This window comes from Ceratotherium simum, chromosome 18 (assembly GCF_057802395.1).
Source record: "Ceratotherium simum simum isolate JZ-2026a chromosome 18, ASM5780239v1, whole genome shotgun sequence".
Taxonomy (NCBI): Eukaryota; Metazoa; Chordata; class Mammalia; order Perissodactyla; family Rhinocerotidae; genus Ceratotherium; species Ceratotherium simum.
The window spans coordinates 58,095,385-58,238,526 of record NC_141917.1 but is presented as its reverse complement, the minus strand read 5'-3'; the positions used below and the strand labels follow the sequence as shown (position 1 = coordinate 58,238,526).

The following is a 143,142-nucleotide window of genomic DNA, read 5'->3' as shown; positions in this document are numbered from 1 at the left end:
GAAGGCAACTGCCGGCACTTTGGGCCCAGGGCATCTGCTCCCCCTGGCTCACTTCAGCGGCTCCCCCACTGGGGCCTGAACTGCTGAGAAGATGTCTCTGCTGCACCACAGGGTCCTCGAGACAGGTCCGGTGACAAAGAATTTGTTAAGACACTGGGAAATCTTTGAAGGTCCATTTTGGTCAGATGACAAATGCTCTAAATTTGTCCCCAACCCCAGGCCACAGGAAGGCCAGTGAGTACAGGGTAGCCCCATGAAAAGACACCTCACCAGGGCCAGCCCCCCGGGGCACCAAGTCTGATTCACGCTTCCTCGTATTCAAACGCAGCCCGACAGGGCCGGAAGCATCTCTGCGAGGGGCAGCGGGTCCAACAGGGGACACTTCTGCCCCTTGATTTTTCCCAGAACCTGGCTCCAGGCCCAGCACACATGGGGGCCTAGGGACATGGGACAGAGCTACACACGGAAACACTGCCATCGCCATCCACCCCTGGACACGGCCTTCTCCAGGGCCGGCTGAGGCATCAGGGACAGGAGGCCCAGGACCCCAGGACTATGCAGAGCCCACAGCAATTTCTTAATTTCTTTTAAAATCAGAAGAAAAAATACTTTCTAGGGCAGAAAAATATACTTTAAATTTTTTCTCTCTTTGGGGAAAAAAGTGAAATTTTTAGGGCTTCTTAAAATCTATTAAATTATTTTAACTTTTTTTTGACAGAGGAAGTGTGCAATATTTGGCAAATATTTATGCTAAAAAAACGTGTTGTTTATCTGAAATTCAAATTTAACTGGGCACTCCGTGTTTTACTTGCTAAATCTGTCAACCTGGTCTTTGTCCGCCAGTTGGTCCTGACGGCCAGGCAGAGACCTACAGCCAAAACAATGAGCCTCAGGCCCCTGGAATTCACACTGCAGCCCTGAGCTCCTCCCACAAAGATCGAGGTGGTCTTGTTCTGCGTTTGCATGACGAAGGTGGGAGAAAACCTCGTCTTCGGACATGTTACCATCTGGTGGAACGTTGAGAGGGACATAAGATCACATATCAGGCATGTACCAAGACATACAACCCATTTCTCAGATGATAAAACTGAGGCTCAGAAACGAGAAGTAACTTAACCAAGTTCCAGGCCGTGGTTCTCTAAAAAAACCTTTTTTGGTGAGGGATGGTTTTATATCTTTTTGCTGTCCTGGGCCCCCGTGTGATGAAAGTCGTAGACACTTCGTTGTAGATAAGTGTGCCAGCAACTTGGCTTCAGTTTCAGAGGGTCTGTGGACCCTCCGAGGCTTATACGGAGGAACAAGACTAGGTCAGGATCAGAGGCTTCAAAATCAGTCGAACTCCTGGCTCAGCTGAGATCCGTTGTGCCTCAGTTTCCCCTCTCACTATGAAGTGGTGGAAATACCACTGGTTCTCTGAGTCCCGAAGACTAAGGGGGCTCCACACAGGGCCTGGCACATAGTAGGTCTTCATGTTAGTTTTCTTCTCCTCTCCCTCAGCCCTAAGCCCCTGAAAACACACACACACACACATACAGACACAATACTGGCTAGCTATTTTAAACTCGAGACCTTCACATCTACTCCTGGAAAAAAAAAGGAAAACTCCCTCTTACTACACATATTTTCAAAAACTGCCCTTTCAGTGGAAAAGTTTTTACATCTTAAGAAAAACCTGATTGTTAGACTCAGGCCTGCAATAAACCTGTGGCTATTTTTAAGTGCTGGGGAACACAGGCCTGCAACCCTGGGAAAAGAAGAAGCCGTTTGTCCTCTGCGGCCCTAGTGATGTGGTGTGGAGGGTGAGGGGCACGAGCTGTCAGCCTGCCAAGAGCACAAGAAGCCTCCTAAAATATTCCGGAACAGTCTTCCCTGGGTTCTCAGAAATCACACAGTTGCGGCTGTGCCTCAAAGTTCCAACTCTGCGAGCTGTTGTTTTCCGTTTCATTTTTCCTCTCCTCCTTTTTTTCCCCTCTCAAATCACATGTGTTTTTCCACAGTCGAGAGCACTGACACAAACCTTGCCCCAGCCTTGCAGCATGCTGTTCTGACCGAGCCATGTAAACAGCCGCTCTCCCCACAGCAGGGTGTTTGGGTGACACTGGAAAATCTTCTGGAGGGAAAAAAGAGAGAGAGAGAGTTTTCCAGAGACGGCCTCAGGATTTACGTAGCAGAGTTTACGCCCCGGCCCCGACAGCCCCGGCGCCTGCTCGGAGCCCGGCCGCAGGGGCACCAGCGGGAAGGGGGCCCTGGGGAGCCCGGCCTCTGCAGGCGGCACGAGGGGCGTGTGCGCTGGCGCCGAGGCCAAGTGCACTTGCGGCCTGAGTTGACGAGGCCGAGCTCCTGAAAACTGCCCCAGACCTTCCGTGGGGACGACTCCTGCCACAGCCACGAGCCGCACACGCAGGCACAGGGAGCCCGGCGCCTGCTCTCGCTGTGTGTCGGCGTCAGCTTGTCCCCCCTAGCGCCTTTGGGGGCTCCGCCATGCCCCCAAACACTTTTCCCATTTTACAGAAAACAAAACCCAGGGTGCAGAGAGGGGAGTGACCTGCCCCAGGAAAGTCACACGCAGGCAAAGCAGGATCTGTCTGAGGCCATGTTCAATATTTTCAATATTTTCCTTAACGACTACCCGCCCCCACCCCCGGGGCGGGGGTGATTGTTGGAATCAGGATCTGAGAAATTTGTAAAGTGGGGGTGACAACTGTTCTCCAGCCCAGAAGTGGTGGGTCCATCTCGTGTCACGACATGCAACCTAAACATTATTCTTCGCCTGCTGCCCCTACTCTGGTCGCCAAAGGTGGCCGGGACATGCTCTCTAACACAGCTCAGGCTGCATATTCAGGGTTTGGGGATGTTTGCAGACCCTGTGGCCGTGCTCTGTGCTCTGTCCTCAGGGGTTATTCTGCTTGTGAGAGCAATAAGTTGGTACAACCACTTTGGAAAACCACTTGTCAGTATCTACTACAGCTACAACCCAGCAATCCCACCCCTAGAGAAATACATCTATATGCCAGCACAAAAGAAATGTAGCCACGTTATTCATAATGGCCACACAAAGGGAAACAACCCAAACGTCTTCAGTGAATGAACTGTAGCAGACGGATTTATTTAATGGAATACTACACATTGGTGAAAAGGGATGCACATCTGCTCCATACAAAACTTGGGAGGACCCAGTGGGCACAACACTGAGCAAAGAAGCCAGACATCAAAGAGGGCATGGCTGTGACTCCACATCAGCGACATCAACAGCAGGCCAAACTCACCTCTGGTGACAGAGGTGTGAGGCGCATTCCCCCCCCCCCCATCGGAGGGAGCCTTCCGCGGTTCCCACGTCTTAATCTAGGTGATGGTCACGTCAGCAAAATCCAGAGCGTACACTTCAGATGAGCTCACTCAGCTGCATGCCAGTTTTATCTTCATTTGAAAAGATGGAACAGGCATTTATTGAGCGCCTAGTGCATGCATGAAAGGGCAGCGGTGTATGCAGACCCCGCCCCTCCCACCAGCTCAGGGGCCAGGCAGCCCTTGGGAGGGGGCGCCAGGTGGAGGGTTGAGCAGGAGGCTTCGGCACAACCTTCCGCCCACTGTCAGCGCAGGTGCTCGGAGCCCCGCCAGCCCTGCTCTGTCTGGGAGAGAAAGCGATTGGTTCTGACTCTAGGTGGGAAGAGGGATCCCGAGGAGGACGGACGAGTCTCTGTCCCGGTCCTGCAGGCCGCGGAGGGCTGCACGGTGGCAGGAAGAGAAGGTCTGTGCGCCTGGGGCCGCCCCCTGGCCAGGACGCGCTGTCTTGGAGGCGGCGGCTCCGGGGAGGGCGCTCCCGGGCGCAGGCGCTCTGCAGCCCTACCCTTGAGACCCTCCCCGGCGGCCTGCCAAGCCCCACTTGGCGTGTGTGGAAACGGAGGCTCAGTAGCTTGCCCACGGTCCCCAAACTGGACCCAAACATGGCACGGGTGTCCCTGAAGGAGCTAACAAGCCGCGTGAGAGCCCCCGGGCCGGCCCCTAGCTGGTGGCAGTGTCCCCACTGCCTCTGGCTTCTCTCGTGACTCAGCACCCACCAGGACGAGGTGTGTCTGGGAGCTGTCCCAGCGCACGCAGCCTCCCCCAATGGCCACCACCCTCAGTACACAGTTTCTGGGTGCCCAGGACACGTGAGTCATGGGGACAGGGCCCTTGGATTGCCTATGACGAGGCCATTTGTGGCCGCAAATCCATCAGTTTGGTAAAAGGCTCTGGTAGTCAGCTGACCAGCCCCTGAGAAAACCTTCCCAAGTGGCCCCCTTTGGACCCAATGAGGACAAAAGTCTATGGCCAGTTCCCTCCAAAGTGAACAGATGCCTCCTGCGTGCATGGGGACAGAAGACTCTCAACGTGAATGTGGGCCCTCCATCACTTTATGGGGAGCCTCCGCCATCCAGGGCGTTGAGGCCCACAGCCCAGAGGACAAAAGACTTTCACCTTCTCAGTGCACGGTGTCTTTATTTGGAAGGACAGTCATTGGCACTTTCTGATGGGGGACAAGGGACTCCCCACCCCAACGCCACACATATGCCACCCCAGTGATCCTGTCATAACTTCCCAGGGGCAACGGCAGGGGACGAGGTGTGGGCTCGTGGTAGGCAAGACTCTAGAAGACTCCCAAGTTTCCTGTCTGTTGATGACCATGTCTGGTATAATCCCTTAAGTCTGAGTGGAACCAGTGAACATGTTGGGATAACACTCCCTTGATTAGGTTACATTATGCAGCAAAGGTGAAGGGATTTTTTCAGATGTAAAGTCCCAAATCATTTGATTTTGAGTTCATCAAAAGGGAGGTTATCCTGGGTGGGCCTGACCTAATCAGGTGGGGATCTAAGTAAATTTTATGTTATATGTTTAACACAATTTTTTTTAATTTAAAAAAATTTTTTTAAACTATGTTGGATAGTGCAAACACCCCAAGTGTCCATCAACAGATGAGTGCATTTAAAAATGTGGTATATCCATACAATGGAATTTTTTTTTATAATTTTATTTATTTATTTATTTTTCCCCGCAAGGCCCCAGTAGATGGTTGTACGTCATAGCTGCACATCCTTCTAGTTGCTGTATGTGGGACGCGGCCTCAGCATGGCCAGAGAAGCGGTGCATCGGTGTGCGCCCGGGATCCGAGCCCGGGCCGCCAGCAGCGGAGCGCGTGCACTTAACTGCTAAGCCACGGGGCGGGCCCCATACAATGGAATATTATTCAGCCATGAAAAGGAGAGAAGTTCTGACACCTGCTACAACGTGGATGAACACTGAAGACATTATGCTTAGTGAAATAGTCCAGACACAAAAGGACAAATAGTGTGTGATTTCACTTATATGAGGTCCCTAGAGGAGTCAGACTCACAGAGACAGAAAGCAGGATGGAGGGTGCCAGGGGCTGGGGGAGGGGAAGGGGGAGTGAGTGTTTAATGGGACAGAGTTTCAGTTTGGGACGATGAACCAGATCTGGAGATGGTGGTGGGGATGGCTGCACAACCATGTGAATGTATCTAATGCCACTGAACTATACATTCAAAAAGGGTTAAAATGGTAAATTTTATGTTATATGTCTTTTACCACAATTAAAAACATTATGTTGGATAACACAAATTAAAGTAGTTAGAGTTGATTAAAAATGTTTTTAAAAAAGAGGGTCTTGGAGTCAGAGGCCAGAAGCAGCAGAAACCACGGTCCCGTGGCCTCAGGGAAGCTCGCTGCTGGGTTGTGCAGAGGGTGCGGCAGATGCCCCCAGGAGCCGAGGGCCTCCGCCCTGCAACCCAAGGAGCTGGGTTCTGCCGACACCCCGAGAGCTTGGAGGAGGACCCGAGCCTCAGACAAGACCCCGGCACCGGCCGGCACTGGGACTGCAGCTTTGCGGGACTCAGAGCAGAGGGGCAGCCGCGCCACACTGGGCTCCTGGCCCAGGAAATCGACAGACGGCACAGGCTGTCCCAGCACGGGCCACTGTAACAGAACACCACGGGCTGGGGGCTTGTGAAAGCAGACATTTCTCTCTCACAGTTCTGAAGGCTGGAAGGCTGAGATGCAGATGTCAGCGTGGTCGGGTTCTGGTGGTGCCTTCCCAGCTGCAGACGGCTCTGATATCAATAGATGGCTGTGTCCTCACGAGGCAGAAGGGGCCCAGGAGCTCTCTGGGGTCAGTTTCATAACGGCACTAATCCCATCATGGGGCCTCCACTCTCGTGACCTAATCACCTCCCCAAGGCCCCACCTCCTAATACCATCACACTAGGGGTTAGGTTTCAACATATGAATTTGGGGGGACACAGACATTCAGTTCATAAAAAATATATTTGTTGTTTTTATCCACTACAAAAGAAAGGAGAAACCCTCCCAGGAGGGTGCCTGCGCCCTCCAGGACACAGCTCTGCCAGACAAGCCCAGCTGGTGACTGGAGAACTGGCAAAGGGCCGGGTTGGGAGGCCAGCAGGGCTGGTGCAGGGCTGGCGATGAGCACTGTCCCCCCATCCATGAGCTGTTACCCCCCCCCCGAGGCAGCGGGGGTGAGGGGAGGGGTGGGTACCACATGCTGGGGCAGAGAGTGTGGCCACTCACAGCCACCCGGCAGGAGGGACCCCAGAGGACCAATTCCCCAAGTCTCCCCTGCCCTTGGCCCTCACTCCCGGGTCTCCCACTGGCCAAAACCAATGGGAAGTCATCGGTGCCCTAGGGGCCAGCCTCTCGGCTCTTCTATAAAGAGCCTGATACTAAATATTTTCACCTTTTGGGGCCATACAGTCTCTCAAAATGAGTCAATTCTGCTGTTGTAGTGCAACATGTAATGAATGAGCGTGGATGTGTTCCAATAAAACTTTATTTATAAAAACAGGCAAGGCTGGTCCAGTGGTATAGTGGTTAAGTGCACACACTCCACTTCAGCTGCCCGGGGCTCACAGGTTCGGGTCCCAGGTGTGGATCGATGCACCGCTTATCAAGCCATGCTGTGGTGGCGTCCCACATAAAGTAGAGGAAGAGGGGCACAGATGTTAGCCCAGGGCTAATCTTCCTCAGCAAAGGAAAAAAAAAAAAGGCAGCTGGCCTATGGGTGGTAGTTTAAGACCCTTGGCCTAACCAATTCCTACCCATCACCCCTCCAGGAAGTCCTCCTGGAGGTCCCCCTCTGGCTTTGTGAAGCTACATACACTCCCATTGTCCCAAGAACTGTCACCCTAGGCTGCAAATTCTTCCAGACCAGAGGAACCCCATGCTTGGGACAGAGCCTGCACACAGCAGATGTAAAAAGGGACACAAATCAAACCCACTAGGTTGGCCCCAAAACAGGGAAAATAACAGTTGGTGGTATGGAGAAAGCAGGATCCTTGTGCATTTCTGGTGGGAATGTAAAGTGATACAGACACCGTGGACACCACTTCGGTGGTTCCTCAAAAGTTTAAACATAGAATGACCACATGACCCAGTAATTCCACTCCTAAGTATATACCCAAAATAACTGAAAACAGGTGTGCAAGCATAGTTGTACACGCCTGTTCATAGAAGAACTATTCACAATAGCCAAAAAAACAATGTCCATCAATAGATGAAGGGATAAACAAAATGCAGTCCATCCATACAAGGGAATCCATACAAGGGAATATTACTCAGCCTTAAAAAGGAATGAAGCTCAGGGGCTGGCCGGGTGGCGTAGTAGTTAAGTTCTCGCACTCTACTTGGGCGGCCTGGATTCATGGGTTCGGATCCCAGGGGCAGACCTACGCACTGCTCATCAAGCCATGCTGAGGCTACATCCCACATACAAAATAGAGGCAGATGGGCACAGACGTTAGCTCAAGGACAATCTTCCTCAGCAAAAAAAAAGAGAAAGGAACGAAGCTCTGACACACTACAATGTGGATGAACCTTGAAAACATCATGCTGAGTGAAAGAAGCCAGACACAAAAGACCACACAGTGTATGATTCCATTTATATGAAATGTCTGGAACAGGCAAATGACAGAGACAGAAAGTAGATCAGTGGGCGCCAAGGGCTGGGGGAGGGGAGACGGGGAGTGACTATTCACAGGGATGGTGTTTCCCTTTGGAGTGATGGAATGTTCTGGAACTAGACAGGTGAAGTTGCACAACACTGTGAATGTACTAAGTGCCACTGAATTGTGCACTTTAAAATGGGTTAGTGGTTATATTGTAGACTGAACGTTTGTGTCCCCCTCAAATTCATGTGTTGAAACCTATCCCCCAAAGTGATGGTGTTAGGAGCTGAGGCCTTTGGGAGGGGATGAGGTCATGAGGGTGGAGCCCCCATTTGTGGGATCAGTGTCCTCATAAAGGGACCGCAGAGAGCTCCCGGGCGCCTTCCAACCTGTGAGGACACAGCACGCGGACGCCGTCTGTGGCAGGAAGTGCCCACCAGGAACTGAACCCCCAGCACCTGACCTTGGGCCTGCAGCCCCAGAACTTCTGCTTAAGCCCCGGTCTGTGAGGTCGCCACAGCGCCCGAGCGCATTACGACAGGTTAACTTTACGTTATGTGAATGTCAATTCAATTCAAACAAAACGTTAAAAACAAAAATGAATGCACAGAACCCGAAGGTGCATATCTGAAATTCCCCTCCCCTCCCGCTTTCTCCAGGGGCCTCTGCCCGGGGCCGCCCTCCACGGCTGACTCAGCCTCCCTCCTACGAACTGCCCACGGCTCCCGAGTGTGCGAGGCCATCGTGGGTTCCACACCCCTTCCCACCTGGGTGTGCCAGCAAGCGCACAGCCGAGCCTGACTGCTGGGGTGTCGCCAATATTTTCTCAGAGGGGCGCCGTCCCCGGCCTCGGGCACAGGTGTGACACAAGGGCGTGAGTCGGGCCTCGGCCACACTCCTGGCACAGTGCACATGAGTCAGGCCAGAGAGCTGGCTGCCCCTCCAGTTCTTCCCTCCCTGCACGGCCCAGCGTGTGAGAACCTCCTGCCCGTCGTAGGTCACTGTTGGGGTCTACAGCATGGGTCACTGAGCACAAGGCTCCCGGGGCCAGGGAGCGCAGACTTTTTTTTATTAAATTGCAAATGTCCAATGTCTCCCATGCTGGCTAGATATGGCAATGGTGATGGTGGAGGGAGGGCTCCTTCCCAGAGCTGGGGAGGGCGCTGATTGCCCAGCAGGGCCCCGGAGTTTGCTGGAAATGCAAATCATAGCTCTGAGAAGCAGCCTTGTCTCCTAGGGTGAGGCAGGGTCACCCCTGTCCCCCGGGGAAAACTCGGAGACATTTTTGGTTGTCATGACTGGGGTGCTCCTGGCATCTGGTGGGTGGAGGCCAGGGATGCTGCTCAGTCCCCCACAGTGCACAGGACAGCCCCCACAGAGAGTGATCGGTGCCAAACGTCAGCAGCGCCGTGGTCAGAAAGTCCTGCGTAGGGGCCCCTATAACCCAGTTTTCACCCTGGCCTGCACCCCATCTCTTGAGAACATATTCTGGGGGGAAACAACTTAACCATAGAGCCTTCTTGCAACAGGCAGCAGAGTTGGTGAGTGTCAGCAGACCTGAGTTGCTGTGTGACCTTTGGTGGGTACCTCAGCCTCTCTGAGACTCTGTTCTCCTCGGGATGATTCTGGTGACCTTATGGAGTTGCTGTGCAGATCAAATCCACTACCATCATTAGAGTGGCTCAGTGGATGTTCTTTAGGCAGCAAGCTACTGAAGCAAGCTTCAGGCACAGCTCTCACAAGCGTCTGCCTCTCTTATCGCTTGTCGAGGCTATAAAGTATCCACATCGGGAAGCCGTTTGGGGAAAAGATAAGAGGACCATTTGGGGGTTCTAGGCTCTGCAGTTGGCGAAGTTCTTCTACACCCATTTTCTCCCGTTAAAATCCGACTTCTGGCTGAGCGCTTCCGTGCTGGCCCAGCGCCCGGCGCGGGCTGTCATCCCGTTCTAGTTTCAGGGAACAGAGACTCCCTCTGGTTCCTGAAGATAGATGCCCGAGGCACATCCATTTGGTGCCCCCAACCATGAAGCACAGGGTCAACATCACGGCGAAAAGCCACGTGGACGGCAGCCACCCCGGGAATGATGTCACGCAGAGGACACCCCACCTCTGTGGTCCTCTCCCCAAAACCCCGTAACCCCTGTCTAAGCACAAGAAACCAGCAGACAAACCCAGACTGGGGGACATTCGGATGCCCTGGAGGATCCTGGCCAGCACTCTGCAATTCTGCCAAGGTCATGAGGAAAAGAAGTCTGAGAAACTGTCCCAGACCAGAGGAGGCGGGGGACTTGAGGACGGAATACTGCGTGGGACCCCAGAACCACAGAGGACAATGGTGGAAGATCCGGGGGCCATGGGATGAAATCTGGAGATGAGTCAATCCTGTCGCCCCCGACACTGATTTCTCAGGTTTGACAAATGCACCGTGGTCCTGCAGGACCGCCACGGTCGGAGGTGCCGGGTGAGGGACACAGGAAATCTGCACATTATCTCTGCAGCTCTTTGGCAATTAGATTCCTCATTCCAATATAAAAAGATTGGTTGTAAAAATAACAACTACCCCAAGCTAAGAAGGGGAGGGGAGGCAGTCCCATGGGGACAGCTTTATGAAAACGTCACTCCTTGTCTATCTGAAATTCAGATTGCACTGGGCCTCCTGTGTTTGATCTGGCAACTGCAGGCAAGAAAAGAGGCTTCCAGTAGCGGGACTGGAGTGGGAGGGATAACCAGCCCCATTTCATGCAGGCCAGTAATGACTCAATAATTACAGCAGTGTTGGTACAGTAATAATTGCACCTCTCTCCCAGCATTTATCCTGCTCCACCCTGGCTGTCTGTGGGTGCACCTCACTCTCTGCCAGGCCCAGCGAACCTGCGGCCGGGGCTCCCTGCCACGTCCAGCCCCAGGCCCCGTGGGCAGAGGCCCCCAGCTCTCCTCTCCAGCAGGCTCCTGCCCGTGTGTTCGAGTGTCCTGGGGCTGCTGTAACAAATGACCACAAGCTGGGGGGCTTTTACACAACTGGAGTTTCTTCCCCCGGAGTTCTGGAACCGGGAGTCTGAGATCAAGGCGGGCGGGGCTGGCTCCCCTGGAGGCTCTGAGGGAGAATCCATCCCTGGCCTCTCCCAGCTTCTGCAGGACGCCAGCACCCCTCGGCTTTCCTTGGCTTGTGGCCGCATCACTCCATCTCTGCCTCCATCTTCACACAGCCTGTCTTTATCTTCTTCCCCTTCTTTTTTCTTATAAGGACACCTGTCACTAGACTTAGGGGCCATCCAAATCCAGGAGGATCTCATCTCGAAATCTCTCAATTACATCTGCAAAGACTCTATTTCCAAGAAAGTCGCATTCACCGATATGGGGGTTTAGGATGTGGACATATCTTTTTTGGGGGGACGCCACGCACCATACTATACCACAAATATTTTTCCATCAGAGCCTGTCATTAAGATGTTTTTTTCTATCCCTTCCCTCAAATTCAACCACAAAAGCGTTCATAGTGCAGGGACCACGTGCCAGCCATTTGCCCTGGGTTGACGTGCAAAGCTGCTGAAGATATTGAAGAACTGAGGATGAGAGGGAGCTGGTGTGGTGGGATAGGGACCCCAACCCCGAGCCTCAGTTTTCTCATCTATAGAGCAGGCTGATCCCCATCCAGGTGAGATTCATCCTGTCAGAGCTTCGAGGACAAGGGCACGTGCCTGGCTCCCCAAGGGAGTGGGGAGAAGCCCAGTGTCCCCGGAGCAGGGGGAGAGAGACTGTGTGCGGGAGAGAGAGCCATCATGGGAGCTGGAGGGAGGAATCGAGATTGTGCAGAGGCTCAAAATAAACGTCATAAGAAGAATAAATGGCCCTGAGTGGGAGGTGAGAGCATAATTAGAAGACCCAGCACTCCATCCAGGAGAGCCTTTTAAAAATGGAGCTGATGAGGTGGTTCCCCAAAGTTAAATATAGTTACCACGTGACCACACAATTTCACAATTTCACTGCTAGCTATGTACCCCAAAGAATTGAAAAGAGGGACTCAAATACTTGTACACCTATATTCATAGCAACACTGTTCACAATCACCAAAAGCGGAAACAACCCAAATGTCCATCAACTGGTAATGGATGAACAAAATGCGGTCCATCCATACAGTGGAATATTATTCAGCCATAAAAAGAGATGAAGCTCTGATTCACGCTACAACATGCACGAATCTTGAAAACATCATGCTGAGTGAAGGAAGCCAGACCCAAAAGGCCACATAGTATATGTTCTCATTTATATGAAACGTCCAGAACAGACAAATCCATAGAGACAGAAGGCAGATTAGTGGTGGCCAGAGGCCGGGGGTGGGGGGATGGGGAGTGACTACTCACAGGGATGGGGTCTCCTTTTGGGGTGATGGGAATGTTCTGGAACTAGATAGAGGTGATGGTTGTACAAGGTTGTGAATGTACTCAATGACACTGAACTGTACACTTAAAATTTTTTTTTTAATTTTATTTATTTATTTTTCCCCAAAGCCCCAGTAGATAGTTGTACGTCATAGCTGCACATCCTTCTAGTTGCTGTATGTGGGATGCGGCCTCAGCATGGCTGGAGAAGCGGTGCGTCAGTGCACGCCCGGACCCGAACCCGGGCCGCCAGCAGCGGAGCGCGCGCACTTAACCGCTAAGCCACGGGGCCGGCCCTGAACTGTACACTGTAAAATGGTTAATTTTATGTTATGGGAATTTAATCTCAATTAAAAAAAAACTGAAAGTGAAAAAAATGGACCTGAAAGATATTTACACTCTTTCATCTTCCAAAGAAAACAGGTTCTAGGCACCTAAAAATACCCAATCACCTGTCCCAAAAGATGTAGAATTTCACAAATAAATGTTAGTGATGTTAAACGGGGTCCTTACGCGTTCACCCTCACAGGGTGCTGGCCAGTCTGTTGAGGCCGAGAATGACACAATGACATAACTACATCATCACTATGCTCCACCCTGAGTCCGGCACTGTGGGTCAGCAGGGTGGGGCGCATGCTCGGGGCCGTTCACCGTGGACAGGTCAGAGCCAAATTCAAAGCCAGTGCCTCTGGCTCAGGACAGGGGACCAGGGCACCTGGACGAGCGCAGGCACTGCTCCCCGGGCAGGGCAGGGCGGTACTTCGCAGGCTTGTTGTCCGTAGGAGCGACAAGCACACTTTCCTTGAAGTCAGAGGCAGGTCAGGGAACTGTGCCAGGCTCCCAGGAAGGGGGGCCCCCAGATGCCAAGAATGTGGGGCTCAAACTTGGCCGCCATCGTGCTAGCTCCCAGGCTCCCCCTGCTCTCACCACCAGGTTGGACACATGGCTGTGAGCACAGAACACACAGGTGTCCAGGAGGGCAGGGGCCAGCCTCCTCCGCCTGGCAGAATGAGCCAGTGAGCCCAAGAGGTCTGACCAGCTGCCCAAAGGGGTGACCTCACAGGCAACAGCACTGGAGCTCCAGGCCAACAAGTGAGGGGAGGCCAGGACCCTCGAGGTGGCAATGTCCCTGCCTTTTCTAAGCTATGGGTGTGGGTTTGTCCGTGAGCTCCAAGAGGTGACATGGACAACACAGAATTATTGCGCCCTTAGAGGCAACCTGCATCAGTCAGCAGGTGCAGGGGTGACCACCGTGGTCAGCACACATGATGGAATACTATTCGGCAACGGAAAGGCACCAGCAACTGCTACATGTAGCAACATACTCGAACCTCAAATTACACTGAGTGAGAGAAGCCAGAAACAAAGGACCACACCATCCGATCGCATCTATGTGAAACGCCCAGCACAGGCAAATCCATAGCCTCAGGAAGCACATCCGTGGTTGCCTGGGGCTGGGGACAGGAGAGGAGATGGGCCGCAAAGGCGCAAGGGGATCTCCTTCAGGTGACGGAAAAATCTTAAAGCTGGATCGTGGTGATGGTCGTGCCACTTGGTAAATTTTATGGTATCTAGATGATCCTGCAGGAAATCTAAATAAAACAGAAAATTTTAAATAAAATAAAAATAAGTCTAAATAAAATTTTAAAAATTTTAATCTAAATAAAAATTTTTAAATTTCAAATAAAATAAATCTAAATAAAATAAAAAATTTTAAGTCTAAATAAAATTTTAAATAAAATGAAAATAAATCTCAATAACATAAAAACATGTTTAAATCTCAACAAAATTTTTAAAATTTTAAATAAAATAAAATAAATCTAAATAAAATTTTTTAAATTTTAAATAAAAATCTAAATAAAGTGAAAACTTTTAATCCAAATAAAATTAAAAATTTTTTAATCTAAATGAAATTAAAAATTTTAAAATATAGTGAAAAGAAAATGAAACAAAAACAGCAGCCCCTAGCCCAGATGTTATGGCCAAAAAGTAAAAAAAAAAAAAGGAAAGAAAAAGAAGAATCGCTCTCCCCTGGTGACCACCAATCAACTGGACCTTCACGACCAAGTGCTTGAGGCGGCCCTGATGCTGAACAGCCAAACCGCCGACCCCACGGCTGTGTTCAGATTCACACCTGTGTTTCTCTGACCGGTTATCGATGGAACACCTGGGAGCCAAGCCAGGGCCGGGCCTGCTCACGTGGCCGACGGCTCCCTCCCCGGCGTGCAGGCAATAAGAGGTATCCCATCAAGGTCTATTAAAGGCACACTGAGAGGCAGGCACGGTCTGGAGTCCAAAGGCAGCTGTGCTGGCTTCTCCCCGAGGAACCAGCTCCTCTAACCTCAGGCCAGGGAGTCAGTACATGCACTTGTGGACCACACAGTCTTTCCGTACACACAGTCTCAACACATCTGACTGGGTGTGGCTGTGTGCCAATAAAACATATTTATGGACACTGAAATTTGCTTTTTATGAAGTGTTCACATATCATGAAATATTATTCCTCTTTTCATTTTTTTCCCGACCATTCATAAATGTAAAATCCATGCTTAGCTATTGGCTGAACAAAAGCTGCTGTAGTCACACAGTGTATGCCTCCACGTACATGAAACGCCCAGAACAGGCAAATCCAGGGACAGACAGCAGATTCGTGGTGGCCAGGGGCTGGGGGAGGGGTTTGGGGAGTGATTGCACAGGGGAACAGGGTTTACTTTTGGGGTGATGGAATGTTCTAGAATTAGACGTGGCGGTTGCACAACACTGTGAATGTGCTAAATGCCACTGAATTCGTCACTTTAAAATGGTGAATTTTATATTATGTGAATTTCAACTCAATAAAAAATTACATACACATATGTATGTGCATATAATTAACAGTGGAATATACATGAGATACAAAGAACACTATTGATGTTTTGATATATTCCCAAAAAAGCTGCAAGCCTTGATTCAGGCAAATAAAAACGGCTACTAGGATCAGAGGGCCTTCTAGGAAAAGCCCGCTACGTGTGGTGTCTCCCATCTGCATCTACGTGAGATGGGGCAGGTGCCCTCATGCTCCTTTGCTGGATGAGGGACTAAGGTTCACAAAGAGAAGGCCATTCATTCAAGGTTGCTGAGCTGCAGGTGCCAGGCCAGGAGCAGAGCAGGATGGACCTGGGGTTCATCTGAGCACCCTGTTCTGCCCTCTCTCACCATGCTGGACACACCTGCCATGAAGATTCAATGAGAAGACACGCGCAGCTCTTCAGTGCAGGGCTTGACATACAGCAGGTGCTTAATCAATGCTGCTCCCTCGCCCTCACCCTCTCCCGTCCTCCGCACCAACAAGACTAAGACAGTCGGGGCCTGGCTGCTGAGGAGACAACGAGAGGTTCTCACAGGCATCATCAGTCATCAGCCAAACTTCCCCACATGCTCGCCACTCAGTCGTTCATAAGCACCCCAGAGGCCCCTGGTGAGGCGTACGGGAAGGCGCCCTTTCTCATTAGGCCTCGGCTCTGAGCGCGGCAGCAGCAAGGTGGTGACTGCATTAAGAAGCTTGCTCGGAGGGGTGTCCCTGCCCACAGCACTTCCAATCCTCAAGAAAGGCCGAGCTACCAAACATCTTTGCAACACGGGGAGCTGAGTCTGGCAAGCTGCTGCAAGTTGCGCAAACCTAAGCAGAAACACTCCCACGGCCCCGGCTAGGAGTCATTGTCCAGTTGCTGCTGTCATGCGACTGTAATTCCTCTGGAGCACTCATAACTCCTCCTGGAAGCTCAGCTGTATTTTAGGTGACGTGATTTCTGTAGAATTCCTGAGTGCTTGCTCTTGGGAGTTGGGCCAAGTCCACACAATAGCTATTTGGGGTGGAACAGCTGGTAGAGGCAGAGGCAGTCTAGATTCCAGAAGAAAAGCAGAAGGAAGCAAACGATACTAGAAATGGCCAGGACCCAGTTAAAGGAGTCTGTAAGCTCTCTGTGGGCAGAAACGGACCATGTACTTCTTTAGCCTCCTCTCTATGTCCCGCAGAGCATGGAGAGGGAGCTCAACATTTATTTGTTGCTCAGACTAAAAACTTCTGATTTGCAAGTTTCCTGAGCCCTTAAAGACAGCCTGGCAGGAGATGATAAATGTGCAGCTGCGTGTGCACCACTAACCAAGCCTCTGCCATTGACAGACATCACTAATCAATGACAGACAGACATCACTAATCAATGCCAGCACTATTTCCCAGCACTGAGCCTGGATGCACCCTCAGAATCTGTGCCAGGACAGTGCTCAAAACATTATCAATGGATGAGAGGGAAACAGTTTGCTTCCTGGGCTTCAATTGTTAACACTGGGTTCTTAGGAGAGGATGGGAGGCCTTGGGAAAGAGATGAGAACAAGGACATCACCGTGAGAGGCATAAAGTTCCCGACTGTGAGAGGGACAGCAGGGCACAGACACAGGGCCAGCCCCTGCCTTTTCGGAACTCAGCAGTGACACAGGGAGAAGGATGCTCCCTGACTTAGCACCCACCTTGTGCCGCAGCATCCTCGTTCATTCACTGACCACGCGGCCCTGGAGACGCGCCTGTTCCCTCCCACCTGGCAGCTGATGGGACCAGCCACTCAAGGGCTGCAAAGCTTTGCCAAGGCTGAGTCCCCAGTTAGTGAGAGGCGGCACCAGGAACACGAGGTCAAGTCCAGAGCTCTTTCTCCAGCAGCACCGTCCCCTGAGACGTCACTGGGACATACACCCTGGTCGGCACGGCTTGGATAGCAGGGTAAGAGGACAGCACAATGAGGGGGAACATGCTCCAAGCCTCTCCCTCTGCCTGCTCATCCTCCACCCCAACCTGGCTCCTTCGCTCAAGCACTGAATGAGGCAGCCAGTGCTCCTGAATACACGCCGTCTCCTACCTCACAATGAAACAGAGGCTCAGAGAGGTTAAGTGACATGCCCAAGGTCACACAGCGAAAGTGGCAACTAAAGTCCACATTCTTTCCATTCATCGGTAGCTCTGTATGTTGGTTCCATTCACTGGGTGTTCTGCTGAAGTGTCACACGCTGCCCTGGCAGGTCCTCGGTGGGTGGCCAGCATCCTCGTGTCGTATTTGTTTCAACACCAGGTCCACAGCTGGGCCTGGGGAACACAGAGATGAATCAAGGGAGGCCCCTGCCTGCGAGGGGCTCCCTGTCTGGAGAGGAAGCCAAGAGGGAGAAGAGCCGGTCACCAAGAAGGAGGAGTGTCCTGGGGCTGCCGCAACAATTGACACAAACCGGGGGGCTTAAAACAACAGAAATGCACCCTCTTACAGTTCTGGGGGCCAGAAGTCTGAAGTCAAGGTGTCAACAGGGTTGGTTTCTTCCGAGGAGGCTCTGAGGGACACTCTGTCCCAGACCTCTCTCCTGGTTGCGGGCCTCCGGGCAATCTTTGCTGCTCCTTAGCTTGTAGCCCTATCGCTCCAATCTCTGACCCCGTCTTCAAACAGCCTTCTTCCCTGTGTCTGTCTCTGTGTCCTTTCTCTTATAAGGACACTTGTCATTGGATTTAGGGCCCATCCTAATCCAGGATGATCTCTTCTCAAAACCTTTAATTACATCTGGAAAGTAAGGTCTTTCCAAATAAGATCATATTCACAAGTACCAGGGGTGAGGTCTTGGATATATCTTCTGGGGACACATTCAACCTACTACCCATGGTGATAAGGCAGGGCCGCAGGAAGCTGGGCTGAGGAGGAGAAAGTGAACCATCCCACAGGAGCACAGAGCCACCTGGAAAACTTCCTCTGAGGGGCTGCAAGAGATATAGCCATTCACTGGCTCATTCATCCGTCCAGTGAATGTTTATTGAGCACCTACTGTGTGCTGGGCTGGGCTTGAAGAACAGGATGGATCTGATATAGACCCGGGTCCCACCATCCCTGTGCTTCACACACTACTTATGGGGGAGACAGAAAAAAAAGCAAACAAGTAGATAAAAATAATAACTAATGGTGGAAAAGTGCTATAGAACAAATAACAAAGGGGTGGAGAAAGGAACTCTACAGCCCAGGGAGGGGCTGGTGGGAGTGGGGTGGGGCCAGGGGAGCCTGGAAAGCCCACTTACGCAGAAATGCATAGAAGATGAGCTGAGGACAGCCTTTTTGACAAATGGTCCTAGAACCACTGGGTATCCACGTGCAAAAAAAAAAAAAAATTAAGTCAAAATGGAGCATTCACTTAAATGTAAAATGCAAAACTATAAACCTTCTAAACAACATAGGGGAAAATCAAGATCACCTTGGGTTTGGCAATGACTTTTTAGATACAACACCAAAAGCACAATCGATGAAAGGAAAAATTGATAAGTTGGACTTCATTAAAACGAAAAACGTCTGCTGTGCAAAAGGCACTATTAAGAGAATCAAAAGACAAGCCACAGACTGGGAGGAAATCTCTGCAAAACACCTTTCTGATAAAGGACTGGTGTCCAAAACATACAAAGAACTCTGAAAACTCAATAAGAAGGTAAACAACTCAGTTACAAACTTCGCTGAAGATCTGAACAGACCCCACACCAAAAAAGACATTCAGACCGCAAAGAAGCACATGCAAAGATGCTCCACATCACACGTCATCAGAGAACTGCAAATTAAAACAACGCAATACCACCACACACCTATTAAATACAAAAAACTTGTCTATCCGACGTTGGCGAGGGTGTGGAGCAACAGGAACTCTCGCTCATTCACTGCTGGCAGGATGCACATGGCACAGCTACTCACAGTTCTATCCTGAAAGCCACCAACTGCATTCCTAGGTGTTTATCGAGTTAATTAAGCCTGCACTTGGATGTTTACAACAGCCCTATTCAACCTATACTCACGACAGCAGCTGTCCAGTCAGACGCTGCTCAGCGACGGGGACACGTTCTGAGAATGCGGCGTCAGGCGAGTCCCTCACTGTGTGAACATCATGGCGTGCACTTACACAACCTACATGGTCTAGCCTGCGACACCTACGCTATACTGGACTAATCTTACAGGACTACTGCCGTCTATGTGGTCCATCATTGACCAAGACGTCTTTATTTGGCACATGACTTGATTGCCAAAAACTGGAAGCAACCAAGATGTCCTCCAATAGGTGAATGGATAAATGTGGTCCATCCAGACAATGGAATATTATTCAGCACTAAAAAGAAATGAGCTATCAAGCCATGGAGGAATCTTAAATACATATCGCTAAGTGAAAGAAGCCAGTCTGAAAAAGCTACATACTGTGTGATTCCAACTATATGACATTCTGGAAAAGGCAACACTATGGAACCTAACAAGGGGTTAGAGGGGAGGGAGGATAGGGGGTGGAACACGGGATTTTTAGGGCAGTGAAACTATTCTGTATGATAACATACCCACAGATACAGGTCATCATGCGTTTGTTGAAACCCACAGAATGTACACCACCAAGAGTGAACCCTAAAGGAGACTGCGGGCTTGAGTTAATCATAATGTATCCACATCGGCTCATCAATTGTAACAAATGCAGCACACTGATGCAAGATGTTAATAAGAGGGGAAAGAGTGTATGCATGTTTGTGTGTGTGGGGTGGTGTATGGAAACTCTTTGTGCTTTCTGCTCATTTCTTCTGTAAACCTAACACTGCTCTAAAAAGAAAGTCAAGTTCATTAGTTAAAGGGGAAAAAGGATGAGCTGAAGCCAAGCAAGTGGAAAGTGAGAGGAAGGGACCCTTGGTGGAGTGCACAGCAAGTTCAAAGGCCTGGAGTGGGGAACGTGCTTGGGGTGTCCAGGACCTGCAGGAAAACGGCGAGAGCAGGGAGGGAGAGGGGCGGTCTGGAGGGCGTTGCAGGAGAGGGGGACCCAGGTGCTGTGTGAGCAGAGGCCTGCAATTGCCTGAGAATCATACATCTTGGGGAACAAATTCAATTCCCTTAATCTTTCCCTCCTTATCTATCATACAGGGAAATGGAGGCCCAGAGAAAGGCAATGAGATCCAAAGGCACACAGGTGGCTGTCTAACCCACACTTGCAGGTTGCCCACAGGATGTCATTAGCGCTACCAGAAAAGAACCCACGGGACTTCACACTATCCCTTTGGGGTAAGGAACTACTTTATCCGCATTTCACAGATGAAGAAGGGAGCCCAGAGAGGCAAAGCCGCTTGCTCAAGGTAACACGGCAAATGGCCAGTGGCTGAGGCTGACTCTCACCCATCACACTGGCAGCTGCAGGAAGCATGTGTGAGCTCACCTTGAAGTCTCCAGCAGCCCGGGGAAGCTGCTGAGGGGAGCCCTACCGCCTCCCGCCACTGTGCCTGGCACTGCAGCACCTCTGGGCCCCATCACCTGGCAAACGGGGCTTATCAGCAAGGGGTTGCCGAATCCACAGCCGGATGAATCAGGGTGAGGGGCGCACTTCTGAGGCTTCTTCCAGCTGGGAGGGTCCAGGACTGTGGACCCCAAAGGAGTCCCTTGGTGCCAGTGTGGTGCCTGCAGCAGACCTGGGCTGTGAGGGTCCAGCTGCTGTCAGTGGCAGAGCCCTCCTGGCCCCAGGCAAGGCGTCCAGGTCAGGAGCTGCCTGCACCCTCACCCCTGGCCACGGCTCTGCAGCTGACCAGGGACGCCTCCAGGCCCAGAACGTGGGTTCTGGAGTCAAGAGACCAAAGCTGGATGCTGGCTCCAGGTTACACCACGAGATGCACTCCCTCCGATACCCACTTGGCTCTCCCTTTCTCCAGGTCTTGACTTACACAGCATCTGCCGGTCGAGGTTCAAAATTTCACGGTCCTCACTCCCCCCTCACACACTCACTTTCTATTCCCTTGCTCTGCTTTATTTTTCCAAAAGGCCCCTGTCCCCAATATACTCGTTTATTTTACACACACACTCCCCACTAGAGTAGAAGCCCCCAAGGGCAGGGGGACTTGTCTGCCTGTTGGCTGCTGTGTTCCCAGTGTCCAGTCAGGGCCAGCACACAGCCACAACGCGAGTGACAGTCCCTTGCTGGCGGGGCTGTGGCGTGTAGCCCCAAGTGGTGTGTTCGAGATGCCCCTGGGGCGGGCTGGCTGCCGGTGGCCCCCGGGGCGGGTGTGCGTGGGAGGAGAGATGTCATTCTCCAGTCTTCTCCCTGACGAACGCCAGTAACGGCACAGGCCTGCCGGCAGCTGCAGCAGCTCGAGCCTCTCCCAGCGCCTCCTGAGCCTCAGTTTCCCTCCCTGAAGGGCTTCCTTGAGGACAATGTCTCGGACAACATTTCTTGATGCCATCATGCAAGGTTCTTTACAGGGTGATGGGCATAGCAGTAGGTCAGGCTAGGTGGGACCCTGGAAAGTGAGGGGCCAATTCTCTCCGTCCATCATAAGTCCTGCGGACCCCAATCTCCCCACCCTGAGGTGGCGCGGGACCTAGTCTCCCCATCTATCTAGGATTCTGGGGATCCCTCTGAGGCTGCGGGGCCAATCTCGCCATCCATCAGGGGTTCCAGGGACCCTTCCGAGGTACTGGGGTCCCCTCTCTCCATCCACCAGGGACCTCGGGAGGCCGCGGGCTCCAGCGTTCAGCTCAGAGGCCCGGGTCCCGGATGCCGCCCCCGCTCCAGGTCCTCCCCGCCGCGCGCAAGCCGGAGCCCGCGGGTGCCCCGGGGATCCCTGGGGCGTCACGCCGTGTTGTGGAGCGCGTGTTGACGCCGTCGCCGGGGAGACGGGCGGGGGCGGGCCCGAGCGGGGGGCGCGGCCTGGACGCGCGCGAGGGGCCGGAACGCGGCGCAGAGCCCTGGCGGCCGCAGTGGCCACGGCCGCCGCCGCCCGCCGGCTTATATACCGCGGCTAAATTTAGGCTGCGCCCGGAGCTCGTCCCCATCCGGGACGCGTTTCCGCCGCTGCCGCCTTGGCCCGGCCCCCGCGCGCGCCGCGCCTATAAGGCTTGGGCGGGCCCAGCCGCTGCCCGCAGTGCCGTCCCCGCCCGCCCGCGCCCAGACCAGCCCAGCTCCGGGCAGCCGCTCACCGGTGTCCCGAATCCGCGTCGGTCCCGGGTCCCGGACATGGCGCTGAGCGAGCCCATCCTGCCGTCCTTCTCCACTTTCGCCAGCCCGTGCCGTGAGCGCGGCCTGCAGGAGGTGAGGGCGGCAGGGACCACGGGGGCGACCGGGACCGCGGGCGGCGGGGGCGCTGACTCAGGGTAGCAGAACTTGGGCTGCGGGGTAGTAGAACCCAGGCGGCGGGCGGCGATCCCCGGACCCCGCCGCGCGCTCACGCCCGCGCCCTACCGCCTTGTCACCCGCAGCGCTGGCCGCGCGCAGAGCCCGAGGCAGGCGGCACCGACGACGACCTCAACAGCGTGCTGGACTTCATCCTGTCCATGGGGCTGGACGGCCTGGGCGCTGAGACCGCCCCGGAGCCGCCGCCGCCGCCGCCGCCGCCCCCGCCGCCTGCGTTCTACTACCCCGAGCCCGGCGCGCCGCCGCCCTACGGCGCCCCCGCGGGTGGCCTAGTGTCCGAGCTGCTGCGGCCCGAGCTGGACATGCCGCCGGGGCCTGCGCTGCACGGCCGCTTCCTGCTGGCGCCGCCAGGCCGCCTGGTGAAGGCCGAGCCCCCCGAGGCGGACGGCGGCGGCGGCGGCGGCGGCTACGGCTGCGCTCCCGGCCTGGCCCGCGGGCCGCGAGGCCTCAAGCGCGAGGGCGCCCCGGTGCCGGCAGCCGCGTGCATGCGAGGCCCCGGGGCCGCCCCCGCCGCCGCCGGACACGCCGCCGCTCAGCCCCGACGGCCCCGCGCGCCTGCCCGCGCCCGGCCCGCGCGCCCCCTTCCCGCCGCCCTTCGGCGGCCCCGGCTTTGGCGCGCCCGGGCCCGGCCTGCACTACGCGCCGCCCGCGCCCGCCGCCTTCGGTCTCTTCGACGACGCGGCGGCCGCCGCAGCAGCAGCAGCGCTGGGCTTGGCGCCGCCCGCCGCCCGAGGTCTCCTCACACCGCCCGCGTCCCCGCTGGAGCTGCTGGACACCAAGCCCAAGCGGGGCCGCCGCTCCTGGCCGCGCAAGCGCACCGCCACGCACACCTGCAGCTACGCCGGCTGCGGCAAGACCTACACCAAGAGCTCGCACCTCAAGGCGCACCTGCGCACGCACACAGGTGGGAGGGGGGCGGGAGGAGGCGCTCGCTTAGGAACCCCCAGGGGGCGTGGCCCGGGCGGTTGGGGAGGGGGCGCGCGCTCAGGACTCGCCGGGGGCGTGGCTCCGTAGTCTGGGAGTGGGCGCGCGCTGAGAAGCCTGCTGGGGGCTCGGTCTCGGAACGCAGGAAGGAGGCGCTCGCTTAGGACTCTCCTGGGAGTGTAGCTCAGGACTTTGGAGAGGGGGTGTGCGCTGAGGAAACCTAGGGGGACGCCGTGTGTGAGGACGTTGGGAAGAGAATGCAAGCTTAGGACCCCCCCTGGGGGCGTGGCTCAAAACACTGGGGAGTTGACAGGGAGAGTTTCGGACCCCTGGTGGCGAGAATCAGGAGGTCCGCGAGTGGGAGGACACGTGCCTAGGATCCCTAGAGATTCAAAACGCAGTGGGGAGCGCTTCAGGGAACTGGTTAGGGGGAGATTGCGCGCGCCGGAGTAGCCACTATCCCCGTGAGTGTCAGTGCTTACTCGGGCCACAGGCGGGCTGCCGAGTCCCTGGGAGGGACACTGAGGTCCGCTCTCGCCCCCTCCCTGCAGGCGAGAAGCCCTACCACTGCAACTGGGACGGCTGCGGCTGGAAGTTCGCGCGCTCCGACGAACTCACGCGCCACTACCGCAAGCACACGGGCCACCGGCCGTTCCAGTGCCACCTGTGCGACCGTGCCTTCTCGCGCTCCGACCACCTGGCGCTGCACATGAAGCGGCACATGTAGCCTGGACGCCCCCCGCCCACCCGCGCGCGGCCGTGGCGGGTCCCACGCGCCGGGCGCGGCCCCTCCCAAACTGTGACTGGTATTTATTGGGCCCAGAGGACCGGGCCGGGCACAGCGTGGCCACTGAGGGGGCTCCCCGATGACGCCACCACCCCGGCCCCCATTAGAGACTGAAGGCCCGGCGGGAGAAGACCACGATCCTCCTTGACAAGTTTTGTTTTCAAAATGGTGCAATAATTAAGCGTCGTCTTCCCCCCCACCGGGTCTACACTAGAGGATCGAGGCTTGATGCCTTGTGAGAAATACAGCCTTAATTTGTACTGTCTGCGACATTTTTTATAATATTGTACATAGTGACTGTGACAGATATTGTATTACTGTAAATAGGGAGACAGGTGGGCGTTTTTGCTGCCTGGTTCATTTTTATAAGACTTTTGCTGTTTTTTAATTAAAAAAAAAAGGTTTGCATCTTTTGAAAAATCACAGGGCTGGTCTGGCTGCTTGCAAGGGGACAGTTTGGGGCACTTGGGAGGGGCGGGGGGACAGCAGCCTTGATGGAGGGCAGCTTGGCAGAGGTGGGAGGAAGCGGGTCCTGCCCCCGTGGCAGCAGGGTTCCAGCTGCAGCGCCCAGCTGCCAGGAACCTGTGGGTTTTTCTATAAATTTAAACACTGCACTTTAGGACTGAGGGAGAGTTATTTTAAGGTGTTCCGCGAGCAGTAAATTGCCTCCTTTTCCCCAGAACTGGGGAAAGTGCTGATCCCACTGGCATGGCCTCCTCTGAGCTGAGAAAAGCCTCACCTCCTGGAAGCTTCTGAGGTTTCAGCCAAACTGGAGTGTGCAGGCATTTATGTTTTTATTATTTGGAAATGGCAGAATGCTGAGTTTCCAACCTGCCTTGCCTGTTACTAGTCTTGCCTTAAAGCAGGATCTTTTTAAGGAGTCAGTTCCCCATCTTGTTAGAGAAGTGAAATGAAATCCACATTTGAGGGCCATGCATGATGGGTGCTCTTTTCCAGATGAAGAAACTGAGGCCCAGAGAGGTGGCTACAGAGTGATGGAGTGAGGGTGCTAGCCTGCTCTGCCTCCTGGGGTCCCCAAACCCCACTAGTGGGGCTGAGGGGCTGTCTGCAGCACCTCACCTGTTGCTGGCATTGGAGGGCTCTGAGACCCTCCCTGCAGGTACCCTGTGTGGAGGAAGCACATCAGAGCCCCTGCCTTGGTGGTTGGAGGGTCCGCCCCAGAAACCCACCTCGTGAGCAAGGGGAGACCCTGCACTGCACCCCGAATGTCTCGGTCAGGGAGGAGGTGCCTCTCCCTGGCAGGCTCCCCCTCACCTTCCCCCTCTCAGGGCCCTGGGTGGGTAACCATGGCCACCAACAATTGCACAAGGTGTTTCCAGAAAGTGAAAACAGCTTGTGAGCAGCGCCTGTTTTCAAACTCTCTCGCCCCGTTGCGACAGAGGCTGGGATGCCCTCCCTCCTGCCCTTCATCCTTCCTCCCCGGACGCCAGCAGCCCTGGAAACAGCTGAGAGCATTTGGTAATCCACAAAAAGCAGAAATGGGAGATGACAATCTGATTCATCTTTCTCGAGTAAATAGCCTGGGTCCGCTTCCGCTGGTGATGAAGGGCGAGTGAGTGTGCGTGTGCGTGTGTGTGCGTGTGCGTGTGTGTGCGTGTGTGTGTGTGTGAGAACCTCCTGTACCATCTCGCTCTGCAGCTTTTGCAAAAACTGTCCCACAGCGGAGCAGTGGCCCCCTCGACCTGTGGAAACACCCCTCTTTGGTCAGAGCTGGTTTCAGAGGCACTGGGGGCGGAAGAAAGACTCACAAGAGATTTTAAATAATTTTTTGTCGGGTCTCCAGTGTTTCCCGTTGAGTTTAAACTAATGGGTAAAGCCATTTTTCTTGCTTACTCAAAAATACCTCCCAGGTTTCCCCCAACAGTCTCTCAGTCCAGTGAGAGGCCAGTTGTAAGGAGACTGAAGCTGTTGAGTTTCTGTTTCCTGGAAGCCTCTGCTGACAGCACAGCAAGTGTCCTGCTCCGAACCAGCTGTGTGTTTCAGCGTGAGACCCGGGACAGGGAGCTGGCACGCACTGATTAACGCAGAAATACCTCATCATTTGTCTGCCCCTTTCTGAGACCCAGATGTCAGCGTGCATCGAATATCTTCTAGATGAGTGGTCCTCAACCAGGGGACACCCGGTCTGGAAAGATTTTTGGTTTCACAACTGGGGGGTGCTGCTGGCATCCGGTGGGTTGGGGCCGGGGATACCCACCACAGAGAATGATCTGGCCCCAGATGTCAACTGTGCTGAGGTTGAGAAACCTGCTCTGGTCCTAAAAGATCATCATCACTTTTATTAGCAAAGAGGTCTGTCCCAGGACGTGAGCTTCTGTGGCAGGAGCCACCCAGAGAAAGGATGTATCAGTCCCTGTGCTGGCCCTGGCCCCATTCCTGTGAGCAGACACAGACCCTGAACACTGCCTGTCCCATAAACAAGGTTCTGGCGTCCATTTTAGAAAACGTGCAATGTCAAGAAAGAAAAAAATTCACTCTGCGTTCTACAACTCAAATCCCCCTTCAAGTGTTTAGAGGGACGGATTTCTGATCAGTGGTTAAATTGCTTCCACACACCTGTGGTTGTCCGTGTGTTCTCTTTATTCTTTCCAGGCAAGGTCATAACCATTTTTCCATATTTTTTTCCTCCGTGATATGTTTTTATTATTTTAAAGGGCTGCATAATATTCCATTTAGATGTGCCACGAGTTGCTTATGCAAGCAAGCACTGAGCATGTATATATATGCTTGGCCAGATTCCAGACTGTCCCCCAGGGTGTGAGTAAAAGAGTTGAAAGGGATGAAGGTTTTGGGGGGCTTTGGGCATTGCCAAAATGCTCTCCTTAGAGTGGCTCACGTGATGGGGAAGGATACATGGCCGTTTCTCTGCCAGGAGTCTCTTGTGTGTCAGAGAGCCTGGCACCCTGCAGAACAGTGCGGTGCAGTGTCGAGCGGGAGAGGGCGAGCCGTCAGAGGCTAAGGTAGGTCCCGGCGCATGTCCCACTCAGTGCCCTGCCCATCAGCAGAGCTGAGTTGGCACCCAGGCCCAGCAGCACCCAGGCAGGCCCAGGCAACAAGCCAGAGACGGCTCTTGAAGGCACCAGTGCCGGGCGGCTGGACGGCCTGGCCCCACGCCCAGCAGCTGTATGCCAAGGACAGGGCTCCTCAGCCTCAGTGCTGTGGGCGGTGGGGCCTGCTCATTCTCCCAGGGGCACTGCCCTGAGCACTGATGCCCACTTGATGCCAGCAGCGCCCTCCTCCCCAAGTCGTGACAACAAAAAATGTCTCCAGACATTGCCAAGTGTCCCCCGGGGGCAGAATCCCCCCCATCCCCCCATGGAGAATTGCTGGGCTAGGAGCATCCGTGGACGCCTGAGAGGCTTTGCTTCTGTAATTGCCTGACCTCCTAAGGGCCTAGGATGCTGCCCACAGCTAAATATGCCAGCGGGAGGGAGAGAGGGGGCGACTCACTGACGCTGGGGATCACCCTGGCTTACACCATCTAACCCGTCAGGAGCTTATTCTGCCATATAGTGGGAGCGAGGAAGTAAACCAGCTGTTTTCCACATAACGAGCACAGGGCTCTCCCCTCCGGCACTGCTGACATGAGCCCGGCTCCTTCTTTGCAGCGGGGCCGGCCTGCGCGCTGTGGGGGCTCAGTGGCATCCCGGCCTCCACCCGCCAGAAGCCAGGAGCACCCCAGCCCCGCACTTGTGGCGACCACAATGTCTCCAGACATCACCTAGTGTCCCCTGGGGGGGAGGGGCGGGACTGCCCGCAGCGGGAACTTCTGCTCAGGCAAAGCCACTCGTTGCCGGGGAAGCCCTCAGCTCTGCTGCGCGGGCCTGGTTTGTCGTCTGGAAGCGAGGGTGCCGCAGCCAGGACCGAGCGGAAGAAAGGAGCTCCGCGCCCTGCGCTGGGCGTGGCCAGCGGGTGAGGCTCCCCACGAGCTCTCCCCCACCATCTCTCACGGTGTCTCTCTGTCTCTCTCTCTCAATCTGTTTCTCCTCTTCTCTCCCCCTTCTCTCTCTGTCTCTGTCTCTGATATCTCTCTGTCCCTCCCGACGCCCCCATTCTCTCTGTCTCTCCATCTGTCTGTCTCTCTCTCTTCCCCTCACTGTACCCTCTCTCTGTCTCTCTCTCCCCCCTCCTCTCTCTGTCTCTCCCCCTCTTCCCTCCCCTCTTTCCCCACATCATTTATTCATTTAGCAGATGCCCCCGATGCCTCAGCCCCCAGCCGAGTCCTGGGGAAGCACACGTGACTCAGAAATGACTCAGCCTTGAGCCTTCACCCAGAGCCAGTGTCAACAGATGTTTGTTAAGTGACTAACCCAGTGCTAACTTGAGTCGAGCTCCGGGGCTGGGGCAGGTGCCTTCATCCCAGGCACTTTCCACAAATTCTTGCCTTCAACCCTCCAAACAAGCCTGGGGGGGGACAGAGAGCCACCTGTGTTTTCCAGAGGCAGAAAGTGGGGCTCGGAGAGGGGAAGGCCAGCCCAGAGCCCAGTGCTGTATAGGTGGGGGAGTGGGGGTCGAGCCCAGCTTGGCCCAGTTCTGACGCCACAGCTCCTGCCGGACCCTGGAAATGGCCGCATGCTGGACCCGTCCCCTCTGTGCACACAATCTGGGGGTCCTGGCAGCCCAGCGAATCCCGTCAAGACTTCCGTCTGAATGCCCTGGAGAGCTCATCTTCCAGGGGAATCTCGGACAGGGGGGAGCAGGGCTGGGCAGCCCAGCTGGGTGAATGGGGCTCCCTGAGGTGCTGCAATAGAAGCCAAATGAGGCCTGGGGGGGCGGTGTCCACAGCAGGATTCACAGTCGCCAAAAGGCGGAAACAATGCAAGTGTCCACCGACAGATGAAGGATGAACACAATGTGGGCCGTCCGTGTGGTGGAATAGTACTCAGCCATAAAGAGGAATGAAGCTCTGACACACGCTACAACACAGATGAACCTTGAAAATATTATCCTGAGTAAAAGAAGCCAGACACCAAAGACCACATACCATGTGATCCCACTGAGATGAGGTCCTCAGTGTAGGGAAATCCAGAGACAAAAAGCAGATGGAGGGCGCCAGGGGCTGGGGGAGGGGAGGAGTTAGTGTTCAATGGGACAGAGTTGCAGTTTCACAAGATGAAGGAGATCTGGAGATGGGTGGGGGGGTGGCTGCACAACAATGTGAGTGTACTTAATGCCATTGAACTGGACACTTCAAAATGGTTAAGATGGTAAATTGTATATTCTGGATATTTTACTACAATGAAAGAAAGGCTTGGGGGTCCCCGTGGACGAGAGGCGGGGAGTGAGATTTCTGAGTCAGACCCTGCGATGAGCGCTGTCCACGCATTCGTGCCCATTTCACAGGAGGAAGAGGGAGGCCTGCAAGGCAAGGCCACTGTCCTCACAACGGAACCTGAGTCTGCCTGAAATGAAAGTTTTTCCCCACTGGGATGCTTCTGCAGTGGGCAGTCACTGGGGTCTCTCTGGGCCTCAGTTTACCCATCTAAAACAAGGGCATTGGACCTGCTGCCTCTTCTACATGGACCCCATACTGGGGACAACTTTGTCTCCCCTGTAAAATCAGATGGAGCCTGCTAGCAGCTGCTCATGATTCTAGAATAAATCCAAAGACTTCACTGTGGTCTGTGGGCATCCCCACCCACCCTCCGCTCCTTGTGCTCACTCAGACACGGTGGCCTCCTTGCTGTTCACCAAACATGCCCTTCAGTCCTGCCTTAGGGCCTTTGCCCTTGCTGTTCCCTGGGCCTAGAAAGCTGTTCCCTGCATTCTTCCCATAGCCACTGGTAGCAGCCAGGCTGAGCTGTACTGGAGGTGTCTCTGCAGCCTTGAAGCCAGAAACTAGATCCTTGGGTGAGGGTGAGAGGCTGCCCGGTGAAGGGCCAGAACCCCGGGTGGCCCTCACCAGGCATGGGGTGGGAGAGGCTGGCTTTGGAGTCTCAAATCCCAGCACCTGCTTCCCTCAGGCAAGTGGCCCTTGCTGACCCTCAGCACATCATTCCCGCTGTGGGCTACGTCCTGGGGAAAGCCCCTCAGGTGGCATCTCCCCAGACTGAGGCCCAGAGGTGTTTCCAGAGTCGTGCACGGGTGCTCGGATCCCTACTCTGCAGGGTGGGGTTTCCCCTTAGCTTGTGGGCCCAGGAGGCTGGGTTCACTCTTGTTTCATGAAGGAGACAGAGGGAGGAGGCAGTTCTCAATGTCTCATACTTCATCAATTTCAATTCTTCTTCTTTTCCTGGAGGAGAGGGAGGGTGGGGCAGGGTACCTTTGTGGCCATTGGTGGCTCTGGGAGTAAACAGACATTCCCTTCAGTCCTACCTCAGGGCCTTTGCTCTTGCTGTTCCCTTGGCCAGAAATGCTGTTCCCTGCATTCTTCCCATGGCCACAGCTCCTCATCCTTCAGGGCCCTGACATGCAACTGACCTCATCCACTCCCTGGGATGGAGGACTCAACACTCTCCTCCCAGTGGACATACACTCGGCGACTCCCTTCAAATGACTGGGCTCCTCTGGGCCTGACTGGACTTTGGCAAACATTACCCGAGTGCATGGAACTTGGGGGGCAGATGAATTCCTCAATGTGCCAGGAGGTGAGGGGTGCATGGGAGACTCAGAGAGGGGCGGGACCTGCCTGTGGTCACACAGCCTGAGAGGCCAGGGTTCCCTGGAGTTCTTCTGTCTCCCAAATCCTTATCCAGGCTCCCCAAAGCTGAGACCCAGTGACCATCCTGGCCCGGAAGTCTCCATGTGGCCCCCCCCACCCCAGCCTCCTTCCTCCTCACATCCCGGGGCCTCCAATGGGCCTTCTGGGAGGGCACGGCTGATTCTCAGCCTCAGGGGACCCCCACCTACCTATTTGGCCTCCAGTATTGGGGCTCACGGGCTGATCTGCCTGGGAGGGGTGGGGCGGGGGGAGCTGCGCTTCTGGGAGGCTTGGGGCTCCCAGGGGCTTGGGGCTTCTGGGAGGGAGAAGGTGGATCTGGCTGGAACACAGGGGAGGAGGCAGGGCTGAGCCAGGGCTGCGGAGCTGAAGGGCAGTGGGGAGCTGTGGACAGATTAAGGCAGGGGTGATCGTCAGTCAGCTTTGTGCCCTGCCCCTCCTCAAGCCCTAGGACATGGTTCCTCCTCCGTGACCCGCAGGTGGGGGACCCCTTTCCCTTCCCAGCCTTCACGTTCTTCTCTTGGCTCCCTAAGCATTTTTCACCCCAGATTCCTGGTGGGGGTGCTCTCTGGGGGCAGAGGCCAGGCCCGGGCTGGCACCGACCAAGGGAGCCACCCCCACTGTTCTAGAGGGGACACAGCCCACGGGGATAGGGACAGGGACCCAGCCAAGACCCTGCTCCCAGCCTGAGCACTTTCTCCAGCCTCTGTCTCCCCCATCATCCTCTTCACTTCCCTCCCATCTCTTGTTTTCTTTCTTTCTTTCTTTGTTCATGGTGGTAAAATACACATAACATAAAATTTACCATCCTAACTATTTGTAAGTGTCCAGCTCAGTGGCATTAGGTACATTCACATGGTTGTGCAAGCATCCCCACCATCCGTCTCCAGGACTCTTCATCTTCCCAAACTGAAACTCTGTGCCATTAAACACTAGCTCCCCTCCCGCTCCCCCAGCCCCTGTTAACCTCCATTCTACTTTCTGTCTCTACGAATCTGACTCCTCTAGGGATCTCATATAAGTGGAACCATACAGAATTTGTCATTTTGTGACTGCTTATTTCACTCAGCATAATGTCCTCAAGGTCTATCCGTGTTGTAGTGTGTGTCAGAATGTCCTTCCTCTTTAAGGCTGCGTAATATTCCACTTTACGGATGGACCACATTGTGTTTCTCCACCATCTCTCAGTGGACACTTGGCCATTGTGACTCAGGCTGCTGTGAACATGGTGTGCGCACATGTCTCCGAGACTCTGCCTTCACTTCTTCTGGGGTTCTACCCAGACGTGGGGCTGCTGACCCCCCTTGTTCTCTCCTTTAAAGCTTTATTTGCTGCCGCTCAGAAGCTCAGCAGTGTTTTTCTTCTCTGAGCAGCTCACTCAGGAGCCACTGGCCCAGACCGAGCCCCTGCAAACACCCCAGAACATTCGGACCTCAGTTCTTCACCAGCTTGCTGATGTGTCAGCTCCAGCCAGCCACACTCTGAGCCTCGGTTTCCTCCTCTGTGAAATGCGGGCAGCAGCAGGAGGGGAGGCGAGCATCACCAGCGCCCCGGCTTTGGGGTCGCCGGAAATCGGGGTTTCGCAGCAGCCAGGGCTGTGCAGAGAGGCAGAGCACCCTGGGAGCTGGACAGGCCTGCGGTCGAGGTGCCACTCACACCCGGCACACCCGCCCGTCGCCTGCTCATCCTGCAGGCTGCTCTGCGTGCAGCGAGCTCCCCACCCTGCCAGGCCCTGACGTCCCAGGACAGCCTCCTTGAGATGGGCACAGACGCCTGGAGACCAGACCCGGAGACACTCCACCAGGCTGGGGCCCAAGCTGGGATCCCCTCACCTCCGATAGGGAAAGAAACCAAGGCCCTACAATCCAGGTCCTCACGCAGGCCAGTGCCATCTGCCCTCACTCCCAGGCAGCGGAGGCCACTCAGTGAGTCAGGCCAGCTGGGCCTCCTGGGTCCTTCGTCCCTCCTGAGCCACAAACACAACTCCCACGGGAGCTGGACACGCCACCAAGTTCCTGCCAACGGCACACTGCTCGACAGGACTGGACTCCATGTTAACCCTGAACAACCTGGATGGAACATTCTATTGACAAGCCTTTCCCCTCCCCCCACCCCCCCTTTGTTTTTTAATTCAGGGAATCTACAAACCAACCAGACTGAACAGACACGTACAGAACACTGGAGCAGAACACACATTCTTCCCCAGCGCACGTGGAACCTTCCCCGGGGTGGGCCACAAAACCAACCTCCGTAAAGTGAAGAGAATTGAGATAATACAAAATATGTTTTCTGACCACAGTGGAATGAAATTAGAAATCTCACACAGAGAGAAATTTGGCAAATTCAGAAATAGGTGGGAATCAAATAACAATAATATAGGACAACCCACTCGGAGACGTAATCGGCAAATCCCGGCAGAGACACAGTCGTCTGGGGGCCTGAGCTCCAGAGCTGGGGCGGGGCGGGGATCCCACTGTGCATGGGGGCCTGGGTGCACCCGGGACCTGCAGATCTGGGGCGTCCGTGAGGTCTCTGGTGTCCCCCAGGATTTCCTGTGGTTCCCATGCGGACGTGGCCTCCAGAGTGGGAGCCCGCCCTGACCCACGCGGGTGACCCCCCAGCCCCAGAGCGGCTCCTCATGGCTCCGAGGCTGCAGTGGGGACCCCACCAGACACGCTCCTCCCTTGCTTGCTTAGAACATGCTGGAAACTCCTTCACGTGGCATTCCAGCCTTTTACAATCAGCTGTCAAGGCTCTCTCCTCTGAGCCTCGACTCCTGCCATGCCCGGCTACCTCCCATCCTAATCTCCGAGGCCCCCACCCCCTGCACCAGCTCGCCCTTGCTCTTCCCAACCCCACATCTCTACACAGGCTGTTCCTATACCAAAAAGCCCTTCCCATATGTCCATGGGGCAAACCCTAGTCCACCCTTCAAGGCCTAGCTCAAGGGTCCCCTCTGCCAGGAAGCCTGCCCAGACTCCCCAGCAGAAGCCCTGCTCCCCACTGTGTGGCCTGACTTCATTTGGGCAGGGGTGTCGGGATGGGTGTCTGGCTCCCCCACCAGACGGGGCCTGAGCAGCCGGCAGTGGGAGTGCTGCGTGGGGGGAGCCTGCCAGCACCATCAAGGGGTGTAGTGGCCTTGCTCCCGGCACCCACACAGGGCAAACCCCAAATCCAGGGCTTCCTGGCGTGACGGGACTTCTGACCGACTCCAAGAGAGGCCACGACACGGCTGGGTAGTGTACCGTGTGCAGTGTAGACAGGACCTGGGGTCCAGCGGCCCAGGCCAGCCCCAGCTGTGGCTCTCACCTCCTGGCTGTGGCCCTGGGCAATAGCCCGTTCCCCTCTGAGCCAGGGCTTCCCCCTGGGCTGGTCAGAAAAGCAAATCAGAGAGTTGCGTTTCCTGCCACACGGTGGGCACTCGGCACCTGCTGTCCCCTCCCCTCCGTCCACCAGCGAGGTAGAATCCCATCAGGAGGGCCTGGGGCAGGGCCTAGAAGCTGGCATGGGTGCAACGCCCCGGGGACTCTGGCTCAGCCGGCTGTGGGCCACACTCTGAGATGCGCGGCTCTAAATTGTCACAGTCATTCAGGAAATAGTTGGGCACCCGCCAAACGCAGACGCCGTTCTGGAGGCTGCCGTCCTGCCTTCTCCGGCACATCCTGACTGCCCTCCGCCTCAATCACCCCAACTTCAACCTTGACCCCAAGTTGGCCTTTTAGGGACTGTCCCGAGCCCGAAAGACACACTCCCTAGCCAAACCCCTGGTCCGTGGCCTTGGGGTTCAAGGATGTTCCCAAGCAAGGAAGAAAACCAGGAATCAGGAGTCCAGCCAGCCCCATCCTTCCACTCGGCTTTAAAGTTTGCGCAGAGGGCCAATCCTGACTCTCCTGGCAGAATTCTCCACATTCCCGCTGTGTTTCCGTTGAACCCCAAACCTCAAACACATCCTGATGTCTCATTTCCTCAGCACGGCCGGGGTGACAGGCCAGCGTGCCGGGGGCTCGTCGGTTCGTTTTGAGTCACACGGAGCTTTGTCGAAGGAAGGTTTCTCATCTCAGAAGTCAGCGGCTGCTCCACCGAGCACGCTGGTTCCCACCACCCTCTCTGCCCGCCTCTGCGCAGCTCCCCGCAGAAGCCTGCGGCCGGCTCCCCTGCCGGCCAGGGTCTGGGCCCCCGAGCGCTGGGAGGGGCAGCCTTGGGGACGAGGCCGGGGCTGGGGGCACTGGACAGGCCTGAGCTGGGATCCTGAGCTCACCACTGTCAACCCGTGGTCTTGGTCTCCACGTCGTCCTCTGCAGAAAGGTTTCATTAGCAGCTGTCTTGGCAGGGTGCTCTCTGATGGACAGAGCCTGCACTATGCCTGGTAAACGGTAGTTGCTCAGGGAAGGAACGCTGGCCATTATTAAGAGACAGACAGTGGAACTCCAACGGAGCAAGCCCACTCGTTCTACTTAATTCCGCTGGTCTCTGGGAGGCGGACTGGGCGTGGGGAGACTCCATATCTCAGGACAATCCCAATGTCACCGGCAACTGTCTACCCCTGAGCTGACCTCTGCTCAGGGAGACTGAGGACCCCGGTGGGAGTGCCCGGGAGAACGTGAGTGCCGCTGACCTGGTGGCGGGCCTTCCTTAAGGGTCAGTGTGCGTCTCCTGGGGTGTCTTTGCAAGCGGGAGGGACCCCAGAAAGATTTCCGTCTGGAGGAAAAGTTTTGGCAATTGTTTTATTATTGTTGTTGCTGTTGTTGGCTAGTTTAAGAAACAATTGGGATGGTCAATGCAGCACTATTCATAATAGCCAAAAATAGAGAGACTCCAAGTGGCTCCCAAAGAATGAATAAATACACAAAACGTGGTCCATCCACACAGTGGACTATTACTCAGCCATAAGAAGGAATGAAGCTCTGACACACGCTACAATGTGGATGAACTTTGTGTATGATTCCATGTACATGAAACATCCAGAACAGGTAAATCCATAGAGATAGAAAGCAGATTGATTGGTGGTTGCCAGGGGCTGGGGAGGGGGATGGGGAGCAACTGCTCATGCAGATGAGATGGGGATGAGATCTCTCAGGGTGATGGAGATGTTCTGGAACTAGGTAGAGGTGATGGTTTCACAACATTGTGAATGCACTAAATGACACTGAGTTGTACCCTTTAAATGGTTAATTTTATGTTATGTGAATTTCACCTCAATAAAAAGAAATGATTTTGAAAATGAAGCAGTTGGGAACAGACGCTTCGATTGTAAAACTTTGCTATTTTTAACAAAATTCTTTTTGTGAATGTGAATGTAAAATAAAATTCATCTGCAGATGCATGGATAATGCAACATGGTATATACATATATACAATGTATATACAATGTATATACATGTATACAACGGAATATTATGCAGCCTTAAAAAGGAAGGAAATTCTAACATGTGCTACATCGTGGATGAACATTGAGGACATTATACTCAGTGAAAGAAGCCAGACACAAAAGGACGAATATTGCATGATCCCACTTAGATAGGGTCCCTAGAAGAGCCAGATTCAGAGAGACAGAAAGTAGGATGGAGGGTGCCAGGGGCTGGGGCAGGGGGAGGGGGAGTAGGTGTTTAATGGGGACAGAGTTTTATTTTGCAAGATGAAAGAGTTCTGGAGATGGATGGTGGTGATGGTTGCACAACAACATGAATGTGCTTAACACTACTGAACTGTACAGTTAATAAATGGTTAAGGGCCGGCTCCGTGGCTTGGCGGTTGAGTGCGCGCGCTCTGATGCTGGCGGCCCGGGTTTGGATCCCGGGCGCGCCCCAGGGCACCGCTTCTCCGTCCAGCGCGAGGCCGAGTCCCACGTACAGCAACTAGTAGGATGTGAACCTATGACATACAACTATCTGCTGGGGCTTTGGGGGGAAAAAATTAATAAATAAAATCTTTAATAAATGGTTAAGATGGTAAATTTTATGTTATGTGTATGTTACCACAATTTAATAAAATTAATTAATTAATTTAGAAAATCAGACATAACAAAGAACTAACCTGCAGCCTCTCAGACTCCCAGATAGTAATTTCTCATCTGCTGTGCTGGCAGTAACACCCACTCATTATATTACCAACAGACGCACAGAAAGGGTGACAGCCCCAGCTCTTCTTCTGTGTTCATCAGGTAACACTATAGAGAGTGCTAGGAATATGTACAATCAGATATGTGAGTGATTTTCAGGAAAACAATGGGTTTCCCATTGTATGGTTTAAAAAAATTCTTTTCAGCCTACACATCTGGCAGCCTTGAGTCAAGATGGGATTGAATATAGAGAGTGAGGGGATCAAAAAACTGAGATGACTTCGACATTATCATCAGAGTCACAGAAGCAGCTGTTCTTATTCACGTAATTTCCTTTTAAATGTATTGACTCTGAAACGTATGGGGAAGCAGGGAGGGGACCTCTGGTTTAATGGTGTTGTAAACAATGTAGCATTTAATTTTATTTTTCCAAGTAATGCTGCCTGCACCCCAGAGAAAGATGGAAATCAATTACACAGAAATCAGAAACTGTTCAGCCCCAATGAAAAAGTAAATTCAGGCGGAACTCCGTGAAGGCAGAGAAAAAGTCTGGCTCACCACTGCCTCCCCAGTGCCCAGCTCAGACCTAGATCAGGTGCGGCAAACTATGGCCTGAGGGCCAAATCTGGCCCCCCAGCTGTTTCTGTAAATAAAGTTTTATTGGTACACAGCCACATGCATTTGTTGACACATCATCTACGGCTGCTTTTGTGCTACAATGGCCAAGTCAAGCATTTGACAGAAACGATATTACCCTAACAACTGAAAATATTTGCTATCTGGCCCCTTACAGAAAGTTTGCTGTCCTCTGGTCTAGAACAAAGTGAGTGTCAGTAAAAGTTTGCTGACTTAAATTTGATTCAAAGTAGAATTGGCTGCCGGCAGCATCTGTTTCTGAAAACACAACTGCATTTGAGGGCATCTGATTCTTGAAGAAATACAGCAGATTTACCTTGTATGGTCCTCCGAGGCTCCTAGGAGAAAGTTATAAATGACAAACAGCAGGAAAGAGGGCCCCAGGCCCGGGGGCTTGGCCAGAGTAATCCCGGCCTCTAGGGTAATTAGAGGGAGGTTACTTGGCGAGAATGGGCTCTGCTGTTATTCAACCGACTACAAGTGGGAAGAATTTTCTAGATCAAGTTTCACAGCTGCCAAAGGCCCTCCCTGAAGGCCAGACAGGGATGGCTTCCCCAGTCTCACTGCCTGCCCTAAACCCTTTGAGGCCTGTCCCGTCTGTCCAGGGTGCACAACTCCTGCTTTCTTGCTCACCCACAGTTCCAAAGAATTTTAGTTTGGGGAATACATGTGGCGCCACCCAGGAACTGAGGTGCAGTATGAACAAGACTTGGGTAGAAACAGGGCTCAAAGGCGTTGGTGGGGATACGAGAGAGGCGGTTGAAGATGGAGAGAAAGAGTTGCAGGAAATGTGGCAAAGGCCCTGAGGACAAAATATCGGAGAATGCCGTCCACAGGGCCTCCTTACCAGCTGGGCCAGGCCCGGGGTGGAGAGGTGTCTGCAGTGGGTAGGACATGTTCTATGTCTGAAAGGAGCCCCCAGCTGAAAATCAGGCTCCCATCGCCTCCTCCATCAAATGAACCATCTTCCTGGGCCCAGCCAATGCTTGAGAGAGAGAGGGCAACTGGGAAGCTCTACAACTCAAGAAAGTGCCACCGAAAACGGAAAAGGAGAATTTTCTCCCCCTGTTGGCCAGACTCATTCCTTCCCCGGAAGCGCCAGGCAGGAGCAGGTGACCGGGCTCGCTGGAGTAAGCCATGTGGGCCAGAGGACTGTGATAAAGGAGAGAGGATGATGGTTCTGTGGCCTCAAACAGACGTCCTGAGAGAAGTCCTCAGGAAGGCTGAGGCTCCCTGGAATTTTTCCCAGGCTGAAAGGGATCTGCTCTGTGGGAACGTCTGGGTCAAGGGCCAAAAGAGCCCCCCATATCCCAGGGCTCACGCGCTCCACCTCCTCAAGTTTAAATGCGGGAGCTTTCTACACATGAATGCCAAGACATTTCCAGCAAGTCTCATGTCAACTACAAAAATAACCACTATGAAGTGGTGACAATCTACTGATACAGTCCAGCAGTGCCACAGAAGGGCAATGGCATCTGTCCTCCTCAAGTGAAGTCCCCTGGCCGAGCCTCTGAATTAAAGATAACATCTTGGTTTTGGATGTGGCCACCATTTTCCCGAATGGCGGCTGACAATGGACTTGGTCTGTATAAGGCACTCAGTACACTCGAGCCCGCTTCTCTCCCAAGACCTTCATGCACTTGTGCAGAAAGTCAGCGGCAGGTCTGGGTCTCCTGTCCTCCCCCACCCCACACCAATTTCCTTTAGAATGAGCCTCCCTAACGAAGAATAATGTAGGAGCTTCTTTCACGTAGAGCTCTCTCTCCACACGTTCCTGGGGGGCAGAACTAGAACATATATGCTCTGCTATCAAAGCACAAAGCAGTCACTATCACGGCAGCCATGGCTTTAATAGCATCTGAATCAGTAATAACAAAAACCGCTACCACTGGCTGGCGGGGCGGGGGAGTTGTTGTTCCATGGGTTCAAGTTTCAGTTTTACATGATGAAAAGTTCTAGAGAGCTGTTGCACAACAATGTGAATATACTTAACACTACTGAACCGCACACTTAAAAATGATAGAGATGGTAAATTTTATGTTACATGTTTGGTTTTTTTTTTTTTACCACAATTAGTAATAAAATCAAAAGAAGAAACAAAGCAGCAACTACTACTGTTCTTACGACCTTCAGCATCTAGAATGTGCCGGGAACTCTGCTGTGGATTCTCACAACAGCCCCGAGAGAGAGATGCATTATCTCCACTTTACAGACAAGGAAAAGTGGCTCCAAGGGATGAAGTGAGCTCCCCACAGCCACCCCACTCTCAGGAGGGAGCACATTCACACCAACTCTGTCTGGCTCCACGGCTGTGCCTTTCCAGCACACCCACGGCCTCTTCATCACTGCGGATCTTCTCTGGTCTCCGGCAGAGGAAGAGAAGCCCTAGGCCTCATCCCAGGATCCAGCACCGGAAGAGAGCGGGAGCACTGCTCCACCACGTGGTTCCTGTAAACCAGGAGCCCCACTTCCTTTAAAAGTGTGTTTACGGTTGAACAATGGCTACATTTTGTCTTGGCTCTTTTTCTGGCTCTTGGAGTGGAAACTCTGCCCTTTGTGTTGAGTACAAAGAAACAACACTCATTGCAGAGCACTATCTCAAACGCCCGTGCGCTTCTGGTCCTCAGGAAGGGCTCTCTCCTGCCAGCGTTGAAGGTTAGCGTAGGAAAACCACTGGAAGGTCACAGAATTGCTCATTTATTAAACTGGGGTTTCTTATAATACACTAGTGTTTCTTAAGTTTATAAGATATATATTATTTCTATATTACATATTATCATATATTGATATGATATAATTATATATATTATTGATTTATAATATATTGTTATATTAAACCAGTATTATTTAAATGGGTATTTCTCCCTTAGCTATCAAATGCTTATCAAGAGTGGACAAAATATTTTTTAAAATTTTTTATGCATGGAAAAAAATTTTTTTTTTTTTGTGAGGAAGATTGGCTCTGAGCTAACATCCGTGCCCATCTTCCTCCATTTTGTATGTGGGATGCTGCCAAGCACCGCTTGATGAGTGGTGGGTCGGTCCACACCCGGAACTTGAACGTGCGACCCCCAGGCTGCCGAAGCAGAGCTCAAGAACTTAACCACTAGGCCACCGGGCCGGCCTTGGAAAAAAATTATTTTATTGAAATGTATTTGACATACAACATTGTGCAAATTTAAGGTGCACAACATGTGAATTTGATACATTATATATTGTAATATGAGTGCCGTGGTAGCAGTAATTAGCACCTCTATCATGTTACATAATTATCACTTCTTTTTAGGGGTTGGAATGATTAAGTTCTAGTCTCTTAGCAAGTCTGATGATTATAATAGAATACTGTTGTCTGTACGTGGACAAAATACTTTAAGGAAAGATGAGGCTAGCAGAATGACATCTATTGCATTTTCTTCTTTTATGTAACCTGAAATCCTAAACATGTGCCTTTTTAGAGATTCAAATAATAATCTTAAGGACTTTGAGAGCTATAATGGTCTTCACTGGTGGTCTGGTCCAAGCACCTTGACCCAATGAGGAAACTGAGGCCCAGAGTGGTCAGGCGGCGCGCCCAAGGTCGTGACATGGAGTGCACCCAGCACGGCCACCGGAGAGCAAATCAAAGAGGCACCCAGAGCCCCAGGGAAGTAAACATGCTCCGTGCAGGCCCATGCCACAACTTCTGTGGAACACACATGCGATAAGGATCAGGCTTCCATTTCCCTTTCTATTTTTCCAACAACAGCTCATGATACAATTTGTACACCTCCTGGTAACTTTTACTGGGGAAAATTTTGGGAATAAAAAAAAGGACCATGTTTGAAAAGAAGCAGATCTGATAAGGGGGCAGAAATATTTACTCCATTATTTCAAGAGGCAGGTTCTTTGTTTCTCAGACGCTTCCTGTTTTAAAAATAGCTTTCCACAACTGTCCAGGACTCGAACGTCCTCTGCAAGGAAATAGGCTTTGAAGATGCGATTTTATTTACTTGGAGCAAGTTGTAGATAATCAGTCATCCTTTTACAAAATGTTGCCCGGATCAGGCAACCTGGGCCCATGGGTTCTGGTCCAAGTGCATCGGCAGCTGAGTCTCTCGACATCAAGAGGGTGGGGAACCAGCTGCCACGGGTGGGAGCCAGAGGTTGTCACCTCCTAAGGGGACAAAGGCTTCCAACCATCAGGATGGTAAATCAACCATGTTGCAAAATCCTCAGCTGCTGCTCACCTGAGAGACGTGCCCGAGAGGAGGAGGTGTCACTCTCCTCGTCGTTAGGTGTGGTCGTGGCACGGCGGGGATGCAGGAAGGGGCCCACACTTCTTAGCGACGTGGGCTTGAACGTGGAAGGCTGAAACGACGGCACGACTGCATTGCTTCAAAGCACATTTGCGAAGAGAAGGGCAAGACAAGCGTCGGAGGAGCGACGGCGGCAAGAGCCGGTCGGGAGCCGCCGCTGGGCGGTGGGGTGTGTGGGAGTTTGCCGCACGGTTCTCGCTGCTGTTATGTTTGGAGATTTTCATAATAAAGTTTTTCAAACTGGATCGTCTGTTTTTCAGGGAACGGTGTGAGCGTTCTCTGCCAAGGAAGAGGGAGAAAGAGCCTGTGGGAGTGGCACAGATGGGTGGATTTGAGGCTGATTATTTATACAGCAGGGGTGTGTGTGCATGTCTGTGTGAGTGTCTCCAGGTGTGTGTGTGAGCCTGGAGTAGAAGGAAACAGGATTTAAAACTGGCTCGTAATCTTTTTTTGAGGGGTCTGCGAACCTCTGAGAAACAGATGAAGAAGTCACAGACAGCCTCCACCAAACCGAACGAGGAAAACACACAAATGCACATTCACGGGTGTGTGGATTCCTACAGCGCCCACCCCACCCCCTGGGTCAGCACGCCTAAGTCAACTCAGGGTCTTCCGTTTCTAAGACATGAAGAGACCCTTTCTGTACCTTTTCTAGGTACAGTGATATGTAAAGAGGCAGCAGCCAGCAAGAAATACACCTTTTTTAAGGCCAGCAAAATGCTGAGCCACCAGCACTGGCTGGCTTTGGGGCTCTGGGCAAACGAGTGCACACATGGAGCCTCAGTTTTCCCATCAGGAAAATGGGCAAACACTCCACCTTCCTTACCTACAAGGTGGCTCTGAGGTTAAAACAAAATGGTGGAAGTTGAATCATTCTGGAAACTGTGAGGGTTTCACCAAATAGAGAGTGTGGGTCTCGTGTTCCAGTGGGGGGCTGGGACCACCTCACAGGGGAGGTGACATGGCGCCTCCCCAAAGGGAGTGACGGTTGGGGCATGCAGCATGGGGCTTTTGGATTTATTCTGATGGTTCCTCCACAGGAGGAGGAAGCCTTAGGACTCACCTCCGGCCACGTTCCAGAAGCTGCTCACTCTTCCAGAGTGGAGTAGGGGTCATCTCAGGATTAAGATTTCCACAAGCCTTCCTACAGCAGGCCCCAGCTCCAGACCAACAGCGATGCTGACCACAGAAAAGCGCGGCCGTCTCTCGGGCACCAGGAAATTCCAGCCCGTCCGGGACCTCAGGGCGCCTCTTCCATCACCTGGAAAAGGGAGATTCCAAGCCCAGCTGGTGTCCACACTCCCCTCAATCTGCCATAAACCTCAACTCGTGGCTTACTCTCAGCCCGATGGATTATCACCCGGAGACGAATGTATATAACAAAATATCTGGGTCTGAAAAGCTGTCTTTCAAAAATAAATTTATCTCCAGGTGATCAGGGTCAACATCACAGTGAAGTCGCGTGGATGGCATGTGCCCTGGACACTGTGTGACGAGAAGGGCGCTTCCCCTCTGTGCTCCTCCTCCCTAAACCCGTCACCCCAGTCCAACCACGAGGAAAACACCAGACAGATTCCAACTGGGGGCGTCCTACAAAACACCTGCCCAGCTCTGCTCAAAACTGTCAAGCTCATCAAAACCAAGAATGTCCAAGAAACCATCTCAGCCCAGAGGAGCCTACGGAGACGCGGTAACCAAATGTCGCGTGGGATCCTGGGACAGAAAAAGGACACTAGGGGAAACTGAGGAGATCTGAATAATGTAGGGGCTTTAGTTAATAAAATGTCTCAATACTGCTTCACTAATCATAATAAATGTACCATACTACTTTAAGATGTTAAAAAATAGGGGCAATTGTGTTGAGGGGCTTATGTATGGCAACTCTTTGTATTGTCTTTGTGATTTTTCTGCAAATCTAAAACTGGTTTAAAAAATAGTTTATTAAAATGCAAAAACAAGCAAACAAATAAACGTATGTCTCAGAACTATCCCCTGGCTGGCATAAAGTACCTGGAGTCGGGCAGCTGGGAGCCAGCGTGCAGGTTGGGGCTGGTCGACAGCCCTGCCCTCGAGGCAGGCGGGGGTAAGGCAAAGACCTTGACCAGAGACACAGAACAGACACAGAACCTGCACGTCTCGGAGGTCAGATGTCGTCTACTTCGCTTCTCTGGACAAAGGCTGTGCCCAGGCCGCTCAGGTGCTAGCCAGAAACACCTCACAAGTTTTTATCAACTGTACCTCAGGGAAGTCGGCCTGGGATGTCCCGTCTACCTGGGGACAGTGAGAAGCAAAGTGGGGGGGACATCTGCAATGTTTTCCACAACTCCTGAGGCCGTCCCACAGTTATGTCCAAGCTTCTGGAATATTCTAGGGGAATTCAGCTGTGTCCCAGTGGATAGCTCTCCCCACCGCCTGATTCCAAGTACGGATTCACGGTGTGAAGAGCGCCCCACGGCCTCGCCCCTCATGCAGATGAAGCCTCAGTGAACCGTATGCAGGGATCTCTCCAAACTGCAAAGCGGTGACAAAGGGCCGCCTCCACTGGTTATGAGGCCACAGACAACCACTGCAGAAACTCAGTGTGTCCTGGAGGGACACGGTGACCCCTGAAAACTTCCAAAACTGGCCTTCTTTGTGGCCCGAGTCTACTCAAACACTCAGGATTGAAACAGGAATGCTCCCCCTCGTCCTCCCCTTGCTGGGGGGCTGGTCTGGCTCTGTGACACCATGTGTGAATGTCAGTGCAAGGAAAACAGTGTTTAAATGAAAGGGAAAACAAGATTCTTGTGTTTTGTATTAAAATATTTTATATTAATCATTCAAACTTAATTTTTATACAACGAATGCATACATCGCGGGGTGTCTGTCTCAGAAGGGAGGGTGTGGGGAGGTGCCGGAGTGGGTGCGCGCTGGGTGCTGGCACACGCTGGGCTATGAGCAGGGATGGAGGGCAGAGACACCGTGCTCCCTCTGCTGACCCAGGCGGGAGGAAGAGCTGCTGCTGCCCTTGCACAGGGATGTCACAGCAGAGGCGGATCCGCGGCAGCGGTAGCCTGCACCTCTCGGGCCCCTCCGCCAGGTGAGCTGCGTTCACTAGCCCCAGGCGAGCCCCCCAGAGCCTGAGGCCCTGTGGGCAGCGAGTTCTTGACATAACACGGCTGTGACGTGTCACGACATGGAGCAGGGACCGCTAAGAGTGAGTGTGTGTGTACAGACTTCTGAGTTTTCTCCCGTGGCACCGCCCTGCCCGCGCCTAGGCGGCGGGCATGTCGGCCTTGCTGAGCGCGATGGCCAGCTCCAGGTCCTCCTGCTCCTGCCGTCGCAGCCGTGCCAGCCTCTCCTGCTCGGCCTTCTCGCTCTCCCGCTTGGCCCACGCCAGCTGCTGCTCCTCATTGCCAAACTGCAAAGGAAAAACAGAGTTGGGGTTACACGGCCCCAGGGCCACAACCTGCCAGCTTGGGTGGGGCGCAGGGGACACGGGGAGGCCCATCACAGGTGGGTGGGGGTGTGGGGAAATGCTGTGCGAGGATGCATGGGGGGAGACACCTGCTGTGCATGTGAAAACCAGAAAAAGCCGGAAGCCTGTGTCTTGGTTGGGGGTCGGGAGGGGACATGCACGCCATGGCCCTGACTCCTGGTCTGGAAGGGGCCACATGCACCTGAGAAGCAGGGTCTGATCTTAAACGCCACCTCGGACCTCAGAGAAACTAGCCACTCTGGCCCCTGTAGGGAACCGAAGCAAGCGACGGACACATCAGTTTGGGGGCACAGAACGAGTTCCGGCGACTCCCCAGGACTGAGTCTGTGAGGCTCCATGGGGGGTGAGGGAGAAGCGACCACTTGGCCTCCTCTTGGGGACGGTGGGGGCGTCTCTGAAAGCAGCCAGGAAGCAGAGATCAGCCGAACCCCGAGGAGCGAGGACGGCGAACCTGCAAGGCCTGGGCCTCAATGACCGGCAGATGACAGGCCAATGACGCTGGTGGGTGAGAAGCGCTGGGCCTGGAAAGTTCTGGCACGAACACAGCTCTGAGTTTCAAGTGTGCCGACGCCGTGACCTTGAAACTCGAATCTCCACACCAGCCCTGCTCCGGGGAGCCAGGGCCCACTGCAGCCACCTTGTACTTGGACATGGACAGGAGCCCGGGCATTCACGCTGCCATTCGATCCAGGAGTTTTTAATTCTTGGGATTCTTTTCCAAAAGGTTAAATTTTTTAAAAAATAATTTTTTCAAATAAGGGAGATAACCATTTTGATCCCGAGATAGGTGATTTCAAACTATTCGATGTACCTTAGCTCTATGGGAAGAAAAGAGCCAGACCTCATGTGCTTATCCCCTGGCGGGGGTCCCCGATTCCAGCGAGGTTCCCCGGCAGGCCCCAGTCACTCCGTCTCCCAGCAGACAGCCCAGGCACAGCTTTGGCCTGTTCTGATGTGGCATCCCTTAATCTGCATCTCTCCTCTCGGCACCCGCTCTAGCCGGCACTCTGCCAAACACTGGACGACACCAAAGATCAAGAGGCCGGCCGGCCCTCTGAAAGGCGCCCTTGGGAGCAGACGGACAATCTCAATCTGACACGGGCTCTCACGAGGCCCATGCCTACCCCACCGGGAGCACCGACCAGGGAAGGAAACTCGCACAACAGGAACTCACGGCTACTTCTTCACATGTGCACTGAAGCCAGGGACAACCCTGGAGGCGGACCCCTCCAACAGCTGGGGACACCAAGGCTGGGGAGGGGGGGAGGGGGCTGCAGAGCCAGGACCCCAGAATACCGGGCTTTCTCCCCAGGTGTGGTGTTGGGGGTGGCTGTCAGCTGCAGCTAGAGTTGGGGGTACAGGACGGAGACAGGCCCTGGAGGCCCGGGCACCACCCTGAGTACAGTTTCAGGTGTGGGGGGCTGAGCACCCCACCTTGGCACTGCCAGAACAGAGCATGGGGTGGGAGGGGCCGCACTGAGGGGGCGGGTGGGCCCCAGGAAGGAGCTGAGGGCTCCCCTCAGAGGCTCCCTGGACCAGCGAGTGGGGTGATCGGATTGGCAGTTGCTGGATGTTTCAGGGCTTGACAGCCAGTGTGAGGGTGAGGTGGGGATGAGATGGGGCCAGAGGGCAGGAGGTGGGGGCAGGGGATAGAAGAGGGTTGGATGGTGGGAGCCTGGTCTAGAGCCAGATGTGGCCTGGAGGGGGAGGTGGGCTGGCCTCAGGAGTCAGGCAGGGACAGGTCGGGGTCAGCATGAAGAAGAGCCACCATGGGGGGGAAGGCTGAGTCTCAGGTTCTTAGAGAAACTGCCCAGAAAAATGCTCAGATGGGCCTCCAGGTTGGACTCCCTGAAAATCGGTGCCCCTCGTGTTTCCATCATGGGACACAGATAATTGCGTGCGTGTCCCCCTCCCCTGGACTCTTTGGGGAATTTTCCAACACCTCATCAGGAGAAAAACAAGGAAAAAACAACAAATGCTGATGGAAATGACTCCACAGTGCCACTGACAGCAGCAGGAGGGGACAGCTCAGCTGACAGGGACCTCACCCTCCGCCAGCCCAGAGGAGGGGGCAGGTGGGGGCTGGCGAGTAATGACCGGGGGACCCAGACCAAAGTCTGGAACCGAGGCCTGGAGGGGTCAAGCGATCGGCTGAGGCCACGTACCGGCAGGCTGGGCCCACACCACAGTGACTGCTCAGGCTGTGTGTCCTGGGATGTCACTGCAGAGCCTCCTGTTCAAGGGGTCACTGTTTTCAAATTAAACAGGCTGACAGGAATGTTCCAGATGCCTCTGGAGTGGGCTGGTCCAAGGCCAGCTTAGGGTCCAGGCTCAGGATGGTGCATGCCCTGGAGAAGCACGTGGGACTGTGATGTCCGAGAGGACTGGAGGACGGGGCTGTTCTCTGTGGCTCCCTATGTGTCTTGAATCAGCAGACAATCCTGTTCTGGCCCTAGTGGAGACACCTGGACTGGGCCACACTCTAATCCTCTGAGCTGGAAGTGTCCCACGCGGGCTGGCATCTGGACCACCATGGTGTGGCAGCTGTCCAGGGGAGAGCAGCTCTGATCTCTGCTTCCCTCTCGTACCATCTGGAACTGAGACCCCACAGGGCACAAGCTGCTGCCCTGCCAGGGCATCTCCCGTGCCGAGGCCGGCCTGCTCAGGGTGCACGCTAGGCAGTTTTATTTCAGCATCTCGCAGCAGAAATCCGAGCTTCATCCACCCCGCACACGAGGCCCCGGGCGCCTTTCCTCACTGCGGTGACACTGCGCCCCGAGGCGTCCAATACACCTCCACTGCGTCACTCGTGGGCAGACTCCTATCTACTGCCTGTTAACTCACTTATTCTGAGGTTGAAATCGCATCCAACTCATTCAGCAACACAAAGCTCGGCTTATCCCATCTGATTCTGCTCTGCTGTTAATGCAGACTTCCGAAAAAGAGAGCTGTTTGCTGACCTACAAACGCTACTTCCTAATAAATGCATTTGCCAAAGACAGAAAGGCTTGTTTTTAAAGAAATACCTGAGAGGTTTCATGTGAACAGCTCTAAGTACAAGTAACCAATTGATGGAAACTCAGGGCTCGTAAATTAGAAGGTTCCAGAGCGGGGGAGCCGGGGTGCCAGTGGGGGGACCGCATGCAGCATGCACGTGTGACCTCGATTTCCCAGAACAACACGGACCAAGCTGCTTTGAATGGCTAACAACAGGTCTTGGTGGCCCTGTCGGAACATCCGATCTGAGAGGGCCACGCTGCCATCCGCGGCAGTAAGGGACGTCTCAGCGGTTCCTGGGGACGCCAAAATCCAGAGACCCAGGAACCGACTTGGCCTGCTTTGAGTTAGCACAAATCTTCGAGGTCCAGTGGACCCAGAAACCACCAGCTGGTGGGCTGATTTTCCCGGACGCCATGAAAATGCAAAGTCATCCCGAGTCCCTGGAGGTGGGACGGCTTTGAACCTATGCTTTTTTTTTCGGACTGTGGTATGACCAAGGGGGACAAACCAAACCAGTAGGTATTCTGCCTCTCCCACACCCCATCTCATCAGAGTGGGCTGAACCTCACTGTCAGGCGATTTCCTCAGGAAAAACTGGGGCATCCGAGGTGGGAAAGGTGATCTGAAACAGAAACCAGCAGGGCTGCAAACTCGAGTGGGCAGAATCCAATTCCCCGCCTGGAAGTGGGGTGATTAAATACCAGGGGTGTTTTAAAATCAAAGTTAACAACTGTTCTGGAACAACCAAAAATGCTGGGCCAAACGATAGCTTGAAACTTTGGGTGTTTTTAAAAAAAAAAAAAAAAAAAAGGTTTTCCAAAACCCAGCTGTCGGAAGGAGGAGGAGCGGAGGGGGGTGTGACAGGAAATAGAACTATGCATTTCAGAAATAGAACAGTCATTTCTTCAAATTGCCGTTTAAATCCACTTACCCCTCTTCTCTACCCAAAACAGAGTCCCTGAGTCATGCGTGAATAGCTCTATTTTTTCATCAGCACTTAATATTTTTTCCCACCAAAAGATAAATGCAGTGCTTTTCAACCACTTGTAGATAAAGTGGGTATTGTTCCTGGCTTTTATTAACAATGTTGCCATTTGTACACATCCACTGGGTGCACTGGCTGTCCACGAACACACTAACTGCGGTCATAAAACATTTACAGGACGCCACAAGCCGGGTCCGCCTCAGCGTCCGGGGCGACTTCAGTAAGCCCCAGGATCGCGGTGATGGGGTGCATCTGAAATGAACCGGGCGTTCGCTGGGCACTGAGACGGCAGAGCCTGTTTCAAGAAGGATATTCTAGGAATCAAAATATCTATAAACAATGAATCTCACACCTAACCAGGAAACAAGGAACTTTGCAAATTTGAATGAAGAAAACCTTTTTCAAAACACGCATGCACCACAAACAGTGACACCAGTTCTGGGAAGACAGCATCTGAGGCTCTCTGAGAACAAGATTTTTGGGTACTGACAAGGGGACTGAAAACACCCTAAAGTGGCAGCGTTCACAATCTGGGATCTGTTTTCACACCAAGAAACAAAGCCAGACTTTCAAACAGGCACTTAACTTTGCTAACTGGCTTTTAGAGGTTGTGTTTTTTTGTTTTTGTTTTTGTTTTTTTTGCAAAAGGAAAGGGCTTCAGAGCACTTGTTCTAGGTTGGATTTCTCTTTTCATCATAGCTGGTAATTGAAATAAAAGTTTTAAAAAATGAAATTGCTCCTTCTTTGAGCACCCCTCCCGGGTCCTTCGATTTGTATTTGCTTGCACAAAATGCACTGGGGTGGCGCCATCAGAAAGAACTCTTGCACAGAGACATTTTTGGGGACAGCAAAACCCTGATGTAGCTTTTGCGATCTCGTTTTCTTACTTCAGAAGCGTTTGACATCTCGGCTTCCAAAAATCAACAAACACAACAGCCTCTGGACAACAGAGATAATACAGAGTCCACCGTGCAGGACAGAACAGCGTGCAGGGCAACCTGCTGGAGGAACGCGCCCTGATCACAGAGGATCCAAACCAGAGCTCTTGGTTATGGAGAAACTGTTTTTCTTACAGAAAGCAGTAGTACAGAATAAATAACATGAGTGATGGCGTGAGGTGTGGGGGACAGAAGCCAGGAGGAGGTGTGTCGTTTGAAAGAGACAAAATAAATAACCCCAGAGGAGCTGCAAGCAGAGGGGGCGGCGCGGAGGCGGAGAACTCAACTTACAGAGGCGAAGTCTGCAAAGCCCAGGGAAGAGGCTTTAGAAGGTTTAGCTGAAGAGGAGGGAGCAAATGGATCTTTTCCACTAAACGGGTCCCCAAACCCCTTTTTATTTTGGAACGGGTCACTGCTGTCAGCCCCGAGTGGCTGGAATGGGTCGGGGGGCTCGGGGAAGTCTGCAGAACCAAGCTGGCTTATAGGTGTACTTTTTCCTAGAAAGTTTAGGAGAAAAAAAAAGGAGAAAAAAAAGAAATGCAAGTTACTGACCACGGACAGAACAGAGTCCTGAGTAAGGAGGCTGGGGCGCGCTCACAGGTAAACCCTCTCCCCTCTCGGGAAAGAGCCGGAAAGCCACTTGTGGGAGGGACCCGCGGAATTAGGATGGACCTAGGCTTCCCTCTTGCTCTACCCCAGAGGCTTCACGGTGTGTGAGCGATACCAGACAACCACTTCAGAGGGCCCTCCCCTCCGCACCCCACACGCTGGAACATCGAACTGTAAAAAGTTCACACACAGGGGTTCAAGTGAGTCCCGTTAGCATGGCAATGTTTACTGTTACAACGAGCGAAAAAATAATCATGGCTGAGCAGAAAAATACACTGCAAGCTTCCAACAATCAAAGAGGGGGGTTAGTGTCACACCGTGGGGTGCTGTTAGCCATGTTAGTCATCAGGGTCTGGAGGCAGCTCACCAGACAAGCCCCCTCGCCGTCCTGGGGATGAAATTCGTTTCCAGCTCCCGCTCTGTCCCTTTGGTGCTGGCGGCTCCAAGGGGCAGGGTTTGGGCCTTTCTGGGTCTCGCTGAGGGTGGCTCTCGGATGCCCAGCGAGGCAGATCTCGACAGGGACGCGAAGAGAGGTGTTTAAAATCAGAGGGAACCGCTGCACGTGAGACTGCGCTTGGGGGTGTGGCCTGAGGGCAGATGGCTTATCCCAACAAGTCCTGCCAACGTGCCAGAATATTCCACTAAGAACCAGAGGCTCACCAGGTCTGCTTAGCAATGGCGGCCCCATTTGATGAGCCTCCAGGATCTGCCAGTTTTGCAAGCCAGGCTCCTGCCTGATGCCACTCATTTGCCCAACGCCTGGCAGAGGTGTACCCAGGGGCCAGATGTGCACTTTGGCCCAAGCAGCGCTGTGTCCTGGCCCCAGACCATAGTCTTGAGGAGACAACACGATTCCAGTTTGTTAACCGAGCTGCCCACATTTACTCACACAATGTCAAAGCTAATGTGGGAAAAGAACCCAAAAGCCGAGGGCCACCTTCCATGGATGACCTTGCACATCTAGCTGCATGTCCAGAGAATGCCCCCGCCCCCGAGCCACACTTGCCCCCCTGCAGCCCTTGAGCTCAGACACCTTCCTTCCTCCCCAACCGGCCTCTGCCATGCCACCTGCAGTGGGAGACCTGCCCACCCGCCCGTCAGTCCACCCCGACGCCCAGCTACAGAACCATCCTCTCTGATGCCACTTCCCAGGCCACACTGCTGAGGGCCCCAAGGGGTCTCTAAGGGCTCTGGGGCCACAGCCTGCCTATGCCACTTTCAGCTCTGGGACCTTGACAAGGACCAGCGCCTTGGCCCCAGCTCGCCTCGGTTTCCTATCTGTGAAGTGAGGAAGAGGAGAAGGTCAGATGAGGTGACCGATGCACGACAGTGCACCTTGGGAGGACAACACAGGTCTGCCCCACTCTGAGGCCACCCCAGTGTCCTGCACCACAGTGTCCATGCACAGTGGGTGCTCAGCGCATGTGCAGGCCGGTGGGAACCTGGCCTGCAGCCCCTCGCCTGGACATGCAGGTTTATTTACTTGTCGCTGGACCCAGCAGCCGGGCGGCCATAAGGTACAAATGCTGCCGCAGCTCCGTCTCAGCGTCCCCCATGGTGGGAGGCCGCAGGGCAGTGGCCTGAGGAACGCAAGTCACTGGTGACGTGGTCCCGGAGTGGGAGAGTGGACAGAGAAGAGACCAGGTCGGGGCCCACCAGGAGCATGGTGAAATCCCCACGCCCATCCCCACTGAATCAGAACGTCTGGGGCGGCCAGGTGCTGCCAGTGCACGCCCCACCCATCGCTGGAACCTAGAGGACCCAACCCGCCCCTGCCCTCATAACTACTGCCGGTTTCCTTCTGCGTGTTCAAGGAAACACAGACCCTGGCTCCCTGCGGTTTGCACAGAAGGACTTGGAGACACAAGCAGCCTGGTGCCTGGCTTTTTCATCCTCCCATGGTCAGAGTCGAGTGCCCTTGGCCTCGGCTTCACTGGACTCTCGCGCCGACCCATGGCCATGGCAAGGGAGTCCAGGCTGTCACTGTCACAAGCAATACCCCTGTGCACGTGTGTGCATCAATCTGTGAGACGTTTCTGGAGATGGAACTGCAGGCTGGAGGGCATGCCCACTTCGGCCTGTCTCGGTCACACTGCCCGCCCCAGGAACCGATGCGACTCACAGCTACCAAGAAGGGTGGAGGGAGGCGGGCACAAGCTGGGGCATCTGTCGGCCTCTCCTTGTGGCCTCGAACCAATGCACAGTCAGCCGCGAGGCCCAGTAAGCAAGGGGCCTGTGAGATGGAAGGGGCCCCCACGGAAAACCTCTGCCAAAGCCCCAGGGTGTGCCACATCGGCTCGGGACAGAAGGGCAGCGCTGAGTCCACTGCACAGCAGGAATGAGGACCTCTCTCTCCCACAACAACTGACTTCTCAAAGTGAAGGACTGGGGTGGTCCCCACACCCCATCTTCTGTACTGGAAGAGCCTTACCTTTGGTCCCTCCTCTCCTATTCATGACAGATCCCAGATCCTCAGGTTGCCCCTCTAGCACCAAATGCTCCCTGAGCTGTCCTCCCTGCCAGCAGCTCTCTCTCCTCTTCCCAGACCTCCCCTGGGCTGGGGAGAGCGGGGGTGTGGGTGCGGGCCACAGCTTCGCTGGCTTGCTCTGCTGGCCTTGAAGAACTGCCTCCCCAAGGCCCCCTCGCCCAGCTGGCCTCCTCCCTGGTCTGAGCATGAGGCAACGGGGCAGCCAAGGCCTCCCTGGCTCCCAGAACTGTGGCCCCACCTCTGGTCTCTTCACTGAGAGGCAGGCAGTGCTGGTGGGAGGTGTGAGGTGAGGCCTGCCCAGCAGCTTGTCGAGTCCAGGCTATCCACCTGGGAGCAGTGGGGGCCAGGCGTGCCTCAGGGACACCTCAGGGAGGAGGGGGAGGGGGTGTGGGGCCAGTGTGCTCCAGTCCATGTGCCCGCATCACCACGAGTCACTCTCTCTCTCTGCAGCCCCTGCCCCAGGCAAGTGTCCCTCATCTCTCCTGCGGCCCCGGGAACCCCTTTCCCTGCTGGCCGCTGACATGCAGCTTCCCGCCCCATGGGCTGTCCCCACCCAGCCAAGTGGCCTTCTAACACAGCTGATTCCGACATTGCTGAGATCTCCCGACAGCGCCCCACTGCCCTAGAAACACCCTCAGCCTCCATCCTGCCCCTGCCCCGCTTGGGCCTTCGCGCCTCCTGGCCCTGTCTGGATTGCCCTTCCTCCTGTGGGCACCACGCACTCAGAGGCCGCCCCCCACCTCTGGCTCAGACGCCTGTCTACCACCTCTGCAGCCCTGGTCACACTCTGTCATTCTGTCACTTACTTTCTCAACAGAACGTGAGCTCCACGAGGCTGCGTCCCCCTGCCTACAGCAGGGCCCCGGCTTAAGCCCTCTGTTGAATGAAGCCTTCTAACAGGCACACTCCACCATGCCCCAGCCCTGCCTGGGGCCCACACATCTCTCCTGGTGAATCCAGAAGGCCCCTACAGCCCATGCCAAACTCTTCCCTCACCTCCAACAGCCCTCCTTCCCTGGAACCCCCAAACTCAGGGCTTCTTCCTGGCCGGTCCCTCTGCCCAGAATGCACTCCCAACTCAAACGCGGCCACCTTCTCAAGGAAAGCCCTCGTGACACTCCCGTCCCCTAGTGCCTGTGTTCAGCTCTTCCAGCCCAGCCGTGGGGCAGGATGTGGGAGGGGGGCAGGCCAGGCATACCCCCAGAAGGCGGTAAGGAACACAGCAACCACCCTGCTCAGCCTTGTTCTCTCGGCCTCGTTTCCTAATCCATAAAAAGGGGTTGTTATGGGCTGTAGTGTGTCCCCCCAAAATTTATCACATTGGGGTCCTCACCCCCAGCACCTCAGAATGTGGCTGTATTACAAAGTAAAAATGAGATCCTATAGGTGGGCCCAAGATCCAATAGGACGGGGGATCTTATAAGAAAAGGGGAGTAGGACACAGACGTGCAGAGGGAAGACCATGTGAAGACAGCCAGCTACAAGCCACGGACAGAGACCTCAGGAGATACCAACCCTGCCAGCACCTTGATCTGGGACTTCCAGCCTCCAGAACCATAAGGAAACAAGTTTCTGCTGTTCAAGCCACCCAGTCTGCAGTACTTTGTTATGGCAGCCCCAGCAAACCCCCACAGGGGTAGCAGGGGCCCCACCCTCCGTGGCCGCCAGGGCAGTGACCAAGAGCAGGGCTGCCTGCTTTGGTAAATCAAGCTTTACTGGTGCGCCAGTGCCAGTAAGCTGTGCCAACTCGTTCCTGTGTCCTCTATGGCTGCTTTCCCGCCATGACAGCAGAGAGAGCAGCTGAGCGAATGGAAGGCCTACAGGGTGGGAAATATCAACTACTACCTTTTAGGGCAAAACTGTGCATACCCCCGGTGTGGAGAGGGGCTTAGCTCAGACGCCTGGCAGGCGGTAAGAAGACCACCCGATCAAGCCCCTCTGAGAGACTGAGGGATGCTCCAGGCCTCAGGGAGAAGGAGCCAGGCCAGCACAGCTCCAGTGCCAGGAGGTCAGGCCAGCTCGCCCGCCGTTGTGGACCCTGCAAGGAAACCGAGGACTCACATTGCAGCTCTCTGCTGACAGGGTCACTCAGATGCCCCCTCCACAGCATGGTGGACATGCACAGCCCACAGGCAAGAGCACCTTCCTCTGGAACCGCTCCATAGGCACCTGCCGAGCATCTGCTGAGTTCCCTGCACCGGCTCCCATCTATCCCCCCTTTTCAAACCCTCCATGGGCCTCCTTCCCCACCAAAGAACAGCGCCACATGCCCCAAGAGAAGATGCCACCTCCAAGAGAAGACGCACGGCCCCAGAAGAGTCCCCCTGCAGAGAGCGCCAAGCCTTGCCTTGCTTTCCAAACCCCAGGCAGCCGGCATCATCTGAGGCTTGATGGCGGATAGACACACGTGTTCCCAGGTGAACCATGCCCTGGGGGCTCCTGGAACACCTGCAGCCTTTTCCAGGCCCAGGGAGAGCGGCCCTCACGTGTGCACCCAGCTGGTGTGTGCGAGGGCCCCCAAGGCCACGGGCAGGGGCGCCCTGGGGGCCAGTGTCCTGAGGGATGGGGATGCAGGCTCAGGTTGCACAGGGAAGGAACACTGGGCTCAGCGTGCATGGTCCTCACAGCCTGGCCACCCCCTGGTCTCCTTTTCATAGCCACTTCCCCCATGCGGACCGTCCTGTGCTGACCAGCCCGGCCAGTCTCTCCCTGCATTGGCACAGCCTCGCCCTCCCCTGGAAGACACTCCCCCAGGGCTTACTCCACCCTTGCTGGCTGCCCCCTGCCTCGTCCACCTCCCACGGCACCCAACTGTCCTGGTCTAGCTTGCAGCACACCTGAGGGTCAGCTGCATGTGGGCAGGGCTCAGCACCCACAGGGGTCCTCGTGGGTCAGCGCAGCCATACAGGCCCTTTAGGGGAGCCCCTCTGGTGAGCTAGGAAGGATTAAAGGCAAATGGCTTCCCTCTTTTGCAAGAAAGAGTGAATATTTTCACTGGTGCGCTCTCGGGCTGATTTTTCATCAAAAACTAAAAGGACGATGGACCAAACAGCAAAATCCTAATACAGGGAAAAGAGCTGCGGGGACAGGCTGAAAAGCCCAGGGCACGGCGCAGCCCCTGGCTCTGGTGGCAAGTGCAGGGTAGTCCTGCTTGATTTCTTGGGGCATTTCTTGCAGGGTCTGGTCACAAAGGGCAGACACCTGAGCAGGGACGAAGGGGTCGGCCGACCCCAGCCAGGCCCTGAGAGCAAGCACGATGGTCCAAACGTTCAAACAGATCACCCACTTCTGGGATCTTTCTCTTATTCTCAATTAAGAACACCATCCTCTCCTGGTTTGCAGGATTTTAAAAAAATTGCTTTGTGGGGGGCAGTTAAGAATCCAGCTGGCTAGAATTTCCAGCTGAGGTTTCTGACAAGCAAAGAGATGATGGGGAAGATGGAAAGCATCGTTCACATCAAGAATTGCCAGGGCCCGGTTTTGCTCTGTTGCCGAAACCGTTGTTATTTAGAAATCATGACTGTGTTAATACGAAACCAGGGCACGTCAACTGCTCTTGTTTTCAGAGGGGAAAAAAAAAAACGGTTATTTCTCGGTTGTCTGTTTTTGTGCTTGGGCATAGAGGCTGAATTATTGGACCTGACACGTGCAAATTCGGCGGTGTTCCCAGTCCGGCTCGACACCATGCTCACGACCAGGCGGTTCTCCGCAGAGACACACACCATGACCGCCCTCCGTCCAAACTTCCCACTCCGTGCCCTCATTTATTTTTAGCAGCTACACTTTTAAAACATTCTGGGTGTAGTTCCTGCTTTTATGTAACCACTTCTGCTAACTCCTTAATCGCTTTTTCCGATTTTCTGAGGTGTAGCTTATCTTAAACGTGACAAAGTAACTTTAACCTGCCTCCATGCCTCTGAGGAAATTCAGCGCAGTTTTATGCTTTTTCACGGCACTGTAAGGAAAGGTCCGGAGGTGTGTTTCAGAGAAGGGAACACAAACCATTAAAAAAATAAAAAGAACTGGTATAAAAGCTAACCAGGATGCTACCTGGCACACGGCTCCATATCGTCATTCCTAGATGTCTGTGTGGGGCCCACCGGACGCCCCGGCACAGCGGAAGGTGGTGACTGAGGACAGACTATATGAAGACCCCGGGGGGCTGGCGGCCCGTGATTCCCCAGCACTCAGAGGCTCTTCATTAATGGGGGAGAGGAATGCAAGATTGAAGAAAAGGCAAAATAGGGCTGATTTCAAACCGCAGCAGTTTCAACAGTTACCCAAGCGGTGCACCGAAACCGCACACAGGGCTGCCTTTAGCAAAAACAATATGAACCCGATGGTTTACCACAGTGTGTGCTGTTAAAAAAAAGACTCGGTGGCCGGCTCCACCCTGGTAGAAATTTCTTTAATGCTCCTATTTGTGCACTTGTCGAGGCCGTGTGCCCCCCATGCCCTGTACTGGGATGGGGACGTGGCCAGGACCAGGGCCGTGTAGCACACCTGCACGAGCGGCTGGCAGCACAGCTCCACATCTGTCTCTCCCAACACACTCTTCAGGAAACTCCTCTGGGCGAGGGTCCCTGAGAGCCGAGACTGGAAGGAATAATGGAATGCAGACACACCCCCAAACCACAAAAAATGTGCACACTGAAAACTCAGCAGGGAGGTAGATTCTCTTGTTTGAAATTCTTTTCTCAGGAGGAGAGTAAGAGCTCTGGGGTGATTTAGGGTCTCAAAAATCTGATGCATAAAAATATCAGAAATACACATGAGTATGAGTGTGTGTTCACCCCAACCGGACACTGGGTAGGTTCTACTTACAAAATTCAGGGCTGGAGTTGGAAGATGCAGGGCTGGAAATGAGAGAGAAATACAAAAACAACAAAACAAAACAAAACAATAAAAAACAAAGGTTTGTGGTCAGGATAGCTGCCCCACCTCAGCCATTACCCTACACAATACAGGACGTCCACACAACTGCCATTTACCCTAACACAGGACACCCACACAGCTGTCACTCACATCACACAACACGGGACACCCACACAACTGTCACTCATCCCACACGACACGGGACCCTCACACAACTGTCACTCATCCCACACGACACGGGACACCCACACAACTGTCACTCATCCCACACGACACGGGACACCCACACAACTGTCACTCATCCCACACGACACGGGACACCCACACAACTGTCACTCATCCCACACGACACGGGACGCTCACACAACTCTCACTCATCCCACACGACATGGGACTCCTACACAACTGTCACTCATCCCACACAACACGGTACACCCACACAACTGTCACTCATCCCACACGACACGGGACACCCACAGAACTGTCACGCTTCTGAGAGTCACGGCACATGGCAGAGCTGTGGCTGGGGAGGGGGCATTCCTTGCTACCTTGGCTCCTTCCTTCCCACCCCACAACCCCAGCAAAAAAGGTTAATTGGAGGAGTGGGGAGAAAGGGAGAAAACAGGCTATCCAGAGCACAATCTTTCAAATTCACAATCACTTGGGAACTTTTTACCCACACACATCAATGTTTTCCTCTGGCTCCCACCTACAGTGGGACAGTGAAGACGAGTGAGGAAGGCTAATTTCCCAAACTGTGAGCCACAGGACGATCTCCTTGGCTTGCAGGCGAGGAGTCCTGCAGACAGCAGCCCTGCTTGCCTCGCTGATGCACACGGGAGAAGGCAAACCCGGCAGATCAAAGCGCGCCAAGTAGCACAGCCCTGGCAGATAAAATCTGAGGTCCCACCATCACAGCGTTGAGATTTTCCACTAAAAATATTTACCGAATTTTAAGAAAATCTGCTTAATGCATTGAAGGGAACAGGATGAGGTTTGTTTCTGAATTGTTGAGAAAAGCTGAACAAATATTTACTATTATCCACCAAGCACCCCCACAACTGATGTGTTTTTCATCCCCTGAGAGGTGTCTGGGGTGGTCAAAGGTCATGGAAATCGCACTGGGTGACGAGTCTCATGGATGTGGGGTCATCCCACCGTCAGAAGAAAAAGGAGAAAAGTAGTCACACTTTTCGGGTCCTCAAAAGACAAACATCTTTTGGAGTGAGAAATACAATTTTCAAGAGGTTTCCACAAAAGTCTCCTATGACATGTATAAGAAACCTGACGGGGCTACGTTAGTTCTGGAGCAAAAAAGGGGCGCGGGTATGTGGCTCACAAATCAATCTGCAATCACGAATCAGTCTTCACAACAAAAATGAAGCAGACTGTAGGTCTCATCATTCTGCTTTTTGACAAATCACATTTGTTCTTTGATCTGCGCCTTTGACAGTTGGAGCAGCCTGTGTACTAGTCTGCCCCAGCCCCTCCGAGGGGCTCGGTGCCTTGGGGGACAGGGAGATGCTGGTTATGCAGCAGCCAGGTGGGGGGAGCCCTGCGTCTGCACCACAAAGTGGCAGTGGCCCAGCCTTTGTTCCTCCCTCCAGAGGAGCGCCAATGCTGCCACACCACCACCTCTGCGAGGGCAGAGAGGCACTGTGCCCACAGGTAACAAAGTCACCAGGGTGCCACACGGCGGGTGCACTGGAGCGGAAGGTGCAGAGCCCACCAGGCGCTCCCTCCTGTGGTGGGGTCAGCTGGGAAGGAGTCAGGAGAGCCTGCAGCAGCACGGGGACCCCCCTACTCTCACTCTCCTCATGGTCAGACCCCCTATCAATCACACTGTGCTGTTTTTCAGTTGACAATGGTGGAGGGAGTGGGTGACTCAGTGCTTCGAATGTGAGAAATGAGGAGATGAGGGACCGTACTCATCCTGTCGGAAAAGCAGGGACCTCCCAGGGAGCATCTGCCTGGGCCCCCTCACCCTGCTGTAGTGGGACTAAGGGGCTGAGGAAGGCCTGGCTGGCAGAGAGGGGCTGGGGTCAGGTGATGGCTCCTGTCTGTTAACACCCACGCTGAGATGCAGGAGAGGGGATTCTGGGCTCTCTGGGTCTGCATCCCACCCCAAGGCCTCATGGGCCCCCAGGACTCCAGCTGGCTGAGCGCTGACTCCTCTACTCCAGGACCCCAATCCTGGGCATTTGCACCCCACTGAACAGGTGACAACCGTGTCACTCACCTCCCACTCAATCCGCCCTTCTGGGCGCAGGAGGGTGGGTGTGTGCTGAGATAGGCAAATGCTTCTATTTTCAAACTCAGCCGACTTTGCAGAACAGAAATTCACCAAAGAACAATCCGTCTCCAGGCATTTTACATGTAAGGGGTTGAGAAGAAAATCTCATTTCTCCCTCTGCCGGGGACAGGGCCTGCTGGCTCTCAAGCACTCGTCGTTAGGGGTCACGCCCAGCCCTGGCTGGGCTGGAGGACAGGAAAGGAGGCTCCCCCAGGCTGGGCATCAGAGGCTCCCCTGGAGCACCCCGACCCTGGCTGGCCGGCAAGTGCCGCAATTTTCCAGGCTTCTCAAGCTGGCAGTGAACCACTTTTGTCCCATTCTAGAACTTCACATGTACCCACTGAATTATCTCTTTGAAATCATCGTGGGAACGGAATTAAAGTAGTTAAGTTCAAGGCTAAGGTGCTAACCACACGGCTCGACTGGAGAAGCCATTTTAAAAGTGGATCTTGTGCAATAAACAAGAGGTCAGGACCCACGCGGGCCCAGGACGACCACCCTGGTGTCACCCTTGGCCTGGCATTTCAGAGCACGCGGAGAGCCAAGAGCACATGGGCTGACGCCGGTTAGGAAGGTGCAGCTTCCTCTCTGACCGTGCTCACGTGGCAGCTCCCCAGGAGGGTCAAGGTGACCGCCGAGCGAGCGGTCTGGCCCCGGGTGGGCAGCAAGCAGAAAACCGCCCAAAAGAAAGAATCCCAGCCAGTCACCCCACAAGGAGCCCGCACACAGGTGTGGGAGGGGACTCGTGTTCTAGGGGAGAAAGATTTTTCTTTTTTTTGAGAATCATTTGAATGGAACAGGACAGGTAAAATGGTATCTCGTTGTCCTGCGTTCACTGGAAGAATCGTGGGAGGGGAAAGAGGGTCAAAAAGACACAGTAAGTGTGTGCGTGGCTTTATTCTGGAGGTGAAGAGGTCGTTAGCAATAATAAAAGGGTAATTAAATTGGGGAGAGGTTAAAGGTGAGTGGCTGGTTAGCGGTGAAGGCGCGCTAGCTGGTGTCACCCGGGGCTGCAGGAACCGCAACGCAGGGCTGCACCGGCAGGAAGTGGCAAGGGCGGGGCCGGGCGCAGGATCCCGCTATCTGTCGCCGCGGGGCGCAAGGCCCAATCACTGACACCCACACAGCCATTTCCTGTACTTAAAAAAAATCTGTTTCTCTCTTTGCAAATCAACAACTTTTACCTAGAAACTCTACAGCGGTGAGCCTGACTGATCCAGATCTCCGTCCGTTGCAGAAAATACACCATTGTTTACCTGGGGGAGGTGTGCGCTAACTTTAACTGACAGGTTTCAGCGGCTGCTGGCGGGCTCTGTTTTGCATCTGCCTGGAAGAAACCAGTTCTCTCTACCCCAAACAGACACCTGCTGGTTATTGAATACCTTGACAGACCTTTCTAGAAAAGACCTCCAGGCACAGAGAACTCAGTGCCGAAGCCCTGTGCGTGCTCCAGAGGGTGACTACTGCCGGTCCCTGAGGGCACGCTTCCTGGCTTGGGGTGAGAGAGAATGGAGTTGTGGCCTTGAGAGCAGGTGGCCAGCCGTGGGCTGCTCCTGTCACACCCATGCGACACCAGAACTCTTGCAGGGGAACCTCGGCGAGGCTCTCAGGTGGAGGGGTCCCCACTGTGACTGCATAGGCTGACGCTTAAATACATGTGTTTATCGCATGTCAATTAAAACTCAGTCAAGCTTTTAAAAACAAACAGCTCCCACAGAATGTGAAAACAGTAGCCTCTCATGCACGAGAGACGGCACCCAGAAAACTACGTGTGCCTCAGACCTGAACGTGCGCTTGGTCCCACACAAGCAACGATGGCTGCATTTTGCTGAGAGGACCCTGGAGCCCTCTTTGAAGTTCCACTACCCACACTCTGACTTCTCTCAACTGCAAAGATTTCTGTAACTTGCAGTCTCGTGGGGAACAAGTCTCCCTTGGTAACTCCCTGCACGCACAGGGCTGCCCCCGGCCCAGCCTCTGTCTGTCCCCAGGAAAGGACCTACAGAAGGAGGACCTGCGTCCTGGTCCCATACTCCGGGGGCAGGCTGGGGGTTCACCACACGCACATCACATCACAGGTAATCGCTGTGTGAGGGACTTGACCCACATGGCCATCTGCTAGGCCAGAGTTGGTCCCATGCTCAGGCGGGGAAACTGAGGCTTGGTAAGGGTAAGACACTTGCCCTGAACCCCTCAGGGAGACAGCGGCAGGGCCAGAATGTGAACTCAGGCCCTTGTCCAACGTCTAGAAACCAGCCTGATCCAGCAGCCTCCTTGGACTCTAGCAGGATGGGCGTCCCAGCAGCCAGAGGGAATCAGCATCAGATTCACCTGTCTCAGCCTCACAGGTCAGAGCCAACTCCAGGCGTGGAGGCCTGGCAGCATTCTAGAAACCTCAGGGTCCCCTTGGACAGACAAGCCCCAGCTGAGAGTGTGGTGACGTCAGACCCATTTCACACGCAGAGCAGCAAGTTTATGGAAGAGCTCATCCTTCATCTCGGTTTCTGCGAGTGCAGGTGTGAAGCTGTGTGTCTGGTCTGGGAGAAAAACCGTTATCACCGGATGGGTCTGCATCGTCCACTCTGCCTATCTCCATGGGATCACAGCTGGACTGCCAGAGCCACAGGGCCCTGGAAGCAGGGTCCCCACCTCACCTCCACCCATCAGCCACGCCAGGATCGCAGCTGCCCCCACGTGTCAGGGAGGTTCTGGAGTGCGATCACACGGCATTCCCAGGAAAAGGCGGCCACCGCTGTGCACTGGCCACGTGGCATCTCCAAGCGGGAAAAGGCGGGTCAGCGAGAAGAACAGAAAAGCACATTCCATTCCCTCATTTTCAAACTGTTGGACTTTACGTTTTCTTAAAAAAAACAAAAACAAAAAAAAACACTTGGACATCCTCCCAGCTGCTTCCCATCTTAAGCAGCCAAGAAAACAAGAGGGCTGCCTTACACGCTAATAACGAGCGTTCTCAGTAGGACTTCCTCCAGCACACATCTGCTGACCTGTCTTGCTAATAACCAGCTAACTACTGGACTGCTCCTGGTTTAAGCGGCCTCATTCCATGCAGTGTGGACAGGCAGTGCACACAGCTGGGCTTCAATCCCCTCAATCAGAGAAGCAGAGGGGGGCAGACACCTTCCCCTGCACCCCCCAGAGAGCTGAACGCCTCCCCCCAAAAGCGACTCATTCAAACGTCACCCGCTGGGTCAGACGTCGCGCGTGGGTGTGTCGGCACAGCTAGCGGTTTCAGGTTGTTAGAGGTTAGTATGAAACCACAGCAGAAACGCCGCTGGAAGCGCTCACATGGCGACCGCCACACGGTGTGTACCTACCGCCCAGCAGCGTGTACAGCGCCAGGTTTTTCTGTTCAGCCATGGCTTCTGGGTGAGAGAACCAGATGAGAGACATTTAGGCCTCCACGCGGATGCGTCATGGCCACTTACAGATTAGATACTGCACACGTGTCCACCACATTCTAGAGCACCCCGAACCTCACAGCTTGATTCTCATTACAGCTGCCTATGGGGGGTGGGAGGCCCTCGCGGAGGCAGGTCACTGGGTCACCTCGCTGATGACCTGAGGTGGCCCACATGACTTCTCTCACTTCCCTTTCCTCTTCTGCTGAAAGGGCATCACGCTGCCTGTCCGTCTACCTTGCGGATCTTACCAGGATCTGGCGAGATAACAGGCAGGCAAGTGCTTCCTAAGGGCCCTGGCCGTGAACAGGGTATTAGCAGCACCTCGCTAACCATGGCAGAGCAAGGGTGCAGCAGCCCAAACCCAGCAGTAGAGGCAGCCAGAGACCTCCGGGCTACAGGCCCAAACCTCCCAAAACGTGGACAGCTCTCTAAGAAGCCTAAGCTCCGACGCCAGCTCCAAGGAGGTCCCCAAGGCCCTGGGGGCTTACGTCTGCGCTACACTAAAAGCAGAAGCCAAAATGGGGTGGGTAGCCTGGCAGAGGGATACACAAAGGGAAGAGGCAGCAGAGAGCAAGTTCAAAAGCAGACCCAGCACTGATTCAGCTAAGGGGAATAGGCCGAGATGAGAGTTTCCAAGAAACCCTGAGAATGAAGCTGTGCACCTGCCAGCAGGCGAGTGGAGCCTCTCCTCCTCGAAGACCATGTGTGTGCACATGCACTAACATGAGAACGTGTGCACAGGTGCGTGTATCTGCAGGCATACATGTGCAGTGTGCATGCAGGCACTGTGTGAGAACGTGTGTGTGCATACATGTGAACATGTGCATGTGTGTGCACACGTGTCTGTGCATGCAACTGTGAGTGTGCATGCATGTCTGCATGTGCAAGTGTGAATGGGCAGTACGTGAACGTGTGCAAACATGTATTGTGCAAGTGTGTGCGTGCAGGCGCGTGCGTGCACACGAAGTGCATGCATGTGCGTGTACATATGTGTGCATGCATGCTTTGGCTCCCATCTTTCAGGTGGAGGAAGCCCAATGCCATTTGATCAGGAGACCATCAAGGTCCCCTAAGAGCCACTGTCTCTGTCTAAGGCCCCAGCAGCCTCCACAGATGGAAGGGAATTCCTTTGTTGGTTCTGCTTCCCTTCCTCCACCCCCATTTCATTGTAAATGCCTTTGATGTGTGGCTGACAGAAGTGATCACTTCATGCATCTATCTCTGCTCACAGTTCACAGAAAATCTGTTAGAAATCCACTCGGCCCATTGGTCACACTTTCTTTCATGACTCATCCGCAAGGAGGCCAAACTGGGCATGGCAGGCAGGTTCCCCTCCTCCAGAGAGAAAGCCCTGGCAGGCCCAGGTGACAGGAGGGGAGAGGTGGCGTTTTTAAAATACCTTCCCCTCTGTTCATCTCTACTGACAGGTAGACCTCATGTAGGAAGACGAGTGGCCGGCCTTGGACCAACAACCACTGGTAACTAGACAGTTGAGAGCCTGCAATGACCATGGGCCTCCTGGGCAGAGTGAAGGGGAAAGGCACTTCCTACTCAGGCAGGAAGGAGAGTGCCGCCCTCTGAAAGGGAAGGCCGCGCATAGACGGCAGGACCAAGGGAGCGTGTCGTTCTCCTGTGGCCACCCACAGTCTAGGGACAGCGTAGGTGAGACTTTGCCTGCAGACTAGTGAATGAAAGAGACGTCCTGGCCAGGGCACCAAGAAAAGACGGAGGGGGATAGATAAACGGATTGGGAAATTGCAGTGAATCCCTCTGCCGCCTGAAGCAACAGCCTTCTGCTTTCGAGTCTGGTAACCTGGCCTGTTGGCCTATCACCATCACCTAAGAGAGATCCCACGCACGAGTTCCAAGTCCTCAGAATGCTCAGGGGGACATGCTAGGCCCTCGCCTGAGAGCAGGGCCCAAGACCAAGGCTGAGAGAAATCAGCAGCCTGGCCAGACTGGATCAAGAGGGCAGCCTCAGCCACCCCTGCTGCCGTCCCCACCCCTGGGCCCTCCCTGAGCCAAGCTGGGAGAGAGCTCAGGTGTGATGGGGAGGCCAGAGGGGCTGCAGGGCCCTGACTACATGCTCAGCCAGGACTGTATGGCAGCTCTGGGGGCCTTCCGGAGACCACCCTGGAGCCCCACAGAGCCCGGAGCCAAGGAACCCCACAGGACAGGGCGAGGGGCCCGCACCACACACACAAACCCAGACGACTGGGTGGAGGGGAGACTCTCTTGCTCTGAGTGTGGGCCCTGCCACATCTGCTCTATTCTGGGCTGGTGAACGGAAGGGCCCTCAGTTCCCACGCCATCCTGTGACGGTGGGCGGGTGGCTGTGAGAGAAGAAAGTGTACTGACCACTGGGTGGTTTAGGCCGTGGAGGAGCAGGTTTCTTCGGAGGCAGAGCGGGAGTGTCCTGTTTACTTTTAAAGGGGTCATCTGAGAATCCTGCCCCTCCAAAGGAGGAGGTGAAAGGGCCAGAAGTTGGGGGCTGAAAGAGAGGACACGAAAGAGAGGCAAAAATAATTGTTAACACAGAGGCAACGGACGCCCATCAAGCCAACGCTCACGTACAGAGAGCCTTAGCGAGGCTCCCAACCCTCCGGGCTGTGCAGCATGGCCCCTGCTCGGTCCCGGGGTCTCTCACAAGCCCCTCGTTTTCCTCCATCCGCAACAGCCGGAGTCCTCTGGCCTGTGAGGGGCAAGCCAGCAAACACACAGAGCAGGTGAGAGCAGCCCCATGAAGGTGACCCTTCCACACAGGCCGTTCCACCCACACAGGGATATCGTGTCTTTCTGACCCCAGGGTCCCCGGGCCTCTGGCGCATGCTTCAGAGGTGTGCCCCACCCTCACCCTGTGCACCTCTGGGCTGAGTGCTGGCTTGTGCAGCCGCTGCCTTCCATCAGTGACAGGCAGCTCCACACACCTGGTCAGAATGGCACCAGACCCTCTCGTGCTCCTGGGCTGCCTACAGGTGCCCCCCAAGTGAGTCAGGTCGGAGCCCACCCTTGACTACCCGAACCAGCCCAACCCTGTCAGCACAGCCACGGCTGCCTCTGTTGGGTGCTTATCACCTCTGGCTTGGACCCCCTACACCTGCTCCCACCCACCCCTATGTCCACCGTCTCCAATCCAAGTCAAACCACATCACCCCGGCAACAGACAGGTACGTGGCTAGAGGGATGAGTGGGTGGGTGGGAGACGGGTAGAGATGACAGATAGGTGGGTAGGTAGGGAGCAGTGAATGGTCCCAATGCCAACAGGTAACTTCTAAGCACTCTTCACGGCATGGAGGGCCTTCATCACAGCCCCCCAGCGCCTGATTCTTCAGCCTCATCCCTGCAGTCATCCCCATCCCTTCCCGATGACTCCTGGGTCCCCAGAACCCCTTACAGCCCCATCTCCAGGCCCTTGCACACACGAGGTCCTCGGCTGGGGGCTCGTGCATGCCCCCCTCCCCTCTGTGTCTGCTGCACGTCAGCACAGATGAGGGGGCAGCACATCTGCCGGCCAAAACTGGGTGGGCAGGGTCTTGTCTCTGTGTGCGCCCCCAGCTCTAGCGCTAGCACAGCAGAAGGGCCAGCTCCTCTCAGGTGATGGGGCCTTGGGTACCCCAAAGGGAGAAGACTGCTTTCCATGGAGTTGGGGTGGGGGTGGGGAATCACTTTTACTAAAATGGAAAATAAGCAGGAAAAAGTACAGCATGAACCACAGAGCTACTAGAAACAAAGGGATTGGCAGAAATAGGGGTAAAAATGCTAATACGGTCCTCAAAGGGCAAAGGAAAGGAGACGCGAGACGTGTGGCAGGGCAGGAGTTGGAGGGAGCACATGTTCTCTCCCCAGCGGGGCAGCCTAAGGACAGAAACAAAGCAGGGACACAAAGGTGCACACGTGGGACTTTCTTAGATAAGCCCGACCAACCAATTGCTGGAGAAGTGAGGAGAAGGGCCAACTCACTCCAGTAACGGGATACGGCTCCCCTTCCTCCAGGATCCAGTCACGGGACACGGCTCCCCCTCCTCCAGGATCCAGTCACGGGACACGGCTCCCCCTCCTCCAGGATCTAGTCACGGGACACGGCTCCCCCTTCTACAGGATCCAGTCATAGGGACACGGCTCCCCCTCCTCCAGGATCCAGTCACAGGGACATGGCTCCTTCTCCTTCTCCAGGATCCAGTCACGGGGACACAGCTCCCCATCCTCCAGGATCCAGTCACGGGGACATGGCTCCTCCTCCTTCTCCAGGATCCAGTCACAGGGACATGGCTCCCCCTCCTCCAGGATCCAGTCACAGGGACATGGCTCCCCCTCCTCCAGGATCCAGTCACAGGACACGGCTCCTCCTCCTCCAGGATCTAGTCACAGGGACATGGCTCCTCCTCCTCCAGGATCCAGTCATGGGGACACGGCTCCCCCTCCTCCAGGATCCAGTCACGGGGACATGGCTCCTCCTCTTTCTCCAGGATCCAGTCACAGGGACATGGCTCCCCCTCCTCCAGGATACAGTCATGGGGACACGGCTCCCCCTCCTCCAGGATCCAGTCATGGGGACACGGCTCCCCCTCCTCCAGGATCCAGTCACAGGACACGGCTCCCCCTCCTCCAGGATCCAGTCACAGGACACAGCTCCCCATCCTCCAGGATCCAGTAACAGGGACACGGCTCCTCCTCCTCCTCCAGGATCCAGTCACAGGACCCACTCCCTCACCTCCAAGATATAGTCATGGGACGGGCTTCCCCTCTTCCAGGATTCAGTCACGAGACTGGCTCCTCCTCTAGGATCTAATCAGGGGGACGGCACATGGCAGCCTCCACCTCCAGTATCTGGTTACAGATACTAGTCTCGGGTGAGGAGAGGTGGCCAGCCCACAAGGAGGAGGAGGGGTCTGGAGAGGCTTCTGCACACTCAGCCGACTCCAGTGGGCACCCCGGTTCCCCCTCATCAGCCCTCTGGGGCCTCCTGGGTAGGAGATGCTGCCTCTGTACTGATCTTTGCATCTCATCTTCCCAACAGCCTTGGGAGGGAGTCCTACTGTCACCACCTCCGTTCTACACACAGGGAAACTGAGGCACAGAGAAGGACTGCAGCCTGCCAGTCACAGCCCCTCAGTGGTGGAGTCAGGGCAGGAACCCACGTTGCCTACCTCCTGGGCCTTGCCTTCGGCTGCTGGCAGCCTGCCCCCGCAGCAGGTTTGGGGCCATGTTCTGGGCAGACTGTCCCTGTCCTTAGGCCTGTGGAAAAGACACGCACGGATGCAGGTAAGAGGCAGAGCAAGGCAGGAGAAGGCCCAGAGGAAGATGCGGGTCAAATGAGGACAACTCATTTCCCTGCCAAGACCACCGCAGCACACCAGGAAGCTCTGATGGAGAAGGCCTGCCAGGGCTGTGGCTAGAGGGCTGTGGCTGGGCAAGGAGGTGCCTCCCTCCATGCGGCTGCTCTCCTCTCCCGGGCTCTGTGACACTTGTCCTTTTCGGTACAAAAGTCAGGGAGTCTCTTTGTAAAACCTGCTGTTTGAGTTTCCGGAACATCTGCCTGGTCAGGCCGCAGAGCACGATGGTCAGGGGTGGGGTCTGGATGTCCCACCACCTACTAACAGCTCCGTGCCTTGGTTTCCTCATCTGTAAAATGACAGTAATGACAGCCCTAGCTCACAGGGCTGTGGCAAGAATGCAAGAAGGGAATGCACACATCGCTCCCCCAGCTCCTGGAAGACATCAGCACGAAGACAGCACCATCGCCACCACGCCAAAGGCCGTGGCTGTGATCAGCTCTTGTACAGGCCTCGAGAACCCGTGGGCGCCCCGTCAGCTCCAGACGCTTTACTTCTGCTGCCTCTCGTCGTCCGCAGTGCCGTTGCTGAGGAAGGCAGCCCGAGAGCCCAGGGGAGGCGTCAACCCCAGCTGAGCTTTAAAACGGTGCTTCAGGGTCTGTTGTTTGGGAAGGAAGAGCGAGGCGGGAGCAGAGGAGCCGGAGAGGGAGGGAACACTGGTTCTTCTGCTTCAGCCTCTGCCATTCACAGAGCACGCCCCAGGCCCAGGGCTCACGCGATTCCCCACAACCTGAGAGGAGCAGGCAGGAATCCGAACCACTTTCCTAGTAGAGAGGTGGTGTGACCAGCCCCCAAGGCCTCGTGTGGACCCCAGTCCTTGTCCTGAGAGCACACCAGCTCTGGGGAAGGGGGGCAGATGGGCACCCGGACCCCTCTGGATGCACCCCCAGTCTCGGGGTACACGGTGCCCTTGTCCCCCCAGGCCACGCACTGCCTCCTGGACTGCGTCACCCAACTGGAGCGAGTGCTCGGCTGGGAGCAGAGGCAGGGTCCACCTTAATGAGCCGCTCCATCCCTGGCTTGGGCAACAAGTGGGGAGAAGGCGGGACCCTAAAGGGGCCACTCAGTTCAGAGTTCCTAACATGTAAGAGCCAGCGACACACTAAAACCACAGCTGCAATGATCCTGGCTGGCTGGGGACCCTGTGGACCAAGCAGACTCTCCACCCCGTTCTGTGTAAACCCACCAAGCCAGGCAGCTCACTCCAACATTCCAACTCAACGCCCAGTTCCCCGGCAACAGGGAATTACATCACTTCCAAAACCAAAAAGCCTGTGTCATTTCCGAATCCCAATTTTCACGACTTCAAGTTTCCCAAGAAGCCTCCTTTGGGACCCGATTCGTTCCTTCTTGGGCTGGGTCTTCAGGGAAAGTCACTATTTTTAGAAGAGTTTCAGTAAAGCCAGTCGGGGCTCTCTGGGCTGGCCCAGAGTGAAGCGTGCTCAGAAAAAAAAAAAGAGCAGACAGAAAAGCTACTGTGAAAAGCAGCTCTAAGAGAAACACACTTGGGGTTCACGGTTTGAAGAACTGGTTTAAAGCAAACGACTCTTAACTCTTCAAAAACAGCCCCAAATACGAATGCAGGGCTTCAAATGACTGACAACCACCAAGTATTTCAGAGATGGCTTTTTTCCAGGGGGAGGGGCGACATAATCAAGTTCGAGTCTTGTTTTTATTCTCAGACACTCCCTGAGATCTATTTTGGGGGATGTGCTTTCAAAGCGAGGAAATGGAGTTTAGGATCGACACAGTCTGGAACAATCTCTGTGAGTGTGGAGGGACCTCAGCTAAGAACGAGAGCCAAACAGCCTCCCAGAGGAACCTCCTGGGATCAGAGCGCTGGCTGTCGCCTTCCCTTAGCACTGCCCCACAGAGGGCGACACTTGAATTTAGGGTGAAGTTGAGAAGGGGCGCCCACAGGCCTCGCCTCACCACCCCGCTCAGAAGGGGAAAAGCTGGAGATGTGAAAAACAAAAAAACAAAAAAAACCAAGAAGCCAAAAAAAAAAACCTTCTTGCCACTTTACTTTCATTTCCTTCAGCATTTTATTTATACTCACGATGTTGTTCTTGAAAGACAGAAAGGGAACCAAAAAGGAAAAACAGAGTGACAAGGTCAGGGCTCGGGGTTCAGCTGGGGAGGCACACAAGAGCGGGAGCTGACAGGACTGTGGACGCAGAACAACGGAGTGCTGGGGACGAACTGCCCTGGCCCCGTCCAGCTCTAGCCCGCCCAGCGCCTCGAACAGGAAGGGGCACTGGCTCAGAAGTCACAGTGCATGTGTGTGTGTGGCCTGACTGGGGACACGGGGACAAGGAGAGGGAAATTGGAATTGGAAGAGGGAAAACGCACTGTTAGGTTAGAACAGGCAGAAAGAAGGGGTCCCAGGTTCCGGGAAGTCTCTGCAGCTATGGGGAACAGAGACTGCCTGGTGTGGGGGGGGCCTTCCTGCTGTGCAGGCGCCTCCAGGCTGGCCACCCTGCAGGGACCTCTGCAAGCCCACGCAGCCTCCACTCGGACACTTCTTGAGACAAGAGGCCTCACTCGTGCCCTCGTCCTTGTCCTCACTCAGGCCACTGCTAGCTCTCCCTCTGCCTGCAGGGCCAACCTCCCACAGGGAGAGAGCCCACTGGTGACAGCTTGAGAACACAAGGCAAACCGCTTCCCTGGAGATTGCTGCCACCGTGTGGCAGAAGTTTTCTGATTTCAGAAGATTGTTTCCGCTCACTAAGCAGGGACAGAAGCAGAGGACACACAGCTCCACACAAGGCACACAAATGTGTGTAACAGCCACTAAGCAACAGACAAGCGTGAGGGCAATCTCACATCCTCTGGTGCCTTCTGTCAACCCCAGTGCCCCAAGTCAGGGTCACAGTGTTTCTGGACAAGGGATGGAGGCTCGTTCTCCTCCAGGCACTGGAAGGAGAGGCTGCACCACCAGGCCCTCTGGGCTCCCTCCTGCAGTGGCCGACAGGCAAACAGATGCTCTGCGTCTGGCCAGAGCTGGATGTGCTACCTCAACAGTTTACGTTCGCACACTTATTTGAAAACCTAAACAGAATCTCAAATGTTTCTCAGAAGCTGTGGCCACAGTCACACACTGCTAACCACAAGCGCTCAGCGTCCAGACAATCGTGTGCTCCTTGGGCCGAGTGAACATGGAGCGTGCAGGCAGAGCGCCCCGAGGAGCGGGCTTGGCGGGGGAGACCAGGGTGCAGGAGGCACGGGACTTCTCGCTGCAGGTGCTTGGCTCCCACATCCGGGGGCTCCCTCCCCAGCCCCCTCACCACCATCTGGCTGTGAGCCTTCCCTAACTAAGAGGCAAGATCGGGGACAGGGACTGTTTTCTGCTTGTGGCTGATGGTACCTGGGCTGGAGCAAGCGGCTGGTCAAGATGGGCGGAATGAATGAAGAAAACAGGGCCCTGTGGCTCTGAGGCTCTCTATCTGTGAGGGATCCCACCTTCACCTGCCTGGCGGGCTGCAGAGAAGGAGTGGAGCGCACGCAGGTGCAGGGGACGGGGACTTGAGGCTGAGGCGAGGCACATCTGGCACTGCTTTCCTAATTCTTATCAAAGAAACACCTGCCTAGAGTTAAAACCAGGAGACACTAAAAGTTACACTGAAGAACAGCAGACTCTCAGCCCGCTGCTCTTCCCACACGCCAACATTTTCAATTTCTTAGCTGCAGCTTCTGGAATTTACCTCAGTAATTATGGACTTCCACTGTTATTTCTTCATCTGTCCATTTTGGACGTGATCTGCTGACTGACCCCTTGCTACACTGAAGATTTAGCTCTCTCACCACACCGGCCCCCCATCCCCTCTCGACAGCGCTCGAACACCATCCGGGGCTATTCCACAGTCAGTTAACATAACTGCGGCCACACGGATACGGCGTCCAGCTCAACAACAGCATGAATGTTGTCCGTCGTGGAGAGCTCACTCTTCACCTGCATGTTTACTTGCTGAGGCTGCCCTCACTTTCCACACCCTTAGAGGGTTCTGTTCACAGGCGGCTCCAGACGCTCGGCCCACTTTCTCCAGATGCCTCCCTCCTGCCAGCCTGCGGCCCACAGTTCCTGCCTCAGCTGGCTGCACACCAGGCCTGCCTCCCGCAACCCTCCCGGGCCCTCTGTGCCTAACACCTTCCTGAGTTTGTGCAGCACAGTGATGACCTCATCACCTGAGATCTGTTGGCCAGCAGACACCAGTGGCAGCAGGAAGGAGAGCGTGGCGCTTGTGCTTCTGCGAGGGATTCAGGGCTCTGGCAGTTTTGCTCAGAGGAGGGGGGGGAAACGGGCCTGATCACAGGCACGGGTGCTTTCTAGACCCTGTCTGCTGACTCACGATCTCTTGTGAGGATGCATTTCAGTTTGACAGGTACGAAGGAAATATATACGTGGTGTTAACAATTACGCCTGGCAGCCCCATCAAGACCATGACAAGAGGAACAAGGACTGGCAGAGGCACAGGGGTTCCATGGGAGGGACTTTACCTTGGACATCTGGCTGAAGTCAGCAAAGCCCTCAGCACTGTTGAAGGACCCAGTTCCGAAGGGGTCTAGGGTTCCAAAGGGACCTGCAAGCAGCACCAACAGAGGCCGTTACGGGGCTTCCACGCACCTCCTGGTGCCCAGTGGAAGTGTCACCTCTTGGTACTCAACGGCCCCCAAAGCAGGAGATCTGGGGAGGTTGCATTTGTTTGTTGGATCCTGCACCTGTGTGCAGGCCCTCAACAACGCCTTCTGCCCCCACCTGCTCTGGCTCGTGGTTAGTGCAGCTCAACCAGATGGTTTCTTGCCATGACAGCCAGCTTGGGGAGAACCAGAGGAACTCTGCCCCACGTCTGTGCTTCAAGCCAGCACTGCTCATGGTCAGCAAAGGAGCAACAGGTGCCCTGTGGAGGCACAGCCTGCTGCCCCAATGAGTCAGGAGGGGAGAGTGTGAGGGAGGGGACCCACTACCCACACAATTGATGTGGGGAGGTCGTCAGCAGGTAGAGATTTTTGCTGAGCTTTCTCCTTTGGTTTTTTCCTGAAGTAACCCACATGCCCACCTGTGATATCCACCTCCGTAACCAACAAGCAGGAGTGGCTAGGCAAGGCAGCAGGACCAAGTAAGGCCTGTCTCCAAATGCAAGGGGGAGTCCGCAAATGCTCCTCTCCCCTAATGCACAAGCCAGTACCCTCGCTCAAACTTGGGATTCTTTTAGGAAAAAAATCCAAAGGTACAAACCAAAGATTTATACAGAGGAATGGGTAAAGAATCACAAATAACATTGGTGTTATTACTGAATTAATTCCTACTGCCAAGCTTCCTTTCTGGAAACATGATAGCTCTTGCTCGGGAAGATGAGCAGCCAGGGGGCACTGGCTTTGGCCAAACTGCCTCAGGTGAGGATCTGGGTGCCAATGACTAATGACATAAACACTGAAGACACACCAGTTTTGGAAATGAAAGCATTAACTGGGTGGGCTCCTTCCTCTGACCAAGGAAGAGTCAGAAGGGAAATAAGCCATCAGTCTCACCTGATCCTCTTGAAGAGACGCTGGAGGATGAAAAAGGATCACTGGATTCAAAGGGGTCAAGCTGAGTGAAAGGAAAGAGGAAAGAGTAAAAAGCAGTTCCTTTGTTCCACCATCCATTCATTCAACCACAAACTATCTTGATATCTATGTATACCATATCTGGTGTTGGGCTGTGGGGAGGATAAAATGATTTAAACTAAACTCCAGCAGAGTAAAATCCCAACAGACCAACCCCTCCTGCAGATAACACCTATAAACTCTGGACAAAATGCAAAAATAAAATTAAAAAGCAACCGCCTGAAGGCTCAGAAAGCAGGAATACTTTGGAGGAGACTTGAAACTTGGCAGAAGAAAACAGTACAAGGTTGAGTTTTCCATTTTAACAGCTACAGTCTGAGGGTATCAGGTGGCTAAGACTCCAACAGAAAACTTGTATCTTTCTGCCGAGAGGATGGAGGCCCGGGACAATCACAGCCATGGGAAAGGGACAGGGGATCCAGAAAGGAGAAGCAGAGAATGGGATTCACAGCTCCCGTGATAAGCTCTTCCCAAGTCAAGGGCTGACTCCTGCACTGTGCATGGGTGGGCAGACTGAGAGCAGCCTACAGATAAAGCCACAAGTATAAAACCACCGGTGTGAGAGAGAGGGTTTGCAGTCTGAGTCTCACAAGTTAACTGCCTGCTGAAACAAAACCATCCACACTCTTTGGAGGAATGTAACAGAATCCAGTCTCCACAACGGAGCACTCACAATGTATAGGATACATTTCTAAATTATTCAATATACAGAGAACCAGAAAAATGTGGCCAATTCTCAAGGGAAAAGACAATCAATGGAGCCAATTTCAAGACAACCTAGATGCTGGAATTCTCAGAGGAGGATAACGTTAAAGCAGCAATAACTGCGCTAAATGAGATAAAGGAAAGTACACTTAAAATGAATGAGAAGATAGGAGATCTTAGCAGAGACAAAGAAATTATACAAAAGAAACATGGAAATTCTAAAACTGAAAGCACATCTAGAAAAAAATTCACTAGGTTAGCTAAATAACAGACGACAGAGAGACAAGTAAGTGAACTTGAAGACAGATCAGTAGAAATTACTCAATCTGAAAAAAATAAGAAAAGAGAATGAAAAGAAAACAGACCATCAGGGACCTGTGGGGACAACAGCAAAAGGTTTAACATATGTGTAACTGGAATCTCAGAAAGAGAGGAGAGAGAGAATATGGTAGAAAAAGAAAATACCTGAAATAATAGTTGAAAACTTACCAAATTTGGTGAAAGACATAATTCACAGAGTTAAGAAGCTCAGCAACCCCTAACCAGCATAAACACAAAGAAAACCACATCCAGACATTTCACAGTCAAATTATTGAAAATCTAAGATGAAGAGAGGCTCTTGAAAGCAGCCAGAGAAAATAGCACATTACATATAGGGGAACAACTATTTGAAAGACTGATGACTTCTTGTCAAGGACAATTGAGGCCAGAAGGCAGTGGAACAATATCCTACAAGTGCGGAAAGTCAAAAAGAGTACTAGGTTGGGCACAAATATCCTTCAAGAATGAGGCAAAATAGACCTGCATTACAAGAAGTGCTAAAGGAAGTTCTTCAGGCTGAAGGAAAATGATAAGGAAGGGGAAATCAGATCTTGAGAAAGGAATAAAGAGCATTAGAAATGGTAAGTAAGTGGGTAAAAATAAAAGTATTTTTTTCCTCTTAATTTCTTTAAAATACATACAAGGGCAAGAAGCAAAAATAATAAGACTGATCTTGGAGTTTATAATATATTTAGATGCATCACATTCATAGGACAGCTATAACGTAAAATACTACTGGTTGGGGGGAGGCGGATAAACGGACCTATGTGGTTGCAGGTTTTCTACATTTTACATTAAGTGGTTTAATATTAGCTCCAAGTAGCCTATGAAACATTAAGAGTGTAAATGGTAATCCCTAAAGCAACCTCTAAAATATAACAAAGAGGTATAGTTAAAAGAAGCCAACAGATACAAGAAAATGGAATTCTAGAAAACATTCAAATAACCCAAAAGAAGGCAGAAAAAGGGGAAGAGAACAACAAAACACAAGGCATAAAAAGCAAGCAAATAATAAAATAGTAGACTTAAATCCAACCATATCAATAATTGCATTAAATGTTAATAGACTAGACATGGCGCTTAGAAGGCAGAGACTTCCAGACTAGATGGAAAAGCAAACTCTAAATGCTCAATACCAACAAACCTTCATATATAAACCCGACAGGCTGAAAATACATGGATGAAAAAAGATATCATGCAAAGAGTAAGCATAAGGAGGATGAATTGGCTATTTTAATATGTGACAAAACAGATTTCAAGACAAAGAATAACACCAGAGGAAAACAGGAAACTTTTATAATGATAAAAAGGTCACTGCATCAGGATGATACAACAATCATAAATATGTAGGCACCTGACAGAGCTTCAAAATACATGAAGCACAACTTGACAGAATTAAGGGGGGATAGAGATGATTCCACAATCATAGGAGAAGATTTTAACATCCCTCTCGCAGCAACTGCTAGAGCTAAAAACAAACACACACACAGTAAAGACGAAGAGAAGCTGAACAGTACCATCCAGCACCCTGACCTAATGGGCATGGACAGAACACGACACCAAGAACTGCAGACAGACACTCTCCTCAATGCACACAGTACGTGCACCAGAGACCATAAAGTGAGTCTCAACAGATTTAAAAGGTTTGAAAACATACAAAATATGTTCTTGAGTAACAACAGATTTTTTTTTAGAAATCTATATTATAAGATACCTAGGTAAAAAAACAAATATCTGGAAACAAAACAATACACCTTAAAGAATCCATGGTTCAACAGATAAATCACTGGGGAAACTGCAAAATATCTCAAACTGAATGACAATGAAGATACAACATATCAAAATGTGTGGAATGCAGCCAAGGCACTGCTTAGAGGGAGATGTGTAGCTTTAAACATTTATATTAGAAAAGATACTCTAGGGCCGGCCCCGTGGCTTAGCGGTTAAGTGCGGGCACTCCGCTGCTGGCGGCCCGGGTTCGGATCCCAGGCACGCACTGACGCACCACTTCTCCGGCCACGCTGAGGCCGCGTCCCACATACAGCAACTAGAAGGATGTGCAACTATGACGTACAACTATCTACTGGTGCTTTGGGGGAAAAAAAAATAAATAAATAAAATAAAATAAAAAGAAAAGATACTCTAAAATCAATGACCTAATAAGGTTGGATCTTAAGATGTTAGAAATAGAAGAGCAAAGTACTAACCAAAAATAAGTAAGAGGAAGGAAATAATAGCAGAAACCAGTGAAATAGAAAACAAATAGAAGAGAAAATTATCAGAGCCAAAAGTTGGTTCGTGGAAAAGATAACAAAACTGATCAAGACTGAGAACACAGATTGCCAATACCAAGAATGAAAGTGGAATCCCATGACAGGTCTTATAGACAGGAATGTTACAAATTAATCCTTGCCTTCAAGGAGCTCTGGGTCTAGTGTTGCAGACCAAGAGGTCCATGGAGAAGAGAAAAACCAGGGAATGTGTAAGGTGGGGACAGAGATGCAGCCTAGAACCTGAGGGGATATAAAGCACCCTCACTTACACATAAAAATTCTCTGTTCAATCACAAAATCTCTTTTTTGCTTTTTTTTTTTTTTACTTTATTTTTGCGTGAGGAAGATTAGCTGTGAGCTAACATCCGTTGCCAATCCTCCTCTTTCTGCTGAGGAAAATTTGCCCTGGGTTAACATCCATGCCCTTCTTTCCCTACTTTATATGGGATGCTACCACAGCATGGCTTGACAAGCAGCTCGTCGGGGCATGCCCGGGATCCGAATCTGCAAACCTCGGGCCACTGAAGCAGAGCACACGCACTTAACCGCTATGCCACCGGGCCGGCCCCACTTTTTTGCTTTTTAAATCCTAGATGACACCAATTTATCCCAGTCCGTTGGGCCTAACACTGTGCAAAGCACATGGTTTACTACAATGTTGGGGGGGCTGGAGGGCACACATGGGCCTTGCACAATAAGTGCTGCCAGTTTGCGGATATGGACTTCCTCCTGCTATGACCGGGACGCACCTCGGCACTCGACTCCAACGTCACCCTCAGCACTGTGCACTAGGAAGATGGCGGGGCAGTCGTGTGGAGGCCGGGGCGGTCTGCAGGAGCGTGTGGTCCTTTGTTTTGTTTTGTCTTTGTTGGGAGACAGAGCAGCAGTGGGGGCAGGCGACAGAGCAGAGAACCCAGCAGGTGGGCCCGAGCTGAAGTAATGGGCACAGAAAGAGACAGAGGAATGAGCGGTTCAGGGCACAGCCCGCCTGAGTTGGGCTCCCTGGACTGCTGGATGTGACACCCTACTTCACAGAATGAGCCTCGCAGGGACCAGCACGAATGGTCACCTGCCATCCAGTAATGTGACCTGGCCCATGACCCTGCTCCTGGGGAACTGCCCGGACTCACATGGCACACAGTGCCTGCATTTGTCAGGCTCAGTGAACATAGTTCAAATGATAGAGCCCCTGACTCAGCCCACAGGGGAGGACAAGGAAAGGCTCCCTTCATATAGGCAGCACCTACGCCTTCCCGGGGTCACTCACCTTTGAGGGTAAGGAAGCATTTTTCGTGAATGGGTCTGAGGTAAACGGGTCGTTCTTTGTCTGTTTCTTAAAGAAGTCGTCGGGGGCAGAGCCACGGAATGGGTCACTTTCTTTGAAAGGATCCCCTCCAAATGGATCTAGATGATGTTTTGGAAAGCAAAAAAAGAAAAGAAAAAAAGCCCCCTGAATAAACAACATTATGCTTAGTGAAAAAACCCAAACATTAAAAAAAAACACCTAACTGACTGATGCCATTTATATGAAATTCTAGAAAAACTAAAAACCATCGCGACAGAAAGCAGGTCAGTGGTTGCCAGGGGCCTAGGGACCGGGGTGGGGATTTGGGGGCACAAAGAAACCTTTCGGGATGATGGAAATATTCTCCATCTCACATGACTGTACACCTTCTCAAAACTCATCTAATTATACACTTATCATTGGTGAATTTTGTTGTGTATAAATTATACCTCTCAATAAAGCCAATTTTAAAAATAAGCAACGTGGGTAAATCCATAGAGAAAGAAAGCAGATTAGTGGGTGCCAGGGGCTGGAGGAGGGGGTGGGGAGTGACTGCTCATGGGGATGGGGTCTCCTTTTGGGGAGACGGAAATGTTCTGGAATTAGATAGAGGTGATGGTTGCACAACATTGTGGATGTGCTAAATGCCACTGAATCGTTTACTTTAAAAAGGTGAATTTTGTGTTATACGAATTTCACCTCAGTAAAAAAATTAATAGATAAATAGGCAGCATGATGCTAACGTGATGCCTACAGTGTACTCACTCCCCTCGAATGTGGGGTGCGGGCATGGTGACTGGAGGACTGGGAGAGCCACTGTCACCAGGAGGGAACAAGACACCAGGCTTCCGTGCAACACAGACGGCCGTGCTTCTCAGTTTACCCCGCCTCCACTCCTGGTGTGTGCTGACAGAGACCCTGCTGTGTGCAGGTGCTACAGGGACCCCCGACGCCACCACAGGTGACACAGCGGGCACAGGTGACCCAGCTGCCATGGGTGTGTCTGAACACTCGCCTGGCTATCAGGAGCCTCTTTTCTAGTTCTGTTCCTCATCGTGCTGCGAGATTGGCAAGAAGGGGCTCCAGATTGTGAAAGGGAGGGACAAGGTCATTACCAGGTCCCTTCAGCAACTAACCTCCCCTGCTGCCATGTTGTAGGAGACCTGGCCAAGGAGGCTGGAAGGGAGTTTTTCCATTTCCCTCAACTTGAACTACAAATGGAAATATTGTGAGGACTAGTCCACGAAATAGTTCTTTTAATGAAGGCTTTTTTTTTACCTATTGAAGCTGTCTGCTGTTCTGCAAAGGGGTCATTCTGGAATGGATCACCTAGATTAGAGGAGAGAGAAAAGAATGTTTAGTTCTATGGTAGAAATGACCTTGGCATATCAAAATGGGAGAGCAGGGCAGCCACTGGCTGAGATGGTCTGTCATGGCTAGGACCTTTAAGATGACATGACATTGTTGGCTGCTCAACACGGGCCAGAGTCAGGGAAAGGTAGAATGAGCCAGAATTCACTCTTCTCTTTCTACGCCATGCTATACTCTCATTAACTCATCTCCCTCTCACCTCGCTCGGCTACGAGGACACAGGACCCTTAGGCTGCCGCAGTCCTCAACCACACGGCTGGCCCCAGAGCAATGATGAGAACAGTACGTCGGAGTCTCAGGAGCTGCCTGAGTCACCTCTCGGCCCTAAGGTGCTCCAACCCGAAATCTGAAACTGGAAAGGCACTCCCGTTGCCCTCTCCCTGCCTGGGCATTTTTCTCAGAAATGTACAGATAGCCTTCCTGGAAATACCGTTTTGCTCTGAGAAAAAAGGAGAAACTTACGAAATCTTGTTTCCAGGAATTCTTCTTAGTTACCCTAGACTTGTGCGTGGCTCTAGGTAAACTCACCATGTTAAGACCTTAGATTTACGTGGGGATCTGCCATTTTCTAGGTGGTTTCACAATCATGCCTCCATCTGATCATCTGATCAGCCTCTCGAGGTGAGCAAGGAAGAATTTACCACCCACTGGTGGATGGGAACTGAAGCGTGCAGAGGCTAAGGGCCGTCCACAGTGCCCTTGGCCGTGGGCGTCTTGCTGTGAGCTTGGAGCTCCTCTCACCAGGCCTCAACACCTCAGCTCTTTAGTTAACCAGGTGAGGGGAAAACTCAAGAGGCCCACCAGGCTCAAGGAATCCCTCTCCTCCTCCAGTTCAGAGGGTGGTATCTCCTCACCAGTCTACTCATCGGACAACCCCAAACGACAGAAAATAAAAGGCCTTTCCATGAGAAAGTAGGCGCCGAGTGAGATACCTTTGAAGGGATCAGCTCCTTTAAATGGGTCGGATTTGAAGGGGTCTTCTGTCTGGAAAGGATCCGGATGCAATTCTTGCGTGTTGTTGCTAAATAACAAGGCTTTATTTTTGAAAGGATCGTCCTATAATTTTGTGAAGAGACAGGACAGGGATTTTATTATTTCAGATTTAAAGCAAAGTACAAAATTGATACCCAACTCGCATATTTCCCCTTTAAGTGGTGAGACCCTAAAGAGAATGATTAAAAGAAAAAAAAAAATCACTGAAGGAATATGGACTTTAGTTAATGATAATGTGTCGACACTGGCTCACTAGTTGTGAAAAATGTACCATACAAGATATTAATAATAGGGGAAACTGGGTGTGAGGTATATGGCAACTCTCTGAATTATCCTTGCAATTTTTCTCTAAGTTCAACACTCTCCTAAAATCAAAGTTTGAAGTCATTGAGTGGAAGCAACTCAAACGTCCATTAACCGATGAATTGATTAACAAAACGTGGTGTATACACACAATGGAATGTTATTCAATTTTAAAAAGGAAGGAAATTCTGACACATGCTACAACATGGATGAACCTTGAGGTCATTATACTAAGTGAAGTAAGTCACACACCAAAGGACAAATACTGTGTGATTCCACTTATTATGAGGTCCCTAGAGGAGTCAGATTCATAGAGACAGAAAGTAGAAAGGTGGGTGCCAGTGACTGGGGGAAGGGGATGGGGAGTTAGTGTTTAATGGGGACAGAGTTTCAGTTTGGGATGATGAAAAAGTTCTGGAGATGGATGGTGGGGATGGCTGCACAACAATATGAATGTACTCAATACCACTGAAGTGTACAGTTAAAAATGGTGTAGATGGTAAATTGTATGTGTATTTTACCAGAATAAGATTTTTTTTAAAAAATCACTAAGTCAGAAAAAAGTCCTATTTTTGGCAATGTCAGAAAGAAAATGCAATGAGCCACCCAACAACTGCAGCACCGGCCTCATTCAAAGGTGTGATCTCCCTCAACCATCTTTTTCTCAGAGCATGTACCTATGCGGGCATTTCAAAAAATGCCGTTTCCACACCAAGAAACATGCTGGCTATTTACATCCTGGGAGGAAGTGAGTGCTTATGCAGTTAGAACTACTAGAGCATATACAACGTTTTGCATTTTTTAAAAATGTGCTTATTTCTAGAAACAAACAAGCGTATTTAAATCAGGAGAAAAAAATATTTGCTTTTGAAGAGCACCTTTTTATAGTGGAAAATGTGCCTAAATGGGGAGGCCCCACAAAGTATGTGGGAACAATGTGTTTGGTTAGAAACACTGAGCATATTTTGGTTAAAAAAGACACACCATCAGTGAAAACATGAAGGTTTCACTGTGATATTAAAAAGCACAACATCCTCACTGAATCTGGTAAATGTCAGCATCCGTGGCCTGCAAACTCATCCATTATTCCAACCGACCACATAACTGAAGAGCTGGGCTTCCACAGAAATAGAGACAATGGTTACAGGGCAATGACGTCAGAGCACCCAAGGAAGATTCCTGACAAGGCTCCTCCCAGCCTGGGCTGGTTGACTTCGGGGAGCAGGACGGTTCTCAGAGGTGCTGGGTTGGGCTAACAAGAAGCCACGGGCTTCGGAAGGATGAAGCAACACCTCTGCCCTCTGATGAATACAGCGGAATGATTCTTCTTACCTGGGAAAGATTATCTGCAGCCTCCAACCACAGGGCTTCCCAAGGTGGGGAAATCAAGCCAGGTTCTCAGGCAAGTAAGTACACACAGATGTTCGCAAGCACTCCGTCTGGCGGCAGTGTGCGGTTCCGGAAGGACGTCGTGGTGCTGATGACCACAAGATGCACACACCCAACAAGCATCTGATGGGGTTGTCAGACAGATAAATATGACGGGGAAGTCCTCATCTAAGGAAGCCCGGAGGCCAGGGTGGAAAATGAACCTCTGCACTGCACCATGGGGGAAGGAATGTATCTGCTCCAGAAGAAGCACAGAGAGGGCTGACGACCCAGATAAAGTAGTGACTTAAGAATGACAGCTTGGCCTCAGAATGGAAGCTTCTATTTAGTTTTTAATTGGCATTGATTTACAAGTTGGTTGTTTCTTGTTTTATAATGTTTTCAATTGTTGCGTGGAAGACTGCCAAGTAACAGTGGACACTGGCAGAGAACAGACTGCTATTCTAGGGGTTCCGGCCACAAGCCCCCTGCACTGAAAGTCGGGTCTGCAATCACTCCCTCAGGAACAATTGTTTGCCTAAGGCAGCAGTCGCTTTCTCCCCTTCAAAGGAGAAACTTGAGAAGATTCCAGCAGGAGTCATGTGGTTAGGGTAACCACTGGTGGTTTGGATTCCATTTCACAGATTCACAGCAGACAACGAGATTTACCCCTGGTACAGAGATGCCATAAACTCCACCAACCACTGACCACCTACCAATGAGAGCGGAGCCATCTGCCAACCTGGGAGAGGCAAGTGCGGCAGACAAGCATGAGGACGAATGACGCACTAACTCGCAGAGGTAAAACACCTTGAACAACGAGTTCAGGACCCAGTTAAGTCTGCACATCTTATGAACTGGACATGACAACCCTGAAAGGGCACCAAAGGGGTTTCTGCAACATTCCTTCCCAGTGGTGAGCTGGTGACCCAGCTCTCTGAAAAAATAGCCCTGATTGGTAGCTTCTGCCAATTCCCATGGTGTAAATACTCCCACTGTGGCTGATTTCCAGTTACCAAAGGTTGACCAACCAGCTTACAAAATTCCTATTTAATAATCAGCTCTGGAGAGTCAATAAAACTGGCTCCCGTGTGCCACTGGGGCTGGATGCGACAGACGACCCAATCTTTCATGATGAGTTCTCAGCAGGGCTTAAGTCTGGGACGATTGATTACCTTCTCTCTACTAGACAGGTTGGTTGGGTGCTGTCTTCAAGGGCAAGAGGCCAATATTCTCATCATCCGATGAGAGACAAGAAATAAATACGGCTTTAAGAATCCTGTGTCTCTTGGACAAAGTAACATGGTGTAAGCTTACCACTAAACTTAGTAACTTTAGTAGGATTGCCCAGATTTAGAAAGTTCTACATGTGCCTCTTTGGTTACACTATTCTCAGGGGATTAAACCCCTCACTTTGTACCCCCCTCGAAGAGAACTAAGAGCTCTTTCCTCTGGGGCAGTTTTAAAACGTTCAGGAGTAAACAAAAAGCCCTCTTCAAAATGTTTATTAAGAAATAGAAACAAACGAAAAAATGCTTTAGAAACTGTATTTGTACAACAAGATAAATGTAGTTTTTCTTTGAGACACCGGTTGAGAGTTTCTATGTAACACATCTGACGTCACCATTCCAAGATGAATTGACTACCATGTAAACTTTGCCCCGCTTAAAAGGTGAGTAAAAGTAAAGGAAGTTAAAAAAAATCTGTGCGTGCGGGGGTATCACTGGCCACTTGCAAACCACCACTTCACTGCTAACTTTTATCCAAGGAACCAACCTCATCAAAACCTGCAAGAGGGTGTACGAGTGAGCTGTTCCATGAACTAAGATGGAACGAGGCAAGCTGAAAGCCACGCAAAGCTACCAAAGCTGCGTGGGAGCAGAGCAGGGCTGTGAAACTGAAACGCACACCCCGAGGGGGCTAGACAACCAGGTGGGAAATCCTGCCCCACGTAGTTCATGAAGAATGAATGTTCACAGTCTAAATGTAGACAACAAAGCTGACAATGGGCCCAAGAGCAATATGGAATTCACCAGTTTACAATTCCACAAGAATGGGGAATCTCTGAATGGCAGAAGGAGGCAGCAACAGCCAGAGATGGCAGACAGATGAGAACACCAACAGCATCTTCTAAGTGATGCAGGGAAAGAGGCGTAAGCCTCCCTGTAAATTCTTGGGCCTGAGTACTTGGCTACCGAGAAAAGAAAACTGTCAAGAAATGAACATAAAGAGCCAAGTCTCACACTGACAGAGAGAGAGGCTGTATTATTACAGGGACGAGAAGGAATCCATGAAGCCCACAGGGCCGGGAGCAGAAGCAGGGCTCAGAGGAGGAGCCCTGAAAGAGAGAGGCAGCAGGGCATGCTGAGCTGTTTGGGGGCAGAACACAATGGAACCATTGAGCCCAACTGCGTCCCATCAGCAACTTCATCACCACAGAGACGCTCTCATCAGCCAGACTAAACTGGACATGGCACAAGGGGGGCTCAGGGTTACAACGGCAGACTCTGGTGGGAACAGGGGGATGTGACAATCTGAGGAAAAAGTAACACCTACTGGATGTCACTGGCTTGAGAGCTCATAGAAACCCAAAAGGCCAATAGCCCCTCAGGCCTTGATCAGGGTGCCCAGGGTCACCTGAGGTTTGAACCAAAGTGCTGAGGTTTTAAATGTAACCAAAATTTCAGGAGAGAGGCCAATTCATAGATGAAATAGCAAGGCCCCAGAAGGGGACCAACTAATTTTTCTTGATCTTTATCAATATGTTTCATTTTCAAGGTGCTCCTTGTAGAAACACAGACACACGCACACATTCCCACGTCCTCCCCCAATTAGTAGGATGTGGGGTTTCACAATGTGTGACAGACTGATCCAATTTTGGTTAAGTTCGGGAAGCCCTCCAAATTTCGGTGGTTGGTCGAGGGACAAAGAGATCTTTAAAAACTGGTGTTACAAAGGATTCAGGCCTATCCATGGCTTTGTCCTGGATGCCAGGATGGAGCGCGGCCGTGGACGCTGGGGTGCAGGGCTGGTGGGGGCACGCAAAACAGTAGCAAAAGAAGAAACACCCTGTACGTGGATGGAATCAGGCTGGGAGGGCCAGCTTCAGCAGGAGAGCATTCTCTGATCCCAACGTGGACCTAATCCCAGGACTGGAATACATTTATTCAACCTTTACCATGGCTCCAAAACCGCCCCTCTCTGTCAGGGAGGCGCTCTCGCTCAGCTCGGCTAGGCTGGTCAGGCTGGCACCACGGGCCCCATCGAGCGCCTCGTTGCCCTGCTCCAGGCTCCTGTGGGCATCCTGGTAGCTTTCGTGCAGCTGGGAAAGTCTGCTTCTTGCCTGTCCAACAAAGACATCACCAGCATCAAGTGGGGTTTGAGGAAAATGTGTCAGGCGAGACGTTTTTTCTCCTAACATCCAACTCTGAGCGATTCACGTGGCTAACTAAATTACCCATCTACAGAGCAGACGATCCCTGTTGCCATGTTTACAAGAAGTGAGACAGCTTGTAAATCAAGACAGGGCCCTTCTCACTGCCCCGTGAGGCTTCTTTGTATCCCCAGCCCCTGAGAGAGGTACACATTCAAACAAACATTTGTTGATTCTGAATAAACTGAAATCAGACAAAATCCAGATTCACAATCTTGTTCAAAGTCATATTCGACAGCCATTTTCTTCTATCGAGTTTTTATTACCCCATCTGCTTCTCCTTGTTCCTGGAGAAGGAATGTGAGGCCAGGAAAAGGAAGACAATCTGTGAAGTCAGACAGACCCAGGCATGCATCTTAACTGTCTCGTACACGCTCTGTGACCTCAGGCTGGTGAGCTAATCCTCTGGTTTCCTTGTCTTCAAAATGAAGCATTAGAAATTATGAGCAAAACACCTTCTGCAGTGTTGGCAGGGTTGGGCATTAATAAGGAGCAGCTATTACTATTATTATCCATATTATTATTACTAACATACACTACGTCTTGGCTCTTTTGTACATTTTACAAACTCTAAGGGCTGGAAGGGAAAGATTTAAGATAATCCTACAGATATTAATTAACAACAAAGCACAATATAGAGTACAAAATCCCTGCTATGTGTCTGTGATCAACTTTTGTCTGTAAACTGGCAAAAACAGCAAAGAGAACAAATCAGTCAAGAAAGGCAGCACGACCAGCCATTTCAATATCACCCAGGGCAAACATGACCCCACTCTGTAGATGGGACAGGGAGGGCCAGTGAGGAGGCCTTGAGTCATTACATAACAGGGAGCAGGAAATGAGCCCTCCCTCTGCTGGCAAGCAGTGGCTGCAGGCCTCAAGGCCTTCACATCAGGCAGGACGAGGGGGGAGCCCAGGCAGCCTGATGAACTGGAAGAGGGCCCTGCACGGGGCATTGCACATTACAGGGCGGGGCCTCCAAGATGCGCAGGCCTTCAAATTGTGTGGGGACAGAGGTGCTGGGACCTCTCTCTAACTCTGTCCCTCTTACTTGTGTGAGGACCAGGCTGGTGAGGGCACTTACCAAACCCAAGGCTCTCCCCAAGTGAGCAGTTAATGCCCTCGCCCAGCCCCCGCCCACTCCCCAAAAATGACGTGCATTCAGGCAGGGAAGTGGAAAGAGGCAAAGCAAACCACTGTGGGGCCACTCAGCATGATGCTAGAACCCACACTGGGGGCTCTCAGCACCTAAGCTCCAGGCCGGTACGACAGCTTCTAAGAAGAGAACCTAACGTAAATGAGGTGGGTGCGAGCAAAGGAACGAGCGGCCACGGCACAGACACTTGGGCCCACTGGTAACACACACCAACGTGACAGCTCACAACAGCTACTCCGCTTGGCAAAAGACTCCAGAAGACCCTGGGCAGCAGCCAGCCACGGTGGGGCCCACCCAGGGGGGGAGACAGATACCTGGTTGATTTCGTCTTGGGTGGATTTCAGGGACTTGATGATAGTTTCCAGCTGCACTTTCCCAGCCTGAATGCTCTGCTCCAGCTGGGTCTCTTCCTGCTGCAGCCGGTTCAGCTCAGATTTGGCCCGGTTCAGGTCGTCTTCCTGGGACTTAAGGTCGGATTCCTGAGACTGGATCTGGGTCTTCAATGATGAAATCTGAAATGGGATGAAATATGACTCTGATGAAGAATTGTGGTTTACATCCTTGGAACAAGCTAACCCAGGGAGGTGGACACCAGCCCAAAGCCCAGACGCCTGGCTTCCTTACAGGGCCCTAGCTCCATGCCCAAAACAAAGACAGAAATGACAAGGCAGACATGCTCACCCCCATGTGACCAACAAGAAGGTCACTTTGGGATAAGGAGGAATGCGACCTGGGATAAGCACAGGTAATCTGTCTGTCCTCCAGGGGCTGAACGTCCCCATACAAGGCCTCAGAGGGGGACGTAAGGGCTTTACAATCTGCTGAGGCTGCAGCCTCCCTATAATGAGCAGTGAAGACACCAGAGGAGGGGAGGAGGCACGTTAGCACCCCCGTGCTGTGGGGAACAGGCCAGGGTGGGGCATCCATACACACATGTTCGTGGGGACCGAGGCCATTCACTTACACAACTCAGTGGGTGAAACTGAGGTCAGGCCACAAATGCTTAGACACTTTTCCAAACAATACGTTCAACTACTTGATTAAACTGGCAGGACATCTCAGCCTTGTGTTTCAAGGTCACCATGAGCTCAGAGAAGCCTGCAGGAAGCCCCTTACCAATGCTGGGCAGGGATGGGACTCACCATCTGAGTCTCGTCCTGGCACTTCTGCCTGACGTCACTTAGCATGTCCCGGAGCTTGGCCTTCTGCTGGTCCATTTCATCCAGGCGATCTTGGGCATCCTGCTTCTGAGCTTCTAGCTCTTGCAAACTGCTTGTTTCCCGGTCTAAATCATTTTGTAATTCCTAGGGAAGGGTTGCATAAATTTACTTGAGACTGCTGAGACAGGGCACATCTGAGATAACATGGTCAGAGCCTGGGCTGGAGCCCCCAGGATGTCCTACAAAACCACCCCCTGATCCGGCATCCTGCACACACCTGCTTCACACACGCATGCATCTCAACTTGGCAGCCCTGGCTCAATCTCTCACTAGTCCCTCAGCAAATATATACTGATGGCCTAAGAGAAGCCAGGGGCCAGGAGAGGGGCTGGCTTCCCAGCAAGAAGGGCTCCTCAGTGATGTGTGGTTGGGGATGGGGAGGAGAGAGGGACACCCAAACACAAATGAACTGGGACAAAAGGCACAAAGAGACAGCAGGGGTGCTGTCAGCTGGAGTCACGGGGGGCACGGGGAGAGAGAGTGACGCTACACGGGCAGAGAAGACCCCCACAGAAGTACCACTTAGGAAGGACCTGAAGGACAAGCAGGTGGCAGTCAGGAAACGAGTGAGGACGGAGGCCTGGTGGAAGGGGCCACAGGCGCCCTGACGAGGGGAAGGGGGTGGCCCGCTCCAGCTAGAGCAAAGGGCAGCAGAGGCCACGCCAAAGAGACTGCCTCGCTTCTGCAGCGGGAAGCCCTGCAGGACACTCCAGCATGGGAGTCAGACATGACGATTCTCCATTGCTAAGCTCCTGCCAAGCAGGCAGTCTCTATCAAGAGGGCCAGTGCAGGCAACCTGGCCCCAACCAGATTGTAGGAAAAGTATCCTAGAGGTGTGTGGGCATGTCACACACGCAGCATCTGTGAGGCAACATCTGCAAACAATGCAAATCTCTACCCAGAGGGGCTGGCCGAGAATGTGTGGTACAGCCCACCTCAAGGGACGCCGCCTCTCGTGCTCCCGAGTTACAATGTGACTGGCTGTGTACACTGTACAAACAGGAAGGGGAGCATATGTGTAGACGTCTCTCCTTAAACACGCACATGACCTTTCTGGAAAGCCTTGCAGGACCAAATCAACTGCCGTTCTCAGGGGCCGAAGGGGAGGGTGGGAGGCTTCTTGTCTTTGACTGTCAACCAAATGTCTTACCAAACGTCTCGTAACTAAACCTGAAATAACGGATGGGCATGGCAGAGGAGGGCTGACAGAGGGAACAGGGACGGCAGGGAGGGGACCTGGGCCTGGGTGAAGTGGTGGCCGCGGGACTCAAAGGAAGGGGTGCATTTCAGGGGACCCTTGGGAGTAAGGGAGGACGGGGGTGGTGAGGTCGATCCCCAGGGCTGGCCTGGGCTAGGGTGGCTGTTGCCATTTCAGGAGTAAACCCAAAGCAGGCACAGGGTCTCTCTCTCTCTGCTACAAGGACAAAAATGTCATGGCTTTCTCCTCTCTCAACAGCTAAAATACAACTCTGAGTTATTTTGGGGAGCTGGGTTCTCTGCTCCCCAGTGTCTTCTGCCTTTAACTCAACAAGTGGGTCTTGAGTCTGACAAGTTGGGGATGATAACACAGACTGTTTGGAAGGGGGTTGGTGGTGGAGAGTCCAGGACATCGGTTTGACTCATCTGAGGGAAGGACAAGTGATGGGGGAGGGGGACATGAAGGAGGGAGGAGGGTCAGGCCTAGTGGGGTAGCCTGGGACACCAGGTGGCCAACAGCCTGGGACATCAAGGAATCTGGGCCTCATCCTGTAACAGAGAAGAGAGCATCAAAGAGCCCCACAAGGACAAAGACCCACCAGCTCGTGGTTAGGAACATGCTGGGGTCAGAGTGGGGGAGGTACCTGAGCAAAGAGAAGACAGAAATAACCCAGACAACCTACTCATTGCAATCCCCACCGGAATCCCAGCCGGCTTCTGTGCAAAAACTGACAAGCTGATGCTAAAATTCATAAGGAAATGTAAGGGATCCAGAATAGACAAAACAATCTTGAAAAAAGAAGAGCAAAATTGGAAGACTCACACTTTTTGATTTCAAAACTCACTACAAAGCTAGTCATCAAGGCAGTGTGGTGCTGGCACAGGGAGAGCCATAAGGATCAGTGGATGGAACTGAGAGTCCAGACAGAAACCCACCCATCCAGGGCCGACTGATTTTCTACAATGCAGCCAAGACCATTCAATGGGGACAGAACAGTCTCTTCAACAGACAGTGCTGGGACAACTGGATCTCCACACGCAAAAGAGTGAAGCTGAACCCCTACCTCACAGCATATGCAAAAATTAACTCAAGAGTGAAGCTGGACCCCTACCTCACACCATATGCAAAAATTAACTCAAAACAGATCACAGACCTGAATGTAAGAGCTAAAACTATAAAACTCTTTAAAAAAAAAATGTGGGGTAAATCCCTCTGACCTTAGATTTGGCAATGGGTGCTTCAAAGGACACCATCGGGCCAGCCCCGTGGCTTAGTGGTTGAGTGTGCACGCTCCGCTACTAGAGGCCTGGGTTCTGGTCCCGGGCGCACACCGACGCACTGCTTCTCCAGCCATGCTGAGGGCGCATCCCACATACAGTGACTGGAAGGATGTGTACTTGTGACATGCGGCTATCTACTGGGGCTTTTGGGGAAAAAAAAAAGGAGGAGGACTGGCAATAGATGTTAGCTCAGAGCTGGTCTTCCTCAGCAACAAGAGGAGGATTAGCATGGATGTTAGTTTAGGGCTGATCTTCCTCACAAAAAAAAAAAAAAAAAGGACACCATCAAGAAAGTGAAAAGACAACCCACAGATGGGACACAATATTTGCAAATCATATTATCTGACAAGGGACTTGTATCTAGAAAATATAAGGAACTCTTACAACTCAGCTATAAAATGACAACCCAATTAAAAATGGGCAAAGAATCTGAATTGATTTTTCTCCAAAGAAGTTACACAAATGGCCAATAAGCACATAAAAAGATGTTCAACATCATTAGGGAAAGCATGATGGGCAATGAGATACCACTCCACACTCACTAGCCAGACTATAATAAAAAATGGGAAATAACAAGTGCTGCTGAGGATGTGGAGAAACTGGAACCCTCATGCATTGCTGGTGGGAATGTAAAATGGGGAAGCCACTTTGGAAAACAGTCTGGCAGTTTCTCAAAAGGTTAAACGGAGAGTTATCATATGACCCAGCAATTTTACTCTCAAGAGAAGTGAAATCATCTGTCCACATAAAAACTTGCACATTAATGTTCATAGTGGCATTATTCACAACAGCCAAAAATTGGAAAAACCCAAATATCCGTCCACTGAGGAACAGATGAATAAAACGTGGTCCAGCCAGACAATGAAGTATTATTCAGCCATAAAAAGGACTGAAGCCCTGACACACGCTACAACATGGATGAACCTTGAAAACCTCACACTGAGTGAAATAAGCCAGACACAAAAGGCCACACAGTGTGTGATTCCATTTATACCAAACGTCCAGAACGGGCAAATCCACAGAGACAAAAAGCAGATTAGTGATTGCCAGGGGCTGGGTAGCGGGAATGGGGAGTGACTGCTGATGGGGATGGGGTTTCTTTTTGGGGTGATGGGAATGTTCTATAATTGATCATGGTGATGGTTGTACAACTCTGTGCACATACTAAAAACCACTGGATTATACACTTTAAATGGATGAATCGTATGGATTGTGAATTATATCTCAATAAAGCTGTTGTTACAAAAACAACACAAAACAAACAATCAGACACAGCGGTCGAAGGCCCTGATCAGGATGGTAGTGACAGAGAGACGAGAGATCCCCAGGCCGGGATGGAGAATGGGGACCATGTGAACAAGAGGACTGGGGGGGCTGAGGCTTCCGCTGCTTAAAACTCAACGCCAACTGACGTGAGGACCAAGGCCTCCTACTCCATGCTGGGCCCTGACTGCAGCCTCTGCTAGCGGGGATGGCGTGTGAGCTCCTGGCCTGACTCACCTGGGAAAAAACCAAAGTCACATCTGGTTTTCATAGAGGAACTTTAAAAACACAGTCTCTGTCTCTGACCAAGGAGCTGCCACCAACCCTACAGCAGAGCCCTGTCCTGGCCTGCTGACAAATGAGGCCCCCAAGGAATGGGGGCTGGCCTGGCTGGTGCTGGGTCCCCTCCCAGCTCTGTAGGGCTGTCGGGGTGCACACAGACCCCACCATCTCAAAGGCTGTAGGTGTGTGCTGTCAGAGCCCACCAGCCAGGGCTCCAAGTGGCCTCACCAAGCCTGCCACAGACGATAGGACAGCACCCCCAGATGTCAGAGCAAGTCTCTGCAAAGACCCAACGGCTTGCTCAGAATCACCCGGCGGGGCTGGCCCAGTGGTGTAGTGGTTAGGTTTGGCATGCTCCGCTGCGGCGGCCCAGGGCTCGTGAGTTCGGATCCCAGGCTCGTACCTATGCACCGCTCATCAAGCCATGCTGAGGCGACATCCTACATACAAAATAGAGGAGGACTGGGATAGATGTTAGCTCAGGGCGAATCTTCCTCAAGCAAAAAGAGGAAGATTGGCAACAGATGTTAGCTCTGAGCCAATCTTCCTCACCAAAAAAAAAAAAAGAAGAAGAAGAAGAAGACAAAAAAAATTAAATTAATAAAATTAAAAAAAAAAAAAGGAATCACCCAGGAGCAGGCGCCAGAGACCTGGTGACTGGTTTCCCTAGTAGTTAAAGGACATCACAGTACCCAGATCCTCGGGGACCAGAATGCAAATCGAAGCTCGTTCAGGATGACCCAGACACAATGGGAAGGGAGAACCGCCCAGGCATCCATATGGCCGGGCCAAGGCCGAGGCACGAGGGAAGATGAGGCTGGCTCCGCCTCACCAAAGGACTGAAAAGATGGAGGATGAGTGCTGTGGGTGATAAGGGCTCTGTGTCTGAGGGGTCAGTTCTAGGACACGAGTGGAAATCAGAGAGCTGAGGTGAGAATAAAATGACAGGATTCAGAAAAATATAGTCGCTTCACCTGCAAGGTGGTCTTATAACTGAAGCAGCTCACTCAAGCAAAATGCACTTAATACTAGAGGCAGGCCAGTCTCTGCCTTCCAATCCAGAACATTCCAGGAGACCATCTAAGGACCAATCCTCACCTGCCAACATGCACAGAGAGTGAGACACCAGGAAAGAAGAGTGTGGACACTGCACAGCATGAACGGATGTCAGTCCCGAAGAGGGGTGGGCACACCCACCCCACCTCACCTACAGTCCACAACTATGACAGAGGCCATTTCCCACAGGCTGGCGGACAGACATCACGTGCCATCTACTCTGTGTCTCACCGAGTCCTCTAGCCCCTTGTAGGGAGGTGCAGCGGAGCGAGGAGGGCTGCCCAGCAGCCCATGAGCCCGACTGAGTTGGGCACAGCTTCCCCTGGCCTGGCTTGGGTCCACGGCCCAAGAAGTAGCCCCAAAAGAACCAGCCACTCACGCAGCACGCACTGCAGCCAGACGCTGCTCTTGGCTCTGGCAGAGTAGCCCAAGCACTGATCCTTGCTGCGCCTCCAGCTGGGGAGATGGAAGCTGGCCCAGCCATACAGGTCACCCAGGGGGCACTGGAGTCCTGACTGTTTGGCTGTGCTCCTCCTTCCCCCCGGCCCAAGCTTGGGAGCACGCAAAGCCCCCAAGCAGAGACCACCAGTCCCAGATCAGTCTCACTATCAGGGCCAACTGGAGTCCCCTCATGGTGGCAGCGCCTTCTCTATCCATTCAGACCCGAGACATCACAGGAACCTATGTCTCTTCAAGGGCTTGGCTCCCAGGCGCTGACTGCTTTGCTCCCGGCACAGCCTCCCCTCTGCTCAGACGACCTGAGAACAGGCGTGGCCGCCAAGTGAGCACTGAGCACATGCCAGAACCTGTGCTCCAGCCCCACAACCCAGGGAAGCAGACACTCATTACCAACGTCACAGGAGGCCCAGAGATGTGAAAGAAACTTGCCCAGGGTCACACAGCTGCTAAGGAGCGCTGGGTTTGAGCCAGGCAGTCTGACCACCACAGTTTCTGCTGTCACCACCACCCACAAGGAGACACTCCAAGCAGGACTGTCCTAAGAATAGGTTAGAGGCCACTGCCTGAAACTCAAAACCTCATGCTGAGTGAGAGAAGCCAGACACAAAGGCATCATGCTGTAAGACTCCATCTATGTGAAACGTCCAGAACAGGCAAATCCAGAGAGACAGAAGCAGATCAGTGTGGCCACGGGCTGGGGAGGGGGATGGTGAGTCACTGCTCAGGGGATGAGGGTTTCCTTTCGGGGTGTTGGGAATGCTCTGGAACTAGACAGAGGTGACGATTAAGCAACATAATGAATAGGCTAAAAACCACTAAATGGTATGCTTTAAAATAGTGAATTTTACGTTATGTGAATTATATATCTTAATCAAAAAGAAAGAAGCCCCTGGCTATGGTTATAAGAAACTTAAAAACTTCACTTGGAAGCCCCCACGAGCTCGAGTTTCCAACGAGCGCAGAGCCACCTCCCCTTGCCCCGTCCACACCACTGACGGGGCTCCCTACACTGTAGTTGACACAAGGTCCACCTGACCAAACGTGCAGCGTGCTTACCTGTACCTCGTTGGTTTTCTGTCTGATGGCCTCTTCCTTTTCTCTAATGTCTTGTTCCAGTGAGTATTTCTCCCTGAGGGTTTAAAAAAGATTTCACGAAACACAGATAAGAGTGAATAACTTGATTTCACGAAACACAGATAAAAATGAATAAATCAACCGTCACCACAGTGCATACTCTCCACCCTGACTTCTCAAGCCCAATTCATCCATTCCACAAAGCCCCACCTCAGCTGACTCCTCTGACCCTTCTTGGTGGGGACGGAAGTCTAGGAACGACCCCCAGTGACCTTTGCCCTATGTAATCCCCTCCCCTCCAAGTGTGAGTGGAAACTGTGGGGACGAGGAGGCATTGCTCCCAGCATGGCCACGCAGCCCTTTAAAGCAGAACGTTTTCAAAGAGGAAGCCAGAGCGATGCTCAGGGTGAGAGGACTCGATGCACCCCCGCTGACACTGAAGACGGGGGGGCCATGAGAGGGGGAGCACAGGTGGCCTCTCCAAGCAGAACGAGCCCCTGCCACACCCAGCATGGAAAGGAGACCCCGGACCCAGAGCTGCAAGGAACTGGGCTCGGATTCCAATTCTCCCCCTGGCTGGGTTGACACCTTGACCTTGGCCCTGTAAGACCCTGAGCAGGGAGCCCAGTGGAGCCCGCCTAGACTTCTGGTCTACAGAGCTGTGCGCTAATAATCTGCAGTGTTTTAAGCCACTACATTTGTGGCAATTTGTGACACGGCAAGAGAAAACTAAGACAGTCTCCCAATCCTCTATGCACTGGCCCACCGAATGGCAAGGGTCCCCGGCTCTGAAGCAGCAGGCACACACCACGAGAGGCACCTGCCTTCACGGTGCTCATAGGCCAGTGGGGGAGACAGGTGACAAGTCAACGCACAGATGAATGTAACGTGAGTGACACAAAGGGAAACCCAACGAGATAAGGAAAGGGGGTGGGTGCTGTCTCACAGAGCACAGCCGGAGGGTTCTCTGAGGAAGCAGTCTGTGAATGGAAACCTGGTGGGAAAACGTTCTAGTCAAGAGAAAGGCAAAGCCCAGCTGGGAGAGCCACATGGAGAAGTTTGAATGCAAAGCAGGGTGGGGAGTCCAGAGGCCTAGCAGCAAGAAGTGGCAGTGAGGGTCTCTCTGCCAGCTCTGGCAGCTGTCCCCTCCAAGGACGCTGTGGCTGGCGTTATGCATACCAGGTGCTGGGGGGGGGGTCGCGGGGGGGGCCCTGCCTGTCTCCTCAGCCGCACACAGCTCCCCAGGCAGCAACCAGCCTTGCTCTCCTCCTTCCGGAACATTTGTGTCCCTCCACTTTTCATACGCTGAAACCCTAACCTCCAATGTAATGGTATCAGAAGTGGGGCCCTTGGGAGGTGATTAGGTCATGAGGGTCCCATTAATGGGATTAGTGCCCTTATAAAAGGGACCCCAGAGAGCTCCTGGCCCCTTCTGCCATGTGAGGACACAGCGAGTAGACACCATCTGTGAACCAGAAGTGGGCCCCAGCAGACAGCAGATCTCCCCATGCCTCGATCTGGACTTCTAGCCTCCGGGGCTCTGAGAAGTAAATGTCGGTTGTGTGAGCCCCCCAGGCTGTGACAGTTTGTTACAGCAGCTGGAACACTCCTCTTGTGCCTAAAGGTACTGTCTCAGTGGCAGGAACCTCAAGGCGCCAACAAACTCTGCCTCCCCTACGGGGAACTCTGCACTTGCATGACAATAGGTCTTTGAGACATTCAGCCAGACACAAACTAGCTGTGAGCATCTGAATATTCATTTCCACAAGCCTAAGAACTACCTAACAATATAACATTCCCTTCAAACCCACCGTTGTGACTGGACCTAGTAGCAAGGGGAGAGGCACGTTTCCCCATGCCCCCACAATCCACAGCCTGCTGGGGGCCGCTCCAGGCCTGGCCTCCGCAGTTGTGCACACACCTGCTTCTTTGCCTTCACTGGGAAACACTCCCAGCTCCGGAGGCCAGCTCTGACCTGATTCAGACACCACCATCCCTTCCAAGACCCCGACCCTTGCATTATAGTGCACCCTCCCCCTTCATCTGCAGTCCTGATTAACGGGCCTGCCTGGGCTCTAGGACACTGGCCCTCGGTCCTCACAGACCCTCTTAGTCTTGCTAGGCTGCACATGCTGATCTCTGCTTTGGAAATATGGCCCTTGTGAGCTGGCAACAGAACAGGAGCCATCCTCTGGGCTGAGCACAAAGCAGGGAGTCTGGCTTCAGCAGGCAGCTGAGGCTGAGGCTTTGTGAACAGCCACCCACCTAAAGGGTCCCACTCAATGTCTGACCTGCCTTTGCTTCTCAGGGCTCTGCTCTGCTAGGGGCACAAACCACGCCCAAGGGGCCTCCAGCTGTGAGCAGGATCCAGCCCGCTTTTGCCATTTTCATTTTCAATCAAGCAAGCACTCCCTTTCCCATGGAGGGCAAAGCACCTTTAAGCTCTTCTGCTCGGTGCCTGACCCCATCTCCATCCAAGCAGGAGTGTGCCCTCCCCCAGAACTAACTGGAAAGAGGACACTGCTCTGAAGAGGATCACAGGGGCGTACAGGAAGCGGATGTATTGCTTTCTGCTGGACTCCAAGAGTACAGACACTGCATCCAAAGCCCTCGTTTACAGGTGGGGAAACCGAGGCAGGGGCGCAGGGAGTGGAGCCGGAGACCTTGACATGAGGCCCCTCGCACAGTTTAGCTGTTGATCCTAAGCCACTAACTTGCCATCTGAGACTTGGTCGCTTTATGTGTCGAGGGATAACAAGGCCTTCCTGGTTGAGGAGTGGGCTGAGGCTGCCTAGCAACACTTTGCCGGAGACCCTTCGGCCCACAGTGGCTCCAACCAAGGACATCCTTACTCGAGCTCATTAAGTCAATTCAGGAACTTGGGAATCTTGTGTCCCTCCTTTCTGCTGAACAAACTTGTCATGGTCAACTTTCCACATGTTTCATAAGGCCCTGATATTTCCAGTAACAACCTGGGATAGGGTTTGTGTGAGGTTCGGAATCTGAGGGGTAGGAGCCGCTTTAACATACCTCTGTAACTGGGCAATCTCTTGACTGATGTCATCAAGTTCCTTCACACCAGTAAACTCCCCTGATCCAAGAGAACTTGAACTGTCCTAGAACCAAGTTCAGACACAGAATTATTAATGAGCAAGCTGACCTCACTGCACAGTAAGAACTAGTAGGTCTCAGAATGGGGGTAAAATCATTTCTTTCCAGCCCCCAGCTTGGGAACTATCTGGGCGGCCCAGTCACACCCCCGGGGCCCCGGGTGAAGTCTGGGCCACCCAGGCGCTCCCTGCTCACATGAGCCACCAGCACCACCTGGTGGCAAGCTGCAGGAAGCGACGCAAACACGACAGGGGTGCCGCCAGCGCTACTCACCGGGATGGGGGTGCCTCTCTCTGAGGGCGGGACCATGTCCGGTGAGAGGACTTGAGGAGGGTCGATGCCTTTACTGACCTTCTGCTGAATGAAATACATAGCTAACGCGAATTGGTCTTTGCTTAACTTCCCCGTTTGCCTCGTATCGGCCAGGGCCCTGAGAGAAACGTGGGGATGCTAATTACACATCACAGGCATTCAATTCAGCCTGCGCCACGTGTAGTACAAGTCACGGAACCCAGGCTTTTAAAAAATGGATGATGAAGACAATGACAATAAAAACAACAGGGCACAGCGGCAACTCCTTTTCTGCTGAACATCCCACTCCTGGGAAGCAGTCCCGGCACCCCCACCAAGCATCCTGCCCAAAGGCTGGTCAAGGAGGGGCTGTCGGGGCAGGAGGAGGCTCCTGGCCCAGCTGGAGAACCGCCAAGCCCCACCCGGCAGGCCAAGTAGCCTGTCCCTTGGGAAGACCTCACTGGCAGCAAGCAGAAACGCAACTGGCTCTTTACGGTGTGCACGCGGTGGACTGCGACGGTCCAGTACAGAACAGCCATTCCTACGGAAATGGAGGCTGGGGCTGAGTGTGCACGCTGGGACCCTGCCGCCCCCAGTTATCTGAACGGCGCAAGCCACTGGTTTTCCATGGGGCTGATAATAGCAGCATTTTGGGCTGTCATCATGAGGGGTCGGGACCTAGAAAGCGAGGCATGACTGTGCTACACTGTACAATCCCTCGATGCTCAAGTGTCCCTGCCCACGTGGCCTTCTGGCGTCCTGGCAGACAGGCAAGGGAGCATGCCTCACGCAGTAAGAATGAGGCCTCCACATCTGCGAAACACGCCTGCCCTTCGCTCACTCTGTCCACTCCACACGCACCCTCGCGTCCCGCTGCGCACGGTCAATGCGGAAGCAGCGAGGCCACTTCCTAATGCAGAGCAGAGGAGGGCGGAGCGCTTCAGCAGACTCAGGCCCAACACTGCGGGGAACAGGGCCGAGGGGCAGGGAGATGCGCTGAGCGTAGATGATAAAGGCCGGGTGAAGAATTGCCTCGTTCTTGTCATGGCTCGAGGGCAGGCTGTGACAACTTCACACTGTGACCATTTCTCCTCAGTCTGCCTTTGGGGGCCGGTCCTGCCATACGCTCACCCCACAGCCGCTCTGGGCTGCTCCCCATCTCAGAAGGAGCGTGGGCGCTGAGGCCACATGCCGGGAGCCCTGTCTCTGTCCGTGTCCGTCCGTGGTGGCCACCACGCTGCTGAGCAAGGCACCAGGCGCTCGTTGTCTCCCTGAGCTCCCCCTTGGCATGCTCTCTCCACCTCAGTCACGTCCCCTCCCCTGGCCACCGGCAGACCATCGAGACTTTTACTTCCCAAGAGGTTAACCTAGAGCTCGCTGGTTGGTCCTTTCCATCTGCTCCCTGCAGGCAATGCCTCTGATTTCCTTCCTTCAATCCAAGCACGTTCGTGACTTCACTGTCTCATCTACATGTCATTACACCACTTACAGGTTGAGGTGTATGTTATAAATTTCTTTCGCTGCATTGTCCCTTTACGTTATGATCGGGACAGTGTGTCGACACTTTTGAATTCCATGCACATCCATTTCAGCGTCATAAAGGTGGCACTGTGTTTTATCAGTTTCTAAAAGGGGGCACTGGATGTGAGGGGGCTGCTCCAGGCCTCCCCAGCCGTTCTGGTGACTGGCTCTGGGAGTCATGAGCTCCTTCAGAAGGAACGGCCCAATTTCTCTGGTGGTGGCCTCATCTCACAACGTGGAATTCTATGCATTATTGCTAAGGATGGTCATTTCCCCAAGTCACTCAGTAATGTGCTAAATGTCACAGCTCCACTAGGAGGGATCCACCTCTTCAGAATTATGTGGAAATTCTCTCCTCATAACCCCAAGTGAAGCCCTCTAAGGCCACGGCTCTGGAGAGAAAGCTAGGAAGTGACTTCACCACTGGCCAGTTACAACAGGAGCCACCCCAGCGCTGTGAAGATTGCTGTGCCCAGCCCTGGAGGAAAGTAGGGGTGAGGCTGGCTCCTCCACTGGGCCCTGAGGTGCAGACCAGAATGTCGCCCCCAGCTCGCCCTCTCCCGGGAGCCAAGTCGCTGACCTGCGTAGGGCAGGGCCCCTAGAGGAGGCAGCCACAGCCCTGACAGCCTGGAGCAGCCCTGCTGGAGCCTTCAGGGCCCTTTCTGCACACTCCCCCAGATGGGGCAGGGCCGAGCGCCTGCACCCCAACTGGCTATGGGGAAGGCTGGTTCTCCCACTAGAACCAGTATAACCACCAGCAAGAACTGGTCCTGGCCATTCAAGTATATCGCCGGAGAGCTCTCTAGAGGGACGAAACAGGCGACCCTTTGTAGGAGGAGAGTGAACTGACATGCACAGAACACAGGGTATGGGCCTTTCCACTCGTGCCTCTCTCAGCGCCCCCTTAGCCTGGTGAGAATAAAGTAACAGGCAGACACGGAGGCCTGTACAGGGCTGGGGACACACCCTGACTCACAGGTCCCTGACCACCACCCCCTCCAGTCCATCACACAGGACAAGTCTCACTTCCACAGGGCTCCTCTGAGCCACCCACAGCCCTTACTTCCACACAGCGAGGGCCCAAATACTGAGGAGCAGATGTCCATCCATCTGTCCTTACCATATGTGTGCTAGAAGGTTCTGGGTGAGGCCCGAGTGCATGAAGATCTCCTTCACCTCCTGGCCACTCACATAGCCGTCCAGGTCCAGGTCGGTCTTCAGGAATATCTCCTCAAATCGCATCTTGTCGGCCACCGGCACCACCCAGTTCACTATTGGCTGAAAGAGTTTTTTAAAAGTTACTCCTCAAGCTTTTCGTCACTTACAAATACACACTATTAAAGTGCTTTCAGGGCCGGCCCCGTGGCTTGGTGGTTGGGTGCGCGCGCTCCACTGCTGGCGATCCGGGTTCGGATCCCGGGCGCGCACCGACGCGCTGCTTCTCCGGCCATGCTGAGGCCGCGTCCCACATACAGCAACTAGAAGGATGTGCAGCTATGGCACACAACTATCTACTGGGGCTTTGGGGGGAAAAGTAAATAAATAAAATCTTTAAAAAAAAAAAAAATAAATAAAGTGCTTTCAGGCACATTTTAGCAGAAAACCCTCCTCACAACTCCATGAGCTGAAAGGGCAGACAGGATCCCCACTCTGTAAGTGGGGAAACTGAGGCTGAGAGAGGTTAATGCCAAGTCAGTCAATCTCGCACAGCGGCCAGTCTGTGCCTCCCTCCACCCCATCACAGCACCCCAATCTCCTTGTGCTAGGAGGGAGATAAAGACCCAGCAGGTCCGTCCACCAAAACCCTTCCATCCCCACCACCTGGGGCATGAAGGGAAGCCAGTGATCTCCTTCCAGGAGGGGCTTCAAGTGGACCAGACAAGACCCTCCTGACCGCCCATTTTGGAAGGACTGTGTCCTGAGAACCAGCCCGGCTCCCGTGCCAGCCAGCCTGCCTTCCTGGTCTTTCGTCTTCTGCCTGCAAACACTTCTCTGCAGCTGCCAGCAGTGTTCTCGATGCCCACAGTTCCAGGATTCTGTACTCCACCTTTCTTTGTCCTGGCCCCACTCTGTGACACAGCAGCCCCACTGTGAGGTCTCTGCGCACACACGACACTGACAGGCAGTGAATGAGACTGATGTGAAAACGGCATCTGCAGGATGGGCAGGCGCTCAGGGCCCCCTCATGCTGATGGGGAGCCCAGGCCTCTGATGAGCACGCCCACCACTCATGAGGGGCCCACCACCCACAAAAGTGCTGCTCTGGCAGACTGAGCTGAGATCCCAGCACAGTGCGACTCCGGCACCTGCTGCTCATGTGACCTCACACCACTTGCTCAAGTTGACTTAAGAAAGGCAGATGCCCTCAGGGGTCCACCCACCAGGACCTGCACACCTCCTAATTCAGAGGCATCGAGGCCCCTCGGGCACTTGGGGGCAGGCCCCTTTGACTGCTAATTCTGGATGTGTCACCTCTGACCTTTGGCACTCTCACTGAACCAAGTTCCACGGCATCTCTGCTCCTTATTCTAGAGACATTTTTCCTCATTTGCTTCTTCTGAACAGGTCTCCCTCATTATCCAAGTCCAGCAGGATCCTGAGGGGAGCACCAGGAAGCCAGAAAGTGAGTCTGGGAAGCAGGGACACCACATTACCCAGATCTTGCCAGGTCCAGGGTTTCAGATAGGGAGTAGAATGATTTAGTACAGCAAGGAATTTATCACAAAATTTACCAAAATCTATGGACCAAATTCAAACAGCAGGGGCTCAGGCAGCAAGAGTTCAGATAGTGAGAAAGACCTGTGTTTTACTTGTTGTGTTATGGGAACTTTGTAGGGAGACATAGAGACGCCCATAAATGAATCTAATGAAGAAGAGGCTGGCTGTCTTTTTTTTTTTTTTTTTTTAATTTTTTGTTTATTGCAGAAGGCTGGCTGTCTTTACATCAAGTGACCAGAGCAGGGGCTGGCCCCGTGGCTTAGCGGTTAAGTGCGCATGCTCCACTGCTGGCGGCCTGGGTTCGGATCCCGGGCGCGCACCGACACACCGCTTCTCCGGCCATGCTGAGGCCACGTCCCACATACAGCAACTAGAAGGATGCGTAGCTATGACATACAACTATCTACTGGGGCTTTGGGGGGAAAAAAAATACATAAAAATTAAAAAAAAAAAAAGTGACCGGAGCAAACTGCACCTCAGATGCCAAGAATCCCACGGAAGTGGCAGCAGTGGGTCAGGCAGGCTAGGCTGACAGGGAGATGGGTTTTTGCATCCCACTGGTCCAAAAAAATCACAACTCTGGGACAAGAGTCCTAACATTCACTGCATGAACAGAATGAACTTGCTGCCTGATTTCTGAGGTCTCAGGCTATGCTGGCAGCAAGACCCCATCACCTACGTGGCTACAAATCCAATACAGGACAGCCTTCTCCTCAAAGCTGGGTCTCCCGGAAAGGGCTGGCTTTAAGGCCGGCTCAGCAACCATAGAACCCGAGTGAATGGGAACAGACCGAGGATGGTAAGGGGCTCCACCCCACAGCTGGCCGGGAGGGCAGGACCGGGGGCCCCAGGCCGGGCATCACTGGCCTAGAGATGACGAAAGTGGGGGAGGGGAAAGCATGGTGACTGTGGGTCTCGGAAATGCCTGTTCTCAGGTCTGTGATCCCACCAGCTGCCCCTACTCCTGGGGAAGGGGACGCACCCTCCACTCCCTCCCTCCCCACTTCTGACTCCCACAGCAACCAGGGTAAAGTTGGTCTAGTCAGGAGTGCTCCAGGATCTGGGGAGAGCCAGCAGATTACCAGAGAGGGGTTATGAGGCTAGTCAACCTTCAGCAGTCAGCAACTTCAGCCCCACATGCTTCCTCGTCGGTAAAGCAGACCACCACTAACCTGACCTGTGGTACTTAATAAGAACCCTTGGCAAGAAGTTTGCAGATTCAAGGTGCTGGGTTGCATTGAACAACAACAGCTCGTGCAGGTCTAAGTGACGGGCCTCGGCCCACTCTCTGACCCCACCCCACTATCCCCTGGCTCACCCTTGCCCCCACCTTAGAACACATCGAGTGCTCCCACTTGAGAGTCTTGGCACAGGCTAGTCCTCTGATGGCTTCTTGTCATTCAGGTCTCAGCTCAGAAGGCCTTCTAGCGGGCACTGTCTGCAGACGCACGGCCCCTCCTCACCCCAGCACTTCCAGGCCAAGCCCTGCTCCTGTTCCGCTTTCCCGTGGCTATCTGACCTTCCTTGGTTTATCGACGTGCTTATCGTCTGTCTCCCCACAGCAGACAGGGGCCTGTCTCAGGTCACTGCAGCAGCCCCAGGAGGGACTGGGCATGGCTGGTGAGCTGGTGAAGATGTCCGGGCTGGGCCATCTGGACGCTGGGTTTCTTTACACACAGCCACGTAAAACTCACCAACCAGAGGTTAACTCCCGTCAGCCATGCCTCTCCACCTGGCAAGGACAGTGACGGGAGCTGCCTATGCACCTGCGACCAAGCTGCCTCGACACTCTCTGAGCTCTTTTTCACTCTAGGGTCTGATGCCGTGTTCTACGAGCTCCTTAAAAATGAGCCCCCCAAGTCGAATGCTTAACTTTACAAATACATCAATGAGCAAGAGAAATCATCATCTGATCATGCCTTTCTCATTTTCATCATTCATATTCTGACGGTGTGTGGTGGTGCTGGCTGGCCTTCTTCTTGTCACAATTCATTGCTTTGCCTTTGAAACCACACACGAGGCAGATGGCGAAGCATGATTCCAGTTGTAACTCACGTTCATGTTCTTGCATGTTTCTGACAATCTCAGAGGTGCCCTTTTATAAAGAACCCACTGCGATGCTGCATTTGCCAGACAAGAAACGTCTTTTTCGATATATAAGATGCTGCCATGTGGAGAGTTGGAGCCCCCATGAGTCTTCCTGACATGAGATGGATGCCTCCCTCACTCACTTGATCTTTCAACACATATTTAATGAGCATCAAAGTACCAGAGATTGTTCTAGACCCTGAGATTATAACCAACAACTAACTCTGCTCTCATGAAGCTGACAGGAGGGGTGGAGGGTGGGGCAGCGAGAGACGATACATAATTAACCATCTAACAGGCCAGGCATGGGAAATCTAGAATAATACAGGGCAGAGGGAGAACGGCTGGGTAGGCAGGGCCCGCGGTGTGCTGGGTGTTGAGTACAGTCATACCAGGCTCCCCTGATGAGGTGCCCTGCAAGCAGAGGCCTCATAAAATTAGGTGCTACAGTGCCATCTAGGGATGCGACCTCCCAGCAGAGGGACTGTCTGAGGCAGGAGAGGCAGAGAAATGAGGAGAGAGCCCAGAGGCAGGAAGGTGCTGGGTGTGTTTGAGGAGGGGTGGTATTTACAGGCAAGTGAATGAGAAAGTTAATTCTGAATCCCTGTTGCTACAGAATGAAAACTTGTGTCCCCCCAAATTCATACGATGAAACCCTAACCCCCAACGTGACAGTATTAGGAGGTGGGACCTTTGGGAGATAATTAGGTCATGAAGGCAGAGACCTCATAAATGAGATTAGTGCCCTTATAAAAGGGACCCCAGAGAGCTTCCTTGCCCCTTCCACCCTGTGAGGACACAGTGAGCACATGCCATCTGTGACCCAGGAGGAGAGCTCTCCCCAGACACCAAACCTGCTGGTGCCTTGATCTTGGACTTCCAGCCTCCAGAACTGTGAGAAATAAATGTCTGTTGTTTATAAGCCACCCAGTCTATGGTATTCTGTTATAGCAGCTCGAACAGACTAAGATACTTGCTATAAAATTTTTAATTTAATCACAAACTTTACCTTTTTTGGCTCACAAATTACTTTCTCCCAAGAAACATGCTGCTGGGACTCTACACGTGGAAACAGCTGCTCTGAGAGGTGGCCACATACAGAGGGGCCTGTACCTGTGTTTGCTTGACACCGTGCTTGGGGGACAAGCTTCCCGTGCTGTTCAGGCTGCTGACACTGCCGTGGGACGGCGTGGAGCGGAGGCTGTCTTTCGGCGGAGGGCTGGCGGGCAGGACGGGCACGGCACCCGGGAACACTGTCTTCTTTCTCTTGGAGGGGGGGATGAGGGACGGGGGCAGGGTGGAGGGCACGGGCTCCTTCTCAAGAGCTCGGTACACCAAATGCATCGCCTGTGGGTGAAAAGAGAATCACATTCAGGCGGCAAGGCCCCGGCGGAGGGCAGGCAGAGGGCAGCCTTTTCAGGGCCCGCACTGATGTGACAAACACTGCTCTTTTTGAGGTTGCTTCCAAGTGGCTTTTCTGATGAGCCACGCTTCCAATGCATAATTTTCCCAGATATTTATTTACTCACACGAGACTGAAAGGAGTACAAAAGGAATTCTACTATGCCAGACTCCACACATGTGCCCTCCCCACACAGGAGGGCCACTAGCTCCAGGGCTGACGACTTAGAAAGCACTGGAACTTGGAAGTCTAAAGACACCACCAGAGCTGCAGGTACTTCAGGATATTCCGGAGACACAGAAAACTATGAGAACGGGCGTGCCTCTCCTAGGACGGGCAGCACTCCTCTCCAAAGCAGGCAGGGAAGAGAAACCTTGTCTAAAACAAGGATTTAAAAGTCTGTTTTAGGGCCGGCCCCGTGGCTTAGCGGTTAAGTGCGCGCGCTCCGCTCCTGGCGGCCCAGGTTCAGATCCCGGGCGCGCACCAACGCACCGCTTCTCCGGCCATGCTGAGGCCGCGTCCCACATACAGCAACTAGAAGGATGTGCAGCTATGACATACAGCTATCTACTGGGGCTTTGGGGGGGGGAATAAATAAATAAAATCTTTAAAAAATAAAATAAAATAAAAAAATAAAAGTCTGTTTTAAAATGTAACAAAAGCAAACCAAAATTACAAACCTTTCCACTTCAAAATATTCCTTAAATTGCTGTTTGCAGAGAGAACAGATGGTTAACATAGGTAAAATTTACGGGCTCTTAAAAACTCTACAAAATATTAGACACAGCTAGTGATGAAAAGAAACAGAAAATGACACAATTCTAAGAGCCATTTATAGAAGAATACAAATCTTGGCTGAAATGATGAGAAATGATAAAAACAAAACAAAAACAGAAACTTGGGGCTCGTAAGGCTGTGAGAAGAGAGGTATATTCCTGGGTTCACCCCAGGCCAATCACCCCATTCCTGGGGACCACCCCAGAGCAGCGCAATGACACAGACACCTTAAGTCAAGTGCAGTCAAAAGAAATGTAACAAATAAATAATGAGGTATTGTGGAGAGGGGGAGTTAGTGTTTAACTGGGATAGAGTTTCAGTTTTGCAAGATGAACAAGTCCTGGAGGTAGATGGTGTAGACGGCTGCACAACAATGTGATTGTACTTAATGCCACTGAACTGTCCACTTAACAGTGACGGTGGTTAATTGTATGCCGTGTATATTTTACCATAATAAAAACATAAATAATATACAACCAGTAAAAACAACAGGATGATCAAGAAGCATGGAAAATGCTCAAAGTAAAAAGGCAGAACAGAGTTGACGTGTGTGGGGAAAAAATACATACAACTGGCCGGCCCTGTGGCTTAGCGGTTAAGTGCGTGTGCTCTGCTACTGGCAGCCCGGGTTCTGCGCACTGACGCACCGCTTCTCCGGCCATGCTGAGGCTGCATTCCACATACAGCAACTAGAAGGATGTGCAACTATGACATACAATTTACTGGGGCTTTGGGGGGGAAAAAAAATGGAGGAGGATTGGCAATAGATGTTAGCTCAGAGCCGGTCTTCTTCAGCAAAAAGAGAAGGATTAGCAGGGATGTTAGCTCAGGGCTGATCTTCCTCACACACACAAAAAAAATATATATATATACACAACTGAGTACTGTTGGGTATAAAGGAGTATGAGGAAAATTGTAAGAGAAATTTATAATTTCCTTGGAAAATGGTTTAAATTTAACTTAGAAGTTTAAAACCTCAAAGGCTTTACACACATATTATAGTAAGATAAGAAGAAGCTTCAATTCATGTGTATCTTGTGAAGTCACATTTTAAAGATGTTAAAATTCTTAGAACAGAAGATGTATCTTAGGGATATTGTTGTATTTCATCATTTTTCTATTACTTAGAATTCCCAAATAATTCACAGACTTTTTTTTGTTTTGGTTGAACTTAATTACTATTTATTAAGGTGTTGTCTTTAACTACAAGGGACTACTTTATTCTACTTGGAGATTTAATGGAATGAGGTGGTGAAGAAATCCCATAAATGGGAGAGAAAAGTCAAAGATGTGAGTAAGGTGGAGGGAGGCGAGGAGGAACAGAATGACATGGGCCCCAGGTGAGGAGGGCAGGCACCAGGGGCGGGGGGCGAGGGGGGCCCAGCCCACCGGGAGGCTGAAGAGGCAGGTGGAAAGCTGCAGGGGTATGGAGGGAGGGCAGCTGCATGGGCAGGTGGCCCATTGAACACACAGACCCACAGCTGGCAGTAAAGGCAAAGCAGGTGGGAGTGCCAGGGCTCTGGCACAGACAGCAGCAGATGTGCAAGCAGAGGCCAGTGTGCTGCAGCACCTAGTGGGCACATCCACACCTACACCTACTTCCCAGCTCTGTCTGCTTAGAGGGCCTGGATGTAGTAGCACCCCAGAGGCACTGAGCACCCCAGCACCCAGATCCTGGCTTCTAACACCATTCTCCACTACAAGGAACTGGGGCTCCCTGAACAAATGGCTGACGATGAGGCTGAGGCAGGAAAGGGACAGAGGGAGGCAGGAGCAGCTTTTTGTGCCAAAAGGAAGCAAGTGCTCAGAGAACAATGCGATGTGACAAAGGACAAAGGAGCCAGCTGGGAGGAGCTCCCACTGGGCAAAATAAATCCCACCAGTAAAGCATTAGAAACCGTGGAAGGGAAGACGCATTTATGAGTTTACTCTGAATGAACAAATTCCTGACTGTAAAAGGCCACCTAGAAAATGTGTGAGGAATGCCAGAATTAGAAGACTGCCAGCTAGCAACGACCATAATCCTAACTGATTCAGGTGAAACTCCTGGGCAGGTCCGAGAACTAGCAGGTGAGTCAGGGGGGTAACAGGGTGTTTAGTCTCCAAGTGTCTCCCATAAGACTGACGAAGCACAAGGGAAGAGAGTAACTCAGCAGGGAGAAACTCGAAGCCTCCACCCTGACCATGATCAAGGTGGACACTGTGGTAATGACACAGAGTAAGATATCACAAGTCCTGTTGATGTCTTGTGCCCCAAGAAAAGGGCCCATCACCTTGGTGAAGACCTGCCCCATGAAAGCACACAGCCTGGGTCATCATGAGGAAAGAGCAGACAACCCAGCACCAAGGGCCCTGCGCGCTTCAGGATGCCCATGTGGCCATGAGACACGAAGACAGATGGAGGAGCTGCTCCAGATCAGAGGACACAAAAGAGACAGGCTATGGAACATAACACATGAGGCTGGAACTTCTTTTGCTACAAAGGATGTTTTGGGGACAACTGGCAAAATCTGTATATCCCTAGATTAGATAATAGACAATGTAATAATAGATAGAGTAACGTGTAAGATACAAGATCTGACATACCATAATAGATACTAGAATAAATTAGGTGATGTCAATGTTCATTTCCTTGATTTTGAAACAGAGAGTGGTAACGTAAGAGAATTCCCTGGTTTGGGGAAACATACACTCAAGTATTACAGGATGAAGAGGGATGGTGTCTGCAACTTACTCTGAAATGGTTCAAAGGAAAAATTCCTGTGTGTGTATACATACACACATGTGGAGGGAGAGGGAGGGAGGGAGGGAAGGAGGAGAAAGATGAGGCAAACTAGTAAAATAACAATTCTGGGGAATCTGAGCGAAAGGTATTCAAAAGAACTCTCTATACTATTGCAACTTTTCTTTAAATCCAAGCTATATCAAAATAAACACTTGAAAAATTAAAGAAAAGAAGAAAAAAAATGAATCCAGAAACTCCCACATGAGCTGCACATTTCCTTCCTCAACAGAGTGGGAAAAGAGACTCCCGGCAGGAACCTACCACAGCAAACTCATCTCTGTCCAGGTGCCCGTCCTTGTCGATGTCACTAAGGTCCCAGACCTGCAAGGCAAACAGCAGCAAGGCTTACTGGGGGGTACCAAGGCTTCCTGGGGGCGTACCAAGGCTTGCTGGGGGGGGGGGTACTGAGGCTTACTGGGGGATACCAAGGCTTCCTGGGGGGATACTGAGGCTTACTAGGGGGTATCAAGGCTTCCTGGGGGGTACTGAGGCTTACTGGGGGAGTTCCAAGGCTTCCTGGAGGGATACCGAGGCTTCCTGGGGAAGGTACCGAGGCTTACTGGGGGGATACTGAGGCTTACTGGGGGGATACCAAGGCTTACTGGGGGGGTAGGGCCCATAGGCAGCAAGCGTACCAGCCAGAACTCTAGATTCTGAGGGCTCAGTGCATAGCAGGGTTAAGAAGAGGCGATCAAAATGCATTTAAGAACCAGTGTGTGAGTTTTCTGAAAAACCATCTTGTGATGAAGTACTGTCAATTCCAAGATCCTTTCCGCCATATTATGTTCGTTTTCTCTAACAAATGATTGTGGTTATAATCATGTCCACCCCGATTTTTAGATGGTTTGGTTTTGGTGCAGGTGTTCCTCTGAACAGAAGCCCCAACACACACACACACACACACACACACACACACACACAAAGCACAAATCTAGCCCTCGCCCCCATTCCCACTGGGCAGGGCCGTGGGCACACATTCGAACAGGTCTGTGGGGTTGTGTCTCCTCTCCCGTCAGTGGATGCTGAGGCAGGTGCCATGGAATGGGCTAGGCCCACCAGCACCCTGAAGACCAGCTAGGCGGATATGGGTTTCTAGGCCGGATCAAAGGCCATGTGCTGGATTTCCTAAAGCACAATCAGGCGCTGGCTTCCTGACCCAGGTTAGCCCTCCCAGACCGCCAGGTCTGACTTGGACAATGCTGGGCACAGTGCCAGTGCCCAGAGCTAAGCAGACGCCTGGGGTCCATCCATGAGGCTTCATGCACTGGTACCTGCCCCCTGATCAACCACTAGCAACTTCAGCCCAGGGACGCTTCTCACCTGTGGGTCCTCCTTTCCACCCCTGCTGCTATGTCCTTGGCTTGGGCCTCTCCAGCACTCCAGAGACCAGAGCCTCCAGCTGACCTCTCTGCCTCTAGTCCTGTCCCCAGGGTAACCACAGAGCTGGCTCTAGAATGCACTCTGACCCTGCCACACCAATGGCATCCAGTCTCTGCCCCTCAGCCTGGCACATGGAGTCCCCTGTGCCCATGGTGGGCCCCCGCACCCCAGCCCAGCCTCCTGGGACTCCAACTTGACTTCTGGGGACCCCAAACTGTTCACAGTCCCCCCAAGCATATGGATGCCCTTTTAAAGGTGTGTGGCATTGGCCTGAGTGCTTTATGCCTGTGGTCTCAATTTTGGAAGCAGAGGCTCAGGAAGAGTAACTTTCCCAAAGATATGGCACATATGCGGGAGAGCTAGGACTGGAACAGCTTCCTGGCCCCACAGTCCTCCCCTGCCCAGGGCTTCCCCCCTCAGCACCACTGACATTTGGGGGCTGGATCATTCTCTGTGGTGGGGAGTCCTGTGCGTGGTAGGATGTTGTGCAGCACCCCTGGCCTCCAGCCACCTGATATCAATAGCACCCGACCCAGGTGGGACAGCCAAAAACGTCTCCAGGTGTTGCTCAACATCCCTTGGGGCGGAACTGCCCAGTGAGAATGCCAAGCCTATCCAGCATGCCAGGGTGCCTCTGCCCATGCTGTCATGTGCATGGCCTTCTCGACCCATCGTCTACCACCCATCTCTTTACTCAGGAGAACATAACCTGGGCACCTGCTCCAGGAGGCTTTCCCTGACTGCCCTGTACCTCTTTGCTCAGGCAGGTCAAGCACCTCCCCTCTACCACTGTCCTCACCAGGCAGAACCGTGATGATCAAGGAGGGGTGGAGGGTGCCAGGGAAGAGTGAGGGCTCTGCGAACCACAGACCTCCTTCTCTTTCGGTGCAACCCGGGGCGACTTACTGGACACTCTGAAGGCCCCGTTTCCTCACCATCCGTAACAGGGTGGTTACAAGTACTCAATGACTTCATTCATGCCAAGTGCTAGAACACGGCCTGGCACATACTAAGCCCTCAATAGGTAAATATCAGCATCTTAACCATTATTTATTTATTTAACCTCCTGGACTGTATCTAATTTCATCCCCATCTTCCCAGCGCTTGGCACAAGACCTGGCCCAAAGCAGGCTCTGAAAAATGCTTGCTGAATGACTGAATGGATGCATGATGCTTGGGTCCATGGGTGCACGAATGAATGAGTATATGCATAGACGCATGCATGCACGGTTGGACGGGTGCACAGATGCATGCATGCACAAATGGATGGGTGCAGGGATGCACACGCGCACAGATGGAAGGGTGCACGGATGCAGGGGTGCACAGATGGACGGGTGCATGGATAATGGATGCATGCATGCACAGATACACTGGGTGCACAGAGGGGTTGGTGGGTGGAGGGAGGAGGGGAGGAGAGAGGGGCAGATGAGAAGTGAGCCCTGTGCCACAAGACCTGGAGCAGGTCAGAAGATTTGCAGAACACGCCCTTCCTAGCCGCAGCTCCCTTCTAATAAAGCACATTCCATCACTGTGGGTCTCTCTGTCTTGCCCGTAATTTGGCACTACAAGAGTCCGCCATTATCATATCCAACAGTCAGGTACTTGGCAAGGACGCCAAGTAAAGGCACACACCACACGGGAACGGGTCACCTCATCCTGCTGCAATTAAAACTCACACCTCATTGGGGCCGGCCCGGTGGTGCAAGCAGTTAAGTGTGCGCGCTCCGCTGCAGCAGCCCAGGGTTCGCCGGTTCGGATCCCGGGCGCACACTGACGCACTGCTTGGCAAGCCATGCTGTGGCGGCGTCCCACATAAAGTGGAGGAAGACGGACACGGACGTTAGCCCAGGGCCAGTCTTCCTCAGCAAAAAAAGAGGAGGATTGGCAAATGTTAGCACAGGGCTGATCTCCTCACAAAAATAAAAATAAAAAATAATAAAACTCACACCTCATGAAGACTGCTGGTGATCAGCGTGGGTCCCCATCACAGGGCTCTGTCTACACCACACCACAGCCAAGAGGAGGACACAGGGATTTGAGAGATCCCCTTTCTTAGCTGCCTCACTTCAAAACAAAGTTTCTAGTTGGGCTTGAACTGGGTCCAATCAAATGGGGCAGTGTCTGCAAGTGATATTTAAACAGAAACGTAACGAGGTGAACCCACAGGGGCAGAAACTTGCCCCATTCCCCAAGGTTCCCCCAAAAGTCAGGAGCTAGATGAGAGGTGGCGCCCGCAGGGGCCTAGGGCAGCAGGGCCCACATTCAGTCCACCCACTCTGGGCCCATGCCTGCTGAGTGGCAGCAATCCCGTCCAGACAGACAACACTCATCCCCTGAGTCAGAGTAGGGAACCCAGCATGGAAACGGCCGTGCGGAAGTGGGCTTTGTGCACAGAGCCAACACATGAGGCCATAATGCAAACCTCAGTAGAGGGAACACAGTCTGGAATAGAAAGCCTTATCTAAAAACTTGTATTTAACAGGAACAAAACTGAGGTTTGTTTTTTTTTAAAAAAAAAAAAGAGAATGTGTAAAATTTTTTCTAAACTTGGAGGAGAATTTAAAGTACCCTTACCTTAAGCTCACAGGCAGAAAAAAAGTAATTAAAATAAAAAATTAATAAGGAGATATAGACACATGCTCCCATACTTCTTCCCAACAACACAGTAGAGGGGGAAATACCAGGTCTGGGTTCGAGTCCTGGCTCTGCCCGTCCTTGGGCCCTAGGCAGCGAGTTCACTTCCAAGGCTGCCTCCCAACGTGTGCAATGGGCCCACACCAGCACCTTTCCCCAGGCTGGGGAGCAGCTGCAAGCCACACCCCAGGAGGCCCTGAGCGAGCCTGACTGCAGCAAGTGCTCCATCCATGCTGGCTCTTCCAAAGACCCTGAGGGTGGGTACACGGCCATGTGTCAAGCCTCGTAAGGGTCTGTGGGGAGCCAGCCTGGGGCCAACTGAACTCAGCAGCAGTGCAGGATGTGAAGGAACCACTTACCCTGCCCAGGACATCAAGAGGCAGCTTTGAGTTCATGAGCACTGGCTTGACTTTGTCTCCGGAGAGCAGGCCATTAATGGGTAGGAGGCTTTCAAAAATCCCGTCAAATTTTGCCTTTTCTTCCACCTGGTTGGAAGGAAACAGCCTGAGTGAGTAAGAAAGTGTGCCTGTGAGAGAGTCCAAAATGAGCTCTGAGCTAAGGCTGAATGCAAACGGGCGAGGATGCCCCCACTGGCCTCGCCTCAGAGCACAGGACAGTCTCATAGCTCCCCTAGAGTGAACTTACGCCTCCGAGGAAACTGCTCTCTGACCACTATGGATTTGGTGGCCAGGGTCAACGGGAGACAGAAGACCTGGCCTTGGGCCAGGGAGACAAAGATCACTCTACCTACCTGCTAGGAGCTGACTAGGACGAGAAAGGCAAAAGCGTGAACAGATTTTAGTTCTTTAAAATGAAGAAGTAAATCTGGATATCAATCTACAGAACTAAAAGAACTAAAAACCCAAATATAAAAGTAAAGCAAAGACTCAACTAACTATCCAAATCAACTTTAAGCCTAAGAAGTCCTCTGTGTCTCACAGTCAAAATACAAATAATAAAAGCTCCTCACGAATAGAGTAAGGTCTGGGCAGGACTTAAAATGCAGAGTAGCAGCAACTGCTGTTCTGGATTCTGAAATGCAGGCAGCGTGCAGAGGGGGCCATCAGTGAGGAGGGTCTGGGCAGGGCCCTCCTGTCTGCCCTCCTACACAAAGAAAGCCCGCAGCGAGTGGAACCGGGGACAGCAGAGCTCTCACTGCCTGCCCTGACCACGGGCTGCAGCCACAGGGATGCGAAGAAAACACCTCCAACAAGTGTCTATCAGCAGAAGAACAGACAAGCACAATGCAGACATCCACACACCGGAACGTTACTCAGCCCTAAAGACAAAAGAAGCTCTGACACCCGCTACAACGTGGATGAACCGTGAGGATGTTATGCTACAATAAATAAGCCAGACACAACAGGACACATACTGTGCGACCCCACTTATACGGGGTCGCTAGAGGAATCCAATTCACAGCACCAGAAAGTAGGATGGTGGGTCCCAGGGGCCGGGGCAGGGCGAGGGGGAATGAGTGTTTAATGGGACAGAGTTTCAGTTTAGGACGATGAACAAGATCTGGAGGTGGATGGTGGGGATGGCTGCACACCAATGTGAATGTACCTAATGCCACTGAATTGGACACTTACAAATGGGTAAGATGGTGAACTTTATGTTACATGTATTTTACCACAATTAAGAAGACAAAAAACAAGCAGACGCTGCCCACATAAGCAGCTGTGAGCACTGAGAAGACAGACGTGCTGTGTCTGCCCTGAGTGTCTGGGACCCCCCCGACCCCGTCCCTCAGACTCGCTTCTAGGTGCTTCCAGAAGCCCAGGAACGTTCACAACAGAAAAGAGCCTGTGGCACTTTGGGTTTGTCATTGTTTCTCTGAATGGAATGCCGAGTCTCTTGAAAACAGTCGGCCCCATCATGGCATCACTCCTGCCCCTGACTCCCCTCTGCAAAGCCTCATGGGCTCCTCAGCCACCAGCCCTTCTTGTGAGGCCTCAACACGGCCCCTGCCAGAAAGGGCTGGAACGGTTCAAGGAATAAGATCTCTCTGGCACTGTTTCTCACAACAAAGCAGCTCTTTTTCAAAGTAGGCGTTGTACAACTGGACTACAGAGAAAGAAATCCTTAGGTACTATGATCTCCACTGGCAAACTGCGTCTCCTCGGTCACATGATGCCTCCTCCTGCCCTGTCCCTGCATAGACCTTCCCCACCCAAACACTTCCAAGGAGGGAACAGCCCAACTGCATAAAAACAGGGCAAAAGCACTCGATTGGGGGGGGGGCTTATTTTATAGAAAGACTGTTATTAATATTAGTATTTAAGCCAAATAAAAGTAAGGAAATGCAACAATCTCCCACAACAAGTGTGTTCCCTTTAGGAGTAATTCCGCACTTATTAGAAGACACTACTCATTCCTTAATTTCTAGAATCAGTAACACAGCTTTACAGGCACAATATCCCCTGTCTTAAAAACAACACTAAGAGCTGAGAGAAGCTTTTCAAAACGCAATGAGAGCATCAGAAAGGAAAGAAGTATAACATGTAAACTGGCTGGAAATAAGAGAGAGAGCTACAAAGACATGCTGGAAGTCTTCAACCCTGAAAGTTCTCACAATTTCCCCTTCTATCCTGATTAACCAACCCAAGCAGCAAAACCCACGGAACGTGACCTAGAAATGCAATAGAATTTTAAGAACCCGACTCCTGAAACTTAGCTAACTGCCTTAGCAGGCAACATCTAATTACAGTAAAAGGCCATAGCTGTTTCAAGACTTGAATTTGACCAAGTATTTCATCCAAATTCTGCAGCACTCACTCTGAAACAGAATAGATACAATCGTCCTATATCATATATGGCTAAAACAATTACTTGTGCAGGGCAGCCAAGGGGCACCATCCCCGGTCACTTACCCTCACAGCCCAATGGGCCTCTGCGGAAGGTGGCGTGACCATCAAAGGGCTGCTGGTGTCATGCTGAGAAGAAAGAGGAACATTCCACTGTGGTGGCACAGGGTTAAATCACAGGGAGTTGTGTTTATTGGAAGGATACACATTTCAAAGTGCTTTCAAAACGGGAAGATCTCAAAAAGTTAAACACAGAATTATCATATGACCCAGCAATTCCACTCCTAGGTATGCACTCAAAAGAAGTGAAAACACGTGTGCAAACAAATCTTTGTACATGAATTATTATGCCCACCAACAGATGAATGGATACACAAAATGGGGTAGACCATATAATGCATTCTTATTCAGCACTGAAAAGGAATGAAGCACTGACACATGCCACAATGTGGATGAGCCTTGAAAACATCACGCTGAGTGAAAGAAACCAGATGTACGATTCTATGAAATGTCCAGAACAGGCAAATCCGTACAGACAGAAAGTAGATTAGTGGCTGCAGGGGCTGACAGATGGGTAAATGGGGAGTGATTACTTAACATGTACAGGATTTCCTTTTGGGGTGATGAAAATGTTCTGGAACTAGATAGAGGTGATGGTTGCACGATATTGTTCATTGCACTAAATGCCACTGAACTGTTCATTTTAAAATGGTTAATTTTAGGCTATGTAAATTTATCACCTCAATAAAAAAAGGGGGAGACAGAAAACATGAAGAGATAGACTGATAGGTGGAAGGTAATAGAAAAACATAAACTTGAAGGAGTTTGACACTTACAAATTTAGGTGGTGGCATGTTCAAATTCAGATTGCTCAAGGTAACTTCGTGACCACTCTGTGCACAGGCCACTAGTCTCAGTGCAACATAGAAACCCTGCAAATCCAAAACAAGGGGAAGGTGTAAACGCCACCCAGCTGTCGGCAGCAGGGGGAGAGTTGTCTGTGGCAGCGGGCTCCGGAGAAAGAGGGATTTCTCTTCACTTCGACAAGGAAGACTGTACGTGCAAAAGTCACTTACAGTGTCAACTTGAGCTGGTCTCACCCTGGGAGCACTGCTTAAATGACTACACTAAAACGGACTTAGCCCATTGTGTTCTGAATACTGTAAAATTTCAAACAAATGTATTTTCAAAAATAATGAGCTTCCAACATTTAGGAAATGCTAGATTATATAAGTAGCACACTTAATACGTTTAAGACTATAAATGATGGTTCTGATACATGTTGACTTTTAAAAATGGTTTGAAATAGAGTTGTTGGGAATTGACACTCACAATTCAGTGTGATCTCCTTGGCCTCTCTGAACAGAGCAGCCTCTGCTGGCCCCCGGCCTGCCATGGACTTCACCTCCCACACAGGGACCAAAGCCCTGAGCTAGGCCAGCAGGGGCCTTGGCTCCTCCCACCCTCCTCCCAACCCAGAACCAGCCAAACCACAGGCTTAGTGGACTCTCTAGGCATCACCTAATTTTTTTTAGTTGATCAACTGGCCTAAGAACACGGACCTTTTTAAAGCTATAAACACAATTATGGTTTTTAAAACTTCTTCAAAGGAATAAGCACAAGATCACCTTTCTCAGGCTGATGTCCACAGAACGCCCATGCACAGTGTAGAAAAAAAGGGACATAAATAAGTTTAGGGGAACTGCATTAGGCAAAGGTAACAGGTTTCTTTTCCACAAAGATCCTCAGAACCGTCACCATGCAGACTCGCAGCATGATCTCAAGGAAGGGAGGGACAGCTGACAGTGCTTTCCCAACAGATTCGGCCACGGGTCTTGGGACACAGGAACAACATCCCTTGGAATGCAGTTTGGGGAAAGGCTGAACTAAACTAAAATATGACCATTTAAAATCATTTGTAAGGCCTATACCTTCCATTTATAGAACAGTCTCGAAATGACAAAATTAGGATGGAGAGGAGCCAGTGGTGGCCAGGGCTTAGGGTGTGACTACCAAGGGGCAGGATGAGGGAGAGTCTTTGGGGTGCTGGGGCAGTTCTGTATCCTGACTGTGGTGGTGGTTACACGAATCTACGCAAGCGATAAAATTACATAGAACTATACACACCAAAAACCCCAAAAAAGTACATGTACAATGGGTCAGCTCTGAGTAAGCCTCTGGTTGAGTGCTGCACCTGGCTCTGAGCACATTGTTACGGTGACGTACGCTGCTCTCACTGGGGGAGCAGGGGAAGTATACACGGGCACTCTCTAAACTATTTTTGCAATTTCCATGAGAGTCTGAAGTTATTTCAAAATAAAAAGTTTTTAAAACATTTTAATTGCTTACAAGCATACAAAATATTGAAAGATACGCTAACCATGAAAGATGGCTCCAAGTGTTCAAAAGACCTGTATTTCGAAATGAAACCTTTCCATTTTAACAGTCTGATGGCTGCCTTATGTCTAGAAATACTTGTCAGCGGCGACAACGAAGAAGGAAGCGCAGAGGTGACCTGGCCTTGGGGGCTCTGGCCCAGTGCCTCCACTTGCTCTGTGTATACGTGTATATACCTGTTTGTCCAAGAACCCTTTACCTTCTGGGTCGGCCAAGTCCCATATCTGCAGAAACACAAAAATGCTTGTGAGGGTGACCGTCAATCATTACCCATTTATTCACAACACAGGAGCCGCCATTGCTGCATGTGGGCCTTACAGGTAGTCCAGAGAGGCCCCAAACTCGGAGCAGGTGAATGACCCACACCCCTCCCTCCCCCCGAGGGCAGACAGCTGGTCAGTAGCAGACCCCCAAGAACAGCCAGGTCCACTCAGCTCCAAAGCCAACATAAATCCATAAGCTGTCAAGACCCCAAAAGCACTCAGGCCTCTTGTCTGCTACCTAAGCAGCAGGTGGCAATTGCCATCAGAGCATTCGGATCCACCAGTTACAGCCCTGAGAGGCTCGCAGTGGCCATCCCATTCCCCAAGAGGAGTGTAGACCCCACAAAGAGGGGTCTGCACAGGCTGGCCTTCATCTGTCAGTGGAGCCCTGAGGGTGGCCGCTAAAGAGAAATCACTACCGCTCATCACATACCTTCCCAAGGATAATGTCTGAGAGCCCAGACTTCTTTAGAAACAGCGCAGCTTCACTCGCCCCAACTCGTCCTGTGTATGCTGGGTCTACCTGGAATGGGAGCAACATTTGAGATGAGGTTCAACAGATGGGGCAGCAGGTAAAGCATCACACTGACTGTTGGCCGATAATTCAGAGAACAGGAAGGGATCGAAGGCCCCGGTGGGCTTCAATTCAGGATTGCGCTTTCCAGTCACTCGCCTTCTAGTTCAATCCAGAACGACACCAGTGAAACTTACCTGCTTGTAGTAAGATTCATATAATGGATTTCCAGTGGGAATCTGTAAACAAAACCACAGATACTGGTCAAAAATGGACACATCCCTCTCTAAAACAAGTGTCGTCCTCTCAGTTTTGTCATTACCAAAGTACACAATAGTGAAAATCAAAATGTATGCACTTTAAATGTCCTCTATACACAGACTGTAGTTTATTTTCAGACACAGATGTCACACTTACTCGATTTAGAAAAAGAAATTGCTAAAGCTCTTTAATAAGTCCCAATTCCAGCACAAACAACACGGTCATTCAGGAAGGAGCAGCAGCCCAGAGTCGATTTCCATTTGCTGAACGATGGGATTTCAATGTGTCCAGGAACTCAGAGTGAAAAGAAACCCCTATCCTTTGAGATAGGTCTCTGGCTCCGGAATCAGAGCAGGAGTTTCTGCTCGTCATCATGAATCACCAGACATGCAAGCTTCAGACCGGTTTCCCTGCCCCTGGTCTCATCCCCACCCATCCTGTCCTACACCAGCCCCCCAGGGACTGTGCAAAAATGCACACTGACCTGCCCCTACTGGGAGAGAGCTCGACAGAGATCACTTTCACCATGGGAGGCAGGAAGTTCAAAGTCCTCAGCCCAGCACAGAAGAAACTCCACATTCTGACCATCAGATCCCTAAGACATGGCTGTTCAAAGAAGGTAAGCACCTCGTCTAGGTCACGTGGCCAGGCGAGGCCACACCTGGATTCAGTCTGGTTGGCGACTGAGGGCTGACACTTCCCACAGTGTCCATGGCCTTCTTCCTGCCGTCCCCCAGTCGGGGGCGGGGTAGCCGGGGGAGGTGGGAATTAAGCTGCTACTAAGATTTTGGCTAGAAAGAATTACACATGTTGGTGTTTTACTGTGGGAAGGGAAAAAAGCAGTCCGCAAACCTGCTGTTGATTTAGTGAGCAAAGAAAAGTGAAGACAACACAATTAAGCTTAATCGTATAGAAGAACAGGTATGTAAACAACTAAAGAGAAAAAAGCCAGGAAAGAGGAGTGCTGGATGAGAGGTGGGATCAGTGTTTATTTTCAAAGTCTCTGAATGCTTCATTCGATTTTTCATAATGAATAAGACCAGGGGGAGGTGAGTTTTGTCCAGTCACAATCACTGGATTTGAACCAGCCCAACACTTGCATCTTGCTGTGCTGTTAAGAGTCATTTCAGGTTAAAAATAATGCCCGATTACAGTCAGCTTCTCTGGGGGATGCCAATACCTGCGAATGTGCAAAGAAGCGAAAGTGCCAAGAACAACACCAAGACAATAAAAATAGAAGGAAAAGGGCATCGAGACCCAAAAGGGGAGAGAGGAAAGCCAAAACATAAAGAAAAAGAAGAAAGAGGGCCGGCCCCGTGGCTTAGTGGTTAAGTGCGCGCGCTCCGATGCTGGCGGCCCAGGTTCGGATCCCGGGCGCTCACCCACACGCCGCTTCTCCAGCCATGCTGAGGCCGTGTCCCACATACAGCAACTGGAAGGATGTGCAGCTATGACATACAACTATCTACTGGGGCTTTGGGGGGAAAAATAAATAAATAAATAAAATCTTTAAAAAAAAAAAAAAGAAGAAAGAAAGGGGGAAATCCCGAAAAGGCAGAAAAAACTAAACAATGTGAAAAGCAAGAAAGGTTGGAGGGCAAGGAGCGCTGGCCCAAGAGAGGAAAGAGCCGGCCCCAGTGAGAAGCAGAGAGACGCAGGTGCACAGCATGGCAGCGCCCCGGCCGGCTGCCCTCCTCGCCAACAATACCACTGCAGGAGGCTGTCACCCTCAGCTTCTCATGACCTCAGATGGCAGTGTCCACCATCATACCCTGTGTGGCCTCTGAGGCTTAAAGCTCCGCAGGCTTTCAAAGCACATCCCCGGGAGGTGTAAGGCCGAGAGAGGAAGCAAAGTCACATAGGCTGTTTGTCATCTGCCAGTCAAGGTGACAGCGCCCAGGTCCAGGCAGCACATCACGTGCCACTGGCTCAGAGAAGTGGAATGCACAGACCCCAGGGTCCCCCACTATGACGATAAAAGTCCCATTCCTGCCAACAATCAGTGCATTTCCAGTAGGCTTTCTTTTAAGATCTCATGGTAAGCCAAGTGAGAGGTTTCCAAGATTTCAGTGACAAAAGAGTTATGATATTTGGGGCATACAGGGTTAACAACCATCTCTAACTTTCCAAATGCTTCTGAGCTACAAGATCCACAATCAAGAGAAACAACACCCTGAATAGTCTGGAAAAGGCTCTGAAGCACCAGACCTAAAGCTCCAACTGTCTGTGCTAAGGGCTCATCCCACAGACAGCTTAGGGCCAGGTGTTGATCCCAAATGATCTACAACTGACAGAAAATCAGAGAGTATGCCTCAACCACTCCTCTCTAACTATGGGAATCACGTTGCGTAAGCTGGGACAATGACAGCAGGTAGAGGTTTTGATTTAATTACACAGACTTCAGGTACTGCGAAAGCAGAAGAGGGAAAACACCAGCCTCTAATGGCCACATCCTCTTACCACACTGCACCCTCCCGGGGACGGTGGAGTCACATCTGCAAGCTGCCCGAGATGCCACTGCAACAGAGCTGAAGATGCACGCTGCTAACGCCACGAATCCCCCAGTGACGGGCAGTCTGTGGGGCCGGCCCCCATGCAGAGACCTCGGTAACAACCAGCACACCAGTGCAGGCAGTGGCTCCCAGAGGGCGTGTCACGGCTGCTGGGACAGAGCCCTTTGCATGCTGAGAACAGGCACCAGAGCTGCCTACCCACGTCTGACCCCAAATTGAGCCCGGGGCCAAAGCAGAAAGGGAACGGGCCAGGGGACAAAGGTTTCAGTGTAACAGGGCTGCAGAAGGCTTGGCAATGGCTTCAAGAAGGGAAGCAAGGGGGCTGGCCCTGCGACATAGTGGTTAAGTCCGGCACGCTCCACTTGGGTGGCCCGGGTTTGCGGGTTTGGATCCCGGGCGTAGACCTACCACTCATCAGCCACGCTGCAGCGGCGACCCACATACGAAATAGAGGAAGACTGCCACAGACCTTAGCTCAGGCCTAATATTCCTTAAGCAAAAAAAAAAAAAAAGAGAGAGAGAAAGATTGGCAACAGATGTTAGCTCAGGGTGAATCTTTCTCACCAAAAAAAGAGAACGGAAGCAAGACAGACCCAGCCAGGATGCACCCTCCATCACCAGCCCACAGCGCTAAGATGCCATCTTCAACTCCACAGAGTCTGATTTATGGATGAGGTTCAATATAACTTTCACTTCTACCTTTCAGTTGCTCATCGTGTCTTAAAGTACTAAGAGAGAGAACATGGAAAGTTCCTGTGGCCTCTTCACTCTGCCCTCCAGCCCAGACACAACTTCCAAGTGGGGCGACAGGGAGGGGAAGCATGTCAGAGAACAATTTCACGTCCCTCTGTTGAAAGGGCTTCAAAACATCACAGTTTGTGTGAGCGCATGCGATTTTAACACTGGAGAAAACCAGCTTGACGTGAGGAATACAGCAGAACTACTTTGGAGGGGAGACCCTCTGAGGATCGGGGTTGTAGACACTCCGAATCCTCCCAGGATTGAGTCCACCCAGCTCTGATGCCTACATTTGTCCACAGGCAGGACTCCTCCTAACACTTATGCCTGGAGGCAGCAGAATTCTCATCTGACGGAAGTATGCTCTTTCACGCAAAACACAGCAAAATCGCTGGCTTTGTTTGCCTTAAAACGACATAAGCAAATTCGTTTTCATTTTAAAACTTTTAGAAGAGTATCTATAGCTCCTTGTTCTGATAAATGATGGATCACACTTAGTGAGCACTGTTTTCATCCAGCACCTCATTTAATCCTCCCAACAATGCCATGAGGCAGGTAATAGTGTTAGCCCCAACTTACAAGCAGGGAGACCGAGGTTACCTTGCCCAGGGTCACAGAGTGAGTGACAGCCAGAGGAGCATCCAGGCCGTGTGGCCCTAACCTACTTTGCATGCTGCAAAAACAGCTCAGGCTTGGCAGAGCCAGGCACTGGGCCACAGCATGGCCTCCCACGCACTCTTGCCTGGGAAGATGCACATACGTGATTATGTGATGATGCATTTTATCCAACAGAAGAGGTGAAAGTGCAAGACTCGACTTGAGCATAAAAAATGACTTGCAAACCAGCACAGCCTGCCATTTCCCCAGGAACACTGAGACCCCATAATGGCTGTTTTTTTCAACACTGGTGCCAAGTCCTGCTGGAAGTTAGTCACGTAACACCACAAGACATCCCGGTCTGAGTTCCTACTTGGAAAACCAGATGCTAATACAAAAACAGGGCCTGGAGAAGTGCTGGCTGGATAATCCTTGTATTTTTGCCTTCCACTTAGAGTTAGTCCCCCTTACTGCTTGCACAATCCTATCTCAGCTGTGTGCACAGCCACATTCTGCAGCTGAGGAAACTAGGACGTAACTCAGCAGCGCTCCAAGAGCGTCAGGAAACACTGGGCATCCCTCACCCCCCCCGGAACTGACAGCTCTCTCCAATTGCCCCATCAGAGGTTTCTAAACCAGAGCTATGGTAAACACTGCCGGGAGAGGGAGAACCTGGATGTGAGCAAGAGCTTCTACAAACCACAAGGAGAAGACAGATATCCCAATGAAAAAATGAGCAAACAATGAGAAAAAGGCGACTCAGAAAGAAGAGATGCAGCAAAGTTAGGGGGAATGTTCAATTTATATATTGCAAAATAGAGTGAAATGCCAGCGTTTGCTATCAGGTTGGCAAAGTCAAAGGGAGGTGCTGTGCAGGGTTGGCCAAGGTGGAAACACATGTTGTGGGCCCTGCCAGTGGAAAGATAAACTGACTGGCCTTTCTGGAGGGCAGTGCACCCACACGTGGGAAATGTGTACGCCCCGATATGCAGGTTTAATTGGATTCTTACCAAACTCCAGCTAGATTTTTTTGTAGCTAAAAATAAGATTATTCTAAAACATATATACAAAGGCAAAGGAACTGAAATAGCATAAACCATTTTGAAAAAGAAGAATAAAGTGTGAGGAATCAGTGTCCCTGATTCCAAGGCTTGCTATACAGCTGCAGGAATCAAGATGGTGTGGCAGTGATGGAGGCATGGACATGCAGAACCATGGGACAGAACAGAGAACCCAGGAACGGACCTAACCAGACGTGCCCAACAGCTTCTGACAACAGTGCAAAAGCCACTCAGGAAGAAAGAGGCTGCTCCACGAATGGTGCTGGACAACTGGACAACCAGAGGAAGAAAATGAGCCTTGATGTAAAGTCTCACTTTATACAAAAATTAACTCCAAATGGATCACCTACTTAAACGTAAAACTTGAAAACATTTAGGAGAAAATATTCAGGATCGAGGGCTGGGCAAAGAGTTCTTAGACTTGACACTAAAAGCCTGATTCATAAAAGGAAAAAATCGATAAATTAGACCTCATCAAAATTAAAAATGTTTACTCTGTGAAACATCCTGATAAGAGGATGCAAAGACAAGCAACAGACTGGAAGCAAATATTTGCAAACCACATATCCAAGAGAGGACTGGTATCTGGAACCTACAAAGAACTCCACAGCAAAAAAGCAAACAATCCAACAAGAACATGGGCAAAAGACAGGAAGGGATATTTCACCCAAGAGGATCTACAGATGGCAAATAAGCCCATGAAAAGATGGTCAGCATATCATTAGCCCTTAGGTAAATGCAAATTAAAACCACAGTGAGGTGCCACTACACACCTAACAGAATAAATAGTGACGCGTGTCAGCATGCAGAAAAACGTGATCACTCTTACACTGCTGGTGGGAATGTACAAAGGTACAGCTACTCTGGAAAACAGCTTGGCAGTTTCTTCAAAAAATCTAAACTTGCAACTATCACATGACCCAGCAACTGTCCTGGACATTCATCCAGAGAAATGAAGACTTAGGTTCACATAACATGCTGTACTCAAATGTTTACAGCAACTTCATTCATTATTGCCCCAAACTGGAAACACCTCGGAGGTCCTTCAGTGGGTGGAAGGTTACATGAACTAGTGGTCCCGCTGCCCCCATGGAATACTACTCAGCAATGAAAAGGAATGAACTACTGATACATACAACAGTTTGGAAGAATCTCCAGAGGATTATACTGAGTGAAAAAAGGCCAATCTCCAGAGGTTACATACTATATGATTCCATTATACAACATTATTAAAAGGCTGCAATGACAGAAATCAACAGAGTAGTGCCTGCCAGACAAAGGCATGGGATGAGAGGAAGTGGGAGAGGCTATAACAGGGCAGCAGGAGGGGCCCTGTGGGGATGGAACTGTGCTGCATCTGACTGTCCGTGTTTGGGCTGTGATGGTGTGCCAGAGATTTTCAAAATGTTACCAATGGAGGAAAGAGGCTAAAGAATACACAGGATCTCTCTGCATTATTTTTTTTTACAACTGCATGTGAATCTACAATTATCTGAAAATTTAAAAATTAAAAAAAAAAAGACTTAGGAGGCCTCACAACCAAATGCAAGGTGACATTTTTAGACAATCAGGGAAATTTGAATATGGACTGGGTATTGGATAATACTAAGGAATTATTATAATTGTGTAAGGTGTGATATGCCATTGTGGTTATATAAAGAAAAATGGCCTTAACTGTTAGAGATGCATATTGAAATACAATTTCTCAGATTAAAAAAAAACAAAAATGCATATGGGGAGGGCAAAGGATGGTAGACAGGTGCAAAGAGATTTGGAAAACGCTGGCATCTGTTGTAAACGGGTGGTGGGTACAGAGGAGTTCATTAAACTCTTCCCTCTCCTTTCAGTGTGCTTAAAATGTTACATAATTAAAGACCAACATCTGATGTGTTTCTGCTCTGGCCAGGATCCCAAAGATCAAGTGGCTTCAGGTTTAAGTGTGACAAACAAAGAGGAGCTTTATCACGCGCAGGATCATGGTTTTGTCAAACAATAAAAACAAGCATTTCTTGAACACATGCACACATGCGCACATTTCCCCCACATACACACACGTGTGCCTTCCCACACACACACGTGTATGTGCCTTCCCACTACTGTAAGGGCTCCTGCTGAGAGTCTACCCTGAAGAAGTAACCAGATATGCACGAGGCGGTAAGGGCAAGAGGGTTCCATCGGTTCACCCAGCTGGAGGGTGGGGACTGCAGGTGACAGCAAAGGGTTGAAAACCATCCAGGACTGGTTAAGCCAATAATAAACTGCTGTGTCTCCAAGGGACAGAAAACCACAGAGCAGTGAAAATGGTACAGGCAGAGCGTTTACAAGCGGGGTACGATCGTCAAGTATTTGCTGAGCGAAAAGGGAAGGCCCAAACCAGCACGCAGTTATGGCCTGCCTGGAAGCATGCGGCGATCAGATCCACATGGACCTAAACCTGGCAGAAAGGACACCACAGGCAACGGTGATTCCTACCGGTGAACTGGTTGCCTCCTTGCGGCTTTCTGAGTTCTCCAGCGTTCTACATTAGCACACACTGCTTTGTAAATAGGACAGGCAAGGAGAAGAGAGAAGTGCAAGGAGAAGAAGGATCTGAAGGAAGACACACAGTTCTCTCCGAGGACCCGAATGACCGCCATGATGAGGGGCCAGCTGAAGAGGACATGCCTGCCATTCAGGCACAGGACGCGGGGGCCTCTGTCCGACCCACACAGAACTCAAGGCCTGCAGTGGGGACATGACACAGTGGGGTAAAGCCTGCAGTCCTCACCTACAAGGAGAACCAAGGAGCAAGAGAACCACCCCTGAAAGGTTAGACACACAATGAGAGTCAAGGTGAATAATACAGCTGCAGCGCGTTCAGGGCAAGGAGCCGTGAGGTGGGGCTGGAAAGGTCGGGAAAGGGACAGGAATCAAGGTGTGACAGTTCCAACACTCCTGGGAGACCATCGCTCTGAGCCCCATCTACCAGAAACAGAAGTGAGAGAGAAACAAAGGTCACTCGAGGGTCGGCCCGGTGGCAAAGCAGTTAGGTGAGTGCGCTCCGCTTCAGAGGCCCAGGGTTTGAAGGTTCGGATCCCAGGCACGCACCGCCGCACCACTTCTCAAACCATGCTGTGGCGGTATCCCATATAAAGTAGAGGAAGATGGGCACGGAAGTTAGCCCAGGGCCAATCTTCCTCACAAAAAAAAAAGGGGGGGGTCACTCAAGGCAGCCTTCGCATCCGGACACACCACCCTATGCAGGATGCAGGACCTATGCCAAGCCTGCAACTTACACAGAGGTAAACAGCACCACCAGACAGATGTGGACTCGAGTCCTATTCTACCACTGGAACGCTGTGCAACCCACCTGGGGAGGGTGAGCAGCCTCTGCGTGCCTCAGTTTCTTCATTTGGAAAACGAGGATGAACATCCCCACTACCAGAGACTGGCACAGAGTCAGTGCTCACCAAATGCTGGCCGCTTTAGAGTTCTGTTCTCTCCCTCCTCGCTCTCCTTCCACCAGCTCCACATGAAAATGTGTCCTGTCCCCAGAAATGCCCTCCATCCCAGTATCACCTCAAGCTACTGACCTCCCCCATCTTTCACAGAAAACTCCCTAAAAAGATGGTCCGCCCTTGGACTCGCCAGTTCTTACCTCCTGGACTTGTGAACTCACTCATTCACTCATTCGACACACACACGTGGAGCTCATACTACGAGGAGGCATGGAGGACACAGAAGTGTGTGGGACAGTGCTCTGGGCTCAAGAAGGGGAGAGGGGCAGGCAAAGGGAGCCGTAATTACAGCACAGGGTGCCAGGAGATATGACAGCGGAAGGCCCAGCTGGGGCCTCCAGAGCCTCAGCAAGGGGTGAGGGACGGGCAAAGCAGGCTCCTGCTCCTGGGGCAGAAAGGACGGGCGGGGGGTCGGGGTCCTCCAGCACAGCTTCAGGCAGGGCGGATGTGGGGAGATGACAGGGCCTGCGCACACCTTGCTGAGAAGCCAGGAATGTGATCTAGAAGGCGACCTGAGCAGACATGCAGGTGAGAAGGTGAACTGAATATGCACTCAGCTACGCGGAGGGGGTGACAGAAGGCAGGCTGGAAGGAAGCCATCAGGGAGAGACTGCCACAGTCCTCCAGGAGGACGAGGCCCAAGGAAGGCAGCCACTCACTGTGCAGATACATGGAGTGGGGGCCATTCACCTAGGTATGTCTCTCTGGGACATCCCTATGGGACATCGAGGTGGAAATCTCACTTCCATTCAAGCAGTAGCTACCAAGTGCCTGCCTGGTTCCAGGCACTGGCCTTGGTGGGGGTGCAGCGGTGAATAAGGGGACCCCCCCCCCCAGCCTCACAGAGCTCCTGGTCTGGAGGAGAATGTCATTAGACATGACAAGACACAGAGGGCTGGCAAGTACTGTCAGGAAAAGATAGGACAGAGGGCTACTCTGCAGCCCTAAGACATACCTGTGAGGGCAGGGAGACAGACACCGCCTGGCTGAGCCTGCCCAAGGAGATAGGAGACAAGGGACCCGCGCTGAAGTGCTAGGGGGAGACAGGCTCGTAGTGGAGATGGAAGGAGGCGCCACTGGAGGGAAAACACCAAGGGAGTGGGGTACTGGAGGGATGGAGAGACAGGCATGTGGGGAGGGGCCTAGGGTCAAGTGCAGCCACAGAGAGGGCAGCTGGGATGGGACTGGAAAGGGCCGGCAACCAGGAGGTCCCCAGGACCTTGCCCAGGCAGCCAGGCCAGAGCAGGGAGTAGATTCCAGCCCCTTCTCCGGAAAATGCTGCTTAAGATCCAAAATGGCCCAGCCTCCTTGCAGCACTGCCTGGACCTCACTCCTCCCTGCGTCTCAGAGAACAGCCCCCACTCCATTCTGTCTTTCCTCCCTCCGTACAAGGGACTAGGCCCTGAGCAAGGCCCTGGAGAGACTCACGGGGGCGATGGCTCAGCAATAAGTGCCTCCTACAGGGCAGGGCACCTACACCTTCCTGAGGGTGCCCACTTCCTACAGCGCTCCCAACTTTCCCCAAGTGTGCCCTGAACCTTCCCGAAATTCCTTTCCTACACCAGCCACCCTGGGGTTCTAATGTCCCTGCCATCTTCTGACCTCTGGCCTAACATTTCGCCATTACTTAACCACGCACACTGTCCAGGACTCAGGGATCCCCAAGCCAGATCAGGTCAGCACCTCTGTGTGTCTCCCGTCCTCCTCCCTGTGGTGGATTGTCAGCCCCGCAGCGCTCACTGCTCTCCCACAGAGCCTGGGGGCCCTCTGGGCAGCAGACACCAAGCTAGCCTCCAGGATTCCACCATGAGCAAAAGGACAGTCCCTGCCACCACAGAGCAGAGCGTCACGGTCTGCTCAGGGAACAACACACAAGGCAGAAGAGCAAACACGCTGGCAGGGGCAGCAGAGGAATGGAGCTCTGTCCTGCCGGAGAGCAGGGAGGGATCTAGGTAGACAGTAGCAAGGGCCAGCCTTCTGACCCCTCCTCACTCCACACACACCTTGGCCCAGACCCAGGCTGAACCTCCCAGCTGGACGCCGCCTTTGCCTGCTTCCTCTCTCCATTCTACTCAGCACACGGTCACTCCCCTGCGTGGAAAGACCCTCCGCGGTTGCCAAGGAGTGTGAAGTCTCAACCTCAGGCCTAGTTCTTGACATGCCCACAGCCATCTCCTGCCCCTGCCAAGCTAATTTCACTCCACACACACACACACACACCCCATACACACATATACACTCACTCACAGCACTCAATCCCCACCTCCCTTCCTGGTCTGATGATGCTCTACTGAACACTGGGTACCTTTCGCCTCTTGTCTTGGCACAAATTATTTCCTATGCCTGGGGGGCTCTGCCTGCTGAAGGCCAGTTACCTTCCGGCCGCAGTGCAAATCCCCTTGCTCTAAGACGCCTCCCAAACTCCCCCCAATTGAAATGTGTCTCTGTCTCCCCACCCCCCAACACTCCCATAGCCCCGAACTTAGAGCAGGGACACTTCTGCAAGTCTCATTTACATAGCAGCTGCTGTAATGATCAGCACCCCCTACATTTTCAATTCCTGTGTGGGGAGGTTTCACATGCATCCCACCTGGGACGATGCTGGGTCCATCAGCAGGCCTTTGTTAAATGTTTGTTCAGGGAGTGGGCAAGATTCAGATGGAGCCTCGGGAGGGAGAGCGTGAGATGCATGCAAAGTGGTCAACACTCGGGTAGACACAGCCCCACCACTCAGCAGCAGAGTGAAGACAAGCTACGATGCCTCCCGGGGCCTCAGTTTCCCTATCTGTAAAGTGGGAATAATACAGTGCCTGCCCTGAGGATTACTGTAAGTACCAAATGAAAATATGCAGGCAAGGCACACTACGACGGGAAGACATCATTACATCTGTTATTATGGTTATTGTTATTATTATTATTACTACTGAGACATCAGAACAGGCTTTATTTACAAAGATCTTAGGGGGTGGGGAGGAAGTCAGGCGAGGCTATTAATCCAGACTGTGTTGCAGGCATCAATCATCGTCCCTACAGCTGGCCACACCAAATGATCCTTGCCAGTGATGTGATATCTCACTGGGCGTTGGACACATAGTAGCACATATCCTACTCACTCTCTCTCAACTAGGCAGCTGAGCTGCGCCAACAGCTTGCACAGAGCAGTCTTACTAGTTTTCGTCTCAGTGGTTATTTTTTTAAAACGTACAATTTCACACATAGTAGGTTAAGTACATACTACAAAAACCCACTTATGTGGTTGTGAATTAAAGGATACTTTCTAGTGGCTAAAAGGCAATTAAAAAAAATTAAATCCACAAAGTTGAATGCCAACACAAAGGGCTTGGCCTAAAAAGAAATGCTGATTCCCTGGCCTGGTGTGTGAGTGAGCCAAACAGCAGCACGGACTCGCACCACGGCCACCAATAGGCTTGCCCGGCCCACTCAGGACCCGTGGGGTCAGCTCAGCCCTCCAGGTGCTCTTCCCCAGGGAGAACATGTCCAAAACGGATGGAGGGACACGCCTCGGGCACAGAGGCCGTTCTAAGGGAGAGACGTTTGCAGTAGCACATCCCTAGGTCTACCAGGTTCTGGGCCCTCCACCCACAAACAGTGCCCATTCTCGGCGGGGGGGCGGGGCATTTAGAGGGCTAGCCTGCCCCCAAACTTGACAGTCCTGCTTAAACAGTCTCCATGGGAGGAGACTCGTTTGTCAACAGTTTTTTTCCTGTTTAATCTTTCCCCTTTTACAAATAATCTGAAAGAACAGCGTTTTCTCTTTCCACTGGAAATGTAAAACTGAAAAGCACATCCTGTGTGGACTAACAAAAGCCAATTTTCTATGGATGGACAGGCGCGCCTGCGACTGTCACTAGCACATCAGAGAACCCTTCCCAAGCCCTCCCAGAGCAGAAGTGAAGAGGGAGCGGACGCCCCGGGGAGGGGGGCCTGGCCATGATGGCACTGGCCCTGGGGCGCACTGACTCCCGTCACCAGAGGAGCGGGTGCCTGTTTCCTCACCCAAGAGACAAAATGTTCCCGCCATCCAAGGAAGCTCGAGAGGCCGAGCACGCTCCTGGCTGCTATACGGAGCACGCAGCCTCAGTCCACGACGGTTACCACTTGCCTGCTTCAGGGGCTGGGGACACAGCTGCTCCCGGGAGAGTGTGGTGTCCACAAGAGAGAATGTGGCTTTGGGGCTGTGGTCCAAGGCAGGCGCCCACCTCCCCGGGGGCCCTGAAAGCAGTGGTTTTCCCTCTCTCCTTCTCAGTTTCCTTCTTCAGAAACGAGCACAGGGACGACAACAATGCTGCCTCCCTGACAGGAGTCAATGCTGAACCAGTGCGAAGTGGGTGTCCAACCACACTCCCTTACTTCCTGGCCAAACCTGCACCCCAAATCTCTCCAACACCGTTCTAGGAGACCCTGGGTTACTAGAGTCAGGGAAGGGCTGACTGGGCAGAGAACAGGAGAGGAAGCTGGTCAGAGGGTGGAGGAGGGCGTCCTGAAAGGCTACAAACGTCTGCTTCCTCCAGTCCTGCTAGAACAGAGGAGGGAAAAGAAAAAGGGAGATGCAGGGCCCCTCCTCCTCCTCTCCCTATTTCCAGCCCAGTGGAGGTGATTAATCCACCTCTGCGGGCTGAAGGCATCTGCCAGCCTGTGTCCTAATTATCAGTGTGCCCAGCTGCAGCTGAGCCCATCGGAAGGGCAGGGACTCAGTTTTATTCACCTTGGTGCCAAGCCAGCACGTGGTAGGTGCTCAGCAAACAGAACCTGGTGGCATCCCCAGGAGCTGGGCTGCTTCTCAACTGCACCTAAATGTGGGGATCTCGCAGGGCCTGGAGGGCCTCTTATAAGGTGGTGGGTCTTGTCTCAACCCATTCAGCCGCCCATACCTGGCACCACCCACACCTGGTGCCCGGGAAGGCTTTTCTCGTCCTGCTGATCAGAAACGTAAATGGTAAATCAATTCTGCTATGAAGAACACAACAATCCCACTCAGGAGGCAGAGCTGGACGGAAATCTGAGGAAATGGCTGTTTGTAGTCATCTGTAACCTCTACTTCCCTCCAACTGCTGTGGCATTAAGAGCTGGGACTACCATGGCTGGCAAAGCACTCTATGCAGGAGCAGCCTTTCGGGATGCCTCTCTGGCCAGCAATCAAGGCCAGCCTAGCTCAGGGCACAGCACAGGTCTCCTTTCTTCCCCCACGTCTGCCATTGGCCACTCTCTGGGCAAGCAGACACTCTGTCAGTCCCTTTTGTCTCAGGCCTATTTGTAGGCCAGGCACAGACTCCTGTGTCCCATTTACCAAACCACCTTCTTCCCTTCATCCCTAGGTTGCCCTAACTAAAAGAGGGACATGGACCTCAAACTCCCAACCCCAGCCTCACATTTGGCCCTTTGAGTTGGAATTCCAGCTTCTTGGCTTCTGCTCATTCTGCTTTGCCTCTGTCAGAAAGGCCATTCCACTCTCTCTTCCCAGGGTCCCCATGGCCCAGTCCAAATGCCCCTTCTCCTCTATGTAGCCGTCTCCAACACACCCAAGTGGAAGCAAGTCAACTGCCCCTCCTCCAGCCCAGACCACACGTGGCCTGAGCCTCTGCTGTGGCCTGGGCCAAGTCGACCCTCCTTGTGGGCCAGATGCGGCCCACTCATTTCTGCACCAGCCTTGAAGCACAGAGCACCCACTCCAGCAGGGAAGGCTGCTGACCTCTTGTAAAGATGATGAGAGGCCTTTCCATCTCCCCTTCCAATGAGATGAGATTAAAACAATAAAATAAAAATTAAGCAAGTGAGGGGCCGGCCCGGTGGCGCAAGCGGTTGGGTGCGCGCGCTCCGCTGCGGCGGCCCGGGGTTCGCTGGTTCGGATCCCGGGCGCGCACCGACGCACTGCTTTGGCGAGCCATGCTGTGGCGGCGACCCATATAAAGTGGAGGAGGATGGGCACGGATGTTAGCCCACGGCCGTCTTCCTCGGCAAAAAAAGAGGAGGACTGGCAGATGTTAGCACAGGGCTGATCTCCTCACCAAAAAAAAAAAAAAAAATTAAGCAAGTGATCTTCTCTCCACCAGACTCTATAGTATCTAGTGATTAAGTAGCACGACCACTATTTAAAAACAAATGAGGAGATCTCACACTGTTGTAATGCTTGGCAGCTAAAAAAACAAAACAATTTCCAAGGCAGGAAACTACAGTGCAACACAGAGCCCCAGACCTGGCTCAAACAAGCTGTGTCAGTCTGAGCTTGCCAGGTGGGATCTTTCACAAGAAATATAATGCCTCTGGGCCTCAGTTTACCCCTTTATAAAGAGAGGATAAAACTGATCACAGTGATCAGTTGGGAGGATAAACTGAGCAACCCCAAATGCCTTCTCTGTTCAGTCCCGGTGCCTGCATGGTGAGGACTTCACAAACCTCACGTTTCTGACCATGACCCCCTCTGCTTTACAGTTCTCACAGTGCAGATTGCACCGCCATCAGACATATGACATACATATTTTCTCATTTCTTTACGTCTGTACCCCCTCCTTATACTGTCAGTTCCAGGGCACAGGGTTGTCTTCAGAGTCACTGCCACATCCCACTACCCAGACAGTGCCCAGCAAAGAGAAGATGCCCAATACACACTTGCTGAATGAACAGCATGACACCCAAATGGAAGGTACTCTGAGAGCACATCCATCTCTCCATGGGATCTTGACATTTCACAGAAAACAGGTGAGGCACAGAAAACAGGTACAGAGTACTGTTCCCAATTTGCAGTGGGGAAACTGAGGGCACTGAAAGACTATCTTGGGACCCTAACACTGAAAAACAGGCACCCTGAAGGGGCCTCAACTGATGATGGGGCTTAGAGAAATGCTGGGTACCAGTCTTTAGAAAAGAATATGATAATAGGGCTCAGTATTTAAGGAAGACTATTGCCCAGCTTTCCACGTGAATGCTGGCTGCTTGGGTCAGGTCAAGGAGGAAAGCCGGGGAGCAGCCCCTGGACAGAGGCTGATGAGGGGACTCTCACCAGGATGAGGCGCTCGTGTCTGTCTGTTGGCACAGTAACGTGGCACAGCCTGAGGCATCAGAGAGTGGACACGCAGCTGTCCAGTACCATCTGATCCAACAGGCACTGCACTTCCCAGACCAGCCGATGGTGGTTGAGACCCAGGCATGGGAAAGTTGTTTTAAAGTTCGAAACTGGGGCTGGCCCTGTGGCTTAGCGGTTAAGTGCGCGCACTCCGCTGCTGGCGGCTCGGGTTCGGATCCCGGGCGTGCACCGACATACCGCTTCTCCGGCCACGCTGAGGCCGCGTTCCATGTACAGCAACTAGAAGGATGTGCAGCTATGACATACAACTATCTACTGGGGCTTTGGGGGGAAAAATAAATAAATAAAATCTTTAAAAAATAAATAAATAAATAAAGTTCGAAACTGTGGTGAAGGTGGCAAAACTTACATGTTTTTGCTTGAATAGGAGCTACTTAGTCAACAAAAACCAGGAGGATGCAGGTCAATCAGACAGAAAACCAGGGAATTCTGTTTCTTACAGGGTGGGGCCCAATGTTACTCTAAAACCTGGCTCTCTACCACCAACTTATACCACGTCGCCATTAGCATTCTAGTAAGACGGAGAGACTAGCAAACAAGGGACCACAGGACAAACGAGTGTCCCAGGCACTCGGCACTCGTTCCAGACACATTCACTGGGGGCTGCTGTGGGCGGGGTGCCCAGCAGGCCGCCTGCGAGAGTAGGAGGAGCAGGGCTCTGCAGGCAGACAGACGTGGGTTCAACCCCAGCTCCGCGCCCACCAGTTATGGGACTTCGGCAAGTTACTTAATCTCCGTGGGTCTCAGTTTCCCGTTTGCAAAATGGAACTAAAAACCTCCTAGAATGATATGTGGGATGTGTCACCTATTAACAAGAAGATGCACCGGAAGCACAGGAAGCACATGAGACAGGCCTGTGGAGATGAAGGAAGAGGGAACTCTGGCACAGGGCCGACTCGCGTCAATGAGCCCGATGCTTTCCTCCAGCTACCACATGCTTCCTAGGTCCCAGGGGCCACAGAAGGTACTGGAGGGAAAACTCCAGTTCAGACGGGACTGCGAGAAGACACCAAGAGGCCTCTGGGGCACACAGGATGCTCCTGCAGGAGGTCACAGCATGAAGTTTGAGCAACAGAGCCTTGGAGGCGAGGCAGGGCTGGAAAGCATTGGGAAGAGCAAGGGGTTTTTGTGGAGATGGTGGGAGAACAAGCCAGGCTCGGTCAGGTGGAGTGGGAACAGAGGGTGTGAGAATGCCAGGCCAAGCGATGTCAAGCCAGATGTTCTGGGGGAAAGGGGAATGGGAGCTGCTGGAGGTTTCTGGAGCAGCAGGGTGTTTGAGGAGGCGTTTTAGAAGATGAATCCTGAAGTGGTGTAGGATGAACTAGGAGGGAGAGGCTAAGCAGGAAGAGGGACAGCCCCAGCCTGAACTTGTGGGCGCGGTAAAGAGGTGGCCAATTCCAGAGTCCATCAGGCTGGTGAGGGCAAGGGAGAAACACAAGCTGGACTCCAGAAGGGTCTGGGGAGGCGGAGGCAGGTTTAGGGTGCTCTGCAGGGAAACGCCAGAGGCAGGAGAGCACAGAGTAAGGATGCCAAAATCTGGGGGCAGAAGAGAGAGTGGAGGCCTACGGGTGGACTACAGTGACAAGCGTTTCGGGGTTCAAGGAGGACGGGCCCCAAGGACAGGCCAAAGGGGTTAAGGATGGCAAGGTCATCAGTAAGCTACGAGAGCACACGGTACAAGGCGGTAAGGGACATGGGTGTGTTTCCAGGGTGGGCTGCAATTAAGGACCTGTTTTGGCGAGGTGAAGGGCAGCTGTGCAGAGAGGCGGGGAGAAACATAAATCAGCGAGATGCTGATGGAGGGAAAACAGCGCCCCTAGAGAGAGGACTACCAGCTCTTCAAACTGACAAGATTTATATTTAGGGTCAGAAGAGCCGGTATGGGGGAGTACAGAGCAGACCAGGGAAGGCGCTGATGGAACAGCGCAGGCAGTGCTGGGCAGAGGGAGAGCACCCCGCCCTCCGCAGAGCCACAGGCTAATGGCTTCACTCACCTTCCCCTGGCCCTCCTCCTTCCAAGGGGGCCCTACAGCCCAACCAGAAATTATCCTGGGATCATAGCCATGCTTCACCTTAACTATCTGTGAACCCATGGGAGCCCCCAGCTAGCCTGGAAGCGCCTGGTAGGGCTGTGCCTCACACCTGGATCAACAGAACACCTGGTGCAGAGCTTCACTTAAGAACAGGTGTAAAGAGGGCCAGCCCCGTGGCTTAGCAGTTAAGTGCGCTCGCGCTCTGCTGCTGGCGGCCCGGGTTCGGATCCCGGGCACGCACCGACGCACCGCTTCTCCAGCCATGCTGAGGCCGCATCCCACATACAGCAACTAGAAGGATGTGCAGCTGTGACAAACAACTATCTACTGGGGCTTTGGGGGAAAAAAATAAAATTATAAAAAAAAAAAGAACAGGTGTAAAGAAATGTTTACATAATTACCCAGAGGAAGAAAACCTGGCATGCCTTCATTCAACAAACGTATAGGGAAAGAAACAGGAAAAAGCACAGAAGTCAGGGACCTGAACTTGTCAGAGGCCAGAAGATCCAGGCTACCAGTCTCTAACAGCTCCTCATTCAACTTGCTCCCATCCCCACCCCACACAGAGAAGAAAAGCCACCTGTGATGGCACTGGGTGGTGCAAGTCTCTGGTCCCTGCTTCACGGGTTTACCTGACGTCTCCTGGCTGCTGGGCACAGGGTCAGGAGCGCTGAGCCAGAGGCCTGTGCCTGCTCTCATTGGGCGCCCTGGCTAATGTGCAGACAGACAGCAAACAGACCCACAGACATCTGTGGACCGTGACTGGTGCCGAGGGGAAGACACACTGCTATGGGGGAGGGCTACCTATGACACGTGACCAGCAAAGGCCTCTGGGAAGAATGACAGGGAAGAGTGCTTTAGGAAGAAGAAACAGCCAGTGGAGACACCCTAAGGACAGAGAGAGCCTGGACTATGGGAGGAACAGAAAAGCAGCAAGTATGGCTGCAGTGTGGGTGCCAGGGAGAACAGGAGGTGGGAAAGGCTGGCAGGCACCTGACCAGCAGGGCTTCCTAGCAAGGAATGTGGATTTTATTCCAAGAGGTTCTAAGAAGGTCAATCACATGACCTGATTCAGGTTTGCATACCTTACCTGACAGCAGCAATCACTGCCTTCCTCTAAACCTAATCCTTCATCAGTAAAATAAGAATCCTTTTTCCTTGAGCAGATAAGCACCAACATATTAGAAAGCACTTAATAAACTCTAAAGCACTCAATAAACATTATCTATTGTCATCATCAAAGTTCAAATTAGGGCTAGTGTCAAAATTTGATAAATGTAAAAAAGATTCCCCGGGGCCGGCCTGGTGGTGTAGGGGTTAAATTCGCACCATCGGGATCCTGGGTGTGGACCTACACTGCTCATCAAGCCATGCTGAGGCGGCATCCCACATAGAGCAACCAGAAAGATGTACAACTAAGACATACAACTATCTACTGGGGCTTTGGGGAGAAAAAAGGAGGAAGACTGACAAGAGACATTAGCTCAGGGCCAATCTTCCTCAAAAAAAAAAAAAAAAAGATTCCCCAAAAAAACTGGGAGCACTTTCTCATTAAATGAGCCTGAGTTTCACCCCCCACACACACACCCTAAACTGTAGCAACTGGCTATTAACAATAATACCCAACATCTGTAAGGTGCTTAATGGATTACAAAGCACTTTCATATCTGTTACAAGAACTTGTTAATTAATAACTGCTGGTCTTCAATGCTTTCAATTTAGTGACAGTGTTACAAATGGGCAGTTCCCGGCAAGAGTTACCAGGTATGCATGTCTCTTTCCTTGGGTCAGCTGACCAGTCATGTCCACCTGCCTATCAGCTCTCCTAGGGTTTGGCATTCTTACTGCTGTGGGCTCTATTCCCAAATGTCCAAATCTGTTGGACGATTGAATGATGATAATAATTATAGGATCAACGAGTGCTTCCGATGCGCCAGGCACCGTTCTAAGTGTTTTACATGCTTAATCTTCACATTACACCAACATTTTTTATATTCCCTTTTCCAAATGAGGTGACTGAGGCGTGGAGACGATAAGAGCTTCGTCCAAGACACTCAGAAAAGTAAGAGCTGGAGCCAAGATTTGAACACAGGATGATGTGACCCTGTGTCCTCACTCGTAATGTCGACGCTGTGCTACATAATTCTGGCAAAGTGCTTATCATACGGTGCTTGGTACAACACAGCTATTCAGCAATTAAAGGTAGCTGTTATTAGTAGGACACAGGTAGTTTCTAGTTCCCACGAGAGTGTCACCTCCAGGAGAGCAGCGACCTTGTCTGTCTGGGCGGTTGCTGCGCTCCCAGCACCTGGCCCAAAGCATATCTGACGGATGGATAAATGAATGGACTTCCCTCCCAGAGAGCAGGGCTGCCGGCGCACGGCTCTTCTATGCACGTCTGTGTCGCGCCACGAAAACTGCCCCTTAGGAAGAGCATCAGGCGGATCCGAGGACGCAGCAAGACGCCCGGAGACGTGCGGTCCCCTCTTTCACGGTTCAGGGGTGGCGGAAGCGGCTCCCCAGGGAAGGAAGGATGAGTCTGCGATGGCGCTGCAGGCGGGTCCGGGCTCCGGCGGGCTCTGCCCTGCACGCCGGCTGACACCGTCCGCCCCAGCGCCGGGACCGGGATCGGCGGGAGACAAAGACTCGCGGGGCCGCCGCACGGGCAGAGATGCTCGCTTCCCTCGCCCCCCTCGTCCCCCTCCCGGAGGGACCCAACGCGGCCGCGCATCGCCCGGCCTGGGAGCAGCGGTGCCGCAGGGCCCGAGCCCCAGGCCGAGCAGACAGACGCCGCAGCCCCGCCTGGTCGCCGCACGCAGAGGGTCGCTCGGGTGCGGGAGGCCGCGGGCCGCGACAGCCTGTCACCTTCAGGACCGCCCGCCCACTCGCCCGCCCGGATCCGCGGAGGCCCCTCAACGCGACACGCGCCGCCCGACTGGGCCTCCCCGCGCCTCGGCCTCCCCGCGGCGCCCGCCTCGCGCCCCCGCCCGCCCGCCCGCCCGGCCCGTACCTGTTGGGAGAGCGGCAGGAGCGGCGCCGCCATCTTCCCGCGGACTCGGGCTCTGAGCGCCAGGGGACGGGGGCGGGGCCGCGCGTGCGCGCTCGTGCGAGGGGAGGACGGTGCGCGCGCAGCCGGGCCTGGGAGGGGGCGGGGCCGAAGTAGGGCCGCGCACGCGCAGCCGAACCTTGTAGGGCGAGAGGCGAGGGCGGGGCCGCGCGCGCCCTTCCCGGGCAGGGAGGGGGCGGGGCGGGGCGGGGCGGGCGAGGGGCGCTGTCCCCCGGACCCTGCGGAGTGTCTGCCGTGCTTCCCAGCCCCCTGATATCGGGCTCGCTGCCCGAATCGAACATGCTCTGTCGCCCCTCCAGGTCCTTGCCGGTGCCGGGCTCTCTGCTAGGGATGCTGTTCCCGTCCCCGCGCACCTGACAGACGCACTATGGGGAGGCCGTCGTCCACCCTGCAGAGGGTCTGGACCCTCGCCTTGCCCAATAAGGCGTTTGTTCCTAGGATAGCAGTGTGTCTGTGTCTGTGTCAGAGCCATCGGGTCTGTGTCTATGTATGTTCGAATCTGGGTCTGCCCGCTTAGGGCTCTGGCTAAACTCTGTTGCGAGACTTAACCTTCTGTGCTGCAGCAGCACCCGCAACGCCTGGGATTATTTCCCAGCCGCCACCTTCTAGCTGTGTGACCTTGGCAAGTCACTTAAGTAGCTTCTCTGTGCCCCTAGTCCCCTCTTCTGAAAAGAGGGAACGGTAATACACATTTGCTACTGTTCCACCTCTGTGCCTCACACTGTGCCCTGCACAGAGCAAGCACCTGATGTTTGCTGGAGGGGCATTTATTTCTTTAGACACATTTTGCCTTCCATTGCCTATGGACACCCATTTATCTGTGGCCAGTTTCCACAAACAAGGTGAGAAAGGAAGGTCCAGCCGGACAGCTGACCACAGCAGCACAAGGTTTCTTCTGGGTGGGTGGGCCTCCCCTTACTTGGTCTCTTGTGATGGTGGCACAATGAGTCTGGCTGTGCGCCGTTTCTCAGGCAGGCAAGCTAGACGGCCGGGCAATCTCAGGAGTGGGGCACAGCTTCCTGTCCACCTCATCCATTCTGGCATCTCAGGAGTTGCTGCTCCAGTGTCTTCAGCAACTTGGTATACCTCATGCCATTCAGATGAGCACAGCGTGCTTTGTGGTTCATTTAACAACCATTCACCGGCCAAATGCTCCTTGAACACCCCTGGCCTCGGCACAGGTGCTCCAATGGTGGGCCAGGCAAATACATGCTCTACCCCCGTCAACAGCCTAGAGCAGGGGTCTCACCCTAGAGCCATATCAGAACTTCCCAGAAGGCTTGTTAGACACAGACTGGTTTCTGATTCTGATTTATAGATTGGGGTTGGTCCTGAGATTGCATTTCTAACAAATCCCCTGGAGACGCTGAAGCTGCTGGTTAGGCCCCCATTGTGAGAACCACTGGTCTAGAGGAAGGAAACAGACATCAAATAATCACACGGGGAGTCAGAGTGCTATCAACACTGACAGCTGATACACAGTCGTCCAAGGCTGTGACACGTGAAGGTTGAGCGTGCACGGGGTGATGGTGGGGGCTGGGGGAATCGCAGGCAGAGGGAGCTGAGGAGCAAAGAAGCATGGTGAGACTAAAGTTCTGGAGCTCAGGGAGCGA

At 52.5% G+C, this 143,142-nt stretch overlaps 2 protein-coding genes across 13 annotated transcripts; one reads left to right on the top strand and one right to left on the bottom strand.

Annotated features, from left to right (window-relative positions):
- Positions 1-22,229: 22,229 nt before the first annotated feature.
- On the top strand, positions 22,230-24,257 carry KLF2 (KLF transcription factor 2). Its single transcript, XM_087443662.1, is given in 4 exon segments — positions 22,230-22,423; positions 22,591-23,027; positions 23,029-23,429; positions 24,001-24,257. Coding segments are annotated over 4 exon segments (1,089 nt in total). The 5' UTR covers positions 22,230-22,348; the 3' UTR covers positions 24,177-24,257.
- Positions 24,258-44,676: 20,419 nt separating this feature from the next.
- EPS15L1 (epidermal growth factor receptor pathway substrate 15 like 1) lies at positions 44,677-141,525 on the bottom strand. Of its 12 annotated transcripts, none has more exons than XM_087443652.1 (25): positions 141,473-141,525; positions 120,858-120,899; positions 120,580-120,669; positions 120,060-120,107; positions 118,323-118,418; positions 117,553-117,639; positions 115,039-115,164; positions 110,927-110,986; positions 106,815-107,048; positions 102,016-102,173; positions 99,357-99,513; positions 99,003-99,088; positions 95,955-96,027; positions 89,283-89,444; positions 88,455-88,652; positions 86,730-86,894; positions 81,820-81,943; positions 80,795-80,845; positions 79,499-79,635; positions 74,855-74,915; positions 73,823-73,905; positions 66,351-66,483; positions 63,906-63,953; positions 50,597-50,802; positions 44,677-45,304 (listed from the first exon to the last, which is right to left on the bottom strand). In XM_087443652.1, exons 1-25 carry the CDS (start codon positions 141,503-141,505, stop codon positions 45,158-45,160), a joined length of 2,805 nt encoding a protein of 934 aa, XP_087299778.1. In that variant the 5' UTR covers positions 141,506-141,525; the 3' UTR covers positions 44,677-45,157. The 12 variants fall into 12 exon arrangements, 9 of the variants coding, with proteins under 9 accessions (XP_087299778.1, XP_087299779.1, XP_087299780.1 ...); XM_087443653.1 differs by having other exon boundaries at positions 117,553-117,615; XM_087443654.1 differs by lacking the exon at positions 63,906-63,953.
- Between the last annotated feature and the right edge of the window lie 1,617 nt (positions 141,526-143,142).

Excerpts from the sequence above, each read along its gene's own strand:
- EPS15L1 (XM_087443652.1), bottom strand. The coding sequence starts at position 141,505 with ATGGCGGCGCCGCTCCTGCCGCTCTCCCAACAG. Across the intron at positions 118,419-120,059 it reads AAGGGTTCTTGGACAAACAG|GGTTTCTATGTTGCACTGAG; the intron begins GTATATACACGT and ends TTGGATTTGCAG. Across the intron at positions 73,906-74,854 it reads CGTCTCTTCAAGAGGATCAG|GTCCCTTTGGAACCCTAGAC; the intron begins GTGAGACTGATG and ends TGCTGCTTGCAG.